At 41.3% G+C, this 144,179-nt stretch overlaps 1 protein-coding gene and 5 pseudogenes across 1 annotated transcript; 3 read left to right on the forward strand and 3 right to left on the reverse strand.

Moving 5' to 3' along the window:
* Positions 1-17,700: 17,700 nt before the first annotated feature.
* LOC129405580 (60S ribosomal protein L31-like) lies at positions 17,701-18,098 on the forward strand. Its single transcript, XM_055141776.1, has one exon. The coding sequence runs from the start codon at positions 17,701-17,703 to the stop codon at positions 18,073-18,075; it is 375 nt and encodes a 124-aa protein (XP_054997751.1). The 3' UTR covers positions 18,076-18,098.
* An 11,871-nt stretch (positions 18,099-29,969) lies between these two features.
* On the reverse strand, positions 29,970-31,090 carry LOC129405922 (male-enhanced antigen 1-like; annotated as a pseudogene).
* Positions 31,091-31,940: 850 nt separating this feature from the next.
* On the reverse strand, positions 31,941-32,568 carry LOC129405923 (phosphatidylinositol 3-kinase regulatory subunit gamma-like; annotated as a pseudogene).
* A 3,858-nt stretch (positions 32,569-36,426) lies between these two features.
* LOC129405578 (putative protein-lysine deacylase ABHD14B) lies at positions 36,427-37,056 on the reverse strand (annotated as a pseudogene).
* Positions 37,057-37,248: 192 nt separating this feature from the next.
* LOC101553138 (interferon-induced very large GTPase 1-like) lies at positions 37,249-71,741 on the forward strand (annotated as a pseudogene).
* A 56,254-nt stretch (positions 71,742-127,995) lies between these two features.
* LOC129405579 (uncharacterized) lies at positions 127,996-129,988 on the forward strand (annotated as a pseudogene).
* The last annotated feature ends 14,191 nt before the right edge of the window (positions 129,989-144,179 follow it).

Raw genomic sequence — 144,179 nt, forward strand, 5'->3', positions numbered from 1 at the left:
TTCAATTTGGAACAACTATTGTCTTGGAATATAACTGATAATGGGAGCTAGTAAAAAAAGTCAGTGGATAGAAAAGCACGAAGGTCGAAGAGATAACTAAGGTTGAAAAATAAGGTTCATTTTCAACACAGTTACTCCTTTTGTACTGTTTCACCTAATGTAAAGTGTGTAAAAACACAAAAATAAAAAGAAGAGCTCGGGTGAGGGAAAGAGCACCTCACCGCACCGAGTCAGGCACAGGGCCTAGGGCAGCAGCGCTGTCTCTCCTGCCACCTGAGTTCGGTAGTCTCTGGCCGCTTCCCCCACCCCAGGGAGGTTGATGGCGATGATGTGGCAGGCAAAGGAAGGAACGGAGCCAGGATGGTTGGTCTCACTTGCAGTTTATTCTGATCTTCCCTCTATACACTCTCCCCACTCTCCTCTCCAAACCCCTTTTATTGATCATGGCACTTCCAAAGGGCACAATACATTGACATCACCAAAGGCACCAAAAGATGTTACAGGAATAACATTGAGGCAACATTATTCTCTTGTATCTGCAGGCCAGTAATCTAGGCCCCCAGGAAGAAGATACAAAACCAAAACTGAAGCTTTCCTTGGGCTGAAATCACTTGGATTTACATCCCAAAGACTGGGCTGGGCTGCCACAAGAAATCTACATGTCAATTACAAACTAGGCAGCACCTGAAATCTATATCCCAAAGACTAGGCTGGGCCAGAGCCTGGAATCTACAATGTCAAGTCAGGCCTGGCTAGCACCTAAGATCTGCATGTCAAAGATCAGCTAGGCTTCTGTGAGAAAAGGAAAACTGCCTCTGAAATTATTTCCAGAAGGCAGCTGAAAAAGGAAAAATATTCCTGTCTGCAGTACAGTGTCTCCAACATAAAGAACTGGGGAGGTGACAGGTTTTACAATGGAAACCCAACAAAACAGAGTGCAAAGTTCAAGACAAAGTGATCATATATCGGCCTGTAACTCTCTCTTCTTTTTTTTGTAGTGTCTCAGTCTGATTTTGGTATCAGGGTATTATTTATCTCATAGAAACTGAAAGTGTTGTTGTTTCTTCAATTTCCTAGAAGAGCTTGAAAAGATTTGGCAGTAGGTCCTCTTTAAAGGTTAGAAAGAATTCATCTGACCCATACTTTTCTTTTTAATTTTTCTTTATTGAATCACCATGTGGAAAGCTACCAAGTTCTCAGGCTTCTGTCTCAGTTATACAATATTCAAACACCCATCCCTTCAGCAGTGCCCATATTCTACCATCAAAAACCCCAGTATACCTCCCGCCCCTGCCCCCCCACTCCTAACTGCATAACTGATGAATTTCACTTCATTTTCTCTTTATCTTGATTAAATTCCATATTTCAACACAAACTCACTATTATTGTTGGAGTTTCCCCCCAAGAAAGATAGCCCTACTACCAAGGATGCATTTGATAATTAGTTTTCCATTGCTTAGAATGAAGAGATATGTAGCCCCACTACTCCAAGTACATAACTCTTTTTTTTTCTTTTCTTTTTTTTCCTCATCCCCCTTCCCATGCCTCATAGTATGGTGGACGCCACACCGCGTTTCTCCCCGAAAATGGGAAACAACCGGGAAAGAGGGATATTTCCTCTTCTCAGTCGGCGTGGGGTTATTGCTTAGTTCACAGTCTAGAGAAATGGCTGCTACTTTGATTACCTTCAATATTTCAACAAAAAACTCACTGTTATTGTTTGGAGTTTCCCCCCAAAGTCAGACCTGCGAAAAAGGAACCGTTTCACATTGCTGACAATTAAGACATGTTAAGTTGGAATTCTGTATAAAGTCCAGGGAAAATTCTGCCAGAAATTGCATAGCCCAACTCATAGTCCCAGTGCATTGCTGTAAGAAGCTGCTCTGGATGCCAAAATGGGTTACAAGGCCTCTGGAATCAAAGTCTTTAGGAGTAGAGGGTCCGTTTCGCTCTCAGCAGCTCCGGATTTGTCTGGGCCAAAGGCGTGCCGGTAACACCCACTTCCCATGATTGCCTGGGAGCCCCAAAGTGTAAAAACCCTATACCTTTGGGTTAGGAGTCTTAGAAGGTGGCTCCCGCCACGTGGATATTGCTGCCGCTGCCATTTTCCGTGCAGAAAAACAGGGTGGAGAGGAAAGATCCATCCCCGGGCAGTGTGGAGTTGTAGCCCAGCTCACAGTCCCAGTGTATTGCTGTAAGAAGCTGCTCTGGATGCCAAAATGGGTTACAAGGCCTCTGGAATCAAAGTCTTTAGGAGCAGAGGGTCCTATACTTTTGTTTTGTGGAAGACTTTTGATTGCCATTTCAATTTCCCTGATAGTGCTAAGTTTCTCAGGTATTCCAAATAGTCTTGGTTCAGCTTGGGGAGGTTATATTAATGCAGGAATTTACCCATTTCTTCAAGTTTCTCTTCTTTGTGGCATAAAGATTCTCAAAGTAATCTCTTATGATTCATTGAATTTCTGTGGTTCCTATTGTAACATTCCCTCCTTTTCTTTCTGATTTCGTCAATTCAGGCTCTTTCTCTTTGTGATTCTTGTTAGTGATTTATCAATCATGTTTGTTCTTCCAAAGAACCAGTTCTTAATTTTGTTGATCTTTGGGATTTTTTTTTAATTCCAGCTGGTTAATTTCTGCTAAGTTTATTATTTCTTTCTCCTTGTTGCTTGCTCCTTTTGTTGGTCATTAACTTGTGAAAGCAAGTTATTTATGTGGACCTCTTTTTTTCCTCTCTTCTTGATGTATGCTTGCAAAGGTATAAACTTTCCTTTTAACTTTGCTTTTGCCATGTCCCACAATTTCTAATAGCTTGTATTTTCAATCAAGTCTGTCTCTTGGAATCTTTTGATTTCCTCTCTAACCCACTGGTTATTCATTAGTGAGCTGTTCAATTTCCAAGTGTTTGATTTATTTCTTCCTTTCTGTGTGTGATTCACTCTTATTTTCAGTGCTTCATGATCTGAAAAGATAGCTAATACAATTTTCTATTTTCTTAATTTTATCTAGGTATGTTTTGTAACTTAGCATGTGGTCTATCTTGGATGTCTTGAATGTCTCATGTGCAATGGAGAAGAATGTATATTGGGCTTTTGGGGGATAAAATGCCCTGTATATATCTACTAGCTCCCTATTTTTCATTTCATCCTTCAAAGCCTTACTGAGTTTTCATCTAATTGATCTATCAAGGTGACAGGGCAGTGTTGAAGTTTCCAATTACTAGTGTGTTGCTACCAATGTACTGCTTGAAGTCTATTAGCAGTTGTTTTAAGTGTTTGATGGTCCCTCATTGGGTGCATAAATATTTAGGAGTGTAGTTTCTTCTTGATGTACATATCCTTTGATAATTAAGAAATGAGCTTCACTGTCTCTTATAACCATTTCCAGTCTGACATCTATGCCATTGTATACTAGTATGGCCACCCCAGCCTTTTTGAAGAAGTTGCTTGCTTAAATAATTGTTTTCCAGAAATCTTTGACTTTGAGTCTGTGTTTGATTTGACTATTAAAACTTGTTTCTTATAGGCAGAATCATGTTGGATTTAATTTTTTAATCTGTTCTGCCACCCAGTGTCTCTTAATTGCTACATTTAGATCATTGGCATTAAGAGAGATTGTTGTTGTGGAGTTTTGTACCATCTTTCTTTAAAAGTTAGTTGTGTTTGTGGGGTTTGTCTTACCTTACACTATCCCCTTGAGTTTTTCTTTAAGAATAGTTTTGAGTGTATGAAATTCCTGAGCTCTTGTTTATCCGTGAATTTGTGTATCATTCCTTCAAATCTGAATGAGAATCTACCAGGGTAAAATATTCTCGGTGAAGCCTCCGTTTTGGCAAGTGTGTGTTTCCTTCTTTCTTTCTTTCTATCTTTTTTTAACTGTATTTCACCATTTGTTCTCTGGCCCAGAAAGGTTCATTTGGCAGTTCTTCTGTAAATCTAAGGGACACTCTTTCTTATATAATTTTCTTCTTTCATTTTGCTGTTTTCAATATTGTATCTCTCTTTATGCTGTTTGTCAGTGTGATACAGGATATGTCTTGGAGTCTTTTTATTAGGGTCTTTTTTAGCTGGTACCCTTTGGGCTTCTTGGAGAATATACCCCCGATCTCCAGCTCTTGGAAATATTCAGCAATGATGCCTTTAATTCTTACTATCTTACAGCTCTTTGGGGTTGCCTTGCTGTACCTCAGAACTCTGATGATTCTTATGCTGTTCCTCTTGAATTTACCCATAGTTCTTTTTTCATCCCTTGAGTTACTTTGAGGTTTTTGTCCAATGCTTTGATATTGCTGGAAAATTTTCTGCATCTCATCATCACGCTCACTGATTCTGTTTTCAGCTTTTGTTACTGTAGTGTTAAGGGTACCCATTGAGTTTTTCATCTCATAAACTGAATTTTTTATTCATGCCATTTCTGTTTGTAGTTTTCTTATTTCTGCTTGCATTTTCTTTTATATTTTATTGGCTATCCATTCCACTGTATCTTTCATATCCTCCTGTATTTTATTGGATGATCGTTCCACTGTTTGAGCTCATTAAACATTCTCACTATTTCATCTCTGAATTCTTTATAGAAAGACTATGTATATGGGAATGGTTTGGTGAGGCTTCAGGGCTCCTATCTTCATCTACTCTTTGTAGTGAAAATCTTGTGCAGTTTCTTCTTGGTGCCTGTGATAGTATGCAGATGGTTTTTTCTAATGTAGGCAGGTAGGTTAGGAAAGTGACCCCTGCAGCTGCCCCTCACCACCACCCAATCATGGCAATGAAATTTCTAGCAAGTGAAAAAGTCATCAGTCCTGAACCTGACCATGTTGAGTATACAGGCATAAGACCCAATAACACCTTCTACATCAGCAGACCATGAGGAAATTGGATCCCTCCCAACAGAAAGGTCCTAAAGGAAATTACTGGAGACCCCTCAATTCCTTCCTTCAATCTGACTAACCCTCAGCTAGCCCAGACGAGAGAAGGCTGGAAAAGCCCTCCAACAGAAGCTCCATCAGGAGCAAAGGGCAAGGAAAAGAGTTTCAAAGATCACTCTAACTCTACCAGTTTAGCAACAACCGTAACAATGGACTCCTATTTAGCTAGAAAGCTGCACATGGGAGCGACTTGGAAAAAGCCTATAAAAGCCACCTTGAACAAAGGGAGGACATGCATATCCTGCCAGAGGCGATACGCTGCTTGTGCCCATGTAGTCAAGCACATGTGGCACCTGAGCACATGTGGCACTCGCATCTTCCCTCTTGAGAGGTGAACTTTCCTATCTAATGCTGGTGATAGTCTGTGTGTGTAGGGTCTCTCTTTGCCCTTGGAGAAGACTGTGTTCTCCCTTGAGCATCTCTCTCTTCTCTCTCTCTCTTCCTCTCTCTCTCCTCTTTCTCTCTCCTTTCTCATCTTCAAAAACCTCCAAATAAAATCTGTTTTACTTTACTGCATGTCTATTCCTGAAATTCTTTTCTGTGAGGTGAGACAAGAACCCAATAACTCTGAATAAGGTCTAGGACTGACTTTCCTTTCCTGTAAAGAGCAATTCTTTGTCCCAAGCTGAGTCCATGGCTCCCTAATAAATCAGGTGGTAGGGATCAACTCCCATGCCGAGAAGACCAAGCAGAAATTAGGTGTGGTTTGATGGCCACCTGGTGGGACTAGAAAGGCTTTTTACCGTCACAAACAGGTTGGTCACAGATTTTATCAGTCCTAGTCTTCGCAGCTGGATCTCAGAGTGGCAGAAGCAGATCAGGTGAAAGTGACTATCTTTCTCCTCCCTGCCTAACATAAGCCACTAATGGGGGCCCACCAAACAATTTCTAAGGCATTATCAGCATCCCCAGCCCACACTTGCCAGGGAGAAATATGGGGAGCTTTTGGGTGGTGATCCTTTCTTTCCTTGTATAGAATACGGTGGGGGGGGGAATTAACTGACTGGGAAATCTTCACTCAGCCATTGTCACGTCTTTCACTCCTTGCCTCTCTGAAAGCCACACCCACCTGTGGGAGTAGCATTGCATTATGGCCATGCAGCCTCCATTATTTGTCACTGTCCCATGGTGGCAAGGTCTCCTGGTGCATTAAGGGAAAAAGAAAACGATCACTAGCTGATAATCAAGGAATGGGTTGCAAACCAATCAGCAGATAATAATCAACAACCTTTATTTCAAATTAAACACATTGCATATCTGAAAGAGGAACTCTGAGAGAATGGGGGAAGAGCAATAGACTGGGAAACAATGCATTTTAAAAAATTGAAAATCTTGACAGTTCCATTATTTTGTTACAATCTGTCTCTTAAGACAGTGCTCTTCATCAACTATATCTTTGGAGTATATTACATTGGATTCTGAAGCAGGAGTAGCAAGGTTTTCTTCTCCTGGTCCATTCAGGATATCAGTGGGTGTTATTTGGGATGTTAAGGAGTAAATCCAATCTTATGATGGTGGAAACTTGGGTTGGGCTGATCTTACAATGCCTCAGGATTTTATAAAAGGTGTTTTATCTTCAGGGACATGAGTTTCACCTATTAGACCACATGTTAGTATTCAATAAGAATAACAGGAAGGATATATAGACAATAATTAAAAGGATGATTTGTTATTTAAAATTTCAACTTAAAATTTGGCGATTTGAATTTGAGTTCAAAAGGGTATAAGTTCTAAAATATTTTTTCAGAGGTAAGATAAATCCCATACTTTAATGGATCCTTCCTTTGCTAACTGTTCTCCCTTTTATAGTAATTGAAAGAGTGTGAAATTCACTGAAGCAATTCAAAGGTCAGTATGAAAGCAAAGATCAGAATTTTAATCAGATTTTAATCAGGCCTTAAGAAAGACATTGATGAAAGAATATTAGTGGCAAACCTGAGCACTCTGCTTATGCCATTAGGTAGATCAATCAGACAAAATATCAGTAAAGATAACAAAGCTCTAAATGAGAAATTAGATGAACTGTGCTTAATGGGTATACACAGGACCTTACAGCCCTAAAAGACTGAATACATGTTCCTCTTAGTGTATATGGAACATTCCCCAGGATAAATCCCATACTAGGCCATAATTCAAACATACATAAACTTAACTCACATTGAAACCAAACAAGCACCCTCTCAGACCACAATGCAATAAAAGCAGAAATTAGTCATCAAAAGAAAACGGGGAAATCTTCCAGCATTTGGAAGTTGAACAAGTCAATGCTATATAATTATTATATCAAAGAGAGAAACAAAGAAGAAATAAAAAGTTTCCTTAAAACTAATGAAAATGGAGAAACAAACTATCAGAATCTATGGGATGCTGCAGATGCTGTTTTTAAAGGGGAAATTCATAGCAAAAGAGGCCTAGATTAGGATAGAAAAGAAAATTCTAATCAACAACTTAAATACACATCTTAAAGACCTGGAGAAGCAATAATAAATTAATACAAAAGTAGAAGAAAGAAGGCAATAATGAAAACTAGAGCAGAAATCAATACTATAGAAATCAAGAACGAATACAGAGTCATAGAAAACAGGAACTGGATTTCAAAAGTGTAAACAAGATAACAAACCTTTAGCTAGACTCATGAGAATAAAAGAAAACATGTCCTACTAAATCAAATCAGAGATCAAAGTGTATAGACTACAGAAGACCCCTTTACAAACTTAAGACATTATGAGAGGGTTCTATGAGTAACTTTATGTTGTTAAGCTGAAGGATCTAGACAAAATGGACAGACTCGTAGAATTATGCAATACCCCAGAACTGAGAAGAGGAAGCAGAAAATCTGAAGTCAATCACAAGCAATGCAACTGAAACAATAATTAATAACCTCTTCAAAACAAGAGTTCTGGTGAAGATAGACTCACTGTTGAGTTCTTATAACCCTTCGAACACTTATTACCTTTATTCTTTAAGTTCTTTCAAAACATTGAAGAAACAGAAGCCCTTCCTAACAGCTTATATCAAGCTAAGATTACACTAACAGTCAAAACTGATGGAGACATCATTAGAAAAAAATTCAGACCAATTTTCCTGATGAACATTGATGCAAACTACTCAATAAAATCTCAGCAAACTAAATATAACAACGTATCAAAAGTCATCTACCACAATTAAGTGGGATTCATCTCAGTGATACAATGATTCACCAAATCAAATTAATTAGCATAATATACCACATCAATTAAATGAGAGATATAATCACAGGATTAGATAAATTGGTGTAGAAAAAGCTTTTGACAATGTCAAGCATCCATTTTTTTTTCAGACTGTAAACATTTATTTTTTTTTTGAGGGTACAGTTACAGATTTATACATTTTGTGCTCAAGTTTCTCCCTTACAAAGTTTGATAACCCATCCCTTCACCAGTGCCCATTCTCCCCCACTAGTAAACCCAACATTCCTCCCCCACTCCCCAGTCCCGTCTCCCCCCACCCCACACTGCCACTATGGCAGGGTATTCCCTTTTGTTCTCTCTCTCTGATTAGATGTTATGGTTTGCAATAAAGGTGTTGAGTGGCCATTGTGTTCAGTCTCTAGTCTATATTGGGCCCGCATCATCTTTCCCCCACATGACCTCCAACCACGTATTACTTGGTGTTCCCTTCTCTGAGTTGCCCAGAATGAGAGACCAGCCTCCAAGCCATGGAGACAACCTCCTGGTACTTATTTCTGCTATTCTTGGGTGTTAGTCTTATAGTCTATTATTCTATAGTCCACAGATGAGTGCAATCTTCCTATGTCTGTCTCTCTCTTTCTGACTCATTTCACTTAGCATGATATCTTCCATGCTGATCCATTTATATGCAAACGTCATGACCTCATTCTTTCTAACAGCTGCATAGTATTCCATTGTATAGATGTACCAGGGTTTCTTCAACCAGTCATCTGTTCTAGGGCACTCGGATTTTTTCCAGATTCTGGCTATTGTAAACAGTGCTGCGATGAACATATAAGTGCATATGTCACTTCGACTATACTTTTTGGCTTTTCTGGGATATATTCCCAGCAGTGGTATTGCTGGGTCAAATGGGAGCTCAAACTCTAGTTTCCTATATGCAAACAATGAGACAGAGGAAAGGGACATGAAAAAAGCAATCCTGTTCAAAATTGTGCCCCAGAAAATCAAATACCTTGGAATCAGCTTAACTAAAGAAGTAAAGGACCTCTACAAAGAAAACTATAAAACGCTACTCCATGAAATAAAAGAGGAAATGAGGAAATGGAAACATATCCCCTGCTCATGGATAGGGAGAATAAACATTGTCAAAATGGCAATACTCCCAAAAGCATATACAGATTTAACGCGATCCCTATAGGGATACCCATGGCATTCTTCAAAGAAACGGAGCAAGCAATCCTGAAATTTATATGGAACAATAAACGCCCACGGATACCTAAAACAATTCTTGGGAAAAAGATGATGGGAGGCATCACCCTCCCCAAACTTAAACTCTACTACAAAGCGGTAACAATTAAAACAGCATGGTACTGGAACAAAGGCAGAACTGCAGACCAATGGAACAGGGTGGAATATCCCCACACACAACCGCAAATGTATGATCATTTAATCTTTGATAAAGGTGCAAGAGATGTGAAGTGGAGCAAGGAAAGTCTCTTTAACAAATGGTGCTGGCACAACTGGACAACCACATGCAAAAAACATGGGCTTAGAACTCGACCTGACACCATGCACAAAAGTCAGATCAAAATGGATTAAAGACCTCAACATCAGACCACAAACCATAAGGTACATTGAAGACAAGGTCGGCAAAACCCTCCAGGATATTGAAGATAAAGGTATCTTCAAAGATGACACGGAACTAAGCAATCTAGTGAAAACAGAGATCAACAAATGGGACTACATTAAACTAAAAAGCTTCTGCACCGCAAAAGATACAGCGACCAGAATACAAAGACTATCTACAGAATGGAAAAGGATATTTACACAATACCCATCAGATAAGGGGTTGATATCAAGGGTATATAAAGGGTATAAAAATGATATTCACCCAGTACCCATCAGATAAGGGATTGATATCAACGGTATATAAAGCACTGGTTGAACTCTACAAGAAGAAAACATCCAGCCCCATCAAAAAATGGGGCGAAGAAATGAACAGAAACTTTACCAAGGAAGAGATACGAATGGCCAAAAGGCACATGAAAAAGTGCTCTACATCACTAATCATCAGAGAGATGCAGATTAAAATATCCATGAGATACCAACTCACACCACAGAGGCTAGCACACATCCAAAAGAACAAAAGCAACCGCTGTTGGAGAGGATGTGGGGAGAAAGGGACCCTTCTACACTGCTGGTGGGAATGTCGGCTAGTTCAGCCCTTTTGGAAAACAATATGGACGATTCTCAAAAAACTAGAGGTTGAGCTCCCATTTGACCCAGCAATACCACTGCTGGGAATATATCCCAGAAAAGCCAAAAAGTATAGTCGAAATGACATCTGCACTTATATGTTCATCGCAGCACTGTTTACAATAGCCAGAATCTGGAAAAAATCCGAGTGCCCTAGAACAGATGACTGGTTGAAGAAACCCTGGTACATCTATACAATGGAATACTATGCAGCTGTTTGAAAGAATGAGGTCATGACGTTTGCATATAAGTGGATCAGCATGGAAAGTATTATGCTAAGTGAAATGAGTCAGAAAGAGAGAGACAGACATAGGAAGATTGCACTCATCTGTGGACTATAGAATAATAGACTATAAGACTAACACCCAAGAATAGCAGAAATAAGTACCAGGAGGTTGTCTCCATGGCTTGGAGGCTGGTCTCTCATTCTGGGCAACTCAGAGAAGGGAACACCAAGTAAAATGTGGTTGGAGGTCATGTGGGGGAAAGATGATGCGGGCCCAATATAGACTAGAGACTGAACACAATGGCCACTCAACACCTTTATTGCAAACCACAACACCTAATCAGAGAGAGAGAACAAAAGGGAATACCCTGCCATAGTGGCAGTGTGGGGTCGGGGGAGACAGGACTGGAGGGGGGGGAGGGATGTTGGGTTTACTGGTGGTGGAGAATGGGCACTGGTGAAGGGATGGGTTATCAAACTTTGTAAGGGAGAAACATGAGCAAAAAAATGTACAAATCTGTAACTGTACCCTCACGTTGACTCACTAATTAAAAATAAACTATTAAATTAAAAAAAAAAGAGTTGTGGTAGCAGTTGGCTGAAACCCAGCAGTTCATTTCTTGAAGCAGGCAGTAAAAGAGGAAAAGTTTATTTAGTGATAGTGTGTTGAAAACAGTATCTACAACACACCTGTGTGAACTACTCTGAAGCTAGATGAACTTACTTCCAGAATAATGATGAATTACCATGGGGAAGGACAACAGTAGATTTTCACTTGGTTGTTGCACGGCTGCTTACATAGCCCTGTGCTCTGACATGGGATGAGGGCTTATATCAATGTGATTCTCTTGCAAGTTTAAAGAATGTTGCCCTCCTCCTGCCTGCATGCCCCAATATAGACAAGTCGTAAGGATCCACTTATCGATGGAATTTTTTCGTGGTCAGTTTAGTAATCCCTAACATAATCCCATAGGGCAGCCTATAAACTTGTGGGAGGGACAGTGGATCACATCCTTTCATGAACTGATCAGGGACTGCACCTGGAAATATCCATGCTCTCCACACAGGTAAAGCCCAGGACCTATATGATTTGCTTGGGGTCCTGCAAATATATATCTATAAATATAAATAATAAATATATATAAATATATATAAATTTATATCTATCATGATAGATAGATCATTCTGTATCTATCCTTTCCTTCTGACTTCATTATAGCCTTCTCCCCAGCACAATATTATTATTATTTTTATAATATTTATAAATATTATAAATAATAATTATAATAATTATTATTGGTATTGTTCCTGCCCGTCCAAGTACCAATAACAATAGAGATGAGGCAAAGATTATATAGTAAGCACCTGAAGAGAGAAATGTTTGACAATAAGTAATAATGTGGTATTTATTGAATATTTTGTTTGATTAGAGATTCTGTAGCTAATATTCGTTTCTCATGCACATAATTCCAACACCACATGCATCACCCAGTTGTACCCACCTTCCTCCTCCAAGGACCCCATTATCCCTCCCTCTTAACACCCCCACCAACAATAACTCAGTTATGTAGATAAATTCTCCCATTATATTGCCTTTCAACTTTGGTTGCTACCTTGCTCTGTATCTTGAAGTCCACCTGTAATAGGGATCATTCTGTATCTATCCTTTCCTCCTGACTAACTTCATTATAGCCTTCTCCCCAGCACAGTCAATCTTTGGCCTGAAGTAACTCCATGGCTGATTGTGCATTTGAGACAATCCAGGGACATGTCACTGGAACTGTTCTAGATTTATTCTGCTCTCTCCAAAGAGCACTCTATAGTACTATGTGAAGATGCAGCAATAAAACATGTCAGACACCCTTACATCTCCTCTGCTTCTTTTTGGGGCTATGCTACTTTTTGGATTAAGATGCTTAGGGTGGACCAGGAGCTCAGTGGCAATTTCCAAGTATTTTAACTCTTCAAAGCTCCTTGCAACCTCATACCTAAGTGAGAGAGGAAACAAACCCTCCATAAAAAGAGCTGGTGTTGCCTTTTGGAACCTGCTGCGGAGCCAGCACGATGGAAGAGCCCAAGGAAGCGCCCTTGGACTCTAAACTGCCCACTGAACTAATTCCGGCACGGGACCAGAGACCTCACGGCGCTGAAACAGTGGGAGCCGGGCATCCCCCAATTCCTCTAACCTCTCTCTCTCTCTCAACTCCTTCTGAACAGAGCGCAGGACCCGCGGTTTTCCTGAGCGCAAAATGGAAATGCTGAGCGGGCTGAATGAGGATGCGCGCGCCTGCGGGAGGCCCCAGGGGGCGGGGGCAGTGACCCCCGCCCACCGCGATAGATACTTAAACCCACCTCCCCCACGTGTGCCTCCTTTTGGAACCTGCTGCGGAGCCAGCACGATGGAAGAGCCCAAGGAAGCGCCCTTGGACTCTAAACTGCCCACTGAACTAATTCCGGCACGGGACCAGAGACCTCACGGCGCTGAAACAGTGGGAGCCGGGCATCCCCCAATTCCTCTAACCTCTCTCTCTCTCAACTCCGAGTCTCTCTCTAGATTTCTCCATCTTATGAGCACCATATAAGGGTAAAAGTTTGTAGTGATGTTATTTCTGGTTGTACTTTCCCTGGACTTTATACACAAACCCAAAACCGCGCGGCCGCTGGCGCGGCCGCGCGACCTAATGTCATCTTAGCATTAGCAATATGTAATGGTTCCTCTTTAACAGGTCGGACTTTTGTGGGAGATCCTATCAAGAATAGTCTGTTGCTGAAATATTGAAGGCAATCAAAGTGATAGCCATCTCTCTAGACTGAACTAAGCTATATCCCCACGCCGGCTGAGAAGAAATACCCTTCTTTCTCGGGAAGAAGCGCGGCGTGGTGTCAAACATAGTGTGATGTCCATTAGGCGAATAGACCTGGTGGCGTGGGAATGGGATATAAGGGGGAAATTATGTACATGGAACAGTGGGACGCTGGTGGAATCTCGAGCCGGAGCCGATACCAGCGCAGGACCTCTGTTCCCAGAAACTGCCTGCAGACACTCTGCTGGTCTATCAACTAAGCCAGAGCCCCACGCCTGCTGATGACGGGAAATAACCACCCTTTTTGGTTTTTTTTCCCTTGTCAGGCAGCGTGGCGATTACAAAACAGGCGTGAACTCGGTGGCGCGGGGCAAGGGGGAAAAAGAAAAGTTAGGTAACAAACAGCGGGACTTAATATCTCTATATTCTTAGCAGTGGAGAACTAATGCCTCCTTGGCAATAGGACTGCTTTTCTTTTTTGGGGGAAACCCCAACAACGGTAGTGAGTTATGTGTTGAAACATGGAATGTAATCGTGATAAGGCGTAAATGAAGCGAAGCATCATTTACAAGGTTGGGGACTGGGGAGGTGGGAGGGGGCGGCGGGTATACTGGGGGGGTTGGTGATGGAAGATGGGCACTGGTGAAGGGAAGGGTGTTTGAGAATTGTATAACCGACATAATCCTGAGAACTATGTAACCCTCCACATGGTGATTCAATAAAAAAAATAAAAAAAAAAAAAAAAAAAAAGAGCTGGTGTTTCCCATGCCTAGAATGGCACTGTAAGAGCCTCTCCTCTGCAAGAGAAGTCCCAACCTTGAAAGCAACAATATAACACATGTTTAGGTTCATAACCATGGTTAGGCCAGAAGATCCCAGCTACTAAAATCTATGAAACATAAAAATATTATACACCACAAAAGAGGCACAAAAACTAGTGACTATAGGTATCAAGTTAATTGTCAGAGCTGGAACCTCTAATATTATTGGCAGAGCTAAAAAACAAGAATTATAAAAATTCATTGACTTGGAGACACCTGCCCAGGATATGAGACTTATTACTTTGGCTAGTACGGGATGGGACAACCTCAGTGCTAGGGAGGTCATAAAAGCTTCAACAAATAAAAAATTGGGGCTGGAGTGATATTACAGTGGGTAGGGTGTTTGCCTTGCATGCGGCCAAATCCCCAGCATCCCATATGGTCCCCCAAGCACCACCAAGACTAATTCCTGAGCACCGAGCCAGTAGTAACCTGAGCATCACCGGTGTAACCCAAAAAGGAAAGAAAGGGAAAGAAAAAGTTTATACAATTTTCTTGTGAAGTTCTACCAGCACCTTATGCATCTTATACATTAACCCCTTATCAGATGGGTATTGGGTAAATAATTTTTCCCACTCCCTAGGATGTCCATGTCACAATTTCATTTCAGATGCAGGAGCTTCTTGGTTTAATGTAGTCCTATTTATTTATCTTTGCTTCCACTTGCTTAGTCAGTGGTGCTTCATCTTTGAAGATGCCTTTAGCTTCAATGTCATGGAGAGTTCTGCCTTTGTTTTTCCTCCATGTACCTTATGGTCTGATATTGAAGTCTTTAATCCATTTTGATCTGACTTTTGTGCCTGGCATTGAAAGATGTGTGTGTTCATTTTTTTCCATGTAGCTGCGCAGTCTTCCCAACACTCTTGTTGAAGAGGCTTTCCTTGCTTTACTTGTGTCTTTATCAAATATTAAGTTATTGTATATTTGAGGGTCTATGTCAGGATATTCAACTTTGGGGGGAGGAAATGAACACAAACTTCCTCAAAGAAGAAATTCAGATAGTTAAAATACACATGAAAAGCTGCTCTACATCATTAATCATCAGAGAGATGCAAATAAAAAAATATAATGATATATCATCTCACACCACAGAAATCAGCACACATCAAAAAGAACAAAAGCAACCAGTGCTGGCACGGATGCAGGGAGAAAGGGACTCTACTCCACTGTCGGTGGGAATGCTGGCTGGTCCAGCCTTTATGGAAAACAATATGAACATTGCTCAAAAAACTAGAAATTGAGTTCCCGTTAGACCCAGAAACACCACATCTGGGAATATATGCTGGAGGCCCAATAACATACAGCAGAAATGCCACCTGCACTTTTTTGTTCGTTCCAGCATTATTCACTATAGCCCGAATCTGGAAACAACCTGAGTGCCCAAGAACAGATGACTGGATAAAGAAACTCCGGACATATACACAGTGAAATACTGTGCAGCCACAAGAAAAATGAAGTCATGAAATTGGCTTATAAATGGATGAGCAGGAAGAGTATCATGCTGAGTGAAATGAGTCATAAAGGAAAGGGACAGAAAGAAAGACAGCACTAATTTGTGGGATATAAAAAACATAGTATGAAACTAATATCCAAAAATTTTTAAGAGTAGGACTGGCCCGGGGCTGGAGCAATAGCACAGCGGGTAGGGCGTTTGCCTTGCACGCGGCCGGCCCGGGTACAAATCCCAGCATCCCATATGGTCCCCTGAGCACAGCCAGAGATAATTCCTGAGTGCAGAGCCAGAAGTAACCCCTGTGCATTGCCAGGTGTGACCCAAAAAGCAAAAAAAAAAAAAAAAGAGTAGGACTGGCCCATACTTGAAAGCTTGCCACAAGTATGTTGAAAACGGAGGGCTGTTAGGATGGAGAAGGGACCACTATGCCAATAATAATTGTAAATGATCACTCTGGACAAGAACTGAGCGCTGAAAGTAAGGAAAGGGATATGCATGATAACCTTTCAGAGTGTGTATTACAAGCCATCATGCCCAAAAGGAGAGATAGATAGATAGATAGATAGATAGATAGATAGATAGATAGAAAGACAGATAGATAAAGGGTGAGAGAGAGAGAGAAGAAAAGTGCTTGTCATCATTGCAGGTGAAGAGTAAGGCATGAGGGAAACTGGGAAGATTGATGATGGGAACTGTATACTGGTGAAGGGACAAGTGTTGGAACATTCGCTGTCACTGTCACTGTCATCCCATTGTTCATCAATTTGCTTGAGCAGGCACCAGTAATATCTTCATCGTGAGACTTGTTGTTACTGTTTTTGGCATATAGAATATGCCACAAGTAGCTGCCCAGCTTTGCCATATGGGCGAGATACTCTTGGTACATTGCTGGGATCTCCGAGAGGGACAGAGGAATCAGATCCAGGTCAAATGCCCTAACCGCTGTGCTATCGCTCCAGTCCACTGGAACATTATATGACTGAAACCCAATCATGAACAACTTTGTAACTGTGTATCTCAGTGTTATTCAACTTAAAAATAAATTCACTTGTATCACTTGTTGTCCTGTTGTTCATCGATTTGCTCGAGCGGGCACCAGTAATGTCTCCATTCGTCCCAGCCCTGAGATTTCAGCAGCCTCTCCTTACTCGTCCTTCCCAACACTACTGCATTGGGGGCTCTTTCAGGGTCAAGGAAATGAGACCCGTTATTGTTACTGAATCTCCTGTTACAGAATCTTCTGCCCCAGCACCAGGCTGTCTTCACTGAGGCCTCTCAAAGGGGGGGGGCGGGTTGAGTTTCCCTCCCCGCCCCAAGCAGAATCCCAGCAGCAGAAAACCTCCGGAACCCAGCCACGGCCATACTCAAGGTCACTCTCCACATGCTCAGACAAGCCTCACCCATGAAGGAACCTACAGAGGAACCCAGGTATGCTGAACCCACGCCTGCTCAAATCAGGAGTGGGCCTCTTCCACCCAGATCCCCAGTTTTCAGTAGCTTGGCAGTCACACCCACAAACTGCCCCCATCCCCCACCCCCGGAGCCATGTAATCTCATCAATGGCCAAGATCCAGAGACTATAAAACAAAGTACCGGAGAGAGCAATGCAGTATTTCCTGTACTCTAGCCCACTGATGTACCTAAAGCAACACACGTGTGTTTGGCTTTAACATACTTGCTTGTATACCGTCCCCCTCAGAGAGCCTTGCAAGCTACCTGTTGCATATATGATATGCCAAAAACAGTAACAAGTCTCACAATGAAGACGTTACTGGTGTCCGCTGAAGCAAATCAATGAGCAACGGGATGACAGTGACAGTGAAGTAAATAAAATTGAACATATCTCAGTAGGTTCACCTAGAAAGAGAGAGTTTTGATATTAAAGAGTCAGAAATGAAAAAGTCTAAGTCACAACCAATACTGTAAAAAATGTCAAGAATTTGGGTCTCGCCATCCGCGTCCATCCTCAGGGAAAGGCGGGAGGGGGGCAGCCAGCAGGGTGGGGGGCGCGGACGGGGTCAGACCGAGGTCTGGCCAATGTGTCCAATGGCGCCCGCTAAGAAGGGTGGCAAGAAGAAGGGCCGCTCGGCCATCAACGAGGTGGTGACGTGCGAGTACACCATCAACAACCACAAGCGCATCCACGGCGTGGGCTTCAAGAAGCGCGCGCCCCAGGCACTCAAGGAGATCCGCAAGTTCGCCATGAAGGAAATGGGCACCCCCGACGTGTGCATCAACACGCGGCTCAACAAGGCCGTCTGGGCCAAGGGCATCAGGAATGTCCCATACTGGATCCGTGTACATTTGTCCAGAAAGCATAACGAGGACGAAGATCCACCAAACAAACTTTACACACTGGTTACCTATGTGCCCGTCACCACTTTCAAATATCTGCAGACAGTCAATGTGGATGAGAACTAAGCTGATGACTCAATAAAGCTACAAAATGACAAAAAAATAAAAATGTCAAGAATTTGAAAACTGAGCTTAAAATACAAAGCAATATGACTGCCACGAAGAACTCTATGCAATCAATTTGGGTAACCTCAAAGAAATGCTCAGTTTCTGCATCTATTCCTGGAGAAACAACTCTGTGGTATCCTTTAAGGCCTTGGTAAGTGTTGTTACATCTAAATCAATTAGAATAGCGGGGTGTGAAAAATACAAAAATGGTGCAAAAAGGAAATAAAAGCTGCATAATAATATGCCTGTAAGAGGCTGTAAGAGGAGCATGAGAGGGAGCTGCCACGTGGAAAAATAAGAATTAAGAAACAGGAAACAGGAGAGTAACAGAAAAGAGGTGAACTTGGTGAACACAACAAAATTTAATGATTTTTTTCACGTAGTCTTTGGAGTAGGAGAAGAGTAGGTCAAATTCAAAAGTCTGGGTCATGCAAATGTATTCCTTAGGTGGATGGTTCAAGGTAATGGCTAAATTAAACCAAAACAAGAAGCCTCGTTTTAGCTTCAGGTGTCCTGGGGTAGAATTATTCCTTAAAGAGCTAGAGCTCTGGGAGGCACATATGGCTGGGTTCTGTAGCAGACCCCCGCACACAAATAACACTTCCCCCTACACACACACACACACACACACACACACACACACACACACACACACACACTCAACCTTTTATTACCTGTATTAAATATTTAAAGAACAACTTCAGCCTTAGTTGTTCTAGGGCTCTGAAATCACAACAAAATGAGATAAATGAAAATATCCATGGGAGTAAAAATGCAAAATGATAACCACATACAACTTCTGGCCTTAGAGAAACCCACTCTCCCAGTTATGAATTTTTCTTGTTCTTCCCTATTGTGACTGCAGCTATTTGTGAGCCAATCACCTGACTTCCTGTTGAAATTACATGCCTGTCCTTATTTTACCACCAGATGGAGGTAAAGAGCCATCTCAGGACCATTCTGCTAGATCAACATCTGCTGTGCAATACTTGGAACCAGATCATTCTTTGTCTGGAGGTACTATCTTAAGTGCTATAGGATATTTAGCACCATCCCTGGTCATTACAAATAAGATTCTTGTAGCAATCCTTGCAATCATGACAGACACATGTGTCCATACGGTGCCAAACGTCCCTGGCACATTTCGGTTGGTCTGCTTGAGAGCCACCTTGCAATGAAGGCTTACAATTTTGTTTATAGGAAAAACAAGGGGTTGGAGAAATAGGACAGTGGATGAGGTGCATGTCTTGCACACTACCAAAACTTGGTTCAATCCCTGGCACCCCATATGGTCCTCTGAGCCCTAAGCAGAGATGGGTGTGACCTAAGAAACAAAACAATGGGAAAAAAGAGAATCAGACTTTGATGGAAAGTATAAACTTTTCCCCCTACTTCCCTTTGTTGTGGCCATTATCTCTGGGGTGTAAGAAGGGTGGTGGTAAATGAGAGGAGCAGGTCACACTCTCAAGTGGGCAGAAGGGGGGTGTGACTCTTGGCCTCTTGAGAGCACTCTACCACTTACATAATTCCCTTTTTTGTATGTTTGGTTCAGGATTTGTTCATGAAAAAATCTAAAATATGGAAAAACATTAAAATAAAATGCCTCCAGTCAGGTTTATTTCTGTACAGTCTTTTATTTCATATCCCATTTTCCAGGCACATGCACACACATAGAAATGAGCTCAACTTTCCATACATGGTAATGCATAGTCTCTATGCTCTCCGAAAATCTCTTCCACTCAAATCTAATGTGAATCCCTGTGGATATCAACAGTTTTATTTTGTGTTTTAAATTGTGTATATCAACAATCTGATTGTTTTTAATTGTGCAAACCAGGATTTCCCTGAGTATAATTCTGTATGTTTTTTAGTGGCAGGCACAATGATATCTCACCACACCCACCACTAACATGCCAAAATCCCTCCACCACTGTCCAGAGTGATAAAGCATGTAGGGGCTAAGGTGCCGTCATCCTAAGGTCTTGTCTGTGTTCTTGAGTCTCCCCAAGGACTTAATGAAGAACATGAAATGTTGGAAGTGAGCATTTACTTAAATAGTTAAATAAAGCAAACACCACTAAGGTTAAAGTTAAGGAAAAGAAAAAGTGAAACACAAGCTCAAAAATAAAAAGAGGAACAACACCATCTTTGTTTCACCTGTTTTATTGTCAGCCTTCCTACCTTCATATCCCCTCCCACTCCCTTCCCCAAATGTGGGGAAATACTTGAGTCTGAGGTTCTGACCATATTTGGCTTCTTCAGTGTGTTGCCATGGTGACAATTAAAATGTCCTGATACTGCTGGCATAATTATGATATGTCAAAGTACTATGATGATCCTGTAGAGTTAGAGGTCACTTGTCAGTCATGAGGGACTGACCTAAGCTTGCTATTCCCATGGTTGTAACAACGGAAGACCTTGCAGGATGTCACCAAACTCCAGTGAGGTTCTTTCACTACTATAAATTACTGCTGGCATCAGACTTAGAGCCTCACTATCAGGTGGTTTTACACTTTCACATCCTTTCTCATGCTCTCATGTCCTCATCCATACTATCCATCCATTAACTATCTCCGTAACCCTCCAGGAGACCCACTCACCCTTGCTAACCTCATTTCTGTCATCAGAGTCTAAAGTATTTTATTAGACATTGTGAATTCACTTGCCTCATTTCTTTATAAAATACATAGGAGATTATCTATGTTTGCCTTTCTCCTGTGGTATATTCTTCCATGATACCCTCTAGTTCCTTCCATCATATCTCATGCTGACTAGTATTCCACTGTTTATAGATAATCACTGTCACTACCGCTGTCATCCCGATGCTCATCGATTTGCTCGAGTGGGCACCAGTAACGTCTCCATTGTGAGACTTGTTGTTACAGTTTTGGGCATATCAAATACACCATGGGTAGCTTGCCAGACTCTGTCGTGCAGGCGAGATACTCTCGGTAGCTTGCTGGGCTCTCCGAGAGAGGTGGTGTATAGATAATATGCATAATATTCATACTACAGAATGGGATCTTTTGATGCAAATGATCAGGGATATATATGGTGCTGCTCAAACCCCATGGAGCCAGGGATTTACCTGGGCTACCCCAGCATGCTGGGAGCCACCAGGGTCACACCCAGTAGTGTTCAGGGCCTCTAGCATTACAGTCAGTGATGCTCAGGGGACCGTGAGATGCCAGGGATGGAAGAAAATGCTGCCACCTCCAAACAAGCACCTTAACTCCTGTACTATATCTCTGGCACCTTGTCAATTTGAATAGCTAATTGTAAGGTGTGCATAATAGCCCTTGATATCTAAGGTTTCTATCAGTAGGTAACCAAGTTCCTTACACTTTATTTATTCTACTTCTACCCCTGAACCTTCATTGTTGTTGACGTGGTTAGGGGCTGTGGTGTCTCTACTTGCACCTGATTGCAGTGCTCATTTTCAGTTATGGTGCTCACCAGTGTGGCAGCTCAGATTGTGGTGCTCCTGGACTCGGCTGTGGTTGTGCTAAAGGCTGCACTCCTTCCACTGTGGTGCTTGTACATGCCCACCAGGGGCTGCACACTTCTGCTGTTGGATTTATCCACCTTCTGGTTGCAGTACTCATCAGAGGTCACTGCAGTTCTCACCAGAAACTGCACTGTCTCGATGAAGTGCTAATGGGGTTGTGCCCCTTTGTTGTAGTGCTCACATACCCCTGGCTTGCCCACCAGAGATCACGAACAGCAAAGCTGCCAGGATCACCCTAAGCACATATGGCAACATCAGGGATGAAATGCTCAACTTTGTGCTTTCAAAGCTGGCATTCTAATCTAAGAGCTATTTTCAGGGCCCTTAATTTTCACTAGCATAAACAGCATTGAAATGGACATAGTGTAAAAACATCTCTGCACAGCTTGTTACAGACACTGCTTCACACGGAGCATTTCTGCATTTGTGTTACCTGAACACAAAGCTTTGATTCTTCACCTGAAACCATACATAAATGAGTAGGAGAAAATGAACAGAGCACAAAATTCAACATGAAAAGTGGCATGACATCAATATTACAATATTTCTGAAGGTCAGAGTCAACCTTGCTGACAAGGGTCAAGAAAGAGTAATTAAATTAATCTCAGCAACTTTTTCCTGAAATGGTTCCTTATAAAGGGAAAATGTAGGAAAGAAAGATTAACTATTTGTTTTGAGCTAATTTCTTTACCCACCATTCCTGATCCTCACGTATTGATGATGCTGTTGCAGTGATGAGAGGTTGTGCTTAGCTCTGGCACTCACACACTGACACACTACACTGCATTGCTTTAGTTGTAGTCTTGCACAACTAAAGTCTTAGTCATGCACAACTTGCTCGCCAGGGTCACAATTTACTTGTGACACTCACCTACATTCTGGTCATAGTCCTAGTGGGAGTACTGCAATGCTCACACATGCCCATCAGGGGTCACACTCCTATTTTAGTTTGGCACAGGGGATCACAGACAGCAGAGCTGCCTAGGTGTGGGTATTCTTGTCAACACGAACTTGGCCATGAGCATTGATTTATTCGAATGCCTGACAACCTGAATTGGATGCTTACGCTTGAATAGATGTGGCTCATTGCCGGCAGTTTCTATCTTCATCATCAACACACCAACATCCAACTACAACAAAGAAGAAATTGAGAAGTTCTACATGGAGCTGAAGAAGTTCTATAAAGAAAACCACACTTTCTACAAGGTAATTGTCGGTGATTCTAATGCCAAGATAGGACCTAGAAGGTCGCCTGAAAAACTCCACGTTGTAACCTGTGGCCTAGAATGGCACAAACAGGGTGAAAGGCTGTCTGAATTCATCATGTCAACCAAGACCGTCCATGGTAACTCACAGTTCCAGAAGGCTGAATCTAAACGCCGGACATGGGAGTCTCCCAGTGGACAGTTCCACAATGAAATTGACCATATTATATTCAATCGAAGGTTTTGTCTTGGCCGATGTTGCTGTTGTCCCAAAATTCCAAACGGGATCAAATCACCATCTCCTTCATGCAAAATTCTACTTCATGGAGCAGGGAGAAAGGGCTGCAAAGTTCAAGAAGAGAACTCCCAGAATGACCACCAACTGGGAGCTCCCTGGCACTATTGCGGCAACATGTCAATGATGCCATCATTGACAACATCAACAAGGAATATGATCGACAGGTTCAGAACCTACGTGACTGTGCGAGGAATGCCGAGAGTGGGAAAGCTAAAAACAAACGGCTGTCTTGGGAAACTTTCAAGCTCATTTGCCAATGTGGTTCAGCACGAGCCTCAGGCAATCACAAGCTAATGTCAAGCTCGCAGAGCTGTGCAGAGTAGGGATAAAGAAAGACCTCAAAGAGGTAAGAGCAGCAGTGTTGGCTGATGTGGCAGAAGCTGGGAAAATTATTCGCAACGCCCGACTGTCCTTCACCAACTATAAGACCAAGATGACTGCCCTCCAATGTCCTGATGGATCTATCACATCTTCCAGAAGGGCAATGCAGAAGATTATCCACGACTTCTACTTGGATCTATTTGATAGCCACGTCCACCTGCCCACATACCAAATTCCGCAGGATGGATATGTCCTTCCCAATGTTCTTTCCAAAATCTGACACGCCATTTCGTTGCTAAAGAAGCGTACAGCACCCAGTCCAGAAAAGGTCAGACCCGAACACCTGAAGAATCTGCCACCAGTACTGGTCAATACACTGGCTTAGCTCTTCACACACTACCTGTCTGAATGCAAGGTTCTGTCCCAATGGAAAACCAGCAGGACCATTCTGTTGTACAAGGAGACATCCACGACATCGGCAACTATTGCCTAATCTGCCTGTTGTCCATCGTATACAAGTTGTTCACTCAAGTCATCCTGAGTAAAATAGGCAGAACACTAGGGGAAGGACAGCCATGCAAGCAAGCCAGGTTCAGAAAAGGATTCAGCACGATCGACCATATCCACTGTGACCAAGCTCATTAAGCTTTTACAATAGTTCAAGATGCTACCCTGTCTAACGTTCATCGATTTAAAGAAGGCCTTTGATTCTGTTGAGACTGAAGTGGTCATCAAAGCCCTAGCCATACAGGGCATTCAAACTCAGTACATCAGGATCCTCCACTAGCTGTATTACGGATTCACCACCAGGATCTCACAATTCTAGAAAGAAGTGATCATCAACGTAAAAAGAGGGGTTCTGCGAGATGATACCATCTCACTGAAATTCTTCAGTACCACCCTCGAGAACGTCATCAAAAGATTGGAATAGGAGGAAATGGGAGTAACAGTAGATGGTCAGCAACTATACCACCTCTTCTTCACTGATGACATCGTTCTAATAACACCAAACGTTATCCAAGCAGCACAAATGCTGGCTGACTTCGACTATGAGTGTGGAAATGTTGGACTACAGCTTTATCTCACCAAAACAACGGTCATGAAAAACGAACTAGTTCCTGATGTTCCATGTGCTCTCAACAGAATGAACATCTCCGAATGCAGCAGTTATATGTAGATGGGTAGAGAACTCAATGTGAGGAATGACTTGGCGCCAGAACTGCACAGGAGGAAGAGAGCAGATTTGAACGCCTTCAAGAGCATCAAAGAAGTGGTTAAGGGGACGAAGAACCTCCGGCCCCAGGCACATCTTTTCAACTCCACCGTTCTTCCTGCACTAATATATGCCTCAGAGATCTGGGTCCTATGAAAATAGGACTAGAATGCTATTTGGATCACCCAAAGAGAAATCGAAAGAGCTATGCTTGGAGTATCACGTTTCACTCAAGTGAGAGAAGGAATCCAGAGTTTCCGCCTCTGTCGATGATCGAAGATCAGGGATGCTGGCTCATTTGCCAAGGTGTCGAAAATCAGATGGGCCAGACACGTAATGCAATTTGCAGATGACCACTGGACTAGAGTCATTACCTACTGGATTCCAAAGGATGTCAAAAGAACACCTGGCTGCCCACCTACGAGATGGTTGGACTTTCTTCATCAAGATCCTGAACAAAATTGTTTGAGGCTCTTAGTGTTCCTGGAGCAGATGCCATTGGGCTACATTAGCACTCGACAGGGTTGAATCTAGACTGGTGCCCACTTGAGTAAATCGACACATAATGGGATGACAAGTGATTACAAGTGATTATATATACACAGCAGCTGGAGTGATAGCATAGCAGGTAGGGCATTTTCCTTGCATGCGGCCAACCTGGGTTCGATTCCTCCATCCTCACAGAGAGCTCAGCAAGCTACAGAGAGTATCCAGCCCACACAACAGAGCCTGGCAAGCTACCCGTGGTGTATATGATATGCCAAAAATAGTAACAACAAGTCTCACATGGAGGCATTACTGGTGACCTCTCAAGCAAATAGATGGAAAACAGGAGAACTGTACTACAGTGCTACATATACACAGTGGAATACTCCTTAGTCATGAGAAATGATGGATGGAATTCGAGGGTATCGTGGGAGGAAATATCACAGAAGTAGAAACGCAATGGATAATCTCACATGTATTAGCACTGTAGCACTGCCATCCCGTTGTTCGTTGATTTGCTCTAGCGGGCACCAGTAACATCTCCATTGTGAGACTTGTTACTGTTTCTGGCATATGCCAAGGAGAGCTTGCTCACATGTAGTATATAAAGAAATTTAGCAAGTGAATACACAATGTCTAATAAAATATTTTAGATTCTGATGACAGAACTGAAGTTAGCAAGGGTGGGTGGGTGGGCTAGAGGGTTAGGGAAACAGATAGTTAACAATATAGATGAGGACATGAGAGCATGAGAAAGGACATGAAAGTGTAAATTTAATTGACTGCATTGTAGGGAGTCCCTAAGTCTGATGCTAACAGTAATTTATGGTAGTGAAAGAACTTCACTGGAGTTTGATGATACCCTGCAAGGTGTTCCTTTGTTACAACTGGGGCAGAAAGCTTAAGTCAGTCCCTGGTGACTGATAAGTGACCTTTGACTAGAAATGATAGTTATATTACTTTAATATATCATAATTATGCCAGAAGTACCATGAGAGTTTAGTAGTTACCATGGCAACCCAAGGAAGGAGCCAAACATGGTCAGAAGCTAAGACACAGGTATTTCCCCACCTTTGGGGAATGGAGTGGGAGATAATGGGAAGGTGGGAAGACTGACATAAAAAACAGGTGAAACAAAGATGGTGTTGTTCCATTTGGACAGTCCTTCAAAAACTAGAAATTGAGCTTCCATATCACCCTGCAATACCACTTCTGGGAATATATCCCAAGGATGCAAAAAAGCACATACAGATAGAAATGACATCTGTACCTATATGTTCATTGCAGCACTGATTACAATAGCCAAAATCTGGAAACAACACAAGTGTCCTAAAACAGATGACTGGTTAAAGAAACTTTGGTACATCTACACAATGGAATACTATGCAGCTGTTAGGAGAGATGAAGTCATGAAATATGCTTATAAATGGATAGACATGGAGAGTATAATGCTAAGTGAAATGAGTCAGAAAGAAAGGGACAAACACAGAAGGACTGCAGTCATTTCTGGAGTATAGAATAACATCACATGAGGGTGACACACAAGGACAGTAGATACAAGGGCTAGGAGGAGGATTCCCCATAGCTGGAAGCCTGCTTCATGAGCAGAGGGGAGAAGGCAGATGGAACAGAGAAGGGATCACTAAGAAAACGATGGCTGGAGGAATCAGTTGGAATAGGAGATGTGTGCCGAAAGTAGATAACAGACCAAACATGATGACTTCCCAGTGTCTGTGTTCAAAGCCATCATGCCCAAAAGTAGAGAGAGAGTATGAGGAATATTGTCTGCCATGGAGGCAGGGGGAGGGTGGGAAAGGGGGCGTATATCAGGGATATTGGTGGTGGGAAATGTGCACTGGTGGAGGGATGCATGTTTGGTCATTGTGTGATTGTAACCCAAACATGAAAGCTTGTAACTATCTCACGGTGGTTCAATAAAAAAAAAATGTTTTAAAAAAGAAACACTTTAATAAAAAAAAAGATGGTGCTGTTCCTTCCTGGGTTCCCATTTTTGAGCTTGTGTTGCTTCTTTTCCTTTACTCTAAACTCAGCAGAGTGTTTGCTTCATTTGCCTTTTTAAGTGAATGCTCACTTTCAACATTTCCCGTTCTCCATAAATCCTTGGAGAGAACCAAGAACTGCAGACTGGTGCTTAGCATGATCACACCTTATCCCCTGCATGCTTTATCACTCTGGACAGTGATAGAGGGATTTTGGCATGTTGGTGGAAAGTGTGGTGAGAGACTTAGGGCCTACCACTAAAATTTATACAGATTTATACTCAGGTAGGTCCTTGTTTCCACAGTTAAAAAAAATAGAATTGCTGTTATCCACAGGGATCCACACTAGGTTTGAGTGGAAGAGCTTATAGGAGATCATGTAGACTATGCAGTGCGGTGTATGGAGAGTTGAGTTCATTTCAATGTGTGTTCATGTGCCTGGACAATGGCATATGAAATAAAAGATTGCAGAGAAATGAACAAAATAGGAGGCATTTTATTTTAATGTTCCCCTTTAGTGTTTTTTCACATTTTATTATTTTTTCCATGAACAAATCCTAAAGAAAAAAAAAGAAAAAAAAGGGAAGTATCTCCGTAGGAGAGTGCTTGCAAGAGGCCAAGAGTCACACCTGCCTTCTGCCCAGTTGAGAGTGTAACCTGTTCCTCACATTTCCCAACACACTTGGCACACCTCAGAGATGATGATGACCACAACAAAGGGAAGTAGGGGGGAAAGTTTACACCTTCCATAAAGCCTGATTCTCTTTTTCTCATTGTTTTGTTTTTGGGTCACACCAACTTCTGCTTAGCGATTATTGGTGGGGCTTAGGGCACCATATGGGGTGCCAGGGATTGAACCAAGTTTTGGTAATGTGCAAGAGAAGCACCTCATCCACTGTACTATCTCTCCAGTACTTGTTTTTCCTATTGAAAAAAATGTCAGGCTTCATTGCAAGGTGGCTCTTAAGCAGAACAACTGAAACATGCCAGGGGCATTTGGCACAGTATGGACACATTTGTCTGTCACGATTGCAAGGATTGTCACAAGAATCTTATGTGTAATGTCCAAGAATGCTGCTAAATATCCTATAGCACTTAAGACAATGCCTCCAGACAAAGAATGATCTGGTTCCAAGCATCACACAGAAGATGTTGATCTAGCAGAATGATCCTGAGATGGCTCTTTACCTCCATCTGGTGGTAAAATAAGGGCAGGCATGTAATTTCAACAGGAAGTCAGATGATTGGACTCACAAATGATAGCTACAGTCACAATATGGAAGAACAAGAAAAATTCATAACTGGGACAGTGGGTACTTCTAAGGCCAGAAGCTGTGTGTGAGTATCATTTTGTATTTTTAACCCCTATAAAGATTTTTATTTTCCTCATTTTGTTATGATTTCAGAGCCCTAGAACAACTAGTGATGAAGCAAGAAAGGTTTTTGGTAAACTTTAAATAATTCAGGTAATAAAATGTTTTTGTGGGTGAAGGGGTGTGTTTGTATGGGAGGAGTCTGCTACAGAACTCAGCCATATGTGCCTCCCAGAGCTCTAGCTCTTTGAGGAATAATGCTATCCCAGGACATCTGAAGCTAACACAGGGCTTCTTGTTTTGGTTTAATTTAGCCATTACCTTGTCCCATCCACTTAAGGAATGCATCTGCAAGACCTAGACTTTTGAATTTGACCTACTTTTCTCCTACTCCAAAGACCATGTAAAAAAAATCATTAAATTTTACAATGCTTATCAAATTCATCTCTCTTTTGTTACTCTCCTGTTTCCTGTTTTTAGTTTCTTTTTTACTGAATCACTGTGAGATAGTTACAAAGCTTTCATGTTTGAGCTTCAGTCATACAATAATTGAACACCCATCCCTCCACCAGTGCACATTCTTTACCACCAATGTTCCCAGTATACCCCATCTTTCCAACCCTTCCCCTACCTCCATGGGAGACAATTTCTCCCAGACTCTCTTTCTACTTTCGGGCATTATGGTTTGCAACACAGATGCTGAGAGGTAATCACATTTGGTCCTTTATCTACTTTCAGCACACATATCCCATCCCGAATAATTCCTCCAACCATCATTGTCTTAGTAATCCCTTCTCTATTTCAGTTTTTGTGTTTAGGTTGTTGATTAGAGCTTTTTTTTCTATCCTATATTGCTTATATTGCTTATGACATATTGCTGTGAATTTCCCCTTTTGTACAGCATCTGCTCTATCCCATAGAAAATTATAGTTTATTTCTTCATTTTCATTGGTTTCAAGTAAACGTTTTTATTTCTTCTTTTATTCCCTCTCTGACCTAATAATTATTTAGCAGTAATTTGTTCAGCTTCCAAATGCTGAAAGTTTGATGGTTAATTTATACTTTCATGCTATTGTGGTCTGAGAGGGTGCTTTGTGTAATTTCTGTATTAGTAAGCTATGTATATTTTAGTTATGCCTTGGTATGTGATTTATCCCTGAGAATGTTCCATACACACTAAGAGGAACATATATTCAGCTTTTGGAGAGTGTAGGTCCCTGTATATGCCCATTAATCACAGTTCTTCTAATTCTTCATTTACGGGGTGCTTTATTCTCCACAGATTGGTATATGCTGAGGTGAGTTGGGCTTGGGCCAATGTCCCCATATGTACAGAACTGACTAAAGTGGGTCTCTAAGAAGTCTGATTTTGCCTTTTGCAGGGGAACAAGGAGCATGGGAAACAGATGTGATAACCAGGGATGTGTTCAGTCCTGCGCTGATTCTGGCTTGGAATGCCAGGAGCTAAGACAACTCTCAGGGGCGTGGGGGGAGAGACAGAAGGGGGTTCACTTGCCGGCTGGGGAGGCTTGCCAGGCTTAGGGGACCTTCTGTACCACGTTTTCCCACTGAGCATCTGAAATCTCCCGAGCCCTGGCAAAAAGCCCTGGCAGGTATCCTCCAGCCATCGTCTCTTTTTCGCCAGCTCTCCGTGCTCTGAGTCCATGGGAATAGAGCCGCAGGTGCTCAGGGCTGCTGCGCCTGCCTCCTCCTCCTCCTCCTCCTCCTCCTCCTCCTCCTCTCTTTCTAAGGGTGGGCCTGGCAAATGAAGCCCCAAGGCCTGGATCCGATCTGGGATAGCAGCAAGACTTCTTCTCCATCCCCCTACTGGGGCCAACTCCACCTCCGGCTCCGGGTATTGGTTTAGGGTCAGGTACAAGTGGTTGAGTCCGGTGTCCTGCTCTTCCTCGGCTCCTCACTGCTCCAGTCCCCAGTGCCTTAGAAGGGGCCTGCAGCAGCTTCAGCTTCTCAGTCTGGTGGGTAAAGATACGCTTAGAGCCTGTGCTGTCTCCCACTAGGGCTACCTCTACCACCGCTTAGGGGCTTCTCTGAGCCCATGGCCACAACCCCTTAGGGCTTTTTTTCCTTCAACTTTACTGATACTCTGTAAAAAAATGTCTGGTTGAACTACCTAAAGGCAAAAGTGCTCAGGTCTCCCACTGATATTGTTCTTCCACCAATGCATTTCTTTAGGTGTGTGAGGAGAAGCATTGCAAACTTGGGGGAAAAAAAAATTTTTACATTTCCGATTAAAATTCTGATTGTTTCCACATCTGACCTTTAACTTCTTTCAATAAATTCCCTACTCTCCTGTGAATTAATATATAAGAGAGAACAGTTATTTAGCAAAGAGAGGATAGATTGAGCTAGGGAATTTATCTTACCACTGAATATTTTAGAACTGATGCCCTTCTGAATCCAAATGAAATTGTCAAATTTGAATTTGAATTTTTTTAAATTGGCTTTTAATGACCAAAATTAATTTATGTAGCATAGAGCGGTTCCAAAATGGCATGCCCCACAAAGTTAATTTATAAGGTCACAGTAGATGTATATGGCCCTGATTGAAAGAAATAGATAAAGAAGTAAGTGCATATGTTGCCTGAGTCCCTGTACCACCTATGATCATGTGTTGCTGCTGAATCTAGGTGATGCCCCTGTTGCCACAAAAGCAGCTGTATGCTTCTGGAATTCTAAAATTGTAAATGGTTGGGGTCCAGAGACATCTCTGTAGGGAGCTGATCCATTTTGAGATTAGTTTAGGCCGTTGATGCAACTGAGATGGTGTCCTGAGGCAGTTCGTGGGCGTGACAGCCAGGACCCTAAGCAGAGGGGAGATGGGAAGGAACATCCTGTCTTCACTGCAACCATGTGGCACCTGGAGTCTTAGTCCTTGAACCCACTTACCTGGGTTTTGCTTCTGGAAGCTCATGGCCATCGGGGTTTCATCTGGAGGGGGGAAGCAGTGGGGGAAGGGCACACCCACTCCATCTGAGGTTATGGGCTGCCTTTTGAAAAAACTTTTTCACAGTCGGTAATTCAATTGAATAAACATTTTTTAGAGATTTTGTTGTTGTTGTTTTTGTTTTGGAGGTCACACCCAACAGTGCTCAGGGCCTACTCCTGGCTCTGCACTCAGGGATCACCCCTACCAGGGGCTCAGGGGACCATATGAGGGGACCATGGAACCTGGGTCAGCGCAACCAAGGCAAACACCATACCTGCTATACTACCACTCGGACCCCTAAGTTATGTAAATTTCCATAATCTTAGAGAGTCATGTAATATTTCTTGGATCTTTCATGTCTGCTACAGGTTTATTTCTATCATTTAAGTAATTTCTCTTTTTCTTTTTTCTTTTTGTGTTTGACTTTGGCCACACTGAAGGTCTACTCCCAGCACTGCTCGGGGTACAGTGAGGTGCCAGGAATCAAAGCATGCTCTTGGCCCACTGTGCCGTGTTTCCAGGCCACAAGGTGCTAATCGCAGATCTTGAGCCGCTGGATCAGGTCAGATTTGATACTATTCTTTTTTTTTTCTTGGTATTGAGAGTGGTACTCTTGCGTTTTTTTACCTACTGCATCAGTGTTATCTTCTTTTACCAACTGATCCTGTTGGTATCTGGATACGGGGTACATGAGTTTCACATCAAGTTTGGGATTGTACTGAGCAAGAGATTCATGATGGTAGTGATTAATGATCTCCACCACAGAATTAAATGTCAGAGGATCAGAAAAGCTATATTTACCATCTCGATGATATATCTTTATTAACTTATTATTGCCTCCCTTCCTCAAAGTCAAAGTATAATCTCCTTGCATTTTTGTTGAGGCATCTCTCACCAAGAAAGTGCCATCTGGCATGTCCTGTAGTTTGTCATTTACTTCCTCCCTTGAAATACCCTTCCAGTATTCTGCATCCTGAAGGAAGTGAGAACTTTCCTTCACTCCATTTGTAACAGCTGAAGCCATTGGCTTAGGTGGCTTTGGTGGAAGTGCTGGAGGATCCATTTCAATATAAAATATCAGTTCTGTCCAATAGGACATCATCACCTCCCCCCCTCCAGTCTGCATCATCACGGTCCATACTCCACACCGGATTGTACATCTCGCTAGAAGCAGGGGTTCCACCACCATCACCATCGCCTCTTCTACTCTATTTCGCTCCGGTGTCCTGGAGCTCATGTCAGGGACTCGGGCATAGGTGCGAGGAGACTGTCCCCCATCTCGGCTTGCAACTCTTCCCACCGCTTTCTAGATCTGGTCTCCTTCATTAGTTGTCCTCCCGCTTACCCTGCCCCCCTGCCCCACTTGTCCTAATGGTATGGCCCTGGCATTGGCCTGGAGCTCGGGAGCCTGCCAGGAGCAAGAATTTCTTATAACAATATAGTTTGATCACAGTTTTCTTTCTTAAAACACAACCTCAAACCTACACAACACATTTCTTCACATACTTAAGACTTCTACACTTTCCTTTATGTTCATTTTTTAAAAAAATTTTAAATTTTATTGAATCACCAGGAGATAGTTACAAGCTTTCATGTTTGGGTTACAATCTCACAAGGACAATAGATACAAGGGCCTTTATGTTCATTCTATCCTGTTCCTCAAAACCAGTTTCACTTTAACAAGATTCCTTTCCCTTTTACAACTAATGATATCTCCATTCATAATCCATTTTACTTAAAATACACACTCATGTTCCTTCCTTATAGTCTCATCTCACAGGTTTTACTTCCTTATCTTACTGAACTAAATATAGCTTGATCTACCAAGAAATTTGGAAAGAAGATGCTAATCTTTACCTCATTTACCTCTGCTGTACTCTTTCAAAAGCATTACATCAGTCCTATAGATATTCAAATGGCTTACAAAGCTCACAATGATAGATCTTTTAACATATATCTACTTGACAAAAGTTCACTTTCCAGTAGAAGCTTTATCTTTAGGATTTCAATTTCTAGGGAAACAGATATAAAAGAATTAAAACACTCAGTAAATGGGATAGTTATTTTTCATTTTGTCATCGCCCACAGTTGATGGGGTGGCTCAGGGCCTTATGCCTCACTCACACACTTCCCCACTTTCAGAAACCACTAAAGCCAAACAGTCTGCCTGTTGCCACTTGAATTTTAAAATTGACTCTTTTTTCCCCTTCAGTAAAAGAAAGCTGGTCTGGAGCCTTAGCAAGAAAGGCCAATACCTTTAACTTTTATCAGGGCACAATTCTGTGGTTTCAGTAGCTCCTGAAATATAAGTTGAAATCTCAGAAGTTAAATAAAACACTGATAGGGTATGAATTTTGCAACCAATTATATAAGTTTAGAAACTCACATTTTAACCCATTACTCTTTAAACTTGTTTTCATGTACCACATTAATTTCAACTCACATTCTAATAATCCAGTGCAAATGCAAATATACATCAACATACCAGCATAAGAAAACCCTCAAACCATCAATTTTATGAGACATAGGAAAACCTTCTTTGACTTAATATTGAAGATCTTAATAATCTCAAATCGTAAGGCTTTTACACCAGATACTTGAACAATTTCACAATTCAAACATGCTTTCAGACACAGAAAGAGGCCATTGGTACTCACCAAACTTTTAAATAGCAGCCTTAGAAAACAGTTGGACTGTCAATGTTTATGAAAGCATGAGAAAACTTTGTTTTGAAGTAGACTTTTTTTTTTAATCTCTGCACTGTGTCACAACACTCTTGTTTTAAACCAGGCAGGGGGTCTCTCAACCAGTTACTGCAGACCAGGATGTAAAGGGTCTGGTTCAGGTATCCTCCCAGTCCTGGAAGGAAAACTTCACCTTTAACTTTTCAGAATGGTCCCCAGATCAAAAGTACCTTCTGCTAGCCAGCTAACGTTGACAGCTGGCGATTCTGCACAACAAAGAGTTATTAGTTTATCTCTCTTCGCCTCTGCTGAGAGGGTGCTGCCCCTGGACCTGAAATCGCTGAAATGCTCAGTCACAAGGGAAAGTGGGGTCGAATGATTCTGACCCATGACTAGATGGTGAATTGGGGGGCCAAAGACATAAAGACTCAATAGAAACAGGACAAATGACAGAACAAGAATGCAACACTCAGACAACAGATACACAACGGCCATAAAAGACTTCCTGACAATGCGTGCTCCAGATTCAGGGACATCTCCCACACTACTGACCAGTGACCCTCCAGCTTGTCCACCTAGGTCCTCTGCCGGTCTTCCAGATCAGGCCTTTCCACTAGTCGCCCTGACTAGCGTCCTGCCAGGCGGGTTTTCTACGCAAGAAAGAGCCAGAACAGCCCAATTTTTTTAAACCCGGCAACACCTGGTCCAGTCCTCCTACGGAAGAAAGATCTGGCTCTGTCCAGTTTTTCTAAACAGGTGAAACCTGAATAAAGTTCCTATATCATATGTGGAGGGATCTCAATCACTAGGGTTTCTGGCCAACACACCAGGTGTCATGCCTGAGTTTCAGATCCCCAATTGCAGAGAGACCAAGTCCACACACACACGATAATGCAAAAGCGAAGGAACTTTATTACTGGCCTGAGCCACCACTAGCACGAGCTAGGCTCGAAGTCTCATCCAATGCGGGATAGTCTTGACATGGACCCGGACTCCAAGTCACACGCAGTTTATATAGGGTTCAGAGCATTGACCCTATTACAGTGGTGGTCAGCAATTAGGCAATGGGTTAGTAACAGTTTCTAAGGAGGGTTCAGTGGCCCCTCGTGATCGGCCAGACCCAACTGTGCAATTCCTTAACTCAGCATATTACTCAACTGGGAGTTTACCAGAAACTGCAAGTCCTGCTCCAGGGAAATAGAAACTGAGGTATAGTTGAGACTTAATGTTAGCTGCAGCTTGCCATGGCATCAATTTCGCCCTCACAACACAACTTCCTCAAAATTTCCAAATAGAATACTATACTGCAAAAAAAAAATACTTGATAAAGCAGTAAAAGTTTAAAATAACTTAGCCCTGGGAGATAATACAGCACTTAGTGCACATAATCCAGGTTTATACATGGTCCCCTGAACATGACCTTGTGCATACCTGGAGGTCCAGAGCAGGACCTGGTGGTCTAGATAATCTCCAGCATGGCAAGTCAGAAGCTTCTTCACATTCTTCTTCTTTTTTTTTTTTTTCTAATTGCATCACTTGATTTCACCAACCACCTCTGTCCCCCCACCCCTCAGAAGCCCAGAGCAGGAAACAAGCTTGGCTGATAAAACCCAGCCTAATATCCTGGGGAGGTGTGGAGCACCCAGAAGGAGGGCAGAGGTTGGGAGGTTTGAGGGCCAGGGGACATCCTCCAATTTTAGGGAGGCGGTAAATTCATTCTGGAAGCAGTCTTCACCCCGAGGATGAGTGGAGTCTAGGACTGGCCACTTCCTCAACTCAGAAGACAGCCTCCCACAAGGGGGCAAGAGATGTCCCATGGGTCCCCGCCTTCCCATTAGCACAGTGCACAGTGGTTGGGGGGCATGCACCGGCCAGCCGTGTGTGAGTGTGCGCATGCGTGCACCTGCGCGGTCACTCCCAAGCAAAGGAGACTCTGGGATCATAGACGCTTGGTTCTGCACGTGAAGGTGGAGCGTGGGTGTAGAAGAGCCTGCGGTGTGATGTGTGTGTGTATCCCACAGAGCACCCAAAGAGGAGGTCCATGGTAGGAAAGAGAGGCAAGGCCCGCAGAGGAAGGAGTTCAAGAGGCTGGAAAGCTCTAGAAGCTCATCTAATTAATGGTTTACCCTCCACCAGATTGTGTCCTTGATGTCTGTTTTTTTTTTTTTTCTCTTGATTTCACCTCCTTGGTCTGTCACTGCAAGAGAAAGAGGAAGAAACAGAACCCCAACACCAGAACGCAGAGAGATAGATACCCCTGTTGCTTGATGCGCAGGAGCCCCAGGCAGGAGAGAGAGGAGAGCGACCCAGGGAGCCCCTCATCAGGGCTGGTCCTCAAGCTAGCCCCTTCAGAAAACCCAGCAGCTTCGTGTGCCACTCCTCCGGGTTGTCAAGGTAATACGGGTGCCTTGCATTCTTCATGACAATGCTTGGTGATTGAGCAGCTGCTTCAGGTGCTCAAGACTGGTGGAACCCACGGGGTCCTTGTCTCCAGATACAATCAGAGCCGAGGTCTTCACAGGGCCATAGGCTGCAGCATCAATTTTTGTCAGTGCAGATGGGGGATACAGGCACATAGCCCCGGAACTGGGAGCCTGGGGCCGCGAGGAAGGGCTGGGAATTCACGCCACTCAGTGATGGGCTGATCACCCCTGGGGGGCCCAGTTTCAAGGCATCCACCACAGCTGCCAGGAAGCTGCTAGGCACCAGCTCCCCAAAGGCGGCAGGGGCTACAGCTTCCTTGGAGTTCCCCAGCCTGGCAGGTCAATGGCCACAGCTCGGTACCCAGCCTCGGCCAGCCTTTTCAGCGAGCCCATGTCCTGCCAGGTCTCGGAGGAGAAGCGGATGCCATGCAACAGCAGCGCAGAGAAGAGGGCAGCCTGTCCGCCGCCTGGCACAAGCTCTGTAGAACAGGCTCTGGCCTTGGACCTGGATGGTGCCCTGCCGCTCCTCCGTGCCCGCCATGTCTGCTGCTGTGAGGTGAAGGGCCTGGGGAGCTGCCGGGCTGGCGCAGATACGAAACTGGAGAGTGCAGGCGACGAATGGGGCCTGGGGCAGGGAAGCAGGGAAAGGGTTGGAGCGGGAAGCGGGCAGTGGCCCGGCCTAGGGCTGGGACCAGGCCTGCTACCGGGTGCCCTCTGGTGGCCAAATGCCGTCATGGGGCCAGTCGGTGCAACCAGACCAAGTTTTTACGACAGCAGCTTGAGATTCCCAAAGCCCCTCTCCGGCCTTGGGACGCTTGCCATGCTGAGCCACAGGCTCACCCAGCACTTGCAGCAGCTTAACAAGGGAAGTTCCTACGCGTTCGTATCCTTGCTGCTCCTTTACCCGTCCTCCAACCGCCCTCATCCCAGCCAGGACTGCCCAGTCCCAGCACTATACACCCGCGTAGTCGCTGAGGTCCTACAGAATTGAGTGCCAGGCGCTGCCAATGCCCACAGGGGTTGCTACCATTTCTCCAACCCCCCACCCCAGCCTCTCTCCTTGCCCCCCTTCAGGATAGTGGTGCTTCTTCACATTCTTATACCTTACAATGAACCTCTAGCCTGGTTGAATGAGAATACCCTCAGGGCATGTGCCTCCGGAAACATACCTGCCTCAAATCAATGTAAACCAAAATTTCCAGTGGAAAAAATAATAAATTAATTGGAGTTTTTTCAGTGATCGTAATTTAGTGATCATCATGGCAGATGAACATAAAGCAAAAGCAGGAAATTTTGATCTCCACAGAATTGTGTCCCATAAATACAATGTAGTATTAAGGTCTCAGGATGGGATTAAAGTCACACACACAGCACACACACACACACACACACACACACACACACACACACACACACACTACTAAACGTGACTAGCTTCAGAAACTGGATTAAGTGGAAGTACTTTGAGATGTTAAATACCAAATAGATACTCATTAGGATTACCATATGTGGTCTGAAATCAGGAGACTTGAACTATGCCTAAATCTTTACATTTGAACCGTCACTCAAAATTTGCCCATTTTAAATGCAAATACCGTCATCAACTTAATGCTACAGGCCTGGAATTTAAGACTCTTCATAGACTTGCTCTATGTTCTAACACACTAATGGAAATTGAAAGCAATTTTCTTGAATTTTCTTACTCTATAATTTGTTACCTGTTGTGTGTGGCATTTGGCATGGAGAGGTAAAGCAATCATCCAATTCTATCTGTCTTTTATATATGCAGAAAGCTGGTGTGGGCTTTAGTGAGCTTATTGATGTTGTTGCTCATTCTCTTGGAGATATAGGACTTTGGATTGGATGACAATTTTTTTTGCCTCCAAACCAGAACTTCTCCACAAGCTTTTAGATTGGAGTTTGATATTAAGACCGAGGAGTACTAAATTATTTTGTAGAGCATCCACATAATCAGAGTTGTAGGATTGTATAATTAAAGACAGAAAACAACAGTTTTAGGTTTATTCTCAAGGACTTATGTTCACCATTTTCCTTCCATATGTCTCTAAGTATCCATCCTGATGACTTCAAACCCACCACAAATTACAGATGTATCAATATTGCTCTTTCATGTAATCAAATCCTTATAAAATATCCCTTATTCCATATATTCTAATAGTTCTTCTAGAATTCCTTTTGATTTGTCCATTTTGTTGTTGTCGATGTAGTTATTCTCTCCCCTCTCCCATTTCCCTTCATTTATGTTGCTGTTAAGATAATGAGGGGTTATAAAATTCAAGTCTGCAGTGTTCTTTGTTTTTTAATTTGAGGCTCTCTGGGTATAACACTTCAGGTTACTATGCTTGAGCACTTTCCATGGTCGTCACTGTGGTGTGCACTCCCTTTAGTTGCAATTATCAACACATGATCCTTGAGTCTCATACTTAGTTGAAGCACAAAAGACCTGGTGTGGTACTTTCTCAGGGTCCCTGTGGCACTCACAGGCATCTTCACCACAGGCTGTATTTCCCATCCATCACGTTCAGTGCTTGAGGGACTCTAGAGATTTGAACTAGTAACCACAGGCTTGCAAAGCTAGCATTCTAAGCCACTTAGGTTTATAGTGAGCCTTGGTGCCTAATATTAATCTTGAGAGGTAAATTGAAAGCAATGATGTAGTTATGAGTGAAAATAAGGTAATTTAGGATGTTGGTTCAGAGTAGATAAAGAGGGTCCTAGAACCAGACCAGAAAGAACTACAAAAGTTCAAGTTTTTATAAATAGGATGAGTTTTCAAAGCCTAGAAAAATCTAAATGTCATTAAATTGTAAGTAAAGGATTAAAAAGTGCTTCCATGCTGGTAAGTAGTGTTTTTAAAATAGAGGTCCTGGAGCCAGAGCCATAATAGGGTGTTTTCCTTATATGCGGCCAACACAGGTTTGATACCTGGCATCCGGATGGTCCCCTGAGCACCACAGGAGCAAATCCTGAGTACAGAGTCAGGAATAATCCCTGAGCATTAACAGGAGTGGTCCAAAACCGGAAATAAATAATAAATATAAAATAGAAGTTCATTGTCTTAGGTTATTAATCACAAGACTATTGACCCCAAATATTGTTGATCATGTTAATTACACATTTGCAACAAACCCTGAACCACAGTTTTAGCTCTCCCTGCAACGGAGCTTTAAAGCCAGGCATCCAAAATTGACCTATGCAGCACTAGTGAGATAAACTTCCTGATTAGTCCCTGCTATCCCATATAATCATACAATAAACAACCCACACTTTTATTATTTATCTTGTTATTGTCTTTATCATTAAAATATTATTTGGCAGGTATGGTCCCGCCAGCAGGTGAATCTGTACCTGTGGGGCAAATGCATTAGCAGTTGCCTTCAGACTTCCTGATACCCCAAAATTGCCAATGTCAGACCCCAACTATATGGGGCCAAGTTTACCAAGAAATTAAACACCCAAAAGTTAGGTATGTGTGAGCCACACCCACAAACCACCTCTGGCTCAGCTATCACTATCACTATCACTATCATCCCATTGATCCTGGATTTGCTCAAGTGGGCCCATCAACATCTCCATTCATCCTAGCCCTGAGATTTTAGCAGCATCTCTTTACTCATTCTTCCCAACAGTGCCACAGTAGAGGCTCTTTCAGGGTCAGGGGAATGATAACCTTTATTGTTACTATATTTGGCATATGAATACACCATGGGGAGCTTGCCAGGCTCTCCCATGTGGGCAGGAAAACTGTCAGTAGCTTACCAGGTTCTCCGAGAGGGAGACCTGGCAGCTGAAGACCTCCAGGACCCAGCCACAGCCATGCTCAAGGTCCTTCTCCACACATTTGGTTCAGCTAAGTCATTTATTGGCCTTATTCCAGAGACCCATAAATTTCAAAAGAGATCAAAACCTGCAGTTAGGGCTGGTGTGGCATGCTGTGGGCGAGCAGGTGCGCCCTACAGGGCATATGCCAATAGTTAATTTTTTTAGAAAAGATGAAAACAAGGGCCATGATCCAGAGACAAACAAAATAATCTCCAAAAGAAGCAGCTCACTGCAGAAATGCCTCCAGACTTTAAGCCAGGCTGACGTCACTGGGATGTCTCATATGAGGGCAGTTGTAGTCCTTCCACCTGCCCCCTAAAAACCCTGGCGGCCACCAACTTCAGAACCCAGTGAGAAATGCAGGCATGCAGGTTCAGTGATGGCAAACTCCAGGCCTCAGGGGATAGGGGATGGGCGAGTCCTTCTCATGTCCAGTTCCCATGGGGTCCTGGATGGGGGATGAGAAGGATGAGACAAAAGACACATAAAACAATCTCCAAACCACTCAACTCACTACAGAGATTTCTCCAGATCCTAATTATCTCAAATTTTAGATTTCCAGGAGCACAGAGCACTCTCATAGCCACTCAACATCTTATGCTATTCATAATAAGCAATACAAAAGAAAGTATGGGCGAGATTGTCTGCCATAGAGGTGGGGAAGGGGCAGGATGGGGGGATACTGGGGACCTCGGTGGTCAAAGTTGTGCACTGGTGGATTTATCATTGTATGACTGAAACTCAAACAGGAAAGTATTGTAACTGTACTTCATTGTACAACAACAACAATAACAATAGTAATAATAATAAAATAATAATAAACAGCATTCTGAATTTTAAAAAAGTAATGTTGAGTTCATGAATAATTCTATCACCTTAATCGATGGCTGAATAAATAGTAGTACTGTACATTAAAAATTAAATAAATAAAATATTATTTGAGGGTGTTCATGCCCAACTCAATACCTTAATCAATGGCTAAATAAATAGCAGTACTCCTACGTTAAAAATAAATGAATAGGGGCCGGAGCGATAGCACAGCGGGTAGGGCGTTTGCCTTGCACGCGGCCGACCCGGGTTCGATCCCCGGCATCCCATATGGTCCCCCAAGCACTGCCTGGAGTAATTCCTGAGTGCAAAGCCAGGAGTAACCCCTGAGCATCGCTGGGTGTGACCCAAAAAGCAAAAAAATAAATAAATAAATAAATAAATAAAATAAAATATTATTTGGGGATGTAATTGGATCAAACTTTGAAATATGTTTTCTTCTCAGATATCTACAGTGCTTTATAAGTTATTCTGAAGAAGATAATAACTTACTTGTTGAATTTAAATAACTTACCTGCACAATGAGGGTTAAATCTGGATATACTTTCTGAGGAAAGTAGTTCATAAAACAGGAAACAAGAGCCATGTCCCTGGGTACTAGCATGGCAAGGCTGACAGGAGACCATCAAGAAGGCCAGAAGAACTGCAGATAAATAGCAAGGGAGGGAGAGGTGAGAGATGCTGCTGCTGAAGGGCCTAGTGGGACACTGCAAAGACTCACATTTGCAAACACTGAACTGGAATCTATCACAGATTTATTGGCAAAAGAGTGATATCCTACTTTCCATTAATAAAATGATTGCTAAAGGACTATTGGAACAACCTGGTAAAGAAGTAATAGTACTTTGGTATGTTGGTCAATGTTATTGCTCATGTTGTATAGTACAAAAAGAGTTAACTTTATATATATGTGTATATTTACTGGTTTTCTCATTTTACATATATATGCATATATGTAATGAGGAAATCAGCAGTATTTATTTGAATGATAAATGTAAACTTCGGCTCTAGAATAAATAAGTCACCCCAATCTGAGATGGTACTTAGAATCTAATAAAGAAAACATAAGTCCATTGTGCTCATGTAGAAATTTATTAAACAGAATTTATATCCAGGAGGTATTAGCACCAGATCATAGACAATATCCTTACCCACCTGTTTCATTGTGCTAATAGTAAGGCTATAGAAATAATTACAGCTCCTGATATTTTCTTTCTCAGAATAGATTACCACCAGATATGTGATTTTAATGGTGATGCTTATAAAAAAAATGGAGCTGCACATGCACATAAATATCATGTCTGGTCTAAGCAAACTGAAGACTTAAAACTATTTTACTCCAAGGGACCCAAGGATATAGGTCAGAAAAAGAGCGCCTCTTTCTTTTGGTGTTTTTTGGGGGGGTGTGATGGTCCTCCCAAGCAGTGTTCAAGGGACCCAGGGACCACTCTTGGTAATACACATGGTCCAGCTGTATAGACTCTATACTTCAGCACTTGGACCCTGAGGTATACTGCTGCTTGAGCCCAGTGACAATGAAGCTACCGGTCACCTACCCAATGTTAGAGGGACCATGCCATGCTACTAGTACAATGGATTGAACCCTGCAAGGCATGTGCTCCAGCTTCTCTGGTGATGCTGAGTAATTTTTTTTCTTTTTGGTCATACCCGGCTATGCACAGGGGTCACTCCTGGATCTGGACTCAGGAATTACCCCTGGTGGTGCCCAGGGGACCATATGGGATGCTGAGAATCAAATCTGGGTCGGCCACGTGCAAGGCAAACGTCCTACCTGCTGTGCCACTGAGTAAAATTTTTTATGGCACAGATTACTGGGAGTTACAAGACCCATAGCAACAAGACACAAACAAAATTGTAGTTTCTGTAATTTATTGAGCAGACTAATATGATTAATCTGTCAATATTTCCATTTGTCTAAGACTTTTCCTTTTTTTTGACTGTCATCCTTCTTTATTACCACTAGTAAAGATACAAAATAGGCCTTATTGAAGGAAAAATTTCCAAGCAAATTTCATAAATAGTAATTCTATATTTAGAAAGGGCACAAGTATTCTTTTTCTTTTTTAATTTTATTGAATCACCGTGAGATAGTTACAAGCTTTTATGTTTGGGTTACAATCTCACAATGATCCAACACCCATCACTCCACCAGTGCACATTCCCCACAACCAATATCCCGGGTATAGCCCGCCTTCCCCACCCTCCCCCTTCCTCTAAGGCAGACAATATTCTCCATACTCTCTCTCTACTTTTGGACATTATAGCTTGCAACACAGACACTGAGATGTCACCATATTTGGTCCATTATCTACTTTCAGCATGCATCTCCCATCCCAACTGGTTCCTCTAGCCATCATTTTCTTAGTGATCCCTTCTCCATTGCATCTGCCTTCTCCCATCCACTCATGAAGCGATCTTCCAGCTATGGGGCAATCCCCCTGGCCCTTGTATCTACACTCCTTGGGTGTCAGCCTCATGTGATGCTACCCAAAACTCCACAAATGAGTGCAGTCCCTCTACGTTTGTCCCTCTCTTTCTGACTCATTTCACTTACCATGATACTCTCCATGTTTATCCATTTATAAGCAAATTTCATTACTTCATCTCTCCTAACAGCTGCATAGTATTCCATTGTGTAGATGTACCAAAGTTTCTTTAGCCAGTCATCTGTTTTAGGGCATTCAGGTTGTTTCCATATTTTGGCTATTATGAACAGTGCTGCAATGAATATATAGGTACAGATGTCATTTCTACTGTTCTCTTTTGCATCCTCGAGATATATTCCCAGAAGTGGTATTGAGGGGTCATATGGAAGCTCAATTTCTAATTTTTGAAGGACTGTCCATATTGTTTTCCAGAAAGGCTGGACCAGTCGGCATTCCCACCAACAGTGAAGGAGAGTCCCTTTTCCCCCACATCCACGCCAGCACTGGTTGCTTTTGTTCTTTTGAATGTGTGCCATTCTCTGTGGTGTGAGATAATATCTCATTGTTGTTTTGATTTGCATTTCCCTGATGACTAGTGATGTGGAGCATTTTTTCATGTGCCTTTTGGCCATTTGTATTTCTTTTTTGAGGAAACTTCTGTTCATTTCTTCTCCCCATTTTTTGATGGGGTTGGAGGTTTTTTTCTTATACAATTCTAAAAGTATCTTGTATATACTGGATATTAATCCCTTATCAGATGGGTATTGGGTAAATATTCTTTCCCATTCTGTGGGCTCTTTCTGTATTTTGGTCACTGTTTCTTTTGAAGTGCAGAAGCTTCTTAGTTTGATGTAACCCCATTTGTTTATGTTTGCTTCCACTTGCATGGTCAGTGCTGTTTCATCCTTAAAGATGCTTTTAGCTTCAATGTCATGAAGAGTTCTGCTTACATTTTTTTCTATGAACCTTATAGATTCATGTCTGATATTGAGGTCTTTAATCCACTTTGATCTGACTTTTGTGCCTGGCATTAGGCAGAGGTCAGAGTTTTTTTGCAGGTAGCTATCCAGTTTTCCCAGCACCACTTGTTGAAGAGGCTTTCTTTGTTCCACTTTGCATTTCTTGCTCCTTTGTCAAAGATTAAGTGGCCATATAGTTGGGGGTCTGTGACAGGATATTCAACTCTATTCCATTGGTCTGCAGGTCTGTTTTTATCCCAGTACCGTGCTGTTTTAATTACTATGGCTTTGTAGTAGATTGTGAAGTTGGGAAAGGTGACACAATCCATCTTCTTTTATTCAAGGATTGCTTTAGCTATTTGTGGGGGTTTATTGTTCCATATAAATTTCAGGAGTGTTTTGTCCATTTCTTTGAAAAATGTCATGGGTATCCTGATAGGGACTACATTAAATTTGTATAGTGCTTTGGGCAGTATTGCCATTTTGATAATGTTAATTCTCCCTATCCATGATCAGGGAATGTGTCTCCATTTCCTAGTGTCCTTCTTTATTTCTTGAAGTAGTGTTTTGTAATTTTCCTTGTATAGGTCCTTCACCTCTTTGGTTAAGCTGATTCCAAGGTACTTGATCTTCTGAGGAACTGTTGTGAACGGGATTGTTTTTTATTGTCTCTTTCTTCTCTTTCATTATTTGTATATAAGAAAGCCATGGACTTTTGGGTGTTGATTTTGTAGCCTGCCACTTTACTATATCAACCTATTGTTTCTAGGAGCTTTTCTGTAGAGTCTTTAGGGTTTTCCAAGTATAGTATCATATCATCTGCAAATAGTGATAACTTGATCTCTTCCTTTCCTATCTATATGCCCTTGATATCTTTTTCTTGTCTAACTGCTATGGCCAGGATTTCCAGTACTATATTAAATAGGAGTGGCGAAAGCGGGCAACCTTGCCTTGTGTCCAATCTTAGAGGGAAGGCTTTCATTTTTTCCCCATTGAGAATGATAATTGCCGTGGGCTTTTGGTAGATGGCTTAGACTATATTGAGGAAAGTTCCTTCGATGCCCATTCTGCTGAGAGTTTTCATCATAAATGGGTGCTGAATCTTGTCAAATGCTCTCTCTACATCTATTGATATGATCATATGGTTTTTATTATTTCTTTTATTAATATGATAAATTATGTTGATTGACTTGCTAATGTTAAACCATCCTTGCATCCCTGGGATGAATCCTACTTGGTCATGGTGTATGATGTTTTTGATGAGTCACTGGATTCTATTTGCTAATATTTTGTTGAGGATCTTTGCATCTGTGTCCATCAGGAATATCGGTCCGTAATTCTCTTTCTTTGTTGTATCTTTGTCTGTTTTTGGTATCAGGGTGATATTTGTTTCATAGTAACTGCTTAGAAGTGTTTTTTATACTTCAATTTCCTGGAAAAGCTTAAAGAGGATTGGGGGTAAGTCCTCTTTAAAGGGTTGGAAGAATTCACTAGTAAATCCATCTGGGCCAGGACTTTTGTGCTTGGGAAGACTTTTAATTACCGTTTCAATTTCTTTGATGGTGATAGGTCTCTTCGGGTATTCCAGGTCTTCTTGGTTCAGCCTTGGGAGGCTATGGGAGGCTATAGGAATCTAGGAATTTATCCATTTCCTCGAGGTTTTCATGTTTCATGGCATAAAGATTCTCAAAGTAATCTCTGAGGAATTTCTGTAATTTCTGTTGTAATGTCCTTGTTTTCATTTCTAATCCGGTTTATTAGGGTTTTCTCTCTCCCTTTTTTTTTGTGAGTCTTGCTAGAGGTTTATCGATCTTGTTTATTTTTTCAAAGAACCAGCTCTTGGTTTCATTGATCTTTCACATTGTTTTTTTGGTTTCCATCTCATTAATTTCTGCTTTGAGTTTTATTATTTCCTTCCTCCTGTTCGGATTGGGCTCCTCTTGTTGGTCATTCTCCAAGCTCTTAAGCTGTGAGGTTAGGTTACCTATGTGGGCTTGTTCTTCCTTCCTGAGGAATGCTTGTAGAGCTATGAAATTTCCTCTTAACACAGCTTTTGCTGTGTCCCATAGGTTTTGGTAACCCGTGTCCTTATTGCCGTTAGTTTCCAGGAATCTTTTGATTTCCTCTTTGATTTCCTTTCTAAGCCACTCATTGTCCAATAGCAAGCTGTTTAATTTCCAGGTGTTTGATTTCATTTTCTGTTTGTGTGTGTGATTTATTTCTAATTTCAGCTCATCCTCGTCTGAGAAGATCGTTGATACAATCTCTATCTTCTCAATTTCATGGAGGTATGTTTTGTGGCTCAGGATGTGGTCTATCTTAGAGAATGTTCCATGCACACTTGAGAAGAATGTATATTCAGCTTTTTAAGGATGAAGTGTCTTGTATATATCTACTAAATCCCTTTCTTCCATTTCTTCCCTCAGATGCTGTATGTCCTTGCTAAGCTTGAGTCTGATTGATCTATTAAGAGATGATAAAGAGGTGTTGACGTCTCCCACTAGTATTGTGTTGCTATCGATGTCTTTCTTCAAGTCTATGAGTAGTTGTTTTAAATACTTTGCTGGTCCTTCATTAGGTGCATATATATTTAGTATTGTTAGTTCTTCGTGTTGTACAGATCCTTTTATCAATAAGAAATGAACTTTACTGTCTCTTGTGACCTTCTTCAGTCTGAAATCAATGTGGTCTGACACTAAGATGGCTACCCCAGCTTTTTTATGGGAGTTCTTCGTCTGTTGGATTGTTTTCCAGCCTTTGACTTTAAGCCTGTGTTTTGACTTTGAGCCTGCATTTGCTCTGACTGTTGAGATGTGTTTCTTGCAGGCAGCAGAATGTTGAGTTTAATTTTCTATTTCATTCTGCCACTCTGTGTCTTTTAATTGGTGCACTTAACCCATTGACATTGAGAAAGATTATCATTATGGGGTTTGGTCCCGTTTATCTGCTAAAGTTTGGTGTATTTTGAGGGTCCTGTCTTGTCTTAAAGTAGCCCATTCAGTTGTTCTTGTAACCGTGGTTTTGAGTCTATGAAGTTTCTGAGCTGTTGTTTATCTGTGAAACTGTGTGTTTTCCCTTCTGTTATGAATGAGAGTAGAGCTGGGTAAAGTATTTTTGGTATTTTTGGAGAGAGCGTGCGGAACATTTCAGCTCTGCACTATGCACAGTGTCCCTCAATCCCCGTCCCCCGAAGACCAAGGATTAAAACCGGCTTTCCAGGGAACTGGGCAAAAACTCGGCCCCGGGCAGGAGCACAACCTGGGCTGGTACATGAATTTGTCTAAGACTTTTCCTAACTACTTGTTTACCTATAGCTTCATATTAAAGAAATTTATTGAGCTAAAAATGAACAAGAGCAGGGGTGCAGTGCCACCAGCAGATCAACATGTACCCTCGAGGAGAGTGCATCAGCAGCCTGATGGTGCCTTAGGCCCCCTGACACCACAAAATTGCTGCTGTGCCTGTGGCTGGACCTCAACGACTCGGGACCAAGTTTCCTGAGAAATTAAATGGCCAAAAGTTGGGTATGGGAGCCAAACTCAAAATTCAGCTCTGACTCAGTTCTATAAACTCACTTATCAGCCTGGCTTCAGTGGCCCATATATAAATCTGGAAAGAGGACAAAAGCCTCGGGTAATCTCAGACCCGTGCAAGGCTGAACAGTAAATTGGAGGGGGGAGAGTCAGTCTGTTGCCCACCCAAGAAGAGCACCCAGCAGCCAGTCACTTACTTCCATGACCCAAAAATCACCACCATGCTCTGGGCCAGACTCCACAGTCTTGGATGGACCTCACCGAAATATAATCTGCTGAAAATTCAGGTATGTGGGCTAAGATTATGTAGCCCATTTCTAATTTATATTTTCTATAAATTAGAAAAACAGAGTGATAAAGAGTGTGCTGGGCCCAGACCATAAAGAACTACAACGAGGCAAGTATGTATAGAAGAGGATGAAACTTTAAAACCAAGAAAATCTAAATGTAGATAAAATGTGTAGAAAAAATTGAAAAGTGCTTCCATGAAAGTAAGTAGTGTCCTTAAATAGAGGTCCTAGTGGTGGTGGGAAAATACAGTGGTGAAGGGATGGGTGTTGGAACATTATATGACTGAAATCCAATTCTGAACAATTTTGTAAATGTGTATATCACTGGGATTCAATGAAAAAATAAAAAATGAGTCAAAGAAAATAGAGGCCCTGGGCCCAGAGCCATAGTAGGGTGTTTGCCTTGCGTGCAGGCAACACAGGTTACCTCTCCAGCTGTCTTTCTTGGGGGTAAACTCCAACAACAATAGTGATTTTTGTGTTGAAATGCAACGTAATCAAGGTAAAGAGAAAATGAAGTGAAATTCATCAGTTATACAGTTGGGGGTGGGAGTGGGGCGGGGGTATACTGGGGTTTTTGGTGGTGGAATATGGGCACTTGTGAAGGGATGGGTGTTTGAATATTGCATAACTGAGACGTAAACCTGAGAACTTTGTAACTTTCCAAATGGTGATTCAATAAAAAATTTTTTAAAAAAAGATACTCCCAGCCCCGCCACAAGATGCCTTCACCTGTGAACTGAATTCCAGCTGTAATTTAAGAAAATAGACTTGTAAATTAGTTTTATCCAACTGTAAATGAAGCAGGTTTTTTTAAGTCAGGCTTTTTTAAGTCTATTTCCAGTGGAACTTTTGCTGCTTAACTCAAAATTACTTCCCTTTATGTTAATTTTTGATCTGTCAGTAACTCAATGCCAGAGTAGATCATTCAAGCAATTTCTAATCTTATATTAGTTAACAAACTTCAATCTTCTGATTACCTATGTTCTTTTAACAAAAGGAATTTAAAGTCTAGTTATGCTTCATAGGTCACGATATTAAAACAATCAGAAATCCTTATATCAACCATTAGGCCTATGACTGTATTTAAAGTTCCTTTCCATAAAATTTTTGCTCTCAGGTCTACTTTTACATACACATGCATTTGCATACTTAGGTTTCTCCAGCTTATATATTTTATTTTTCCCCTACTTTATTTAAATACCATGGTCTACCAAGTGTTCGTGATGACTTGTTACAGGCATTCAATATCCAATATCAATTCCATCACCTTTGTAACTTTTTCTCCACCATTTTCTCCCTTTTCCCAACCATCTCTCTAGCCTGCTCCTATAACAGGCCCAGACTAATTTATTTTGTATTGCTGTTACCACTAAATAGCTAACAGAATGATAAAAATTATTTTCCTAGAAGAAAATTAGTGCCAATTGTATCTCACCATGGGGACACTAAGTCCTTGTCAAATGTTTTCCCAAGCTGTTGTTGCAAGTTAAGTCTTCCACATTAAGTTTTTGTTCATTGAAGTTGATTGTCTTCTACATTATATCCCATTCAATCTAGTGTGCCACTCCTGGGATGTCAGTGTTGTAGAGTTTGGAGATGTTCCAGCCCCACTCCAGAAAACCCAGAATAGTTAACTGGGCACTTGAACCAGAGGCATGGGAGCAGTCCAGCTTGTTTTTTTAATCTTTTGGAAAATTATTCCTTTTTTTCCTTTCTCAATTTAAAACTCCTTATCTTTCCTTAGTCCAGAAACATTTCCTTTATCTTTATTCTTCAAAAATCTTAATTCTCAACGGACACTAGAAATCAAGGGAGATTTTCTAGAAGTTTGGATTTTAATTTTTTTTCTTTTTCTCTTTCTTTCCTTGGACTTTATGCTTGATCAAATGGCCTCACTTGTCAGTGCAGCTTTATGTCTATTAGCTGCAAAATAAGTAGTAAAAATAGTATTTGCACAAAATTTTAAAAGTAATTTTAGATTTTTTGCTATATTTATACATACACACATAGAGCTCAGGATTTATATATACATAGCCCAGATATTCACAAGAAGAGTTAATTATATATACAGAAAATATAATTTATGTCATTAAAACAACTTTCTTTTTTTTTGCTTTTTGGGTCACACCCGGCGATGCAAAGGGGTTACTCCTGGCTCTGCACTCAGGAATTACTCCTGGCGGTGCTCAGGGGACCATATGGGATGCTGGGATTTGAACCCGGGTCGGCCGCGTGCAAGGCAAACTGCCCTACCCGCTGTGCTATCACTCCAGCCCCTAAAACAACTTTTGAGGCCAGAGCCATAGCACAAAAGATATTACTGTGTCACTGTCATCCCATTGTTCGTCGATTTACTCAACTGTGCACCAGCAACATCTCTATTACATTCAGCCCTGAGATTTTAGCAGTCTTTCCTTACTCATCTTCTCAACAATTGGAGGCTCTTTCAGGGTTAGGGGAATGAGACCTATCATTACTGTTTTTGGCATATAGAATACGCCACGGGTAGCTTGCCAGGCTCTGCAGTGCGGGTGGGATATTCTCGGTAGCTTGCCAGGCTCTCTAAGAGATATGTATGTATCTTTTACTGTATTGGGAATATGAATCCAAAATGGGGAGCTTGCCAGACTCTCCCGTTCGGGCAATAGACTCGGTAGTTTGCCAGCTACTCTCAGTAAACTTTAAAAGGTAGGGCACTTATTTTGCATGAGATGAACCTAGGCTCAATCCCTGAGATCCTATATGGTCCCACAAGCCCAACAAAAGTGATCCCAGGGTTCAGAGCCAGTAGTACTGAACACCATCGGGTGTTGCCCAAAAACCAAAAGAAAAAAAAGAAAGAAATAATAAGACCATTTGAAAAAGTTAGAGGAAAGAGTGAAGTCTTAAATTGTCTCAGTTTTATTTTTATGTTAAGTGTCCTTTTTATTATCCTTACTAACATCTATCCTATAATAACATAATTTACAGAAATTGATGAAGTCTTCAACTGTCTAAGTTTAGTGTCAAAATCAAATGTTCCTTAATATTTCCTAAAATTATATGTGTTATATCTCTCTTCTTGCGGGGTGGGGAAATGATTTTACACAGAAACATAAATCGTCTAACAAAATATTTTGTTTCCATGTCCCTTCTCAGCGTTAATACACACATTGTTTTCCTGGTCCTCATAAGTTTTTCCCCTTATTTCCATTAACTTTGATTTCATAAAACTCTGAGAGTGTTTTTACTATTTAAAAACTTGATTTTCTAACTTCAAAATTGCATGACATGCAAAAGAGTGGTACATTACCACTCTAAACTCCCCCTGGTATTGAGGAGGGAAACAGTTAACTCTTTCTCCGGTTGGCAGGGAGACCATTGCAGGGAGTGAGATGGACTGGGGAAGCAGCATCAATAGTCAGTACTAGTGATGCTGACTTGGTGCTTTGGTTGCCAAAGGCACAAGTGCAGCATACAATAATAATAATAATAATCACTGTCACTGTCGTCTCGTTGCTCATCGATTTGTTCAAACAGGCACCAGTAACGTCTCTCATTGAGAGACTTATTGTTACTGTTTTTGGCATATCCAATAGCACAGCAGTTGGGCTTTCGCCTTTCACTCGGCCAACCCGTGTTCGATTCCTTTGGCCCTCTTGGAGATCCCGGCAAGCTACCGAGAGTATCGAGCCCACATGGCAGAGCCTGGCAAGCTACCCGTGCATATTGGATATGCCATAATAATAATAATAATAGTAATAATAATAATAAGGAAGCTTCCAAAAGATTTCTGTCCCTTTCTGTCATCTTTTTCCTCTGAGAATTCACTATATTTGATAGTGTCATTTATGCCAGCTGGCACCATTAAGTAGCCCCACCTAACAGGAGTCCTTCTACTGCAAGGTATAAAACTGGGTGACATGGAATCCCATTTGACAACATTCTAATTGTAAGATAGAAAATTAATTTAAATAACCGGCTAGAAGATATCCTTTTTCAAATTAAAATTCATGAATAGGTCAAACAGTCTCATAATACAAAATCATTTTCATTTTACACATGAAGACTTGTCTCTTAGAACATGGTCCAGGGGACTTTGGGATGGTATAAGATTCAATTTTCTAAAGCTATACAAAACAAAACACTCAAAAAGCAAATCTAAAATAAATAATCAGAAACAAATTAAAATCAAATCCGGAACAACATGATGCAAACAGAACAAAATCACAAAATTAAGGTCAAAAAGCAAGTACAAATGAATCACCTTCAATACAAATCGTCCCAAGGAAGATAAAGGTAGAGATCCCAAACATAAAATTTCTATAGTTTACCTATAGGCATCTCAAATGACCCTAGGGTCCCAAATATAAAAAAAAAATCCTAAATGGCAAAAACGTATTTCAATTTAGCATTCTGAAGCCCCTAGTCCTTGAGTCCCTCAAGTCTTTCCAAACCTGTTATCTCTATCAACAGCATTTAGGGCACCATAAGAATAGGATTAGTGTGCAAGACAACTGGAGCTCAGTAGCTGTGAGGAGTCCCAAAAATTTGTTCCATGGAACAGCTAGCCTGGAGTAGCTGGCACACACCTAAAGGCTGCCAATACCCCAAGTACCATGATGGGATAACAAAATGACACAATGGTACCACGGCCACCTGCTCCACCCATTGGTCCCTGGAAGGGTTAAGATTTCAGGGCAAAATAGCTGCTCCTGTTGTAGTGACCAAATTCTTTGATGCAATGCAAGTTCAGGTGCTTACTACATGAAGACCAATATTTAAGATATGAGACAGAAAGAGAAATGCAGGGTTTTTTTGCTGGCAACCTGAGATAATGGTTTTCCTCCAAAACCATCTTGCCCTCAGGCTAGGGTTTGTGGTCTGCATAGGGCAGCCTGGTAAAGAAAGTAACAGAAAATTGTGGGAAGTAGGTCAGTGGGAGGAAGGAATCCTATAAACTTCAGGAATCTCTTCAGAGGGACCAATGCTGGTTCTTCTCCAAAGTTGAAGTGCATGTCACTGGGCATCAGCTCATGTAGGGTTCTCAGTGGGCCTAGAATTTGCTCTTGCTCCCAGCTCCATCCATAACTGTACTTGGTTCAATGTCAAGCACAGTGTTCAAGAACTTCTTTTTGAGGGGGCTGGGTTGGGGGCCACAGCCAGCAATAGTGGGGGATGATATACAGTGGAGAGAAAAGACTGTGATCAGCCACAAGCAAAGCAGGCACTTTAACCCCCTTAATGTTGTTTTCCAGCCCTCTACCCCCATCAGAACATCTTTTGAAATTCAAAGCAAGGACAACAACAGAGAGAGAGACAGACAAACAGACAAACAGACAGACAGACAGACAGACAGAGATGGAATACATTTTTTAGGATCAGAATGGAGTCTCTAAACTTTGCTTACACAGGCAAGGCACGGGTCTCAGACTCATGAGCTATCCCACCAGCCCACAAATGGATTTCTTTAGCCATTATGGGTTTTCAGGAAAAAGAAACTAGAAAAAACTGCAATTATTACTATGAATCATGTAAGTAATAAGTGTTAATATAAGCAGAAATGTTGCAAATAAATCAGCAGTTACCCTTTTTAGCATTATATTTTTAATTCTAGCCTTATAATTTAGCACCAAAATTGTCTACAATGGGGCCGGAGCGATAGTACAATGAGGAGGGTGTTGCCTTGCAGGCACCTGACCAGATTCAATCCCCAGCATCCCATTTGGTCCCCCAAGCACTGCCAGGAGTGATTCCTCAGCGCAGAGTCAGTAATAACCTCTGAGCATCACTGGGTGTGAACCAAAAAGCCAAAATTGCCTATAATGAGGTAGAGGTCCTTTAGTAAAGGTATTGTACTTAACCAATTGGAATTGGTCCCGTTGAATAGTGTAAATGAATTCTTCAAAGCAAACACTTTTTTTATGATGTAAAGGCAAGGGGTCTAAATCTTGCAGCATAAACTATATGTCCCTGTAGCATGAAAAGTTTCTCATTCAGCCTAAAAGATTGGTTAGAAGATTTCACAGATGATGAAAATGAACTGTGCCTGGACTATATACTCCTTATCAGAAAAGATAGAAAAAGATGTAATACAAAGGTATGAGAACGAGTTTTTACTTCGGAAACATTGACAAAGTACATCTTCTAAGGGAAGAAAGTGAATTAAAAACAAAATTAAATAACAAAACTTCAACAACATAAATGCAACAAATTGGTTTTAGGAAACAACTCTTGGATCAAACAAAATGCTGTCTATAGAGTAGAAAAGTCCTTTAATGTGCAAAAGAAAGGGAAAGGATTTCAGAGGAAAAGTAATAGAATCATAAGTGAAAAATTACTTCACACTTACGGAGCCTACCCAAGGGTCTATAGTAGATCACCTCATCTTTCTTTGACAAATAGGATGACCTCTGGTCCTGACCAGTGAATTCCATACTGGCTACTTAAGATTATATTACTGCAGTGGAGATGGGGGCCAGTTATTTGTGCTTAGGCTAGAAATTATTAAGCTATGATGCACTTAAGTGACTCCTATTTGTCTGTGTTTCCATTTTAATAGTAGGAAAAAGAAAAAGAGTATGTCAAAGAAATTAGTCTGTGTCAAATTAAGTGAATTTTTCTATTTTGTAAACAAGTAAGTGATTCAATATGTTGACACATCACTGCAATTTGTGCTACTTTATCTATTAACGGTCTACTTTAGTTTCAATGTGAAAAATGAATTTCAGAATGCAATATAGAAGAATGGTCACAAATGGAATATGAAGCTAAAAGGTACAAGTTAAGTAACTATGGCAAATTAATGTGCATAGGTATCCAAGAGGAACCCGCACCCTACATTGTTGAATTTATTTCATAGGTATCCAAAGAGAATAGGTGATAAAATAAGCAAAATGCAATATCAAGATATAAATTCCACATCACTGTTGCTCGGTCAAAATTGGATGGGGAAGTTCACATGACTAGAACCAGGCATTTGTCAGGAAATTAGATAACTGGTTTGGATAAGTCATTCTACATGGATAACTAACAAGTCCATAAAGCATTCCAAATGAATAAATGAAAGGGTTTGGGTAGAAAGCAGAGACTAAGAGGGCAAGTAAATAGTTTAATATTTTACTTTTATTTTTCTAAACTACAATTGGTATATAACATTATATTAGTTTTAGCTTTACTCCATAATAGTTTGATATCTGTACATATGGCAAAATTATCACAATAATATTTCTAGATAGTCAGTATCACCACAAAGTTGCATTTTTTCATATAAGTGACACCAACTTCTATGACTTTTTAAAGCATCTTTCAAATATACATAGAGAATTATCAATTACGTTCTCTGTTGCACTTTATATCCTAAGGATGCATTTATTTATACCTAAAAGTGTTCTTTTTGACGTCCTTAGTCCATTAGCTCACTCCCAACTCTAGCCCTGAAAGCTGGAAATCTTTTCTCTGTACCTGAGTTTGGAGATGGTGGTGGTGATTATTGACTAGACCCCACATACATGTGAGACTCTGTGATATCTACTGGTATCTCTTTAACTTACCTCCTATATAATAATATCCTCAAATTAAGCTGCGCTGTCTCAAATGTCAGTATTTCCTTCTTTTCATGAAGTTACATGATATTGCTGAGTGAGGGATGCATGTACATGCATGTGATTATGCACTGTGCAAAATCCTGAAGCCAGAGAGATAGGACAGGAGGTAGAGTGCTTTCCTTGCATGCAGCCAACCCAGTTTCCATCCCAGGCACATCACATATGGTTCTCTAAACACTGCTCAGAGTGATCTCTGAGCTCAGAACCAGAAATAAGCCCTGAATACCCCCAGAAGTGTCAAAAGGAAAAAAAAGAATCCGAGCAGTTGATAATTAGAAGACTCCCAATCCCTCAATACATATTTCTAAACATTTAATTAAAAGTATCTTTAAGTTACTCTCAGTTCATCATCCTCTCCCGTTTTTTCTCACGCTTAAAACAAAGTGAGATAGAGTTGGAAGGTAGCTTAAGTAGTAGAACACGTGTATAACATATGAGAGTCCTTCAATCATTTCTAGAATGCCCTCTAGCACTACCAGGTAAAACCCTATTGACTCTTGGCACTACTACTAGGCAGACAATCTGCCAGTCCCAAGAGATGAGCTACCTTACTTGCACATACACAGCCTGAACCTTATGGGTATGACTTATGGGCAGGGGGATCAAATAATTCTTTGGGGAAGTGTTTTAACTTTATTAAGTCATTAGTTTAGTTACAAATATTCAATAGTCCAACACCAATCCCACCATCATTGCACTTTCCCACCACCATTCTTTCCAAGTTTTCAACCACCCCTTGAGTCTACTCCCATAGATCCCATAGCAAGCTCTCAATAATATATTTTACATTATCTGTTATAAATAATTTGCTAAAAGGGTGATCAAAAAATGTTTCCATTGGGTGGGAGTGACAATACAGCAGTAAGGTGTTTTCCTTGCACAGTCAACCCAGGTTCAATCCATGTACTCAGTCATTTCTGCATATTGATTTTGTATCCTGCTTCTTTATTGTACAAGTCTGTTGTTTCTAGGAGTTTTTTGAAGCTCTTTTAAGGTTATCTGGGTATAGTATCATGTCATCTGCAAATGCTGAGATTTGAATTCTTTTTCTGATATGACTGCCCTTAATATTTTTCTTGCTTGATTGCTAGAATAATGACTTCCAGCACTATGCTAAATGTTAGTGGTGAGTGTGGGAAACCTTATCTTGTGCATGATGATCGAGCAAAGGTTTTCAGTTTTTCACCGTCGAGTATGATGTTTGTTGTGGTCTTCTGGTATCTTGAGAAAAGTTCCTTCAAACCCCATTTTATAGAGAGTGGTTATCATTAATGGGTGTTAGATCTTGTCAAATTCCTTCTCTGTGTCTATTGATATCATAAGTTTTTATTCTTGTACTAATATGGTGTATTATATTGACTCAAATATATTAAACCCTTTCATCCCTATTGGGTCTTCGTGTATGATCTTTTTGATTATGTTGTTGGATTTGCTTTGGTAATTATTTTGCTGGGATATTTGTATCTACGTTCATCGATGATATGTGTCTATACTTAGCTTTTTTGGTGATGTCTCTGTCAGCTTCTCATATCAAAGTAATACACCTTCAAAGTTAAAAACTATATGGAAAGATTCCTGTTTCTTCAACTTTTTGAAAGAGCCTGAAAAATATTTAGAGTAGGTCTTCTCTAAAGACTTCAAAAAACGCACTAGTAAACCCACCTGGGTTTTTGTTTGGGAATAGATTACCATTACAATTTTCTATTTTTTATTGTTTTTCTTTGGGGGGGGTCACACCCAGTGATGCACAGGGGTTACTCCTGGCTCATGCACTGAGGAATTACTCCTTGGGGGACCATATGGGATGCTGAGAATCAAACTCGGGTCGGTCACGTCCTAGGCAAATGTCCTATCCTCTGTGCTATTGCTCCAGCCCTCTTTTTTTAATTGAATTTCTGTGTGATACACAGTTACAACGTTACACTGAATCTCAGTCATACAATGTTCCAGCACTTATTCCTTCACCAGTGTACATTCCTTCACCAGTGTACTATAACCAATGTCTCGAGTTTCCCTCTCACCTCTCACCAACCATTCTCTATGGGAGGCACTCTTCTCTCTCTCTCTTTCTCTCTCTGTCTTTCTCCTCTCTCTCTTTCTTTGTCTCTCCTTCTGGGCATTATGGTTTGCAATATAAGTATCTAAGTACTGGAAGATTATTATATATATATGTATCCCTCTTACCTACTTTCACTACTCAGTTCTTGTGCAGAGTGATCATTTCCAGCTATCATTGTCGTGGTGGTCCCTTCTCTATCCTAACTGTCTTCTCTCACTGTCCCCCATTTGTGGCAAGCTTCTAACAGTGAACCGGTCCTCCTGGCCCTTGTTTCAACTGTCCTTGGGTATTAGTCTCATTTCTGTTTCTTGAATGCACTCATTCTATATCTGTCCATCTCCTGACTCATTTCACTCAGCATGATATTCTCCATGTCCATTCATTTATAAGCAAATTTTATGACATTGTTTTTCCTAAAACCTGCATAATATTCCATTGTAGAGATGTGCCATAGTTTCTTATCCAGTCATCTGTTCCTAGACATTCGGGATGATTTAAGATCCTGGCTATTGTGAATAGTGTTGCTTTGAACACAGAAGTGCAAATGGTGTTTCTGCTGTGTGTTTTGGGCAGCCTGGGTATACCATTTCAATTTTATTAGTGGTTGTTGGCTGATTCATGTTCTATGTTTCCAATGATTCATCCTTAAATGCTGTCTGGTTTAGCAACTATGGAGCACAATATGGAGGTTCCTTCAGAAACTAAGAATAGAGCGTCAATATGGCCCTTCTTCCGAGTATCTACCCCCAATACACACAAAATCATTCATTAACACTTTCATTCTCAGAATGAATTTTACACCATATCAACTTCCTACATAGCAATAGATCTATTACCTTTATCTAGTCTGGATAAAGATGTTTTCTACTTCTTCTTTGTTTGGTCTCTGGAGATTTTAAGACTTGAGAAATTTATCTCTTTGGGCTCCCTTTGATGTTCCTGTAGCTTATTGAGGTGTGAGACTATGTTATTTATTTGCGCTGATTTTTTCCTGGAGTGCTATGAACTTTTCTGTTAGTGCCATTGTTGCTTGTCCCATTAAATTCTGATCACTAGTATCTTCATTATCATTTCTACCAAGGAATCTTTTTATTTATTTTTTCATTTCCTATGGTGACCAATGAATATTAGTATGTGTTTGACATCATAGTCTCTGATCTTGACCCATTTTTCTGTTTTTAATTTATGTTCAAATCCACAGCATCATGATCTGAGAGTGTACTTGAGATGATTGACTTACTCATTTTCTGTGTTTCAACATATGGTCTATCCTTGAGAATGATCCATTGTATGGTTGACTAGCCAATGGTGAGAGTGTGGTAGTGATATCTCTTGCTACTCTTGTGAGGCTATCAATATTTTCCTTTAGATCTGGGAGAAGCTTATATATATAAACCATTCATCATTATGAAATGTCCATCTCTGTCTCTTATTACCTTTATCACATTGAAGTCTATTCTGTCTGATATGAGAATGGACATCCATAGGTTTTTTAGCCAATTGTTTTCTATTTTTCTTTTTGGGCTACATTTAGTGGTGCTCAAGGGATAACTCCTGACACTGCACTCAGGATCACACCTAGCAGGACTTGCGGGACCATGCAGTGTGCTGGGTACCAAACCTGGGATAGCTGCATGCAGTGCAAATGCCCTCCCACAGTACTATCTCTCATGCACCTGGTCTACTGTTTTCCTGTAGGATTTTTTTTCTAAGACTTTCAACATGAGTTGAAAGTATGTATGTACATCATGACAATTCAGGTGAGTCTCCTATATTGACAAAATTGGTAAGATTAATAAGACCCCTTACCAATTCTTTACCAGATAAAAGATATTAGTCACTCTGTGTTTGATTGGTAACTTCAGTACATTGACATTATTATTATTACAATTAAGGAGTTTAATGCCATATCAGGCTGGAGCAATAGCACAGAGGGTAGCACATTTGCCTTGCACACGGCTGACCTGGGTTCAATTCCTCCATCCCTCTCGGAGGACCTGGCAAGCTACCGAAAGTATTCCACCCCCACGGCAGGCCTGGCAAGCTACCCATGATGTACTCAATATGCCAAAAACCGTAACAAAAAGTCTCACAATGGAGATGTTACTGGTGCCTGATCGAGCAAATTGATGAGCAATGGGACGACAGTACTACAGTACTAATGCCATATCTTTGCATGGGGTCTGGGCTTTTTGTTTGTTGGCTTAGTTTTGTTTTTTTCAGCTTTTTATACTAGACAAATTAGTACATATTGCAGTGCTGCTTCAGTGGCCAAGAACTTCTTTAACTTTTGTTAGAAAATCAAGTGTTGTATTGTTCCATCAGATTTGAATGATGATATACCTGTGTGATGTTCTCTTTTTGAAGACCTATTTAATTCATTGTGCCAGATGACCTTCTCTCTTATAGGGCTTTATTTGAAAGATAAACTGAGAATTTCATAGGGCTTCTTTTATAAGTAATTTGGGACTTCGGTCTCACTGCTTTCATGATAGTACCTCTATGTTCAGCTCTTGCCTTTTAAATTACTATGTTTCTTGATGTTTGTTTGAGTCTGCTCTTATTGATAATGTATGAATCTTCTGGAATTTGGAAATCTAAATAGTTATTAAAATTGGAAAAGTGTTCTGTGATTATTGTAACTAAAATGTCTTTCCTCGGGCTGGAGCAATAGTACAGCAGTAAGGCGTTCACTTTGCATGCAGCCAACCCGGGTTCGATTCCTCCGCCCCTCTCGGAGAGCCTGGCAAGCTACCGAGAGTATCTTGTCCACATGGCAGAGCCTGACAAGCTACCTGTGGCATATTTAACATGCCAAAAAACAGTAACAAACAAGTCTCACAATGGAGACATTACTGGTGCCCGCTCAAGCAAATCCATGAGCAATGGGATGACAGTGACAGAAAATGTCTTTCCTCATCTTTCTTCTGTTTCTTCTATGGCTCCTATATTTGTATTTTATTTCTGTCAGGCTGTTTCCTAGCTCCAAGATGCTTTTTAATTTTTTTCCCTGTTTTACATCTTTGATGGGGTGCTCTCAAGCTTAGATAGTCCAGGGACCGATGATGATTTGTTGCCATGGGTCTTTGATCCAGGTCTTTGATCCAGTGCTCAAGGATGTAAGGCTATGCCAGGAATGTTTGGGCTGCGCTGATTCTGTTGGAGGCCTTTAGAGCCACACTCGGTGGTGCTAGGAAGTCTCCAGGGCTAAACATGGCAATATTCAGGGAATCATGTGTTCCTGAGAATCTAATCTGGCCTAGGTTCTCACTTGAAATGACTAATCTCTGTCCTGTCTCCCAATCCCTTTGTTTTTATATTTTCTTCTTTTGTTCATTATGAATACTTTCATGCATCATATCTTCTGTTGTGTTAATGCGTTTCACTAATTTTGTTACTTTGCTCATTATACCATCCTTTGTAGTTTTTCTTTTCCCTGCATTTGTGTGAAAAATTTTGATTCCTTGCTGAAATTCTCATCTATTATTTCCTTCAATTCAATAAGGAGCTTAATCACTACACTTTTGAAATCTACATTCAGCAGATTAGAGAGATCTTCTGTGCATGGGATTTCCCAAGGGCTTTGTCACTGTCCACTGACAGTGACAAAGTGTCAGTGTCCTCTTTTCTTCATTATTTCTGGAGCTGTACTTGCCTCCATGGGTTAAAAGCTGAAAGGAAGTCCTAGGTGGGGAATCAGGTGTGCACTTTATTAATGCAAGTGCAGGCATTATTTATCAACTATCAAGGAGGCAGAGAAGCAGACAAGGCTAAGAGAACAGTGGCTGTGCCGTCAGACAGCATCGGGTTCTTGGAGAATCCAGGCAAATTTCCTCACTATGCAATGTGCTGGAAGGTGTCAGGCAGGGTCTATTGATGAATTCTAATTATCTTTAGGCAATGTCATATATTCTTGATTTTTATTTATTTTCAAGTATTAATTTTATAAAGTTGTTATAAAGGCCCTAAATAATTTATATTGCTTTTTATGACTAATTCACTAAAATGATCAAAAAAGGTTTTCTTAGATGAAAGCGTGTGAAGATTATTGTATCTCACATGGAGTCATTAAGACCCTGTGTAAGAGATTGCTGACATGTTGTTACACAGTAAGCTTTGGGTCTTAACATTTTCTTAATCTAGTTTGACAACCTTCAACTTTACATCCATCCAATGTGGTGTGCTATACCTGCTATATCAATGGTGCACAGACATGGCCACTTGCTCTAGGAATTCTAAAGTTACAAATGGGGTGCTACACCTGGAGTTAAATTTTAACTGGGTGGTAACTTTGGGGTCTGAAAGCAAATCTGCAGCTTGTTGATCTCTTTTGAGGTTTATTTGAGTCTCTCGATAATGGCTGATTAATGAGCTTATTTGGCACCAGAGGCAGTTCATGGGCATACTGCCAGTTTCCCTGAATAACAGTAAAATGGGAGAGGGAATCCCATCCCCCACCCATGAGAGCCTGGAGATTTTGGTCAAAAAACCTGCATACCTAAGTTCTTCAACAGATCAATTTCTGGATGAGATTTATCTGGAGTCCAGGCTTGAGCATTGCATTGATTGTGGAGTTTGGAGGTTGTCTTCTGCCTGGGCTCTGTTTGGGTGGGTGGGTGGTTTTCCCATCTCGATTCAGGCAGAAGAGACTCAGCTTGAGTCAGAGTCTGGAAGCATTTCTTGATTTCTTGATTTTAATGTTCTTGAAGTTTTACATTGCTTTCTTTTTCACTGTCGTAAAACATACATCATCAAATCTTACTAGTCTTCACATGGGTTATGTTGGCACAATTATGTCTGCATATTTCACAGGCATGTTTGATACTAATCCTCTACCCTTTTACTTTCTTTTGGGGAATAATTGTTCACCTTTAAGATGTTCTCTTGGTTCTATAACTGAGCAACTGACAACTGGGAACTTATCCTTTACTTTTTAGAAGTTGGTACAATATCTCAAGCATGCCATTTCACCCTTGTCCATATATCATCTGGTTTTGATAGTACACAACCAAATTACCTCACTCTACTGAAATCAGGAGCATATTGAAGGAAATAAATATACAGCATGGGAGTAGGACTTAGAATTCAGTGTTTTAAGTTTTCCAAGGACTATGTATGAAGGCACCAATGTGAGGGTTTCCTAGAGCTTCATGAGAGGCTTTCCTGCTGATGTACTAAGCAGAGTCGAAAGGAAACACTTCCCTTTAATTACCTGTGATACCTATTTGGTGTTTTGATATTCTTATATATCCTGGTCTCAATTGTTTCCTTCTCTTAGTCATGAAGATTCTGATTCAAAACTCTGGGACATGTAGGAAATAAATGTGCTCCTCCAGTCATGTCTTACAGAACTGGTGGCTACATTATCTGTCAGCATTCTCATTTTTCTCGATAGGGGAGGTGATAATCATCAAGTAATTCAGCACCATAGAATCCAACCAAATTCATGCTGGAATTCTACTCAAGAAGATTGAAAATCTGCAAATTCTCTTTCATCTGTGACTCCCAGTACAGGTCAGAAATATGAGTTTTGTTTCCCAAATATCATAAGAGAGTGGAGTTTGTTTTGGGTTTATTGACTGTGTTTTTCTATTACCCGTGTAGACTTATTCAAGTTTTTGTAAATGCACATCTTGGGAAGATTCTTTCAGTCCCCTAGCATATGGCGTAAGATCCCACAACTCCAAAAGAAGTTGTAGGAGGAGGAATGCCAACATCGATGTTTCATGATACTGGGCAATATTGTAATACTGAAAACCCAAAATGAATTTGTGTATTCCAGAAAAGATAAACATCATGTAAGCTCCTTGGAAATAACAAAGAAACAGAATATAAGCCAGTTAGCAAAATTCTGTATAACAGAATACAGGGAAGAACATAGATTATATTCCCCTGGCTTGAGAACCAGTATAGACCTTTGAAACTCATACATATGCTCCATTTCTAACCCTCAGATTAACAATGTCCATGAAATTAGTCTGTCTAATAGGGTATATAATAAACAGTGTTACTACATTCCACTCGGCAATCAATGTTGAGAATAGCAATACTCACAAGATGCCCAGCAGGAAGTATAATTTTAACAGTATTAATAAAATATCTTTTTTTTGCTTTTTTGGGTAACACCAAGCGATGCTCAAGGGTTACTTCTGGCTTTGCACTCAGAAATTACTCCTGGTGGTGCTTGGGGGACCATATAGGATGCCAGGGATTGAACCCGGGTCGGCTGTGTGCAAGGCAAACACTCTACCCGCTGTGCTATCACTCGGGCCCCCTTAATAAAATATATTGAAAGTGAAAAAATATAGAAAATCTAGTCAAATTGAATCTTTGGTACACTATGCTTTAGGTCATTGTGATGATATATTTATTCCAATGTCATGATTCAAAGTAATTGTTATTTTTTTCTGCAGTTGGCACAGTAAAGACAACCTCTGATGAGGTCCAGCTCAAAGGTGAAAAAAGGAAAGATCTCTAAACAGTGCTGAAGAAAACATTGGCTGCCCAAGATTGACCAACTCCTAAAAGTTTTCCCATGTCTTACAACAGGTAGAAGAAAAAGATATAAAGCAGCTAAAACCACACTGACAACATTGCCAGGAAAAAGTGCTGTAGGGAAGTCACTGAACATGTCTCAGTCAAAAAGCCTTCCAGATTTACAGGAATCTCAGAGGAGAGCTTTAGAGGAAAAGCAGAAGCAGACAGAGCAGATACTAAAGGAGTTAAGAGACATGCTGAAGGAAGGGAGGCAACGACAGGAAGAGGCAGTAAGGAGAAAAGAGGAAGAACTGAGGCAAGCAATGGAGATCCCCAATGAGATTTGGCAATCCCTGGAAAAGCCACTTAAAGAAGTCATAGAAAGCATGCTGAAACAAATCAACTCCGCAGATCAAACACTGCCCCCTCGACAAAATCTCCCAGCTACAGAGTTGGTGAGCTCAGCCTCTGGAGGGCTGGTCCTGCAGGGAATTTATAAAACTCGCTTCCAAAGAGACCTGCTAGAAAGGAGAGAGGAGCTACTCAGTGTCCCCAAAGAATTCTTACTCTTTGGGCCTGAGCAGGGCACACGTATGGAAACAAAGGAATTTACATCTTCTCAAGAAGAATCCATCTTCACACAGAAAATAGAAAAGCTGGGATTCAGTGCATCTGCCGTAGGCAAAGGCAGTGGCTTGGGATTTAGTTTGGAAGCTGCAATGGATCACAGCCAACATTCAGAATCCATGGAAACCAAGCAATTGCATTCTGAGCACTCTTATTTCTGCTCCACCAAGTTCATGTATGTCCCGCTGATCTCCTGCCACTTTCCCCCTGATCAACTCCAGCTCTCCAAGGCAGCTCTCGGGGAATTGAAGTGCATTGAAAACCTTCTCAGTCACCTGGCAGGCCCAGACAAAGTCCGTGTTCTGAGAAGCAGGACTGAAAATTTCTTCCAGAGGTTTGGCTCTCATGCTAATCAGGGTCCTCTACACCTGGGAGGAATCTATTGGTGGAAGGCCATTTCACAGGGTTTCAAAAGTGAGCAGTTGATGAAAGTAAAACAGCAGTCAGTAAAAATGCTAAATGCTTACATAATAGGCAGCTACAATGGCTTTTGAGTGACTGCTGCTTCGGGAGGAGATGTGCCATCTTCTCGCTCCTACACAGCTTCTCAGAAAACAGCCTCCAAAACCCTCCAAACCAGGGTACAATTATCTATAAGCCAGACAGGTGGCCCATTAGAAACAAATAGCCTTATTCAGTGGAAATCTGGCCTCGTTGCCAGTAATCAAACCTGGTGCGTCATTGACAGGGGGCTTCAATTGGTACCCATTTGGGAAATCATTCTGTCCAACCATAAAAATGATTTTAGGAATCATTTTCAGGTAGCTACTTGCCTGATAGAGAATTATAATCATTTGACTGGACTCAATGCCCAGATTCAACCAAGAGATGATTTGCTGAGTGCTCAAAAGGAGGCTAGGGATTTCCTAGAGACTGTGAAATCCTGGGAGGTATCTGACCCAGAGGAGCAACTTAAACAACTGATAGATTTCATGCTAGTATTGACCAGGAGTGAAAAAGGATACAGCTGCTGGATTAGCATATGCCTTGCAGATGGGAGTCTGAAGAATTTTCTGGTAAATACTGTCAATTTGTGCAGGAGTTCTTCCACTAACAACAATCAGTTTATTAAGTCTCAGTTGCGCAGCCTTCTGGACCCTCATATCTACAGTGTGAAAAATTTCCCGAGAAACATTTCATTATGAAGTGGCTCTTCCAGTCAGAAACAGAACAAGAGAACATCAACATCACTTGCTTTTTTGAATTGATAGAAGTGCTAAAAACCACCCGAAGCAGTCTCATGGAAGAAGAGGCCAAATCTCAGTCCCCAGAAGTAGTGGAGGAAGCTCAAAGACAGGCTACTTATAAAGTCAGCGTGTCCCTTGGCTGCATCTTGAATCACCTCCAAGAAACACAGAAGTCAGAAAAACAGCTCTTGCTGCTTTCCATTGTGGTTTGTGTAGGATATAATGTGGTTAACAATACTTTTCAGCATCTTCTGGGGAGTGAGGAATTATCTTTCCTGCTCAATGAAATCCAAGCTACACATGATAAATATATGAAACTCCAAAATATTTACAGATACAGGGCTCAGGCTTTCCTGGTGCTCAGAGGGTTGACAGTTACTGATGGGGTCATAGCTGTTTCTCCAGAGGAGAAAGCACAATGCTTGACTTTGATTAGAAAGCACATTGGACATTCCTTGACTGCAGAAGTTGCCCATGTCCTCAACAAATTTGCTATATATAATTGGGATAACCTAGAGAAAGACTTGAGATTGCTTGTAAATGGAGACTGTGCTGCCGCCATGTCTTCAGTGAATATGGATGATGTGCAGAAAGATTTACAGAGTCTGCTCTATGAAAAGAAGCCATCCAATGAAACACATGACACTGACAAGTACATGATCGAGGTCGACAACAATAGAATTCTTCTAGAATTACTCCAGCGTCTGGGCCTAAAAGATAAGTTCCCCAAAAGGATGACCAGGGCTGACCTCCATTTGATCTACAAGATTTCTGTGCATAATAACAAACCCAGCAACGAACAGGAACTTCCTTTCCATTTCCTGCAGAAATTACTAATGCTAGATTATGGACTGAGATACCTGGTTTGTGACGATGACCAAGAAATAAAGAGTCAAGTCTCTTCAGGCACATTAAATCATGTTAATGAGACTTTTGATCCCTTTGAAGATAATTTTGAAGACAGTAACAATGCCATTTCAGCAACCATTCCCAGATCCAGTATCCACCCAATGGACATTCAGATGTCAATTCTTCACTGTGCAGATGATTTTGCCAGACAGTATATTTTGGGAAAACTCTCTATTTGTCAGTTTGCCCTCCCCCTTCTTGTACCCAATCCCTGCAATTCCCAGATTGAATTTTACCTGTGGTCTCTCAGTCAAATTAGGAAAAGCTGGCAGCAAAGAAAGAAATCATCAAATGAGAACAACAATTTCAATAATCAGCAGATGTGCCAAGTTCCCACTTCCATTGTATCTTTTATTAGAGTTGGAAATGGCTTTTCTGCTTCCAAATCTCAGATCATGAACTGTCTTCTCAGTCAACGGAAACATGATATCTTTTTTCACCGACATTGCAAAGGGAGCAGCAAAGACTGTCTCTTGATGGGGTGCGTGGTAGAAATCTGCTGGTTCTGTCCTGGTGGGCAAGAAGAGGACAGGTTTGACAGCTGCATGACCTTTGCCAATCTTCATGGAAATGCAAAAGAATATCAACAGCAGCTCACATTCCTACAAGAAGTCTCTTCTGTTCTTGTAATCCTTATGGCCACTTCTGATGACAGTGAAGAAAACCGAAACTGTATCCGTCACCTGTGTCAGTCATCAAAGCCTTTCATCTTGTTACAGGATGACATAGAAAATATCACCAAGATTTCAGGCCAAAGAGTGAAAATTGGGATCAAAAATAGAAATGAAGCAGAAATATCGAAGGAGCTCACAACTACTATTAAATATTTACTAAAATACTATCACGCCACTCGCAGTTTAGAAGACTGTGCCCTTCTTGCTCGTCAACAAGGATTCCTTATTGATGAAGAGCAGAGAGACTGCAAGGAAGCCAAAAAAAAGGCAGAGTTTATAATGAGCCTTCTAAAGGAAAAGGAGATAATTCAGGTAAAGGAAAGCCTATTACCTCTTCAGGGACAACTGTGGCACAATTGGTGCAAAAAAGACAAAGAATTCTATCATCTCAGAGAAAAGGGGAATCGAAGCATTGAACAACACAAGAGTGAGACAGAGACAGAGAAACAAAAAATTAGGCAGGAACAATTGGCAAAGGCCTTTCCATTCAACTGTTTAATGAAAGAATTCCTTCAATTTCTAATACTTCCAGAAACTCACACCAGATTATACTTCTTGCAATGGCTGACTGTGTTTTTGGACAAACTAACTGCACCATACCTGGAAACCCTTAATAGAAAGAAAAAGAGCCTGTTGTCTCATCTACAAACAGAAAGGCAGAACTCATCCAAGAGTAATGATAGGAAATACTTAGAAAATGATGTCAAAGCAATCTCTCAAAAGATTAATGACTGTGGCTTGGGAATTGAGCATATTCTCAGGGAAGTTGGTCAAATCTATGAAGTTCTAGAAGAAAGTTCCTTCTTCAAAGCTATGGAGACACTTTACCTCTCCCTGCCACAGATCGCTGCAGAGTTGATGATATCTGGGGTTCCCATTGAGTTGATGGATGGGGAAGCTTCCTACGTGCCTCTAAAGTGGGTGGCAGCTGTTTTCGATAAGATCATTGAGAAACTTGGAGACAAAAGGCTGTTTGTTCTCTCTATCCTAGGTATACAGAGTTCAGGAAAATCCACCCTCGTTAATGCTCTTTTTGGCCTACAGTTCACTGTCAGTGCTGGCAGGTGCACCCAGGGAGCTTACATGCAACTCCTCAAGGTGGAGGACACATTTGCAGAGGAACTCGGATTTGATTTTTTACTCGTTGTGGACACAGAAGGACTTAGGGCCCCAGAACTAAGCAACAAATCCCAAAATCATGACAATGAGTTGGCAACTTTTGTCATTGGACTTGCCAACTTAACTCTGATCAATATTTTTGGGGAAAACCCATCAGAAATGCAAGATATCCTACAAATAACTGTGCAAGCTTTTCTGAGGATGAAAAAAGTGAAAATCTCTCCAAGTTGTCTATTTGTTCATCAAAATGTAGGGGAAGTTACAGCCAAAGATCAAACCATGGAAGGACGAAGGAGGTTTGAGCAGAGACTAGATGAAATGGCAGCTGCAGCAGCTGAACAAGAGCAGTGTTTGGATATCACCTGCTTTAGTGATGTCATTAAGTTTGATGTCAGCACTCAAGTCCACTATTTTGCCCATCTCTGGGATGGCAATCCCCCAATGGCCCCTCCTAATCCTCGCTACAGCCGCAATGTTCAGGAACTCAAACATCAGATTCTCGAGACCGCCAAACAGCAATCCAGGAGAAGCATCATGAAGATATCAGATGTAAAAATGAGAGTTCAAGATCTGTGGAAAGCCCTGGTGAATGAAAACTTTATTTTCAGCTTCAGAAACACCCAAGAGGTCCTGGCCATGAGCAAACTGGAAACCATGTATTACTGTTGGAATTGGGACTTAAGGCGTCATATACTAGGCTTGCATGACCAGCTCATGAACCAGATTCAGAATGGAAAATTACAGACTCTTGGAACAAACATGCTTGAGACTCAAGTTTCAGAATATTATGACAACATCAAGCAAAAAATGGAAAATTACTTTAAAAATGATCCAGACAGTGAAATTCTGATTCAGTGGAAAGTAAGCTTTGAAAGTAAGCTAAGATTTTTGAAAGATGCCCTCATTTTAGATGTCCGAAACAAAGTCAAAGAAATGGCCAGTTTCAAAAGAAATCAAGAAAAATTGGATAACAAAAAATCAACTTATAAAAAGGAAATAGTGAAAAATAGTCAACTCTTAGCCTTAACTCACAAGGATCTTAACTCTCAGTTCAGTGTTAGCAAACTGTATCAGAGATTTGATCAACTTTGGCAATCCTGGATCTATGATGTAACCTCAAAGCCTCATCCTACTCAAGAGCCTGATATTGATAATGATTCTGAAGATATTCTTTTCCACTACTTCAAGAAAGAGAATAATATAGTGGGCATAATTAAGAATAATTATGGGGAAAGTTTTCAAATCCATTATGACAAGCATGTCCAAATGAAAAAGAAATATTTAAACTCTAAGATTCTAAGTTTAGAGGCTCAAGATAAAGAATCCATAAACGTCACTACTGAACGCATAGTCTCAAGATTTAATGAAACACTTGGAAAAGTTCAGAAGCAGCAGCATGATTACAATTCCTATTATTTTCATGCAATACTGAGAATAATAGATGAGGAGGTTAAATCTGCATTCACCCAGGAAAGATACACATTTAAAACGGAATATAAAATTGATTTGGCTTTGAGTTTATTTAAAAAAGCCTCAAAGACTTTTAAAGAGATACACAGGACATTTAAAGAGGCAAATAATCCCGTATACTATCTGGAAAAAATGAAAAATAAGTTCTCTGAAAATTTTTTAACATCTTGGCAAAGAGCAACCCACATCAAAACGTCTGTTGATTTTCTGTGGAGCAAACTCATTCCTGTTATCTCTACAACCTTGCAAAGAAGAGTGGTTCATCAGATGGTCGGGCACATTCGAGGAACCTTCCCTGAATTCAATTCAAACAGGTCTAACATGGAGAAACATATCCTCATCTCTCTGGCAGAAGAAGAAAACTTTGATAATTACTGGAAATATCTACATTACCCACAATCTTTTTTTAAAAGTTTCATTGGGAGCCAGGTTGAAAAATATTACTCAGGTGAAGGAAGTGAAAAAATGAAGTCATTTTTGAAACTAACTTTAGATGACATCAAAGAAATCATCCGCTCAGCTATTCATTATACCACAGAAATTGCTAAAGATAAAAGCAGCAATGAGACTGCATCAGAGTGGTTAAACTTGTTCTGTGATAGTCTAGGGAGTGACTTTGCCTTTCTAAGAAAAGACCTGATAAGCATTGAACACCAAGAGGTAAAAGATCTTGATTTTCTCAAAGATGTCATGAGTGGTGCTTTGGATCCTGCAATGAAGTCCTTGGAACAAAGGTGCTTAAGTACAAATGAGGAGAACGTAATGCTTGAAATAAGTGACATTCTTTCTGAACATCTCTGTGGCTGCTGGGAACAGTGTCCCTTCTGTGGAGCAATTTGTACCAACACTATCCCTGAACATGATGGAAACCACAGTTTTCCCTTTCACCGTCCACAGGCTCTTACTGGGAAAAATTGGTATGCAACAGACTACTTTTCCATTGAATTCTGTACAAGTTCAGTAGCAAGTGACAGTGAATTTGATTTGGGAGATTTAACATGCCCATATAAGACCTATCGACAAGCAGGAGGGGCTTATGCCACATGGTGCATCACTCCAGACTCCTCCACCCAGTTATACTGGAAATGGTTTGTCTGTCACTTCAGATTATATCTGGAAGAAGCATATAAGTTAAAATTTGAAGGTAAGGGAAAAATCCCTGATACATGGTCCAGAATTACAAAGCAGAATGTGCTAGATGACTTGAGAAAATAATAATTCTATGCAATCACCAAAAAAAATTTTAGTATAATAATATATAGTAATCAAGCAATTGACAAATAACTCTTCCTTATAATATCAATCTTTATTATTTTCATGTTTCAGTTTAAAAATCAGAAAAATCGCATTCCAAGAGCTGTATATTACCTTTTAAATAACTGCTTTTCCATTTTATCTCAGGTCTTATAGTACAAAATAAATCACTAAGCATAAACATGATAAAAATCCATTTAAAATAGCTTCTTCCGTGTCAAACTATTGCTCCGCAACCCATGTTAATTTTTTTAAATTTATTTATTTTTCAATTAGTGAGTCACCGTGAGGGTACAGTTACAGATTTACACATTATTGTGCTTTTGTTTCCCTCTACAATGTTCAAGAGCCCATTCCTCCACCAGTGTCCATTCTCCACCACCAATGAACCCAGTATCGCTCCCACCCCCTAATAACATCCCCTTCACCCCACTCCGCCTCTGTGGCAGGGCATTCCAATTTGTTCTCTCTCTCTCCTTTTAGGTGTTGTGGTTTGTAATAGAGGTATTGAGTGGCCATCATGTTCAGTCTCTAGTCTACTTTCAGCATGCATCTCCCTTCCCACAGGGGATCTCCAATCACATTTTACTTGGTGTTCCCTTCTTGACCTGGGCTCCGTTTCCCCCAGTATGTGAGGCCAGCTTTTAAGCCATGGAGACAACCTCCTGGTATTATATGCTAGTATTCTTGGGTATTAGTCTCCTACTCTATTATTTTATATTACACAGATGAGTGCAATCTTCCTATGCCTGTCCCTATCTTTCTGACTCATTTCACTTAGCATGATACTTTCCATGTTAATCCACTTATATTCAAAGTTCATGACTTCATATTTTCTAACAGCTGCATAGTATTCCATTATATAGATGTATCAAAGTCTCTTTAACCAGTCATCTGTTCTCAGGCACTCGGGTTTTTTTCCAGATTCTAGCTATTGTAAACAGTGCTGTATGAACATATAAGTACAGATGTCATTTTGACTATACTTTTTTGCTTCTCCAGTATATATTATGAAAGTGGTATTGCTGGATCAAATGGAAGCTCAATTCCTAATGTTTTTAGAAGCATCCATATTGTTTTCCAAAAGGGCTGAACCAGTCGGCATTCCCAGCAGCAGTGTAGAAGGGTCCCTTTCTCCCCATATCCTCTCCAACAGTGGTTGCTTTTGTTCTTTTGGATGTGTGCCATTCTCTGTGGTGTGAGGTGGTATCTAGTGGTTGTTTTTATCTGAATCTCCGTGATAATAAGTGATGCAGAGCATATTTTCATGTGCCTTTTGACCATTGGTATCTCTTCCTTGGTAAAGTTTCTGTTCATTTCTTCGCCCCATTTTCTAATGGGGTTGGATGTTTTCTTCTTGTCGAGTTTAACCAGTGCCTTATATCAACCCCTTATCTGATGGGTATTGGGTGAATATCCTTTCCCATTCTGTAGATTGTCTTTGTATTCTAGTCACTGTATCTTTTGCAGTGCAGAAGCTCCTTAGTTTAATATAGTCCCATTTATTTATCTCTGTTTCCACTTGGTTGGTCAGTTGCATGACATCTTTGAAGATACCTTTAGCTTGAATATCATGGAGGGTTTTGCCAACCTTGTCTTCTATGAACCTTATGAATTGTGGTCTGATTGTTGAGGTCTTTAGTCCATTTTGACCTGACTTTTGTGCTTGGTGTCAGGTCAAGGTCTAAGCCCATTCTTTTGCATGTGGTTGTCCAGTTTTGCCAGCACCATTTGTGGAAGAAACTTTTCTTGCTCCACTTCACATTTCTTGCTCCCTTATCAAATATTAGATGATCATACATTAGGGGTTGTGTGCAGGGATATTCCACCCTGTTCCATTGGTCTGCGGCTCTGCCTTTGTTCCAGTACCATGCTGTTTTAATTGTTAACGCTTTGTAGAAAAAGCGTTAAGGTGTAGAAAAGTTTAAGGTTGGGGAAGGTGATGCCTCCCATCATCTTTTTCCCAAGAATTGTTTTAGCTATCTGTGGGCGTTTGTTTTTCCATATGAATTTCAGGATTGCTTGATCTATTTCTTTGAAGAATTTCATGGGTGTTTTTATTGGGATCGCATTGAATCTGTATAATGCTTTGGGGAGTATTGCCATTTGACAATGTTGATTCTCCTTATCCATGAGCAGGGGACATGTTTCCATTTCCTTATGTCCTCTTTTATTTCACTTCATGGAGTAGTGTTTTATAGTTTTCTTTGTAGAGGTCCTTTGTGTAATCACAAAAAAGAAAAGATGATGATCCTCGGCTGGCTGCTGCTGCTGCTGCTGGACACCTGTGTGCATTCGGTAGCCCTGAGCCACCTCCCCGCCTACCCACTTCCCCAGGGCCCCCCCAACAGAGACACAGAGAGATGGGGAAACAAGGAGGCTAGGGACCATAGTCAGACGGTGAAAATGGCCCATTTAATGCAAAGTTGCTAGCATACATATAGAACATCTGAAGGGGAGTTGAGGTAAGCACAGGTTTGATGGTCATTTACATAGATAAACATTTGGCAGAGAAAATTCTTTTAGGGAGATCAACTCAAGGAGACATTCTGTCTCCCAGGGACAACTGCGTTGCTTTTATGTTTCCCTCTAATTGTATTAAGTTATCGATACTAGCAGTTGTTTGGATACTAGCAGTAAGAGACAAAGATCCTAACACTTAGTTCTCTGGGCAGAGAGCAAACAGGGCTTTAAACACTTGGTTGTCTGGGCTATGAGTGCAAGGAAGACTTTTACCGTAAATCCTGGACTAAGTCCTCAGGCCAGTTCAGCTAGTCCTTTCCCAGGGGGTCCTGTCTCTAAAATTCTAACAGTTTGCATGAAAACCATGCATTTATGCTTTTTAGAATGTTCCATTTCGCTGCCGGGTAGTTTTGCCACTCGCCCCAGGTCCATCCCAGTCCCAGGGCAGGACTTTGGGGTGTCAGGAACTACAGAAACTAAAGCCTGAATCAAGTAGTTATGATCAAGTAATTATGCCCAGGGGCAGATATATTTCAGAGTCAGTCAACTCCCAAATATTAGGAGCATAGCAGTAATGGTCTTTCTGTGTTTAACCAAAGAACATTGCTCTATGGTAACATATAAAAAGGCTATAGGGGAAACAGCAAAGCAAGTACAAATATACAGCACTTCAAATACAACGCATCAATACAAGTTCAGAACTACTAGAAAGTTTTGTTTCACAAGCAATCAAGATTAACATGGGGGACTGTGATGATGCCAAGTAAAATACAAGGGAAAGTTTACAAATAAGCTTTAACTAAATTAGGGAAGGGTAATATAAATTCCTCTAGGAGGAGTAAAGAAGACAATTCACTGATTAAGCCTAAAGCACTTAGGGTTAATATGCAACACAAAGGGGAGGTTGAAGATAGACTTTGGCTAAATTAAGGATGTTAGCAAGGGCATGGTAAGCTTCTCTGGGAGGAGGAAAGGGGCAATTCACTGATAAAGCCTAAAGCACTTAGAGTTGATATCCAACAGTCCTTTACTTCTTTAGTTAAGCTTATTCCAAGGTACCTGATTTTCTGGGGTATGATTGTGAATGGGATTGCTCTTTTCATGTCCTTTCCTCTGCCTCATTGTTTGCATATAGGAAGGCCATAGATTTGGGGGTATTAATTTTATAGCCTGAGACATTACTGTGCAAGTCTATTGTTTCTAAGAGTTTCTTAGTGGAGGTTTTATGCTTCTCTAGATATAGTATCATATCGGCTGCAAATCGTGAGAATTTGATTTCTTCCTTTCCTATCTGGATGTCATTAATATCTTTTTCTTCCCTAACAGCTATTGCAAGTACTTCCAGTACTATATTGAACAGCAGTGGTGAGAATGGGCATCCTTGTCTTGTCCCTGATCTTAGAGGAAAGGCCCTTAGTTTTTCCCCATTGAGGATAATGCTTGCCATGGGTTTGTGGTAGATGGCTTTGACTATCTTGAGGAAAGTTCCTCTAAAACCCATTTTTGTGAGAGTTTTCATCATGAACGGATGTTGGATCTTGTCAAATGCTTTCTCTGCATCTATTGATATGATCATATGGTTTTTATCTTTACTTTTGTTGATATGATGGATTATGTTGATTGATTTCCTAATGTTAAACCATCCTTGTATCCCTGGGATGAATCCGACTTGGTCATGGTGTATGATCTTTTTGATGAGTTTTTGGATTCTATTTGCTAATATTTTGTTGAGGATCTTCGCGTCAGCATTCATCAGGGATATTGGTGTATAGTTTTCTTTGTTAGCAGTTCTTTGTTTGTTTTTGGTATTAGGGAGATATGTGCCTCATAGAAACTTTTTAAAATTTTTTTTTAATTGAATCACCATGTGGAAAGTTACAAAGCTTTCAGGCTTAAGTCTCAATTATACAATGCTCAAACACCCATACCTTCACCAGTGCACATATTCCAACTCCAAGAATGAAAGTATACCGCCCCCCGCCCCCAACCCCCACCCCGCCTGCGTAGCTGATAAATTTCACTTTTCTTTCTCTTTACTTTGATTACATTCAATATTTCAACAAAAAGCTCACTATTATTGTCATATAAACTGTTTTGAGGGTTCCTGTTTTTTAATTCCTTGGAAAAGCTTGAGGAAAACTGGCAACAGGTCCTCTTTAAATGTTTGGAGGAATTCACCAGTGAATCTCTCTGGACCTGGGCTTTTGTTTTTGGGGAGACTTTTGATTACAGTTTCAATTTCCTTGATATTAATGGGTCTATTCAGGTATTCCAGGTCTTCTTGGTTCAGTCTTGGGAGATTGTAGGAATCAAGAAATTCATCCATTTCTTTTAGATTCTCTTGTTTCATGGCATGCAGACTTTCAAAGTAGTCTCTGATGATCTTTTGAATCTCATTGGTTTCTGTTGTGATGCCCCCCTTTTCATTTCTGATTTGGTTTATCAGGGTTCTCTCTCTTTCTTTGTGAGACTTGCTAGTGGTTTATCAATCTTGTTTATTTTATCAAAGAACCAGCTCTTGGTTTCATTGACCTTTTGGATTGTTTTCTGGGTTTCCGTGTCATTAATTTCTGCTCTAAGTTTATTATTTCTTTCCTTTGATCTGGTTTGGTTTCTTTTTTCTGGTCCTTTTCTAAGATCTTGAGCTGTGAAGTCAAGCTCTCTATGTAGGCCCTTTCTTCCTTCCTGAGGAATGCTAGCAGAACTTTAAATTTTCCCCTTAACACGGCTTTAGCTGCATCCCATAGGTTTTGGTAGCTTGTGTCTTCATTCTCATTTGTTTTGAGGTATCTCTTGATTTTTTCCTTGATTTCCTTCCTGACCCACTCAGAAACGGTTCAACACCGAGCCGTTCGATTTCCAGGTGTTTGCTTTGGTTCTCTGAGTCTGTGTGTGATTAGTTTCTATCTTCAGCACATTGTGGAAAAGATGGCTGATACAATTTCTATTTTTCCAATTCTATGGAGGTATGTTTTTTGGCCAAGTACATGGTCTATTTTGGAAAATGTTCCATGTGCACTGGAAAAGAATGTGTATTCTTTCTGTTGGGGGTGTAAAGTCATGTATAGGTCAATTAGGCCTCTCTCTTCAATTTCTTCTTTCAGAGTCAGTGTTTCTTTGCTGAGTTTTGTTCTTGTTGATCTATACAGAGGTGATAAGATAGTGTTGAAGTCTCTGACTACTATTGTGCTGCTAGCAATGTCCTCTTTAAAGTCTGTTAGGAGTTGTTTTAAGTATTTAGCTGGTCGTTCATTGGGTGCATATACATTTAAGAGTGTGATTTCTTCCTGTTGTACATATCCCTTGTAAATAGAAAGTGACCTTCGCTGTCCCTTCTAATCTTTTTCAACCTGAAATCTATGTTGTTGGATATTAGTATGGCCACCCCAGATTTTTTGAGGGAGTTTGATTGCAGGATTGTTTTCCACCCTTTGACTTTGAGTCTGTGTTTGCTCTGACCAGGTGTGTTTCTTGTAGGCATCAGAATGTTGGGTTTAGTTTCTGAATCCATTTTGCCACTCTGTGTCACTTAATTGATGCATGTAGGCCATTGCCATTGAGAGAGATTATTGTCATGGGGTTTTGTGTCATCTTTCTGTGGGGTTTGTTGTTTTTGTAGGGGTTCTTCCTTGTCTTACAATAACCCCTTTAGTCCTTCTATTACGTTTGGTTTTGAGTCTATGAAGTTCCTCTGCTGTTGTTTGTCTGAGAAATAGTGTATGGTTCCTTCGAGTTTGAATGAGAGTTTATCCGGATAAAGTATTCTTGGTGAGGCATTCATTTCGTTGAGTTTATTCACTATGTCCCACCATTGTCTTTGGGTTTGGAGGGTTTTCTCTGATAGGTCTGCTGTAAATCTAAGGAGTGCTTCTTTGTATATGATTTCCTTCTTTGACCTTGCTGCTTGCAGTGTTGTGTCTCTATCCACAGCATCCGTCATTCTGACTATGATATACCTTGGAGTCTTTTTATTCAGGTCTCTTTTTGCTGGTATTCTTCAGGTTCCCTGGATCTGGATGCCTGTCTTCTCCAGCTCTGGGACTTTCTTAGCAATGATGTCTTTAACTGTGTTTTTTTTCATTGGGGTTACCTCCCTGTGCTTCTGCTACTCCTATGATTCTTATGTTGTTCCTCTTGAGGTCATCCCCTAGGATTCTGATTTGCTCTAGAGCCATTTTGAGTTCTTTTGCCATTATTTGTTGTTGTCTGTAGGCTTTGTGTAGCTCATCTTCAAGCTCACTGATTCTTTCTTCGGCTGTAGCCATTCTACTATTGAGGGCTCCTACTGAGATTTTTAATTCATTTACTGATTCCTGTATTTGTGTGACATCTGTGTGTAGCTTTGAAATTTCTGCTCTCATTTCTTCCGGCATTTTCTTGGTGGACTGATCCATTGCTTCATTTATATCCTCCCTTAATTTACTGGATGTCTGTTCCATGGTTGCTTGGAGTACATCAACTCTCCTCAAGATTTCCTATTTGAATTCTTTATCTGAAAGGTAGTATATGCGGGTAGCTCCTGTTGAGGTTTCTGGAATCTTTTCTTCAGCCTCTCTTCATGGAGGGGATTTTCGCTGTTTCTTCATATTGTTATGGAAGTATCAAGTTGGAACCTTCTAGCTGTCTATCCCTATTCCCTCTCACTACAGGGAGAGGGGGGCTCTGGTTGTGCTAAGTTGATGATGGTAGCCTTGGTCTTATTCCAGAATTCTTCCTTACTCAAGTGCTCCTCCAGATTTATGTGGAGCCTCTAGTGAAGGTTAAAGGCTATGCTCTGTTTATGAAGGTTTGGTGCAGATTCCATTGTTCACTGATAGTTTTTGTTAAGTTAGAATAAGCTAGTGGACTATTTGACATAGAGTGTATTTCAAAGAAACAGGTTATATAGATTATGCTAAAAAGAATAATAACAACTTCTGGCCACTGCTGGGGCAGGAGGCCACACTCCTTTTGGAGACCACGCCCCCTATGATACAGACCACGCCCCCAGTAACTTCTTGGGATGCTGGGATGACTGGGTCCTCGGAAGCCAGGATGGGCGGGCCGCCTGAGAGCCCTCTGGGGCCCGGTGGGTGGGTCTCAGGGTCGGCTGATTTTCTGCAGGATAGGGGCGCCATTTTTAGGGGAGTGAGAGGAGAGGCATGGTGACGGGAAGCCATGTTAATTTTAATACATCTAATATTGTGGTGAACGGGCCTTCAAGCATATAACTTGAGGTCAAACATTCGCATAAACATGTTGACAAAGCCATTTTTCAAGAACCAGAAGACTGGGACATTTTTACAAGAGCAGGATGATTAGCCAACAGGAACAGGTAGACAGGACTTGACATTCTTGGGGTAGGCTTGTGGTTTAATGATCAGTCTTCTGGGTATCTATTGTTACCTCCCCTAGTTGCCCCGGGTGCCATTAGTTACTTTTAGTTTTGCCTTAAGGCCATGATGCAAATAGATTGAAACCTAAACATACATCCGTGCTATCGTGTTACAATAAAGCAGCTTTTGCTCACGTGTGTGTGAGTATGTGTGTGTGTGTGTTTCTCCCCTCTCCCTATCACTCTCGCACCCTCTCCTCGTGAACCACGTTATCCGGTTCCATGGGTCGGGACAGGTGGCACCTTACATGGGCCGAAGCACAAGGGATTCCTCTGAAGAGCACCGCTGGAGAAGTGGCCATGTTTATAGAAGTCACCCACCCTAGGAGTGAGCAAAGACTTCGGGAAACGTAAGCAGTGATTATCCCCTACATATTTCAACCTAGATCTGGAATAGACTAGGTGGTCGGAGGACTGGCCCAAAAGAAAAGCTAAGGCAATTCCTTCCTTTTCCACCTTCCATTCTCCCCCTGCCTATGGGGTGCTTGACATTTATTCCTTTTGTTTGTGTTTCACCACAAGACCTTGGCATTTTTGTTATACTGCTTTTAGCAGTCTTCGTTATCCTCTTTGTGTGCCTTTTTGAACGTTGTCTTCACTAGTCACCAACTCCATTATTGTCCCTTCGGGCACGGGTTGGGCATTGAAACGCCATTAGGGTGCCCACCGCTAGAAATCTCTCGTGACAGGATAAGGGGGTCACAGCTGCGAATCCCAGATAAATTTTTGTCCCCGCAGAAGAAAAACTGTGCCTCAAATAGGTACTCGTTATTAAGCATCTCATTTGTCACTTTGTATTTGGACGTTGGTGACTCTTCTCACTCTTACTTTCTTTGCTCTTACCTTTTTGTGTCTGTCATGGAACAAGGATTATCAATCAGAGAAAAAATTGCAATAGATCTAAAAACAGCGTTTAAAACTAGAGAAGTAAAAGTTAAAAAGAAACACTTGGTCCAAATTTTTACATTTCTTGACGATGTCTGCCCTTGGTTCCCTCAAGAGGGCACCATCCATGAGAGGTGTTGGAAAAGGGTAGGAGACGCCCTTCAGGACTTCTGTAAGATGTTCGGGCCTGACAAGGTTTCCGTCATGAGCTATAATTATTGGTCACTGATTAATGAGATCCTAAGCATTAGGGAACGGCACCCTGATATACAAAGAGCAGTAACAATTTGTCAGGGCTATTTAGAGGAAAGAAAATCTAGGCCTACCTCGTCCTTAGAATGCCCTCAAATAAAATCAAGTCCTAGTCTTAAGTTCCTGCACTCTAATGCCCCTGACACTGAAGACTCTGTTTCTATCACCATGCTGCCTATTCACGATCCTGAAATTAAATCCAAGACCTTGGGTCAGGAACTGGCAGCATTCCATTCCATATCTCATATTCCTCCTGATCAACTTCGCCCTGACAAAGAGGCAGAATTGGAAGCAGAGGCCTCCCATTATAGTCATCCTGACCGGCCTCGCTTCTTTCAACAACATCCTCCATATAACTTTCCTGTCTTTTAGCTTCCTGAGCCTAGGTTGGGCCATACATGCCCATAGAGAGTTATGGAATCTGCCCCCTCAGCTCCTATCCCCACCAATGAGCCGCATCCAGATCCTTTTCTTCATCTCCTCCCTGACTTTCGTCAAGCCAAAAAAGCCCTCGTCTTGCATATAAAAGTGCTATGAGAGGCGATTCAGTTAATAAAGGAACATAACTCTTTAGTGGCAGAACTTCGGACCCTTGATCTCGAGCTCACAGAGTCATCACAGGCTCTGTCCAAGTTTGACTCTTCAAAACCTGCCCAGGAGTCACCAGGAGAGAACATGGTGGGACCGTTCCTTGAACAGCCAAGTGTTAAGCAATCTAGTACTCCCACTTTGCAGGTCTTTCCTGTAAAAGAAATAATTAAACAGGAAGGTGAGGGAGAAGACAGAAAAGGAAATGAGATAGCCCAAAGGGATAGCCCAAAGGGATTATCATCGCTTGGGCTTTAATACTCTTAAGGAGTTGAAAATAGCTGTAACTCAGTATGGCCCTGTAGCCCCTTTGACTCTCTCCATCCTTGAGACCCTAGGAGATCTGTGGCTCACCCCTAACGACTGGCATCAAGTGGCCAGAGCCACCCTTTCTGGAGGAGACTTTATTTTTTGGAAATCTAAATTTTGTGAGAATTGCAGACACTGCCCGCCGCAGTGCAGCTGCCGATGGGGAAGGCGCTGGTTGGACCCTAGATATGATGGTAGGTAATCAGCCTTTTGATACTAATGAACAGCAAAAAACCTATGCTCCGGGCTATTTGCCCACATAAAAAATGCAGGAGTTAAGGCCTGGCACAGGCTACCCAAAAGGGGGCTGCGACTACTTCCCTAGCCAATCTGTGACAGGGCCCTGATGAACCATATTCTGAATGTATTAGCCGCCTCACCACCACAGCAGAAAAACTTTTTGATCAGAATGAAGGAGAAACTGATTTTTGTCCTGCACCTTGCCTATGAGAATGCTAATCCTGCCTGCCAGGCAGCATTAAGACCTCATAAACATGGAAGGACACTGGCGGATTATCTTTGCCTATGATCAGGCATCAGCTCGGCTCACAGCATGGGTTTAGCTATTGGAGTGGCACTTAAACAGGCAGGAATTGCAGACCGTAAGACATGTTTTAATTGCAAACAGGAAGGATATTTTGCTAAAAGCTGCCCAGAAAATAAGCGAAAACCTAAACCTGCCCCACCTGGCCTCTGCCCACAATGCAAAAGAGGTGAACATTAGGATCTGAATGTATATCACAAATGGATATTCAGGGAAACCCTTTGGCCAAAGCACAGGTGCAGGGAAACTTCAAGCAGGGCCAGTCCCAGGCCCCATTCACTCCATGGAACCCTGGGGCAGTGGGGACCTTATCTCAACAAGCCTCCCCCCAAAAACCCATTTCTAGCTTCTGCAGAGCCACCCCAGGTAGCGCAGGACTGGACCTCTGTGCCGCTGCCTGCACAATATTGACAAACGCCTCTGGGCCCCAAATTATTGCCATCTCAGCCTGTGGCCCCCTACCACCTGATACTCATGGGATAATCATTGGGCGAGGCAGCTGCCTTTGCAAAGGTTTACAAATTATACCAGGTGTGCTCAACAATGACTACACAGGCCAAATTCAAGTAGTCGCTGTATTCTCTATCCCTTTCTTATGTTAGGGGCGGCAGATCTCTGCCCGGGGGAGGCTCGGAGAGACAAAAGAACAAAACCAAGACAACTCTTTCTGCAAATGCATGGGGTTTATTTAAGCCAATATAGCTATATTGGGACCTTCAATTGTGCCTCAATAGCGTGGCATAACTGAAGGCCCCGACCTCCAAAAAGCAGGCTGTATTTATACCCTTTTGGGGGAGAAATGAAAATCTCACATATCAAAGGGAATCACATAGGTCACTTAATTTGCATATCTAAACATTTGTTGACAAATGAAAATCTCACATATCAAAGGGAATCACATCTATATATCAAAGGGGATCACATATATTGGGGGAAAATTACATGTATTGAATCAAAGGAGAATCATACATATCAAAGAAAATCACAGGTATTGGATCAATAGGAAAACCATAGGAAACCATAGGAAAACCATACAAAAGGGAAAACCACACCTATTTCACTTAATATGCTAATTTCAACATTTGTTGACCATTCCGAGCAAATGTTTGTTTACAGTTCCTCAGGGCAGTTTGTTGGCCCATTTGGTGACAGAGTCCTGCCCAGCAGAAGGTCCTGAAGACATCTTTCAAAGCAGTCAAGTAGTTACAAAGGGCAACTTCAGCGGTTAACCCTTAACCTGCCCTTCAGTTCTTGACTCTTAACTTGCCCTCCTCTTCACTTAGTTATAGAACCGGGGCAGCGCATTGCTCGGCTGCTGCTCCTTCCATTTCAGGCCACTTCCAACCTCAGCCTGAAAGACACCAGGAACAATAGCAATTTTGGGTCCTCGGACATTTATTGGGTTCAGCAACTCAAACAAATGTCGCTCTCATTAACCATTACCATAGGAGGTAAGGATTTTGATAGCATCTTAGATACCGGTGCTGATGTCACTATTAGCAGGTAGCAGGAATAGCCCTCAGGCTGGCCTTTAACAGCCTTCCTTACTCATTTTAGGGGCATTGGGCAATCTCAAAATCCCTCTATTAGTGCCTCCTTCCTACCATGGAGGATGCCTCTGGGCAGTCTGGCTATACATGCCCCAATGTACTCCCCAGACTCCCAGTGAATTTATGGGGCAGAGATGTCCTAAGCCAGATGAATACATTTATCTGTGGGCCTAACAGCCACATACCCCATCAAATGTTAAATAGTGGCTTCATACCAGGATCAGGCTTGGGAAGAGAATTGCAGGGAATGACGGATCCTATTGACCCCAAACCCATCAATGGCAGAAGTGGATTGGGAAATTTTTAATAAAGGCCATCGACATTCCTGCACCCCATGCGGCCAAAATAATCTGGAAATCTGATGATCCAGTATGGGTTGATCAGTGGCCTTTGACCAGCCATAATCTGGCAGTGGCAGAGCAGTTAGTGCAGGAACAACTGTCCGCGGGCCATATAGAACCCACCACTTCTCCTTGAACACCCCTATTTTTGTAATAAAAAAGAAATCAGGCAATTGGCGGTTGCTTCAAGATTTAAGAGAAATAAACAGAACCATGGTCATCTTGGGGCCCTGCAACCTGGCTTGCCTTCCCCAGTAGCTATCCCCAGCTCTTATAAAAAAATGTTATTGATTTAAAAGATTGCTTTTTCTCTATCCCCTTACATCCCACAGACAGGAAAAGATTTGCTTTTAGTGTTCCTGTAGTTAATTTTAGAGGACCCATGAAAAGATACCAATGGAAAGTTCTGCCTCAAGGAATGGCCAATAGCCCAACCCTCTGCCATAAATTTGTCTCCCAAGTTATTGACCCTATTCGTGTGCATTGGCCACAAATCTATATCATTCATTATATAGATGATATCTTGCTGGGAGGGGAATATGAAGGTACCCTCCTTCAATGCTGCCATCAATTGGTACAGGACCTCTCACGAGCAGGTCTACAAATTGCCCCCGAGAAAGCACAGACCACTGAGCCCTTTTCTTCCCTAGGATTTGACTTAGAAGGGGGCCAGGTCCTGGTCCAGAAAACTCAAATAAGAACCTCACATTTAAAAACTCAATGATTTTCAAAAATTGTTAGGAAATATAAATTGGCTAGATCTTATTTGCACATTACCGCTTGGGATCCTAAATCTCTGTTTGATATACTAAAGGGTGATCCGAGCCCAGCCTCTCCAAGAGAAATGATGCCAGAGGCTTGGCTGGCACTGACTCAAGTGGAATCGGCTATATCGCAGCAGTTTGTTTGTGCCATCAGTTATGTGAAACCGTTTTGTATCTTCATATTGGCTATCTTACATACATCTGCTGGCCTCATTTGGCAAGATAACCCCATTTCTTGCCATGGTCCATGGTCCCACTTCTCCCCAAAAGATTTTGGTTCCTTACTATGTTCGTTGAAATAGCAGAAATAATTATACAGGGACACAACTATAGCAAAAAGCACTTTGGCAGAGATCCTGATAAATTGATTCAACCTTATTTTAAAAAATCAGCTTGATTGGCCTTTTCAAAGTGAAGATATGTGACCTATTGCTTGCGCTTCCTTTTTGGGTCCCATAGATAACCGTTATCCTGCTAACAGGTTACTGCAATTTTTTAAAACTACTCCTTTCATTTTCCCCTTAGCCTGTGCAGCCCAGCCTATTACTGAGGCTGGTACAATTTTTACTGATGGGTCTTCCACTGGACAAGCTGCATTTGTAATAAATGAACAAACATACACCTTTTCAACTCCACATAATTCAGCTCAGCTTGTAGAACTATGTGCAGTCCTTGCTGTTTTCTCCCATTGTAATAATATTCCCTTTGAGTTGTATACTGATAGTGCTTATGTTGGCTACTCTGTTCCTTTATTAGAAGCTGTAAGTTATCTTAAACCTTCCTCCCAGGCTGTAAGTTTGTTTATATAGATTCAGGGCTTGATTAGAACTAGGAAGTCTCCCTTTTTTATAGGACACCTCAGGACTCATTCCAGTCTCTCTGGGCCCCTTGCACAAGGAAATGCCTTGGCCAGTTGGGCAACTAGATTTGCAGGGCTGATTGCCTCCACCGGAGTTGAACTGGCCTAATAGGCTCACTCCTTGCACCACCTTAATGCCAATACTCTGAGACAAATATTTTCCCTAAACTGCAAGCAAGCCAGACAAATAGTGAAGCAATGTCCTGCTTGTGTGACCACTCTACCCACTCCACACCTCGGAGTTAATCCCCGGAGGCTGGTACCCAACGGTATATGGCAAATGGATGTCACCCACATCGCCAAGTTTGGCAAATTAAAATACTTGCATGTTACAATAGACACCTTCACTGGGATCCTTCATGGGACCTTACAAGCAGGGAAAGTGGAAAAGAATGTTCTCGCCCACACCCTCTCCTGCCTAGCTGTTTATGGGGAAACCTAAAATCATTAAAACTGTTAATGGGCCTGGCTATACAGGAAAAGTCTTTCAGGAGTTCTGCTCCTCTTTTCGCACGGCTATTCCGTACAATCCTCGAGGACAAGGGATTGTTGAAAGAGCCCATCTCACCCTCAAAAATACTCTTCATTGACTACAAGTGGGAGAAATCTATCTTATTAAAGGCGTGCCCCGTAACATTCTAGCACACACTCTTTTTATCCTGAATTTCTTAAATTTGGACTCTCATGGGAAATCTTCAGCAGATAGGCCCTGGCACCCCACCACAAAAGAACAAAATGCCTCAGCCCTGTGGAAAGATCCCTTGACTGCCCAATGGAACGGCCCCGATCCTGTGCTCATATGGGGTCAAGGCTCTGTGTGCATCTTTGACATTAAGGAGGGAACCGCCTGATGGCTTCCTGAGAGGCTAGTAAAACATAACTACCTCAGGGATCTGAAAAGCCCCGAGATTTGCTCTTGTTCTCTTCTAGATGAGACTACCAAAAACATTAATGAAGAAATCGCTGACCCTGGTCCCGTGGCTCTGTCCAGTGGTCCTCCTGATCCTGATTCATCCCCAGAGGACAACACAAAGATCCAACCCCCATCTACCTCTTAATCGTACCTGGTGATATCTAGTCCTGATACTGGAAATTCGTTTGTATTAGCCACCCAAATTTCCCCTAAGTCCCCACAAGGAAATCAGAGAAGAAGCCAACATCAGAGGGCGTGTAGCAAAGGCCTCTATCTCCTTTAACGTATCATGAGGTTACATTAAGAGCATTCCTCATACCCTTCTTTCACAGGTTGTGGAATGGAAAACACCAGGACCCCATATTTTGGATTAACAATCCCTTCCTTTTACCCTCTCCTTGGAATTCACAGGTGCCTCAGTTTCCAAAGGAGGAAGGAAGGACATTTAATAGGAACACCTTTTCATTTCTCTCTAGGATATCCATTTGTATTAGAGCTCCCCCTGTCACTTTCTCTATACCTAGGCATGGAGATGTACCAAACCCTGATGGTTGAAGCCTCTGATAACTTTTAAAAAGTGTTTTTTCCAAACATAAGCTAGGTCACATATATATGACTGTCAGTGAACTGACCAGAAAATGGCTGCATTCCCCTGCTGAAGAACTCCTGACAGAAGTTGGTATGCTCCTGATCCAGTGCTCCCTGCCTGATCCAGTGCTTCACGAAGTTCATCAGACTCCTATAGCTGCTCCCCGGGGACTCATTGCTATGACCACTACTGTTGCTGTTGCAGAAAAAACTCTTCAAATTTTGATCGGGACACTTCATTTCTTCAAAATGTGACTAAATGACTCTGATCACCCCTGGACAGTGCAGGACAATCAGACACTTTACAACAAGCACTGGTCTGGGTTCAGAGATGGACTGAAGTTTTAGTACAACTAATGAGACTTTTGTGTTTGGAATTGTTCCTCTATTTCAATTTTTTGTGATTTTGTAAACAGAAAAGGGGGAGATGTAGGATATCATTGGTTTGTCCTTTCTCCCTTGCCACAAAGAGTTTAAGTTTATCTAGTAATACCCATCACAGTGATCCTGAAGCACTGCATTCCTCTGCATTATTGGAATGTAGCTCTAAACATTTTAGGACAACATTGGTATGTCCTGTTTCCCTGGCCACAGAAAGCTTAGGTTTATCACAGTGCTCCTGAGGCACTTCCATTCCACTGTGTTTATCTGTAAACTCCTCTCTATGCTCTCTTCCCCAACCGGTCTATCACCTTTTATCCTAATCAGACTCTGTTAACTTGTAAGGTCAGATTTCCCAGAAATTTATGATTTTTATGTATAAGTGAAATACTGCCTTTCTCCTCTCCTTATGTCATTTGAGTAGTTTATTTTAAAGCAATGTCCTTTTTGTATGGACAAAGGAAGACAGTTAATATTATGCTTTTGTAACTTGGAATTTAATTGGCTTCTAATAGTATTCATTCTGGGCATCTGCTTTCTCGACTTAAGCCTCAGTTGCCCTTAGTTCCTAGCACCCCAAAACAGGGTCCCGACGAGGGCCTGGAGCGTCAAAAAAGACAGCGAGAGCAGGAACAAAGTTGGTTTCAAACCTGGTCCTCTACTTCCCCTTGGCTAACTACTCTGTTACCCACCATCCTCGGCCCTTTAATTGGATTACTGCTAATAATTTCCTTCGGGCCATGGGCCTTTAGACACCTGACTACCTTCATTAAACAACAATTAGACTCTTTGCAAGCTAAGCCCATAAAAGTTCACTACCATCGACTAGATCTAGCGGACAGGGGATATGTTGAGGACCCTAGTGCCTTGACAGATGCCCTAGAAGCTTGAAAAGTCCTGCCTCCCGGTGCTTGCTGGCATTTGGGGCCAGCACTCGTCCTCTGGCCTGGGCACCTTCAAAGCGCAGAACAGTGGTATCTGCGGGCAGGGGAGTTCCCTGTAACTATTAGGAACTGATCCCAAACCCTTGCCGAAGAGCACGCCTATCTGCATGGAGGTTAGGCCCCAAGAACACCTCCCCCCTACAAAAGTGGGTCTAATTTCGATTGGGTCCAATTGCGACCCTGAAGGGGGATAGGCCTCTACTCTCCTTTGCTGGTTAATGCCCTATTGGAGCTACATTGGCTCTAAGTAAAAGAAAGAGAGGAGATGTGGTGAGCGGGCCTTCAGGCGTATAGCTTGTGGTCAAACATTCGCATAAACAGGTTGAGAAAGCAATTTTTCAAGAACCAGAGAACTGGGACATTTTTACAAGAGCAGGATGGTTAGCCAACAGGAACAGATAAACAGGACTTGACATTCTTGGGGTAGGCTTGTGGTTTAATGATCAGCCTTCTGGATATCTATTGTTACCTCCCTTAGTTTGCCCCAGGTGCCAGTAGTTGCTTTTAGTTTTGCCTTATGGCTATGATGCAAGTAGATTGAAACCTAAGCATATATAAATGCTGTGGAGTTACAATAAAGTAGCTTTTGCTCACCTCTGTGTGTGTGTGTGTGTGTGTGTGTTTGTCTCCCCTCTCCCTATCACTCTAGCACCCTCTCCTCATGAACCCCATTATCTGGTTCCACAGGTCACGACATAATATTATAAAAATGTTCAGAGCAAGTAATTTTAAAACTGTTAATAAAAATAACTACAGATTGCTATAAAATTGACAAAATAGCTTTATATTTATATCAAAAAGCAAAGATATGGCTGAACACTGTAATTTAACTTTTTGTTTCAGTTTTGTCTTTGCACATGAAATGTTGTTAACGCCTAAATTTAAAAAGTCGACATAAAACTCATTATTCTGAAAAACAAAGTGCAGTGTTATTTAGAAATTAATTTTAAAGAAAGCAGAGTGTCATCAAAAACCATCTGTCCTGGAGGGTGTGATGCCGCCAGCAGGTCAACCTGTATGCGGGGCGAGTGCATCAGCAGTCTGACAGTGCCATCAGGTTTCCTGGTACCCCAAAATTGCCTCTGTGCCTCTGGCTGACCCAAACAATTTGGGACCAAGTTTCTCGAGAAATTAAATGGCCAAAAATAGTTTATGTGGGAATCATAACCACAAACCACCTCTGACTCAGCTATACAGCTCATTTATAGGCCTTGCTTCAGAGACCCATAAATAAATCTCAAGAGAAATCAGAGATGCCGTTAATCTTGGACACAAACAAGACTGAACACAGCAGGTAAATCACTAGAGGGGACAGGGGTGGTGATAAGCCTGACATCAGCCAAAGCACAGCCCCTGGCAGCTGCTTGCTCCCACATTCGATAATGCCACTTCCTTATACTCCTGGAAGCACTGACAGTCGCCCCCATCAACATTCTCCAGCGCCACCATGTAAGCTCTTCTACCAGCCCTGCTTCAGAGACCCATAAATAAGTCTCGAAAGAGAGCAGAAGCCACAATTAACCTCGGACCTGCGCAGGGCTGAACAGACTGAGGTGAGAAAATAAGCAGGAGACATGGATGGTGAGAAATGTACAATGGTGGTGGATAAGTGTTGGATCATTGTATGAATGAAACCGAATCATGAACAGCTTGTAATGGTCTATCTTATGGATATTCAATTAAAAGAATTTTAAGTATCTATTCTAGGAAAGAAAAAAATAGCATATAAACCTGGATACATTTAAATCAATTCAGCAAATATTAAACAAATAGAAAAACCTATTCTTCTTGTCTAGTACTTGTTTTTATCTAATTACCACCCTCTTCTAATTTATTGCAGTTAATTTTGCATGTCCTGAAAAATATTTGCACAAGAATTTTTATATTTAAAGCCTATTGCCAAGCACATATATGAAGAGGACTGGCTATTAAAACAAAATTTGTCAGCAAGTATGCTGTATATCACAGTACAGTACTTAGTTTTTTTAAAAAGGTGTCTTCTGAACTTAGTGCTAAAAGTAGCTGAAGGGGCAAACATAATAACCTTTCAGTACCTGTACTGCAAATCATTATGCTCAAAATAAGAGAGATTGACTTAGAGAGAGAGGGAAAGAGAGAGGAAGTGCAATATAGGCATGCTGGTGTGGTTGGGGAAGAGGGAAACTGAGGACATTGGTAGTGAGACATGTACACCGGTGGGGGAACTGGAGTTGGAACATCATAGAACAGAAACAAAATCATAAACAACCTTGTAACTGTGTATGTCATGGTGACCCAATTAAAAACAAAATTTAAAAACATAGTGTGAAACTAAATTCTAAGAACAGAAGAAACAGGAGCCAGATGGACTGGTCCATGGATAGAGAAGAGACCAGTAGGACAATAATAGTTGGAAATGATCGCTCTGGACAAGAACTGAGTGCTGAAAAAAGGTAAATAGACATACATGGTAACCTTTAAGTATCTGAGTTACAACCCATAATGTCCAAAAGAGTGTGAGGGGCGGGGGAGAGAGAGAGAGAAACAGAGACAGAGACAGAGAGATAGAAAGAGACAGAAAGTGCTTGATATAAAAGCAGGAGAGGGAGCTTGGAAGGAAACTGAGGACATTGGTAGTGGGAAATGTATACTGGTGAAGGGACAGGTATTGAAATAGTGGTATGGGTCTTTTTTTTTCTTTTGTGGTCACAAAAAGAGATGCTCAGGGTTACTCTTGTTTCTGCACTCAGTAATCACTCCAGACAGTCCTCATGTGGGATGCCAGGGACTGAACCCCAGTCAACCATGCTAACTGTGAAGTAGTATCCATAACAAGCTGTGCAAAGATGCTTATACATGATGTCCATTTCAATGCTCTTTATGCTAGTGAAAATTAAGGGCCCTGATAATAACTCTGAGATTAGAATGCGAGCTTTGCAAGCACAAGGTAGAGGATTTTATCCCTGGTGTTGCCATATTTGCTGAGGGTGATCCTGGCAGCTTTGCTGTTCATGATCTCTGATGGGCAAGCCAGGGGTATGTGAGCACCACCACAAAGAGACACAACCCCAATTAGCTCCTTGGCGAGACACTGCTGTTTCTCGTGAGAACTGCAGTGACTTCTGACAAGTACTGTAACCAGAAGGTGAGTGAGCCCCGCGGCAGAATTTTGCAGCCCCTGAAGATGGGTACAAGCACCACAGTGGAAGAAATGCAACCTTTAGCACCACCACAGCCGAGTTTGCTGTGCACCACAGTCTGAGCTGCCACACTGGTGAGCACCATAACTGAAACATGAGCACTGAAGTCAGGTAGAGACACCACAGCCCCTATTATGAACCACATCAACAATGAAGGCTCAGGAGTAGAAGTAGAATAAATAAAGGAAATGTAAGGAACTTGGTTGCCTACTGATAGAAACCTTAGATATCAAGAGCTATTGTGCAGGAATTACAATTAGCTTTTCAAATAGACAAAGGGCCAGAGAGATATTACAGAATGTGATTACACTTCCTTCCATCCCTGGCATTTCATGGTCCCCTGAGCATCACTGACTATAATCCTCAGGGCCCCTGAACACTACTGGGTGTGACCCTGGTGGCTCCTAAGCACCACTGGGGTAGCCCGGTAAATCCCTGGCTAACAGGGTTTGAACAGCACTATATCCCTGACCCTTTTCATCACAAGGCCCCTTTCAATGTACTATGAATATTATGTATGATAACTATACACAGTGAAATACTAGTCAGCCATGAGCTATGATGGATGGGACTAGAGGGTACATGAAAGAAAATACCACAGAAGGAGAAAGGCAAATGTGGATAATCTCATATGTATTATTTAAAGAAATGAGGCAAGTGAATACACAATGTCTAATAAAATACTTTAGACTGTGATGACAGAAATGAGATTAGCAAGTGTGAGTGGTCGCCTGGAGGGTTACGGAGATAGTCAATGGATGGATAGGATGGATAGTATGGATGAGGACATGAGAGCATGAGAAAGGAGGTGAAAGAGTAAAACCGCCTGGTAGCGAGGCTCTAAGTCTGATGCCAGCAGTAATTTATGGTAGTGAAAGAACCTTACTGGAGTTTGATGACTTCCTGTAAGGTCTTCCTTTGTTACAACCAGGGGTAGCAAGCTTAAGTCAGTCCCTGGTGACCGACAAGTGACCTCTAACTCTACATGATTGTCATACTTTAACATATCATAAATATGCCAGCAGTGCCAGGACATTTTAATAGTTACCCTGGCAACCCCCGGAAGAAGCCAAATATGGTCAGTACCTCAGACCCAGGTATTCCCAGATATTTCCCCACATTTGAGGAAGGAAGTGGGAGGGAATGGGAAGATGGAAAGGCTGACATAAAAACAGGTGAAACAAAGATGGTCTTGTTCCTCCTTGGATCCCCATTTTTGATCTTGTGTTCTTAACTTTAACAGGGTTTGACAGCCCCTGAGGATGGGGCTTAACTTTAACCTTTTCCTTAACTTTAACCTCAGCAGTGTCTGTTTCATTTACCTATTTAAGTAAATGCTCACCTTCAACATATCATGTTCTTCATAAAATCCTTGGGGAGATCCAAGAGCTGCAAACAAAACCTTAGGATGACCACTCCTTAGCCCCACCACGCTTAATCACCATGGTGGTGGGGTTTGGCATGTTGGTGGTGGGTGTGGTGAGATATCATTGTGCCTACCACTAAAATACATACAGAATTATACTCAGCTAAATACTTGTTTCCACAATTAAAAACACAAAATAGAATTGTTGATATCCCACAGGGATTCACACTGGACTGGAGTGAAAGAGATCATAAGAGAGCATGTAGACTATGCATTACCGTGTATGGAAAGTTGAGCTCATTTCTATGTGTGTGCATGTGCCTGGAAAAATGGCATATGGAATAAAAGACTGAACAGAAATAAACCCAATTGAAGGCATTTTATTTTAATGTTTTTCTGTATTTTAGATTTTTTTCCGTTAACAAATTCTAAAGCAAACATACAATAAAAAAGGGAAGTATCTCATGGTGGAGTGCTTGCAAGAGGTCAAGAGTCACACCCCCCTTCTGCCCAGTTGAGAGTGTGACCTGCTTCTCCCATGTCCCACCACCCTTGCTACACCTCAGATAATGATGACCACAACAAAGGGAAGTAGGGGGAAATATTTTACACCTTCCATCAAAGTCTGATTATTTTTCCTATTGCTTTGTTTTTTGGGTCACACCCACCTCTGCCTAGGGCTCAGGGGACCATATAGGGTGCCAAAGATTGAACCAAGTTTTTAGAGTGTGCAAGACAAGCACTTCATCCACTGTCCTATTTCTCCAACCCCTTGTTCTTCCTATAAAAAAAAAAATGCCAGCTTCATTGCAAGGTAGCTCTCAAACAGAACAACTGAAATGTGCCAGGGGCATTTGGCACTGTATGGACACATTTATCTGTCATGATTGCAAGGAGTGCTACAAGAATCTTGTGTGTAATGATCAGGGATGGTGCTAAATATCCTATAGCACTTAAGACAGTGCCTCCAAAGAATGATCTGGTTGCAAGTATTACACAGCAGATGTTGATCTAGCAGAATGATCCTGAGATGGCTCTTTACCTCCACCTGGTGGTAGAATAAGGGCAGGCATGTCAGATGACCACAAATAGTAGCTACAGTCACAATAGGGAAGAACAAGAAAAATCATAACTGGGAGGGTGGGTGTTCCTAAGGCCAGAACTTGCTTGTGGGTATCATTTTGTGTTTTAACTACTATAGAGGTTTTCATTTATCTCATTCCATTGTGATTTCATAGCCCTAGAAAAACTAGGGCTGAATCAGGAATGGTTTTTGGTAAACTTTAAATATTTAATACGATTCATAAAAGGTTGTGTGTGTGTGTGTGAGGGGGGTGTTGTTCACGTGGGAGGTGTCTGCTACAGAACCCAGAAATATGTGCCTCCCTGAACTCTAGCTCTTTGAGGAATAACTTTACCCCAGAATCCCTGAAGCGAGCACAGGGCTTCGTGTTTTGGTTTAATTTAGCCATTACCTTGTCTCATCCACCTGAGGAATACATTTGCAAGACCCAGACTTTTTAATTTGACCTACTCTTCTCCTACCCCAAAGAACATGTGAAAAAATCATTAAATTTTGCTATGTTCATCAAGTTAACCTCTCTTTTGTTACTCTCCTGTTTCCTCTATTCTAATTATTATTTGTCCATGTGGCAGTTCCCTCTCATGCTCCTCTTCCAGCCTCTGACAGGCATATTATGCAGCCCTTATTTCCTTTTGCACTGTTTCTGTATTTCTCACACCCTATTGTTCAAATCGATTAAGATGTCACAATCTTTACCAAGGCCTTAAAGGATACCACAGACTTGTTTCTCCAGGAATAAATGCAGAAACTGAGCATTTCTTCTAGGGTATCCAACTTGACTGCATAGAGATGTTCATGGTAGTCGTATTGCTTTGTATTCCAAGCTCATTTTTCAAATTCTTGGCATTTTTTACAGTATTAGTTGTGACTTAGACTTTTTCATTTATGACTCTTTTATATAAGAAATATCTCTTGGTGAACTAGTGAGAATATGTTCAATTTTATTTACTTATTATGAATAATTTTTTTAGCATGATGCCAGGAATCGAACTCAGGTCCATACTAAACATGACTACCACTGAACCATATTCCCAACCTGGTTGAATGCTATTGATTATTTCTTTTTGTTTTGGGGACTGCACTGATGATGCTCAGAGATGACGCTGTTGCTGCTGTTGCTGTTGTGATGAGTGGGCTGACACTCATGGCAGCCTGTGATGCTCACACAGTTTTAATGGTTGCTGCAGCTATCAGATGGGATGGAGCAAAAGGGAACTTCATTATAACATGATTCCACATGTATAAATAGATTAATAAATTAACCTATCAACTGGAGAAATTGAGAAAGAGAAAGAAAGAGAGATAAATCACCAGGAAGAAGAAAATAATAAAAATTTAAATAGATATAAATGAAACAATTACTACAACAACAACAGAAGGTGCAAAAGATCACAGAGTGTCTGGAGAGACAGTACAGCTGGTAAGGTGTTAACTTGCACTCAGCACATACTTGCACCACACCACATATTGTATCCTGAACACAGCCAAGATGACCTCTGAGCAAATAAATCAAGAATAACCCCTGAGCACCACCTTGTATAATCTAAAAACCAAACCAAAACAAAACAAAAATCAATGAAACCAAGAGCTGGTTCTGAAAGAATCAGTTACATCAGGGCCTGAACAATAACACAGCAGATTAGACCTTGCCTCACACATGCTATAGCACTTCAGTTTTACCTTAGGTGCTGGTGGTCCTGGCTTGCGTCACTGCTCCAAGAGACACCGCAGGTGTTCAGAGGAGAACACTAAACTCAATGATGTTGGCATCCCTCTCATCAGCACATCTCTAACTTTGTGAACCTTGTGACCTTTAGGCTTTTTTCATAAACTTTAAGTAGAACTTCTGGACTTACATAACCACTTCAGCATGTCCAAACCCCTGCTACCTTAAAATTACTTCCCTTTGCTGCCATCTAATAAACCTTGGTGCTTCTACTTTGCTTAGTATATTTTTTTCTTTTTTTAAATTTTATTGAATCACCATGTGGAGGGTTACATAGTTCTCAGGATTATGTCAGTTATACAATTCTCAAACACCCTTCCCTTCACCAGTGCCCATCTTCCATCACCAAGCCCCCCAGTATACCTGCCGCCCCCTCCCACCTCCCCAGTCCCCACCCTTGTAAGTGATGTTTCACTTCGTTTACGCCTTATCTCGATTACATTCCATGTTTCAACACATAACTCACTACCGTTGTTGGGGTTTCCCCCAAAAAAGGAAAGCAGTCCTATTGCCAAGGAGACATTTGATAGTTCTCCATTGCTAAGAATATAGAGATATTAAGTCCCGCTGTTTGTTACCTAACTTTTCTTTTTCCCCCTTGCCCCGCGCCACCGAGTTCACGCCTGTTTAGTAATCGCCACGCTGCCTGACAAGGGAAAGAAAAACCGAAAAGGATGGTTATTTCCCATCATCAGCAGGGGTGGGGCTCTGGCTTAGTTGATAGACTAGTAGAGTGTCTGCAAGCAGTTTCTGGAACCAAAGGTCTCGCGCTGGTATCGGCTCCGGCTCGAGATTCCACCAGCGTCCCACTGTTCCATGTACATAATTTTCCCCTTATATCCCATTCCCACGCCACCAGGTCTGTTTGCTTAATGGACACCACACTATGTTTGACACCATGCCGCGTTTCTTCCGGAGAAAGAAGGATATTTCTTCTCAGCCGGCGTGGGGATATAGCTTAGTTCAGTCTAGAGAGATGGCTACCACTTTGATTGCCTTCAATATTTCAGCAACAGACTATTCTTGTTAGGATCTCCCACAAAAGTCCGACCTGTTAAGGAGGAACCATTACATATTGCTGATGCTAAGATGACATTAGGTCATCTGGCGCGGCCGCGCGGTTTTGGGTTTGTGTATAAAGTCCAGGGAAAGTACAACCAGAAATAACATCACTACAAACTTTTACCCTTATATGGTGCTCATAAGATGGAGAAACCTAGAGAGAGGCTCGGTGTCTCCATTTTGCGCTCAGGAAAACCGCGGACCCTGCGCTGTGTTCAGAAGGAGTTGAGAGAGAGAGAGGTTAAAAGAATTGGGGGATGCCCGGTTCCCACTGTTTCAGCGCCGTGGGGTCTCTGGTCCCGTGCCGGAATTAGTTCAGTGGGCAGCTTGGAGTCCAAGGGCGCTTCCTTGGGCTCTTCCATCGTGCTGGCTCTGCAGCAAGATCCAAAAGGCTATTTTTTTCTTTTTTGTTAATTTATTTTTAAATTGAATAGCAGTGAGATACGTAGTTACAAATTTGTTCATAATTGGGTTTCAGTCATGTTATTCTTGTCCCTTCACCAGTGCACAGTTCCCATCATCAGTCTCCCGAGATTCCCTCATGCCCTGCTTCCCACCTGCAATTATGGCAAGCAAGTCTCTCTTCTCTGGCTCTATGTCTCTGTCTCTCTCTATGTCTCTTTCTCTCAGTCTCTCTCTCTCTCTCTCTCTCTCTCTCTCTCTCTCTGCCTCAATCTCCTTTTGGACATGACGGCTTGTAACACATGTACTGAAAGGTTATCAAGCATATCCCTTTCCCTGCTTTCAGCACTCAGTTCTTGTCCAGAGTGGCCATTTCCAACTATTATTGTCATCATGGTCCCTTCTCCAGCCTAACAGCCCTCCATGCCCCACATACTTGTGGAAAGCTTCCAACTATAGGCCAAAACTTCCCCCCCACCACTTTTTAATTTTTTATTATTTTTTAATTTTATTTTTAATGAATCATTGTGAGACACAGTCACAAAGTTTTCATATTTGATCCACCACCAAACCCCCACATACCCCCCCTCCCACTCACCCTCTGCCTGTGTGGCAGACATTTTTCACTTTACTCTTTCCTTACTTTGATTACATTCAGTTTTCAACAGGGATCTCACTATCATTATTTGGAGGTTTTCCTCTAACAGTCAGACATGTTGGATGGCATCAATAGATTGTATGTTTTCATTTTTCAGAAAAGGTCTTGCGGCCACATTAGCAGCCGCCCGGTTTGGAGCTGTCCCAGTCCCAAATCCCAGAGCCGTGTTAGTTGCTGCTCATTGTCTGCGGGGCTCCATCTGGAGAAGGCGTACCAGCTGTACCTCCTCCGTCTGGCTCCCCAGTGTTGCTGGCCTGGTCTGGGGTCCGGAGTATTCTCCAGCTGCGTTGATTACCGGAATGCCAGGCTTACTCTCTGTTGAATGTGGCAAGATGGTGCCGGGGGTGGGTCGAGGGCGTGACTTCCGGCAGCCGGGGCGACCTGGAGGCTGGGCTGGCACCGCCCCACTCCAGTGCCCCCCCAACGCAGTTCGGAGTTGTCCCAGTCCCAGAGCCGTGTTAGTTGCTGTTCATTGTCGCCGGGGCTCCATCTGGAGAAGGCGCCACCACTTTTTTAAAACCTTGGATATTAGCGTCATACTATGTTTTCATAGTGCAGTCTTTCTGTCTGTCCCTCTCCTTCTGATTCATTTCATTCACCTGGCTTTGATTCCCAGAGTCCCATTTCTCCCTGCATCTGAGCTAGCACTGGTTGCTTTTGTTCTTTTTGTTTTGTTTTGGGTCTTTTTCTTTTTTCTTTTTGGGTCACAACCAGTGATGCACAAGGGTACTCCTGGCTCATGCATTCAGGAATTACTCCTAGCGATGCTCGGGACTATATGGGATGCTGGGAATCGAAACCAGGTCGTGCAAGGCAAACGTCCTACCCACTGTGCTATCATTCCAGCCTGCTCTTGTTCTTTTTCTCTATAGTGTAATATCTCATTGTTGTTTTGATTTGTATCTCCCTGATGATTAATGATGCAGAGCATTTTTTCATGTGTATTTTAACCATTTGAATTTCTTCTTTGAGGAAGTTTGTGTTCATTTCCTCTCCCCAGAGTTGAATATTCTGACACAGACCTCAAATATATGCTCACTTAATCTTTAATAAAGAAGCAAATAAAGGAAGGAAAGCTTCTTCAAAAAGTGGTGTTGGGATATATTATGGGACTTTTAAGCAGGTATGAACTTGGTGGCACGGGAAGGAGGGAAAAAATGCGTTTTGAACTTGAAACAGCTGGACACTTGGGCATTCTCGGGCAGGGCCGATACTGGCTCGCACTCCGCCGAGATTCGACCCGGGTGGCCATGCTTTTGCATGGCCGCTTTGCTGCTGAAAGACCAAGATCCAGAGGCCAGCTACATTACTTCTGGTCCCAGCAAGTGCTTGCAGCCATTTCTCTAGACTGTGAACTAAGCCTTTGCCCCATGCCACCGAGGAAGGGAAATAGACTCTTCCTCGGTTTTTCTTCCCTTTGTGGGAAGAAGCTGCATGGCGTCCGACATATTATGGGACTTTTAAGCAGGTATGAACTTGTGGGATGGGAAGGAGAGGGAAAAAATGTGTTTTGGACTTTAAACAGCAGGACGCTTGGGCAGTCTCAGGCCGGGGCCGATACTGGCTCGCACTCTGCTGAGATTCGACTGGGTGGCCATGCTTTTGCACGACCACTTTGGTGCTGAACGACCAAGATCCAGAGGCCAGCTACACTACTTCTGGTCCCAGCAAGTGCTTGCAGCCATGTCTCTAGACTGTGAACTTAGCCTCAGCCCCATGCTGCCCCAGGAAGGGAAATGATGCAATTTCCAACATAAATCTCCCTGGACTTAATTACTAAAATACAGAAATCCTAAACCGCGCGGCCACAGTAGCCTTCATATCTCTTCATTCTCATCAATGGAAAACTAATTATCAAATGCTTCCTTGTCAGTAGGGCCGTATTTTGGGGGGGGGGTAAACTCCAACAACAATAGTGAGTTTTGTGTTGAAACTCCAACAACTATAGTGAGTTTTGTGTTGAAATATGGAATGTAATCAAGGTAAAAAGAAAATGAAGTGAAACTTATCAGTTATGCAGGCGGGGGTGGGGGGTGGGGGTGGGAGGTATACTGGGGTGTTTTTGGTGGTGGAATATGGGCACTGGTGAAAGGACGGGTGTTTGAGCATTGTATAACTAAGACATAATCCTGAGAATTTTGTAACTTTCCGCATGGTGAGTCAATAAAATAAATTTAAAAAATGGTATTGAGAAGATTAGACAGCTACATGGGAAAAATGAACACACACCTCTTTCAACGCCAGGCACAAAAGTCAGATCAAAATGGATTAAAGACTTCAATATCAGATCATAAGGTACATGGAGAAAAACAAAGGCAAAACTCTCCATGACATTGAAGCTAAAGGCGTTTCAAAGATCAAGCACCACTGATCAAGCAAGTGGAAGCAAAGATAAATAAATGGGACTACATTCAACCAAGAAGCTTCTGCACCTCAAAAGAAATTGTGAACAAATACATGGACGGCTCATGGAGTGAGAAAAATTATTTACCCAATACCCATCTTACAAAGAGCTAATGTAAAAGATTTATAAGGTGTGGTAGGACTTTAGAATAAAATAATACAAATTATCCCTATCCTTTTTTTTTCTTTTTGAGTCACACCAGTTATGCTCTGAGGTTTCTCCTGACTTTGAACTCAGGAATTAGTCCTGGCAGTGCTTGGGATATCATATTGGATGCCGGGGATTTGGCCACATGCAAAACAAACACCCACTGTACTATCGCTCCAGCCCCAACGTTTTATTCTTGAAGCTTCTCTGGTCTCAGTAGCACTGAGGTTGTCCCATTCCAGAGGTACTAACCAAAGTAATAAGTCTCCCATCCTGGGCTGATGTCTCCAAATTAATGAATACTTACACACCAGACTTGTGTTCTAGCTTTGCTAATAATCTTAGGGGTAGTCTCTTGACACATATGGTGACTAGTTCTTGTGCCTCTTTTTTTTAGGCAATATTAATTTTTATTAATATCTTTTTTAAATTGAATCACCATGTGGAATATTACAATGCTTTCAGGTTTAAGTCTCAGTTATACATGCTAAAAAACCATTCCTTCCCAAGTGCCAATATTCCACCACCAAAATATAAACCACCAAAAACACAGTATAACTCCCATCCCGGCCCCCTCTCGAACTGATAAATTTCACTTTACTTTCTCTTTACTTTGGTTACATTCAATATTTCAACAAAAACCTCACTATTTATTATTATTATTATTATTATTTTTTAATAATTTATTTATTTTTAATTAGAGAATCACCGTGAGGGTACAGTTACAGATTTATACACTTTTGTGCTTATACTTCCCTCATACAAAGTTCGGGAACCCATTCCTTCACCAGTGCCCATTCTCTGCCACCCGTAAACCTGGCGTCCCTCCCACCTTCCCCAATCCCATCTCCCCCCCAACCCACCCTGCCACTGTGGCAGGGCATTCCCTTCTGTTCTCTCTCTCTAATTAGCTGTTGTGGTTTTCAATAAAGGTGTTGAGTGGCCGCTGTGCTCAGTCTCTAGCCCTCATTCAGCCCGCAACTCCCTTCCCCCACATGGCCTTCGACTACAATGTAGTTGGTGATCACTTCTCTGAGTTGCCCTTTCCCCGGAACGTGAGGCCAGCCTCGAAGCCATGGGGTCAACCTCCTGGTACTTATTTCTACAGTTCTTGGGTATTAGTCTCCCACTCTGATATTCTATATACCATAGATGAGTGCAGTTTTTCTATGTCTGTCTCTCTCTTTCTGACTCATTTCACTCAGCATGAAACTTTTCATGCCCATCCACTTAACTACAAAATTCTTGACTTCCTTTTTTCTAACAGCTGCATAGTATTCCATTGTATAGATGTACCAAAGTTTCCTCAACCAGTCATCCGTTCTGGGGCATTCGGGTTTTTTCCAGATTCTGGCTATTGTAAACAGTGCTGCAATGAAAATACATGTGCAGATGTTGTTTCGATTGTACTTTTTTGCCTCTCTGGGATATATTCCCAGCAGTGGTATTGCTGGGTAAAATGGGAATTCAATATCTAATTTTTTGAGAATCGTCCAAATTGTTTTCCAGAAGGGCTGAACCAGTCGGCATTCCCACCAGCAGTGAAGAAGGGTCCCTTTCTCCCCACATCCTCTCCAACAGCGGTTGCTTTTGTTCTTTTGGATGTGTGCTAATCTCTGTGGTGTGAGGTGGTATCTCATGGTTGTTTTGATCTGCATCTCTCTGATGATTAGTGATGCAGAGCACTTTTTCATGTGCCTTTTGGCCATTCGTATTTCTTCCTTGGTAAAGTTTCTGTTCATTTCTTCACCCCATTTTTTGATGGGGTTGGATGTTTTCTTCTTGTAGAGTTCAACCAGTGCTTTATATACCATTGATATCAACCCCTTATCTGATGGGTATTGTGTAAATATCCTTTCCCATTCTGTGGATAGTCTTTGTATTCTGGTCACTGTATCTCTTGCGGTGCAGAAGCTTTTTAATTTAATGTAGTCCCATTTGTTGATCTCTGTTTTTACTAGATTGCTTAGTTCCGTGTCACCTTTGAAGATACCTTTATCTTCAATATCGTGGAGGGTTTTGCCGACCTTGTCTTCAATGTACCTTATGGTTTGTGGTCTAATGTTGAGGTCTTTAATCCATTTTGATCTGACTTTTGTGCATGGTGTCAGATCAAGGTCTAAACCCATTTTTTTTGCATGTGGTTGTCCAGTTGTGCCAGCACCATTTGTTAAAGAGGCTTTCTTTGCTCCACTTCACATCTCTTGCTCCCTTATCAAAGATTAGATGATCATACCTTTGGGGTTGTGTGTAGGGATATTCCACCCTGTTCCATTGGTCTACGGCTCTGCCTTTGTTCCAGTACCATGCTGTTTTAATTGTTACTGCTTTGTAGTAAAGATTGAGGTTGGGGAGGGTGATGCCTCCCATCATCTTTTTCCCAAGAATTGTTTTAGCTATCCTTGGACGTTTGTTATTCCATATGAAATTTAGGATTGCTTGATCCATTTCTTTGAAGAATGTCATGGGTATACTTATAGGGATCGCGTTGAATCTGTATAATGCTTTAGGGAGTATTGCCATTTTGACAACATTGATTCTCCCTATCCACGAGCAGGGTATATGTTTCCATTTCCTCATGTCCTCTTTGATTTCATGGAGTAGCGTTTTGTAGTTTTCTTTGTAAAGGTCTTTTACTTGCTTGGTTAAGCTGATTCCGAGGTACTTGATTTTCTGGGGCACGATTGTGAATGGGATTGCTTTTTTCATGTCCCTTTCCTCTGCCTCATTGTTTGCATATATGAAGGCCATGGATTTTTGGGTATTGATTTTGTAGCCTGCAACTTTACTGTATAAGTCTATTGTTTCTAAGAGTTTCTTAGTAGAGGTTTTAGGCTTCTCTAGATATAGTATCATGTCGTCTGCAAATAGTGAGAGTTTGATTTCTTCCTTTCCTATCTGGATGCCCTTAATCTCTTTTTCTTGTCTAATAGCTATCGCAAGTACTTCCAGTACTATATTGAAGAGGAGTGGTGAGACTGGGCATCCTTGTCTTGTGCCCGATCTCAGAGGAAAGGCCCTTAGTTTTTCCCCGTTGAGGATAATGCTTGCCGTAGGCTTGTGATAGATGGCTTCGACTATCTTGAGGAAAGTTCCTCCAAACCCCATTTTGGCGAGGGTTTTCATCATGAAAGAATGTTGGATCTTGTCAAATGCTTTCTCTGCATCTATTGATATGATCATATGGTTTTTGTCTTTACTTTTGTTGATATGCTGGATTATGTTGATTGATTTCCGAATGTTAAACCATCCTTGCATCCCTGGGATGAATCCCACTTGGTCGTGATGTATGATCTTTTTGATGAGTTTTTGGATCCTTTTGCTAGTATTTTGTTGAGGATCTTCGCATCGGTGTTCATCAGGGAAATTGGTCTGTAATTTTCTTTCTTAGTGGTGTCTTTGTTTGCTTTTGGTATTAGGGAGATATGTGCTTCATAGAAACTGTTTGGGAGAGTTCCTGGTTTTTCAATTTCCTGGAAAAGTTTGAGGAAAACAGGCAATAGGTCTTCTTTAAATGTTTTGAAGAATTCGCCAGTGAAACCATCTGGGCCTGGGCTTTTGTTTTTGGGGAGGTTTTTGATTACCGTTTCAATTTCCTTAACATTGATGGGTCTATTCAGGTATTCCAGGTCTTCTTTCTTCAGTGTTGGGAGATTGTAGGAATCAAGGAATCCATCCATTTCTTTTAGGTTCTCCTTTTTTGTGGCGTAGAGACCTTCAAAGTAGTCTCTAATGATCTTTTGAATCTCACTGGTTTCTGTTATGATGTCCCCCTTTTCATTTCTGATTCGATTTATTAGAGTTTTCTCTCTTTCTTTCTTTGTGAGTCTTGCTAGCGGTTTATCAATCTTATTTATTTTCTCAAAGAACCAACTCTTTGTTTCATTGATCTTTCGGATTCTTTTTTTGGTTTCGATGTCATTAATTTCTGCTCTAATTTTTATTATTTCTTTCCTACGGTCTGGTTTGGGGTCCTTTTTCTGGTCCTTTTCTAAGGTCTTGAGTCGTGAAGTCAAGCTATCTATGTGGGTCCTTTCTTCCTTCCTGAGGAATGCTTGGAGAGCTATAAATTTTCCCCTTAACACGGCTTTAGCTGCGTCCCATAGGTTTTGGTAGCTCGTGTCTTCATTCTCATTTGTTTCTAAGTATCTTTTGATTTCTTCCTTGATTTCCTTCCTGACCCACTCATTGTTCAACATTGAATTGTTTAATTTCCAGGTGTTTGATTTGATTTTCCGTGTTTGTGAGTGGTTAGCTTCTATCTTCAGCGCATCGTGGTCTGAAAAGATGGTTGATACAATTTCTATTTTTCCGATTTTATTGAGGTATGTTCTGGGGCCCAGTACATGGTCTATTTTAGAAAATGTTCCATGTGCACTGGAAAAGAATGTGTATTCTTTCTTTTTGGGGTGTAAGGCCCTGTATAGGTCTATTAGGCCTCTCTCTTCAATTTCTTCTTTCAGAGTCAGTGTTTCCTTGTTGAGTTTTGTTCTTGTGGATCTATCTAGAGGCGATAAGGCCGTATTGAAGTCTCCGACTACAATTGTGCTGTTAGTGATGTCCTCTTTGAAGTCTGTTAGGAGTTGTTTTAAATATTTAGCCGGTCGTTCGTTAGGAGCATATACGTTTAAGAGTGTGATTTCTTCCTGTTGTACATATCCCTTGATAAACAGAAAATGACCTTCGCTGTCCCTTTTGATCTTTTTCATCCTGAAATCTATGTTGTCGGATACCAGGATGGCCACTCCAGCTTTTTTAAGGGGGTTGTTTGCTTGGAGGATTGTTTTCCATCCTTTGACTTTGAGTCTATGTTTACTCTGATTGTTCAGGTGTGTTTCTTGCAGGCAACAGAATGTTGGGTTTAATTTCCGGATCCATTTAGCCACTCTGTGTCTCTTGATAGGTGCATTTAGGCCATTGACATTGAGAGAGATTATTGTGATGTGGTTTTGTGTCATCTTTCTGTGGGATTTGTTGTTCTTATGGGGCTCCTCCTTGTCTTACAGTAGCCCCTTTAGACCTTCTTTCAAGATTGGTTTTGAGTCTATGAAGGACCTGAGCTGTTGTTTATCCGAGAAGTAGTGTATGGTTCCTTCGAGTTTGAGTGAGAGTTTAGCCGGATAAAGTATTCTTGGTGAGGCATTCATTTCGTTGAGTTTTTTCACTATGTCCCACCATTGTCTTCGGGCTCGGAGGGTTTCTTCTGACAGATCGGCCGTAAATCTGAGGGGTGCTCCTTTGTATGTGATTTCCTTCCTTGACCTTGCTGCTTGCAGAATTGTGTCTCTCTCCATGGTATCCGTCATTCTGACTATGATATGCCTTGGGGTCTTTTTATTCGGGTCTCTTTTTGCTGGTACTCTTCGGACTCCTTGTATCTGGATGCCTGCCTTGTCCAGCTCTGGGAATGTCTTAGCAATGATATCTTTGACTGTGTTTTTTTCATTGGGGTTGCTTCCCTGCGGTTCTGGTACTCCAATGATTCTTATGTTGTTCCTCTTGAAGTCATCTCCCAGGGCTCTGATTCGCTCTATAGCCATTTTGAGGTCTTTGGCCATGATTTGTTGTTGTCTATAAGCTTTCTGCAGCTCATCTTCCAGATCACTGGTTCTGTCTTCGGCTGTAGTCATTCTACTGTTGAGGGCATCTAGTGAGATTTTTATTTCATCTACCGATTGCTTTATTTGTGAGACTTCCGTTCGAAGGTTTGAAATTTCTGCTCTCATTTCTGCTCTCATTTCTTCCTGTATTTTCTTGGTAGACCGTTCCAGCGCTTCATTCATCTCCTCCCTTAATTTATTGGATGTCTGTTCCATATTTGCTTGGAGTAGGTCGACTCTCCTCCAGATTTCCTCTCTGAATTGTTTATCTGAGAGGTCGTAGATGTGAGAAGCCCCTGTTGAGGTTTCTGGTATCTTTTCTTCCCCCTCTCTTCTCGGAGGGGATTTTCGCTGCTTCTTCATATTGTTATGGAAGTATAGAGTTGGAGCTTTGTAGTTATTTATTCCTTTTTCTTCTTGTGGAAAGAAGGTTTTCTGATCGTGCTAAACTTCCTTTATTAACTGACAGCTTTTATAGTGTCAGACTAAGCTAATGGCTATTTTGCGTGTTTGAGATCGCAAAAGTGAATTTTCAAAAAAATACAAGTACCCAGTGAGCTGAGGTAACAATGAATAACTGCGGCTCTGAGAGGAGGCCACGCCCACTTTAGACCACGCCCACTAACATACGGGACACGCCCCCAGTGTCTTCCTGCAAGGGCGGGCCGCAGTTAGGGGGCCCGGGGAGGAGCCGGGGCGCAGAGGACACGGGCTGGGGCTGCTGGAAGGTCTCGGGGAGTCCAGGCGGCGGGAAGCGGGGAGCGGGAGGGCGTGGCCGAGGGTCTGGGACGGTACCTGCGAGGGCGGGCCGCAGTTAGGCGGCCCGGGGAGGAGCCGGGGCGCAGAGGACACGGGCTGGGGCTGCTGGAAGGTCTCAGGGAGTCCCAAAAACCTCACTATTACTGTTAGTACTTCCCCACTAGAGTCAGACCTTTTGTGAAGAGATACGAGGTCGCATGGCCGCAATAGCAGCCGCAAGATTTTGGATTTCTGTATTTTAGCAACTAAGTCCAGGGAAATTTCTTCCAGATATTGGATCATTGCAAGCTTGTAACTCTCATCTGTGGTCGTCATAATATGGCGGTCGCCATGCCCTTCACCCCAGCAGGGTAAAAGGCGAGAGAGAGAGAAATACCTTTCCCCTCCTGGGCAGGCATGGGGCTGCGGCTTAGTTCTCAGTCTGGAGACATTCTGCAAGGAGCTGCCCATACCAAAAGTAGTTTACCTGGCCTCTGGAGTCATGCTCGTGCAGCTGCGGAGAGATCGCACACGTGTGGCCCCCACGATCACATCTCGGCGGCCTCTTATGCCTCTTTTGAGGTGTATCATATTTTTAATGTTTCATAGATGTTACTAACTGGGATCCTATGACTTTGCCATGGTTATAAACCTCTAAACAGGAGGTGTTATATTGTTGCTTCCAAGGTTGGGACTTCTCTTGCAGAGAAGAGGCTCTTACATGTCATTCTAGGCATGGGAAGCACCAGCTCTTCTAATGGAGGGATTTGCTTCCTCTGTCACTTATGTATGAGGTTGGCAAGGAGCTCTGTGAAACTAAAATCCTTGGAGATAACCACTGAGCTCCTGGTCCACCCCAGGCATCTTAATCCAAAAGTCACATAACCCAAAAAAGAAGCAGAGGAGATGTAGGGGTATCTTATATGCTTTATTGCCACAGCCTCACATAGTTCCATTGAGTGCTCTTTGGAGAGAGCAGAATAAATCCAGAACAGGTCCAGTGACATGTCCCTGGATTGTCTCAAATGCGCAAACTGCCATGGAGTTACTTAGGCCAAAGATTGATTGTGCTGGGGAGGAGGCTATAATGAAGCAAGTCAGAAGGAAAGAATAGATACAGAATGGTCTCTCTCATATGTGGACTTAAAGATACAGAGCAAGGTAACAACAAAAGTTGAAACGCAATATAATGGGAGAATTTATCCACACAACTGAGTTGTTGGTGGTGGGGGTGTTAAGAGGGAGAGACAGTGGGGTCCTTGGAGGAGGGAGGTGTGTACAACTGGTGATGCATGTGGTGTTGGAATTATGTGCATGGGACACCATCATTAATTACAGAATCTCCAATCAAATAAAATATTCAACAAATACCACCATATTCCCTATACTCTACCTTCTTTCTCTTAGGGTACTTACTATCTAATCTTTGCATCATCTCTTTTGCTATTAGTATTCGGGAGGTCAGGAACTGCTGGTCTGCAGGACCCCAAGCAAGTCTTCTGCACTCCCTGGTCAGTTCATGGGATGATGTGATCCACTGTCCCTCCCAAAAGCTTATACAAGAACTCCACAGGTATGCTGGTCCCTACAATTTGTCTCCATTCAGGTATGCAGGCAGGAGAGAAGCAACATTCCCTAAACTTGCAAGAGAATCATAGTTATACAAGCCCTCAGCCCGTGACAGAGCACAGGGCCACAAAAGCAGCCGTGCACCAACAAAGTGAAAATCTACTGTTGTCCTTCCCCATGGTAATCCATCATTATACTGGAAGCATGTTCTTCTTGCTTCTGAATAGTCCACACAGGGGCGTGGTAAGGACTGTGCACTGGACACACTACCCCTAAATGGCCTTTTCCTCTTTTATTGCCTGCTTCAAGGAATTAACTGCTGGGTTTCAGCCAGCTGCTACCACAACTCTTAACAGATAAGTCAGGTAGCCCAGGTTTCATTACACATTGCCTGAACAGTTTTTCTAGGAGCCTTTTCTAGAGTTCTGCCCTGCCCTTGGGGACACAGGTGGTCACTATTTCATCCCTTATGTGACTACAGTTGAGGCTCCGGCCTCCTAATTCAATGATCCCACGGCAATGAGGTTTCCTGGCATTGGTCTCCTGTAGCTCAGCATTCAGTGCTGGGATTCGCTGTTCCAGAACTCCCTGATCCAGAACCTTCCATAACATCCTCCATGGTGCATTATGTGGTTTGTCAGTCTTTGAGGCAAAACCAGCTTGCTGCTCTCACAGCCACCTGGCTTCTGGGCTTCTCTAGTGCTTCCCCAACAGAGATCTATGTTTTCTTCAGTCTGACTGGAGTTCTGTATACGAACGTGTGTGTGTGTGTGTGTGTGTGTGTGTGTGTGTGTGTGTGTATGCGGTATAATAAAGTTGCAAGGGACTTGACACCTAGAATGACATGGTGACTGTCTAACCATTCAGTCCCTTCTCCAGGAAGATGCATCAGACTCCATACGAAGCCACTTAGCTATATCCTACTAGTCTATGGCACTTGTGGGGCACAGCATTTTACCCATGGTGCCACATATGGGAAATCTGGTTTACTTTGAATGTCTTCATTAAGTAGGGGAGCATCTCCAAAAAGGAGCTGAGATGTTGTAGGGGGTCTTGACATTCTTTACTGTGTCCATGCTTGACAGTGTTTTAGGAAGCACTCTTTCTATAGACAGCAGGACAGAGTCAGCACAGTGCCCCCTAACAAGCTCTCTTCCTGAGTTCCAAGGTCCCCAGGTTTCCTCCCATCAACCCCCACTCCCCATCCCCTGCCTGCCTCTATGGCAGGTGATTGTCTTCTCTTTCTCTCTCTCTCACTCTGTCTCTCTCTGGGCATTGTGGTTTGCAATATTGACACTGAAATGTTATCAAGAATATCCTTTACATACTTTTAACCCTCTGATCTTCTCCAGCACTCTTTATAAATAGCAGGACAGAGCACAGCACCTCCAAACAAGCTCCCTCCCTGAATTCCAAATGTATAATATGATCTGCTCAGAAGTTGGAAAAGCTGGCATCCATGAACCAGATAGCACATGGAGAATGATGGTATATTCCCAGGAACTTAACAAGGTGGGTCCTAGAAGCCATGTCTAGTTTGCCTTCACCTGTGAGGGACCAAGCGGACTTTCATCAAGTTGCCACAGGACTACTGGCAGAGCCTGATGCTCAGCCATGGGCAGGTGATAGTGTATTTACCTAACTGAAAGTAAACCTCTGTGGTCTGTTTGCATTTCTCAACCTATGCAGTATTTAGAACTGATAACGGATGAAATAATAGTATTTAGACTTTGAGAATTTGGGGGTGGAATTTTCTCAGCACTTAGGGAGTCCAAGTGGCAGAAAGTGAAGTTTCCTCATTGAGAATCAGAAACAGACCTAGAATGAAGACAACCTTATGGCAGGCTGCCTCGAATATATAATGAAGCATGCCAAAGTGTACCAGCCAAATACAGGCAGAATAAACTATGTGAGGCAGGTGAATTACCTGAGTGGGAGATCCTTGTCTCTATAACTAGAGAGGGGCTTGCTGGCTCCTGTGTGGAGGGGTTGATCCAGGCTCTGTCAGAAACCTGATCTATGGACAGCTCTTTCTCTGGTGACCAGCAAAATGGTCTATGGCACTGTCCAGCTCTATAGGCTTCTATGGTGAGGATGTAATGCGTTAGGGTGACTCCATGGGGAGGTCTGGGATAACCAGTGGCAATATCATGCGTTGAATGCTGGCCATAAGCCCATGTGGGAAATAATGTAAAATTGGGAGTTTTCTCAACACTCCTGGAGGGGTGCATGGTATCTGTCCTTGTGGGGGAAGTGATGGTGTGCAATGTACAGGAGCATATACCTCTAGCTTTCCCTAAATGCATGCTGACCCCAGAGGAGTGTGGAGGCTGCTTGTGCCTGGTGTGCATGGACATAGTTTCTGGGTTATTGACTGTTTTCTTGGCATTGACCCAATGACTATAATAGACATAAACTGTTAAAGCAGCAGTAAGAGCCAAAGCAGCAAATAGCAGCAGGAAAAGTAGAAGCGACTGAAATGAGTTCAGTTGTCAAACACGAAGCAAAGATTGCACAGAACCAGACCAAAAAAAATGTTGTACTATGTTGGAGGATGCACCCAGTCTTCTGAGAAACTGCACTTGGTGGTAAATGTAGGAGCTGACAACTGTACAATGAAAAGGACTGCATTTACTCTTGTGGAAGTGCAGTTGAATGGTCCCCATCCATGGCTAAGTCATGACATCAAATGAAGTTGTGGAAATTCTAAGTCTGTTCTGCATTGCTGGGATGAAAATCAGTGTGTGATGGGAAGTGCAGAAGAGGGAAGCACCGGATGTAAAATAATCTGTTCTGGGAACCTTATTTATGCCAGAAGGGAATGGTGAGCATTGGAGTGGGCCCTAGACCCAAGTTGCTGAATGTGTTGAATGAGTTGATGAATTCTTTGTCAAATTCATCTCTCATGAATTCAAGTAGGCACTGCAGTGTGTTTGTGTGTGTGTGTTTGTGTGTGAGTTGGGCGTGTTGTGTGTATGTGTGTGTGTGTGTGTGTGTGTGTGTGTGTGAGAGAGAGAGAGAGAGAGAGAGAGAGAAGAGAGACAGAGCAAGAAAGAGATTCTTTTCTCCTTGCCGTAGTCATGCCTGTTCTAGAGAAATATCTTGAGACTGTGTCACTAAAGAAAGACTATAAGAGACTAGGTCATGGGGGGGCACATGTAGATTTTTATCTTTCCTTTTGTTGATATGTGTTTTTACATTAATTTTATGCACAATTGTAATTGCATATGTTGAACCATCTTTGCATCTGTGGTATGAATCCCACTTGATTGTGATGTTTGATTCTTCTGATATGTTGTTGAATTTGGTTTGCTAAGACTTTCTTGAGCATATTTTTTATTGATGTTCTTTAGTGAACTTGATATGAAATTTCATTTTTCAATAATATCTCTATCTTCTTTGGGTATTAGAGTAATGTTGGCTTTCATAGAAGCTTTTAGGGAGAATTTCTGTTTCTTTAGTATTTTGTAAGAACATGAGGAGTATCAGGTATAAGTCTGAGTGTTTGAAAGAACTCACCAGTGAAGTAGGAGCAGAACGTTTTTGGGGAAATTTAAAATTACTATTTCAGGCCCTGGAGTGATAGCACAGCAGGTAGGGAGTTTGCCTTGCCTGCAGCCAATCGGGTTTGATTCCCAGCATCCCATTTGGTCCCCCCAAGCACCGCCAGTAGTAATTCCTGAATGAAGAGCCAGAATTAACCCCTGTGCATCGCCGGGTGTGACCCAAAAATCACTGTCACTGTCATCCCGTTGCTCATCGATTTGCTCGAAAGGGCACCAGTAACATCTCCGGTGTGAGGCTCATTGTTACTGTTTTTGGCATATTGAATACCCCATGGGTAGCTTGCAGACTCTGCCTTGCGGGCGAGATACTCTTGGTAGCTTTCTGGGCTCTCCGAGAGGGGCAGAAGAATCGAACCTGGGTTGGCCACATGCAAGGAAAACGCCCTACCTGCCACACACAAAAAAATACTATTTCATTTTCTTGCTTGTAATTGTTTATCCATATTTTCTAGTTTCTCATCATTTAGTTTTTTGGGGGGTAATATGATTCTAATAATATGCCTAATTCTTTTTTTTATTTTATTGAATCACTGTGAGATAGTTACAAGCTTTCATGTTTGGGTTACAATCACACAATGATCAAACACCCATCCCTCTACCAGTACACATTCCCCACCACCAATATCCCTGGTATAACCCCCCCCCATTTCCTACCCTCCCCTTGCCTCCATGGCAGACAATATTCCCCATACTGTCTCTCTACCTTTGGGAATATGCCTAATTCTTATAGGTACTCCATCAAGGTTTCTTCTCTCCTTGTGATCCTTATGTCAGCTTCTGAAGACAATAAAGAAAACATAGACTGTGTCCTTCACCTGTGTCAGTCATCAAAACCTTTCACCTTATTGCTTGATGATAAAGAAAATGTAATGACTAACACATCTAGTCCCAAAGTAAAAATTGACATCAAAAATAGAATTAGCAGAAGAACTCACAATTACTCACGATTACTATTTAAAAAATGCGAAAACTCTCCAAAACCACTCAGAGTTTAGAGGACTGTGCTCATATTGCTCGGGAGCATGGATTTCTTGTAGATTAAGACCAAAGGGAGTGTAAAGAAGCCAAAGAAAAGGCAGAGGCTATAATGGTTCTCCTGCAGAAAATTGACATATCTCAGATAAAGGAAAAGTTCCTACCTCTTCAGGCACAATTGTGGCAAAAATGGTGTCAAAACTACAAAGAATTAAATCATCTTAGAGATAAAGGAAATCGAAGCATAAAAACAGAAAAACAAAACTAAGGCAGCTACTGTTGAAAAGTGTCTTTCCACTCAATGATTTTATTCGATCTTTCCTTCAAATATTTCAGACACATTTGGAAACTCACAGGAAGTTACTCTTGCAGTAGTTGATGTGTTTTTGGACAAGCTGACCTCAGAAAAATTGGATACATTTAATAAAAATAAAATGATTTTATGGTCACTGATCCAAACAAATAATCAGAGATAACCCAAAACCACTGACCTGAAAATCTTGAAAAGTAAAATGGAATTTACCCTCAAAGAGATTAATAACTGCAGCTTGGGAATTGATCACCTTCTCCGATCTATCTGGAGATCACATCTATGAAGCTTTGAAAGAAATGTCTTCTGTTAAAGAAATAAAGAAAATTTTTCTCTCCCTACCCCAGATAGCTGCAGATCTGATGATATCTGGGTTTGCCTTGAGCTGATGGATGGGGATGTTTCATATGTGCCTCTAAAATGGGTAACAGCTATTTTGGACAATATCTCAGAGATACTTGGACACAAGAAGTTGTTTGTTCTCTCTTTTCTTGGAATAGAGTTCAGGGAAGTCCACCCTCCTTAATGCTCTTTTTGGACTACAATTCATTGTCAGTTCTGCAAGGTGCACCCAGGGTGCCTACATGCAACTCCTAAAGGTGGAGGAAACATTCACAGAAGAACTTGGGTTTGACTTTTTCCTTGTTGTGAACACAGCAGGACTTTGGGCCCCAGAATTAAGCAACAAATCCCCAAATCATGACAATGAGTTGGCTACTTTTGTCATTGGACTTGCAAACTTGACTCTGATCAATATTTTGGGGGAACATTCAACAGAAATGCAAGATCTTTTGCAAATAGTTTTACATGCTTTTCTAAGAATGAAACAAGTAAAAGACAACTCTCCAAGTTGCCTATTTGTCCATCAAAATGTAGGGGAAGTTACAGCTAAAATACAAACGATGGAAAGAAGAAGGCAACTCGTTCAGAGACTAGATGAAATGACAGTGGCAGCTGCTGAACAAGAACAATATTCAGATATAACCTGCTTTCAAGATGTTACTAAGTTTGATGTCAACACTCAGGTTTACTAATTTGCTCACCTCTGGGATGGCAATCCCCCAATGACCCCTCCCAACCACAATGTTCAGGAACTAAAACGTCAAATACTTGAGACTGCCAAGCAGCAAAATAGAGAAAGCATCATGAAGATATCAGATGTAAAAATGAGGGTTCAAGATCTTTGGAGAGCTACTGAGTGAGAACTTTATTTTCAACTTCAGGAACACACAAGAGGTCCTGGCCATGAGCAAACTGGAAGACACATGTAACCGTTGGACATGGGAGTTGAGGAGTTACATACTAAGCTTACAAATCAATTTATGAACCAGATTCTGAATGGACAAATGCATACTCTTGAGATAGCTAAATTTGTGACTCTAGTTACAATAAAGTATGATGACATCAAGAAAGAACTTGAACAATATTTTAATGAAGATCCAGATAGATAAATACTCATTCAATGGACAATAAACTTTGAAAATAAGATAAAAATCCTTAAAGATGCCCTTATATCAGAGACCCAAACAAAAGTCACCGAAATGATTAATTAAAAAAAAGGAAAAATATTTTTTGATGGGGTTGGATGTTTTCTTCTTGTAGAGCTCAACCAGTGCTTTATATACCATTGATATCAACCCCTTATCTGATGGGTATTGTGTAAATATCCTTTCCCATTCTGTGGATAGTCTTTGTATTCTGGTCACTGTATCTTTTGCGGTGCAGAAGCTTTTTAGTTTAATGTAGTCCCATTTGTTGATCTCTGTTTTTACTAGATTGCTTAGTTCCGTGTCACCTTTGAAGATACCTTTATCTTCAATATGGTGGAGGGTTTTGCCGACCTTGTCTTCAATGTACCTTATGGTTTGTGGTCTAATGTTGAGGTCTTTAATCCATTTTGATCTGACTTTTGTGCATAGTGTCAGGTCAAGGTCTAAACCCATTTTTTTGCATGTGGTTGTCCAGTTGTGCCAGCACCATTTGTTAAAGAGGCAAAAAATGGGGCAAAGAAATGAACAGAAACTTTACCAAGGAAGAAATACGAATGGCCAAAAGGCACATGAAAAAGTGCTCTACATCACTAATCATCAGAGAGATGCAGATCAAAACAACCATGAGATACCACCTCACACCACAGAGACTAGCACACATCCAAAAGAACAAAAGCAACCGCTGTTGGAGAGGATGTGGGGAGAAAGGGACCCTTCTTCACTGCTGGTGGGAATGCCGACTGGTTCAGCCCTTCTGGAAAACAATTTGGACGACTCTCAAAAAATTAGGTATTGAATTCCCATTTGACCCAGCAATACCACTGCTGGGAATATATCCCAGAGAGGCAAAAAAGTACAATCGAAACAACATCTGCACATGTATTTTCATTGCAGCACTGTTTACAATAGCCAGAATCTGGAAAAAACCCGAATGCCCCAGAACGGATGACTGGTTGAGGAAACTTTGGTACATCTATACAATGGAATACTATGCAGCTGTTAGAAAAAAGGAGGTCAAGAATTTTGTAGTTAAGTGGATGGGCATGAAAAGTTTCATGCTGAGTGAAATGAGTCAGAAAGAGAGAGACAGACATAGAAAGATTGCACTCATCTATGGTATATAGAATAACAGAGTGGGAGACTAACACCCAAGAACTGTAGAAATAAGTACCAGGAGGTTGACTCCATGGCTTCGAGGCTGGCCTCACGTTCCGGGGAAAGGTCAACTCAGAGAAGCGATCACCAACTACATTGTAGTCGAAGGCCATGTGGGGGAAGGGAGTTGCGGGCTGAATGAGGGCTAGAGACTGAGCACAGCGGCCACTCAACACCTTTATTGCAAACCACAACAGCTAATTAGAGAGAGAAAACAGAAGGGAATGCCTTGCCACAGTGGCAGGGTGGGGTGGGGGGGAGATGGGATTGGGGAGGATGGGAGGGACACTGGGTTTACGGGTGGTGGAGAATGGGCACTGGTGAAGGGATGGGTTCCCAAACTTTGTATGAGGGAAGTATAAGCACAAAAGTGTATAAATCTGTAACTGTGCCCTCACGGTGATTCTCTAATTAAAAATAAATAAATTAAAAAAAAACTCAATAAATTGATAAAATTTCCATACAGAATTCTCATATGCTTCTGTTATCTATGCTTCCTTCCATAGTTTCTCATAAACCGATATCCCACATCTGAGTAACATGTTTGTCACAATTAATTAATTCACAATGATATATTATTTTCACTCAAAGTCCTCAGCAAATCCTAGGGTCACTCTTACTTTTTAATATTCAGTGTTTTATGGATGTATAATTACTTATATCTATCATTATGTTACTTAATACGAGTATCTAACTGTTTTAAGTGTCCTCTTTGCCTTACTTATTCTCAAACACTCATGCAACACAGCCACTGATCTTATTACCTGCATAGTATTGCCATATCTTAAATGTTAAATACTGGAATCATACAATATATAGGTTTCATCACACTTTTTTATACTTAGTAATATATACCTAATTTCCTTCATGTAGTTTCTTGCTAGCTCATTTTTTTCAACACAGAATAATAAGTTTTGTCTGATTATACTATTCATCTATAGAAGAGTAACTTGTTTGTTTGCAGATTCTGTAATTGAAAATAAAGCCGCTAAACCTGTTTTGCAAAAAAAAAAAAAGGAAAAATAAACTGGACAACAAAAGCTCAGCTTATGAAAAGGAAGTAGTAAGAAGAAGCCACGAGTTGGCATTAACTATAAAAGGTCAAGAGTTGAGTAATGAGGAACTGCAACAAAAATTTGATCCACTTTGGGAAACGTGCGTCTCTGATGTAACCTCAAATTATCAACCTGGTCAAGAACCTAATATTGATGTAGACTCTAAGGATACTCTTTTATATCACTTCAAATATGTGAATAATATCAAAGATATAATTAATAAAAATATTGGAAAAACTTCAAAATCAACTATGATAAGCATATAAAACTAAAAAAGATGTACTTTTGGAATTTGATGATGATTGTAAGGACCAAATATCTATAAAGAATACTACTGACCACATTATTTCAAAAGTTAATGAAATAATTGAGGACTATAGAAAAGGCAGCTTGATTACAATTATAATTACTCCATGAAATACTGTATATCATGGAAGAAGAGGTGAAATATCCTCAAAGGAAAAATACTACTTTACAAATAAATATAAAATTGACTTATCTTTGAGTTTGTTCAAAGACACATCAGAGAAATTTAAGGAGATGCACAGAGCATTCAAGAAAGCAAATGATCCAGTATACTATCTGGAAAATAAAAAAGGTGAATTCTTCATCAGATTTAAGATGTATTATCAAGGATCGTCCTTAGTCAAAACATTTGTTTATTTTCTGTGGCACAAACTGACTCCAGCTGTCTCCAACACCATATGAGAAAAATTATACCTAAAATGGCTGGAGACATGCTAGCAATCTGCCCTGAATTCAATGAAAACAGGTGTAACCTGGAAAAACATCCTCATCTCTCTGGTAGAAGAAATATCTCTCTTTCCCAGTTTTTTTCCGTTTCCGGGGAAAAGCAGCGTGGCATCCGCCATATTATGAGGATTATAAGCAGGTATGAACTTGGTGGCTCGGGAAGGAGAAAAAAAAGAGAGTTATGTACTTGGGACGCTTGGGCAGTCTTGGGCCAGGGCCAATACCGGCTGGTGCTCCACCAAGACTCGATCCGGGCAGCCACACTTTGGTGCGGCCACTTTGCTGCTGTTCGACCACGATCCAGAGCCCAGCTAGACTACTTTTGGTCCCAGAAACTGCTTGCAGCCATGTCTCTAGACTGTAATCTAAGCCATTGCCCCATACTGCCCCAGGAAGGGAAATTATGCAATTTCTAACATAAATCTCCCTGGACTTAATTACCAAAATACTAAAATACAGAAATCCTAAACCTAAGACTTCATATCTCTTCATTCTCAGCAATGGAAAACTAATTTTATCAAATGCTTCCTGGCCAGTAGGGCTTTTTTTGGGGGGGAAACTCCAACAACAATAGTGAGTTTTGTGTTGAAATATGGAATTTAATCAAGGTAAAGAGAAAATGAAGTGAAATTTATCAGTTACGCAGGCAGGGGCGTGGGGGTGGGGTGGGAGGTATACTGGGGTTTTTGGTGGTAGAATATGGGCACTGGTGAAGGGACGGGTGTTTGAATATTGTATAACTGAGACATAAGCCTGAGAACTTCGTAACTTTCCACATGGTGATTCAATAAAATAATAATAAAAAATATTATTTAAGAACAGGAAGTGAAAGAATAAATTCATTTTTAAATATAACTCTAGATGGTATCAAGTATACGATACTCTCAGCAATTCATTTATCCACAAATAAAGCTAAATACATGGATGGCACTGTGACTGCAGCTGCGTGTTTTGATTCATTCTGTGATTACCTGGAAAGTCACTTGATTTTTCTACAAAAAGGCTTAGTAATCATTGAACACCAAGAGATAAATGATACTGACTTTCTTCAAAGAGACATGAGTATAGGTTTGGATACCGCAATGAATACAGTAAAAGAGAAATGTTTAAGTGTGCCTATGAAAGAAATAATTCCTGAAATTACAAAAATTCTTTGAGAATTTCTGTGTGGCTGCTGGGAACAGTGTCCTTTCTGTAAGGTAATTTGCACAAACGCAATTCGTACACACGATGGAGACCACAGTGTTCCCTTCCACCGTCCAGTGGTTTTCAGTGGGAGAAAATGGGATGGGACAGACCACTTTTCTATTGAATTCTGCAGTAGTTCAGTAGTAAGTGACTGTGTATTTAATGTGGAAGACAAAAGAAAAATTCCATATAAGACCTATCAAGATGCAGGAAGGGTTTATGCCACATGGAGCATTACTCCAGACTTCTCCATCCAGCCATGCTGGAAATGGTTTGTCTGTTATGTCAAATCACAGCTGGAAGAAGCATATAAGCTAAAATTTGAAGGTAGGGGGAAAATCCCTGATACATGGTACAGAATTATAAAGCAGAATGTGCTAGGTGACTTGAGAAAATAATAATAATCACAATTACAAGAGATAATTTTAATAATTCACAGGTATAAACCTATCTTAAAATAAATCCATCTTACAGTATACATTCGTATTATTTCCATGTTGCAAATAAATTTTTTAAAAATAAATTAATACTTCAAAAACTGAATGTTTTCTGTAATAAAATGTTCACCTCAATTTCTTATATGAAAACAATTGTTAAACAATACATGATTATTTCTGCCAGCTTGGGCTCCTCTGCATCCTCCCCCACTTTGCCGCTGCTGTCAATCAAGCCCAGCGCCGCCCCATCTCACGCGTCTTGACCAGGTAACGACCGACCGGGAAACACTTCCCTGCGCTGAGCAGCCCTGCGAGAAACTGCGACCCCCGCCAGGAAGATACTGGGGGCGTGGCCTGTATCTCAGTGGGCGTGGTCTCAAAGTGGGCGTGGCCTCCTGTTGGAGCGGCCAACTCTACCACAGATATTATCTCCACAGATAGTATCTTTGACCTTAGCAAAATAGGTATTGTCTATTTCTTTGAAAATCACTTTAATCATCTCAACCACCTATGCAAAATAACCATTAGCTTACTCTAACTTTATAAAACCTATGAGTGAATAAGGGAAGCTTAGCACAAACAGAGCCCGTCCTTCCCACAACAAGAGGGAACAGGAATAAAGAACTACAAAACTCAGACTCTACACTTCCATATCAAGATGAAGAAGCATCGAAAATCCCCTCCACCAAGAGAGGGAGAAGAAAAGATTCCAGAAACATCATCAGGGGCTACTCACATCTACGACATCTCAGATAAACAATTCAGAGAGGAAATCTGGAGGAGAGTCAACCTAGTACAAGCAACCATGGAACAGACATCCAATAAGTTAAGGGAGGAGATGAATGAAGCACTGCAACGGTCTACCAAGAAAATGCAGGAAGAAATGAGAGCAGAAATTTCAAACCTACGAATGGAAGTCACACAAATAAAGGAATCGGAAGATGAACTAAAAATCTCATTAGATTCCCTCAACAGTAGAATGACTACAGCCAAAGACAGAATCAGCGACCTAGAAGATGAGCTACAGAAAGCTTATAGACAACAACAAATCATGGCCAAAGACCTCAAAATGGCTATAGAACGAATCAGAGCCCTGAGGGATGACTTCAAGAGGAACAACATTAGAATCATTGGAGTACCAGAACCACAGGGAAGTAACCCCAATGAAAAAAACACAGTCAAAGACATCATTGCTAAGAAATTCCCAGAGCTGGAGAAGGCAGGCATCCAGATACAAGGAGTCCAAAGAGTACCAGCAAAAAGAGACCCAAATAAAAAGACTCCAAGGCATATCATAGTCAGAATGATGGATGCTATGGATAGAGACACAATTCTGCAAGCAGCAAGGTCAAAGAAGGAAATCACATACAAAGGAGCACCCCTCAGATTTACAGCAGACCTGTCAGAGGAAACCCTCCGAGCCCAAAGACAATGGTGGGACATAGTGAAAAAACTCAATGAAATGAATGCCTTACCAAGAATACTTTATTGGGCTAAACTATCACTCAAACTCGAAGGAACCATACACTATTTCTTGGACAAACAACAGCTCAGGAACTTCATAGACTCAAAAACAAACTTGAAAGAAGGTCTAAAGGGGCTACTGTGAGACAAGTAGGAGCCCCATAAGAACAACAAATCCCACAGAAAGATGACACAAAACCCAATCATAATAATCTCTCTCAATGTCAACGGCCTAAATGCACCTATCAAGAGACACAGAGTGGCAAAATGGATCCGGAAATTAAACCCAACATTCTGTTGCCTGTAAGAAACTCACCTGAACAAACAGAGTAAACATAGACTCAAAGTCAAAGGATGGAAAACAATCCTACAAGCAAACAACCCCCTTAAAAAAGCTGGAGTGGCCATCCTAGTAGCTGACAACATAGATTTCAGGTTGAAAAAGATTAAAAGGGACAGCGAAGGTCATTTTCTGTTTATCAAGGGATATGTACAACAGGAAGAAATCACACTCTTAAACATATATGCACCTAATGAGTGACCAGCTAAATATTTAAAACAACTCCTAACAGACTTCAAAGAGGACATCACTAATAGCACAATTGTAGTTGGAGACTTCAATACGGTCTTATCGCCTCTAGATAGATCAACAAGAACAATATTCAATAAGGAAACACTGACTCTGAAAGAAGAAATTGAAGAGAGAGGCCTAATAGACCTATACAGGGCCTTAGGCCCCAAAAAGAAAGAATACACATTCTTTTCCAGTGCACAGGGAACATTTTCTAAAATAGACCATGTACTGGGTCCCAGAACATACCTCAATAGAATCGGAAAAATAGAAATTGTATCAACCATCCTTTCAGACCACGATGTGCTGAAGATAGAAGTTAACCACTCACTCACAAGGAGAATCAAATCAAACACCTGGAAATTAAACAAATCAATGTTGAACAATGAGTGGGTCAGGAAGAAATAAAAAAATACTTAGAAAGAAATGAGAATGAAGACATGAGCTGCCAAAACCTATGGGACGCAGCTAAAGCCGTGTTAAGGGGAAAATTTATAGCTCTCCAAGCATTCCTCAGGAAGGAAGAAAGGGCCCACATAGACAGCTTGACTTCACGACTCAAGACCTTAGAAAAGGACCAGAAAAAGGAACCCAAACCAGATCGAAGGAAAGAAATAATAAAAATTAGAGCAGAAATTAAAGACATGGAAACCAAAAAGACAATCAGAAAGATCAATGAAACAAAGAGCTGCTTCTTCAAGAAAATAAATAAGATTGATAAACCGCTAGCAAGACTCACAAAGAAAGAAAGAGAACCCTAATAAATTGAATCAAAAAGGAATAGGGGGACATCATAACAGAAACCAGTGAGATTTAAAAGATCATTAGAGACTACTTTGAAAGTCAATATGCCACAAAACAGGAGAACCTAAAAGAAATGGATGGATTCCTCGATTCCTACAATCTCCCAAGACTGAACAAAGAAGACTTGGAATACCTGAATAGACCCATCAATGTTAAGGAAATTGAAACTATAATCAAAAACCTCCCCCAAAACAAAATCCCAGGCCCAGATGGTTTCACTGGCGAATTCTTCCAAACATTTAAAGAAGACCTGTTGCCTGTTTTCCTCAAACTTTTCCAGGAAATTGAAAAAACAGGAAGTCTCCCAAATAGTTTCTATGAAGCACACCTCTCCCTAATACCAAAAGCAAACAAAGACACCACTAAGAAAGAAAATTACAGACCAATATCCCTGATGAACACTAATGCGGAGATCCTCAACAAAATACTAGCCAATAGGATCCAACAACTCATCAAAAAGATCATACATCACGACCAAGTGGGATTCATCCCGGGGATGCAAGGATGGTTTAACGTTCGGAAATCAATCAACATAATCCAGCATATCAACAAAAGTAAAGATAAAAACCATATGATCATATCAATAGATGCAGAGAAAGCATTTGACAAGTTCCAACATCCTTTCTGATGAAAACGCTCGCCAAAATGGGGTTTGGAGGAACTTTCCTCAAGATAGTCGAAGCCATCTATCACAAGCCTACGGCAAGCATTATCCTCAACGGGGAAAAACTAAGGGCCTTTCCTCTGAGATCAGGCACAAGACAAGGATGCCCACTCTCACCATTCCTCTTCAATATAGTACTGGAAGTACTTGCGATAGCTATTAGACAAGAAAAAGAGATTAAGGGCATCCAGATAGGAAAGGAAGAAATCAAACTCTCACTATTTGCAGACGACATGATACTATATCTAGCGAAGCCTAAAGCCTCTACTAAGAAACTCTTAGAAACAATAGACTTATACAGTAAAGTTGCAGGCTACAAAATCAATACCCAAAAATCCATGGCCTTCATATATGCAAACAATGAGGCAGAGGAAAGGGACATGAAAAAAGCAATCCCATTCACAATCGTGCCCCAGAAAATCAAGTACCTCGGAATCAGCTTAACCAAGGAAGTAAAAGACCTTTACAAAGAAAACTACAAAACGCTACTCCATGAAATCAAAGAGGACATGAGGAAATGGAAACATATACCCTGCTCGTGGATAGGGAGAATCAATGTTGTCAAAATGGCAATACTCCCTAAAGCATTATACAGATTCAACGCGATCCCTATAAGTATACCCATGACATTCTTCAAAGAAATGGATCAAGCAATCCTAAAATTCATGTGGAATAACAAACGTCCAAGGATAGCTAAAACAATTCTTGGGAAAAAGACGATGGGAGGCATCACCCTCCCCAACCTCAAACTTTACTACAAAGCAGTAACAATTAAAACAGCATGGTACTGGAACAAAGGCAGAGCTGTAGACCAATGGAACAGGGTGGAATATCCCTACACACAACCTCAAATGTATGATCATCTAATCTTTGATAAGGGAGCAAGAGATGTGAAGTGGAACAAGGAAAGTCTCTTTAACAAATGGTGCTGACACAACTGGACAACCACATGCAAAAAAATGGGTTTAGACCTTGACCTGACACCATGCACAAAAGTCAGATCAAAATGGATTAAAGACCTCAACATTAGACCACAAACCATAAGGTACATTGAAGACAAGGTCGGCAAAACCCTCCACCATATTGAAGATAAAGGTATCTTCAAAGGTGACACGGAACTAAGCAATCTAGTAAAAACAGAGATCAACAAATGGGACTACATTAAACTAAAAAGCTTCTGCACCGCAAAAGATACAGCGACCAGAATACAAAGACTATTCACAGAATGGGAAAGGATATTTACACAATACCCATCAGATAAGGGGTTGATATCAATGGTATATAAAGCACTGGTTGAACTCTACAAGAAGAAAACATCCAACCCCATCAAAAAATGGGGCGAATAAATGAACAGAAACTTTACCAAGGAAGAAATACGAATGGCCAAAAGGCACATGAAAAAGTGCTCTACATCACTAATCATCAGAGAGATGCAGATCAAAACAAACATGAGATACCACCTCACACCACAGAGACTAGCACACATCCAAAAGAACAAAAGCAATCGCTGTTGGAGAGGATGTGGGGAGAAAGGGACCCTTCTACACTGCTGGTGCGAATGCTGACTGGTTCAGCCCTTCTGGAAAACAATATGGACGATTCTCAAAAAATTAGATATTGAGCTCCCATTTGACCCAGCAATACCACTGCTGGGAATATATCCCAGAGAGGCAAAAAAGTACAATCGAAACGACATCTGCACATGTATGTTCATCGCAGCACTGTTTACAATAGCCAGAATCTGGAAAAAACCCGAATGCCCCAGAACGGATGACTGGTTGAGGAAACTTTGGTACATCTATACAATGGAATACTATGCAGCTGTTAGAAAAAAGGAGGTCAAGAATTTTGTAGTTAAGTGGATGGGCATGAAAAGTTTTATGCTGAGTGAAATGAGTCAGAAAGAGAGAGACAGACATAGAAAGATTGCACTCATCTATGGTATATAGAATAACAGAGTGGGAGACTAACACCCAAGAACTGTAGAAATAAGTACCAGGAGGTTGACTCCATGGCTTCAAGGCTGGCCTCACGTTCTGGGGAAAGGGCAACTCAGAGAAGCGATCACCAACTATATTGTAGTCGAAGGCCATGTGGGGGAAGGGAGTTGCTGGCTGAATGAGGGCTAGATACTGAGCACAGCGGCCACTCAACACCTTTATTGCGGGCCGTAGAAGCTAAATAGAGAGAGAGAACAGAAGGGAATGCCCTGCCACAGTGGCAGGTTGGGGTGGGGGGGAGATGGGATTGCGGAGGGTGGGAGGGACGCTGGGTTTACGAGTGGTGGAGAATGGGCACTGGTGAAGGGATGGGTTCCCGAACTTTGTATGAGGGAAGTATAAGCACAAAAGTGTATAAATCTGTAACTGTACCCTCACGGTGATTCTCTAATTAAAAATAAATAAATTAAAAAAAACTACATGATCATATCAATAGATACAGAAAAAGTATTTGACAAGATCAAGATTCATGATAAAAGCTCTCAACAAAATGGGAGCTTAAGGAACTTTGCTCAATATAGTCAAATCCACCTACCACAAGCCCACAGCAAGCATTATTCACAATAATAAAAACTGAGAGTCTTCCCTGTAAGATCAGGCACAAGACAAGGTTGACCACTCTTGCCACTACCATTCAATATAATACTGGAAGTACTCGACATAGTAGTTAGGCAAGAAAAATATATCCAGGGCATCCAGATAGGAAAGGAAGGGTCAAGTTATCACTATTTACCAATGATATAATACTGTACTTAGAAAATCCTAAAGACTACAAAAATGAAACAAGTATGTATAGTAAAGAGCAGGTTAAAAAATAAATACCCAAAAGTCCATGGCTTTCCTATATACAAATAATGAAAGTCAAGAAAGAGATATCAAATAAAAATCTTATTCACAATGGATCCACAGAAAACCAAGAATCTTAGAAGCAGCTTGAATAAAGAGGTGAAAGACCTGTGTAAAGAAAACTACAAAACATGGTTCCAGGAAACCTCTGCTCATCCCATTCAGGTATCCGTCCCATGTCGGGCTCCTTCCTGGAGCCATGATTCTAACTGAACCCTAACAGGGCAGCCGTTTTTCATCCTTGATCTGCAGGGGATGGGAATTGAGGCACATCGTGTGCACCCAAAGCTGCAATGTTCTGGGCACCCTCTGCCCATCCCATTCAGTTACCCGGCCCCATCAGGGCTCCTTTCTGGAGCCGAGGCCTCATTAGCAGCCACGAGTTTTTCTTCCCCCCTCCATATCCCATAAGAACCATAAGTTACCCTCTTAGTTGGAACTTTCACTAGGTTAGCTTAACCACCAGAAACACATTAGCCAATAACTCATTAAGTCCACTTCAATTAATACTGCATCATAAGCAGAAAAGTAACAGTAAGTGTAAAGGGCTAAACCACATAGGTCACAATGGTAAAGCAACGCAGAAACCCATCAAGCTTACTTAGTAAAGAGGCTAGCCCAGAAGACTCCAATAGCAACAAAGTGCTAGATAACCTCTCTGACAAGGAATTTAGAAGGGAGCTACAGAGGATTCTTAGGGATCTAAAAGAAACAATGGAAAGCAATGCCAATAAAATACAAGAGGATTTGAAGATAGAAATGCTAAAATGCAAACAAAATTACAAATGGAAATGTCAAACCTGAAAAACCTGGTAGGCAAATTAAAAAACTCAGTGGAAGGCCTCAGCCGCAGAGTAACAGCTACTGAGGACAGAATCAGTGAGCTTGAAGATGAAGTCCAGAGACTCTCTAGAAAAGAGCAGAAAATGAAAAAGAGACTCACAATCCAGGAACAGGAAGCAAGAGAAGATCATGATAAAGCCAAGAGGAATAACATAAGAATTATTGGAGCCCCAGAGGGATAGGAAGAAAACTCTGATGAATAAGAAACTGTCAAAGACAACATTGCTACAATGTTCCCAGAGCTAAGAAGCATGCAACCACATTCAGGAGGCCCGAAGGGTACCAGCTAGAAGAAATCCAAATAAAAATACCTCAAGACACATCCTGATCAAAATGACCAAAACCTTAGATAGACATAAAATCCTGAAAGCAGCAAGATCAAAGAAAGAAATTGCCTATAAGGGAGCATCCTTAAGATTCACCAAGTAGGATTCATCCCAAGGATACAAGGATGGTTTAACATTCCCAAATCAATCAAAATAATTCATCATATCAATAAAAGAAATAATAAAAACCACATGACCATATCTGTAGAAGCAGAGAAAGAATTTGACAAAATCCAGAACCCATTCATGATGAAAACTCTCAGAAGAATGGGCATCGAAGGAACTTTCCTCAATATAGTCAAAGCCATCTACCAAAAGCCCACATCATTCTCAATGGGGCAAAACTAAAACCCTTCCCTCTAAGATTGGGCAAAAGACAAGGTTGCCCGCTTTCACCCCTCCTATTCAATCTAGTACTGGAAGTCCTGGCCATACAAGTTAGACAAGAAAAAGATATCAAGGGCATACAGATAAGAAAGGAAGAGATAAAGCTATTACTATTTGCAGACGATATGATACTATACTTAGAAAACCCTAAAGACTACAGAAAAGCTCCTAGAAACAATAGGTCGATATAGTAAAGTGGCAGGCTACAAAATCAACACCCAAAAGTCCATGGCTTTTTTATATACAAATAATGAAAGAGAAGAAAGAGAAATTTAAAAAAACAATCCTGTTCACAATAGTACCTCAGAAAATTGAGTACCTTGGAACCAAAGAGGTGAATGACCTGTACAAGAAAAATTACAGAACATTATTTCAAGAAATAAAAGAGGACACTATGAAATGGAGACATATCACCTGCTCATGGATAGGGAGAATTAACATTATCAAAATTATCAAAATTACCATCTATGGTAACTCAAAGTTCCAGAAGGCAGAATCTAAACGTTGGACATGGGAGTCTCTCAGTGGACAGTGACAGTTCCACAACAAAATTGACCACATCACATTCAATGGAAGGTTTTACCTGACTGATGTTGCTGTTGTCCTAAAATTCCAAAAGGGATTGGACCACTGTCTCCATGCAAAATTCTACTTCACAGAGCAGGGAGAAAGGAATGCAAAGTTTAAGTTTAAGAAAAGAACTCCCAGAATGACCACCAACTGGGAGCTCTTTGGCACTACTGCGGCAATATGGGAAGAAGCCGTTCTTGACAACATCGACTAGGAATGCAATAGACTGGTTCAGCACCTCCAGGATTGCACAAAAAATGCCGAGAGTGGGAAAGCCACAAACAGACGCCTATCTTCAGAAACTCTCGAACTCATTCGCCAACGTGGTTTGGCACAAGCCTCAGGCAACCACAAGCTAATGTCCAAGCTTGCAAAGCTGTACAGAGACACAATAAAGGAAAATCTCAAAGAGAGAAGAGCAGCAGTGTTTGCTAATGTGGCAGAAGCTGGGAAAAGTATTCACAACACTCACCTGTCCTTCACTAACTACAAGATGACTGCCCTCCAACGTCTGGATGGATCTATGACATCTTCCAGAAAGGAATTGGAGAGGATTATTCATGACTTCTACTCGGATCTCTTTGACAGTCACATCCACCTGCCCACATACCAAATTCCGCAGGATGGATATGTCATTCCCAATGTCCTCCCTTCTGAAATTCGACATGCCATTTCATCAGTAAAGACTCCTACAGCACCCAGTCCAGACAAGGTCAGACCCGAACACCTGAAGAATCTGCCACCAGTACCTGTCAATACACAGGCTTGGCTCTTCACACACTACTTGTCTGAATGCAAGGTTCCATCCCAATGGAAAACCAGCAAGACCGTTCTGTTGTACAAGAAGGGAGACATCCACAACATCAGCAACTTTCACCCAATCTGCTGTTATCCATCATCTACAAGTTGTTCACTCAAGTCATCCTGAATAGAATAGGCAGAACACTAGATGAAGGACAACCATGTGAACAAGGATGCTGCTCTGTCTAACATTCATCGATCTAAAGAAGGCCTTCGATTCTGTTGAGACCAAAGTGGTCATCAAAGCTCTAGCCAAACAGGGCATTCAAACTCAGTATGTAAAGATCCTCCATGAGCTGTACTATGGATTCACCACCAGAATCTCACCATTCTACAAGGAAGTAATCATTGATATAAAGAGAGGGGTTTGGCAGGGTGACACCATTTCACTGAAACTCTTCAGTGCCACCCTTGAGAACATCATGAGACAACTAGAATAGGAAGGAGTGGGAGTGAAGATAGACGTTCGCAGCTACATCACCTCCGCTTCACTGATGACATCGTTCTCATATCACCAAATATTATTCAAGGGGCACACATGCTGGCTGATTTCAACCATGAGTGTGGAAAGGTCAGATTGCAGCTGAATCTCAGCAAAACAATGTTTATGAAAAACGAACTAGTCCCTGACATTCTATTTGCTTTCAATGGAACAAACAGCTCCGAATGCAGCAGCTATGTGTACCTTGGTCGAGAACTCAACATGAGAAACGACTTGGTGCCAGAACTGCGCAGGACGAAGAGAGCAGTGTGGATCTCCTTCAAGAGCTTTGAAGAAGTGGTTAAGAGGACAAAGAACCTCTGGCTGCAGCCACATCTATCTTTTTTATTCCAGTGTTCTTCCTGCACTAACATATGCCTCAAAGACCTGGGCCCCCCGCAAACAGGGTAAGAACACTCTTCGTGTATTCCAAAAAGGAATCGAAAGAGCTATGCTAGGAGTATCATGTTTTACTCAAATGAGAGAAGGAATCCGGAGTTCCGACCTCCATCGAAGGTCAAGAATCAGGGACACTGTCTCATTTGCCAAGGCGTCTAAAATAAGATGGGCCGTACATGTAATGTGATTCAGAGACGACCACTGGACTAGAGCTGTTACTGACTGGATTCCACGGGATGTCAAAAGACCGCATGGCCGCCCACCAACGAGATGGTCAGACTTCTTCGTCAAAACCCTGAATGACTGATTTGAGGCTCTTCCTGTTCCTGGACCGAGCAGATACCATTGGGCTACACTAGCACATGACAGGGACAAATGGAGACGTTACTGGCACCCGCTTGAGCAAATAGAGGATCAACAGGATGACAAGTGATAAGTGACAATTTCCCCAGTTTTAACTGTACTACAAAGCAGTAGTAATTAAAACAGCATGCTATTGGAATAAAGACAGATCCATAGACCAATGGAATAGAGTTGCATATACAGACACAGGCCCTCAAATATATGATCACTTAATCTTTGTGAAAGAAGTACAAACTGTGAAATGGAGCAAGGAAACCCTCTTCAACAAGTAGATCTGGGAAAACTGTACAGCTACAAGCAAAAAATAAATGAATGTACACTTTTGTTTAGCACAAGGCACGAATGAATAGCAGATCAAAATGAATTACAATTTTAATATCAGACCTGAATCTATAAAGTATATGGAGAAAAATGAAGAACCCATAATGATATTAAAGCTAAAGGCATCTTTACATATGAAACAACACTGAGAAGGCAAGTGGAAGCAAAGATAAACAAATGGGACTACATTAAACTAAGAAGCTTCTGCACCTCAAAAGAAATAGTGATCAATATACAGAGACAGCTCATGAAATGAAAAAAAATGATTTACACGATACTGGATTGATAGCACAGGGGCTGGAACTATGGCACAGTGAGTAGGGTGTTTGTCTTGCTTGCGGCCGATCCAAGTTCGATTCCTCCATCCCTCCTGGTGATCCAGGCAAGCTACCAAGAGTGTCCTGCCTGCCCGGCAGAGCCTGGCAAGCTACCTGTGGCATATTCAATATGCCAAAAACAGTAACAACAAGTCTCACAATGGAGACGTTACAGGTGCCCGCTCAAGCAAATCAATGAATGATGGGACAACAGTGCTACAGTGCTACCCATCAGATGAGGGGTTATTATCCAAGATATATAAGGCATGGGTAGAACTTTATAAGAAAAAGGCATCCAACCCCATCAAAAAACAGGGAGAAGTGAACAGAAACATCACTAATCATCAGGGATATGCAAATCAAAACAACAATGAGATATCACCTTACACCAGAGAGATTGGCATACATCAAAAAGAATAAGAACAACCAGTGGTGGCATGGATACAAGGAGAAAGGAACTCTCATCCATTGTTGGTAGGAATGCTGACTTGTCAAGCCATTTTGGAAAACAATATGGACATTCCTCAAAAAAACTAGAAATTGAGTTCCTAAACAACCCAGCAATACAACTTTGGGACTATATCTCTGAGAGGCAAAAACATACAGAAGAAATATTTGCACTTGTATGTTCTTTTCAGCACGATTCCCATTAGTGAAAATCTAGAAACAGCCCTGAGTGCCTGAGAACAGACAACTGGTTAAAGAAACTATGGTACATCTACACAATGGTATACTATACATCTGTTAGAAAAAAAATAAAGTTATGAAATTTGCTTTATAAAGTGATAGACATGGAGAGTATCATGCTGAGAATAATGAGTCAGAAGGAAAAGGACAAAGAACGACTGCATTCATTTGCGAGATATAAAATAAACATAGCATGAGACTAGCGCCGAATGAAAATAGAAACAAGGGCCACAACAAATGGTTTGCAGTTCAAAGCCTGTCTCAAGGACTGGGGTAAAGGGCAGCTGGGATGGAGAAAGGGCCATTATGACAATGATAGTTGGAAGGGATTGCTCTACATGGGAGATGTGTGCTGAGAGTGGATACAGGACCAAATATGATGGCTTCTCAGTATCTATATTTCAAATCATAATGCTCAAAAGGAGAGGAAGAGAGAGAGAGAAAGAGAGAGAGAGAGAGAGAGAGAGAGAGAGAGAGAGAGAGAGAGAGAGAGAGAGAGAGAGAGAGAGAGAGAGAGAGAGAGAGAGAGAGAGAGAGAGGAAAAGTGCCTGCCATAGAGGCAGGCTGATGGGGGTGGCAGGAGGTATATGGGGATATTTTTTTTAATTAATAGTTTATTTTTAATTAGTGAGTCAACGTGAGGGTACAGTTACAGATTTATACATTTTTGTGCTCATGTTTCTCCCTTACAAAGTTTGATAACCCATCCCTTCACCAGTGCCCATTCTCCACCACCAGTAAACCCAACATCCCTCCCCCCCTCCCCAGTCCCGTCTCCCCCCACCCCACACTGCCACTATGGCAGGGTATTCCCTTTTGTTCTCTCTCTCTGATTAGGTGTTGTGGTTTGCAATAAAGGTGTTGAGTGGCCATTGTGTTCAGTCTCTAGTCTATATTTGGCCCGCATCATCTTTCCCCCACATGACCAACAACCACATTTTACTTGCTGTTCCCTTCTCTGAGTTGCCCAGAATGAGAGAACAGCCTCCAAGCCATGATGACAACCTCCTGGTACTTATTTCTACTATTCTTGGGTGTTAGTCTTATAGTCTATTATTCTATAATCCACAGATGAGTGCAATCTTCCTATGTCTGTCTCTCTCTTTCTGACTCATTTCACTTAGCATGATACTTTCCATGTTGATCCACTTATATGCAAACGTCATGACCTCATTTTTTCTAACAGCTGCATAGTATTCCATTGTATAGATGTACCAGGGTTTCTTCAACCAGTCATCTGTTCTAGGGCACTCGGGTTTTTTCCAGATTCTGCCTATTGTAAACAGTGCTGCGGTGAACATATAAGTGCATATGTCACTTCGGCTATACTTTTTGGCTTTTCTGGGATATATTCCCAGCAGTGGTATTGCTGGGTCAAATGGGAGCTCAACCTCAAGTTTTTTGAGAATCGTCCATACTGTTTTCCAAAAGGGCTGAACTAGCCGGCATTCCCACCAGCAGTGTAGAAGGGTCCCTTTCTCCCCACATCCTCTCCAACAGCGGTTGCTCTTGTTCTTTTGGATGTGTGCTAGCCTCTGTGGTGTGAGGTGGTATCTCAAGGTTGTTTTGATCTGCATCTCTCTGATGATTAGTGATGTAGAGCACTTTTTCATGTGTCTTTTGGCCATTCGTATCTCTTCCTTGGTAAAGTTTCTGTTCATTTCTTCGTCCCATTTTTTGATGGGGTTGGATGTTTTCTTCTTGTAGAGTTCAACCAGTGCTTTATATACCCTCACCATCTTAGTTACTATATGTTGATACTCAACTAACCTAGCCTATCCTAACTTCACAAAAACTGTCAATGAACACATCAACTTGCACAGAAAAGTCCTTTGTCAAAAGAGCATAGCCAAAAATCTTTAGTCGAGGTTCCTCCCAAGCTAACGAGAGCTCCAGATAGTAAATCCCATAAGAACATGAAGAAACTGAGAAAATCCCCACCACTAGGAGAGAGCCAAGAAAATATCTCACTAACCTCAGCAGCGACCTCCCAGAAATACACCCTCCTCTCAGATAGAGAATTCAGAGAGGAAATTATGAGGATGATTCACGAACTCAACACAACTATGGAACGAACATCCAATAAATTAAGGGAGGATATGGATGCCGCGTTGGAACGCTCCACCAAGAAAATCCAGGAAGAAATGAGAGCAGAAATTTCAAAGCTACGAACAGAAGTCACACAACTAAAAGAATCAGTAGATGAAATGAAAAACTCCGTAGGAGCCCTCAATAGTAGAATGACTACAGCCGAAGACAGAATCAGTGAGCTTGAAGATGAGCTGCACAAAGCATATAGACAACAGCAAATAATGGCAAAAGACCTCAAAATGGCTCTAGAGCGAGTTAGAGTCCTAGGGGACGACCTCAGGAGAAACAACATAAGAATCATGGGAGTACCGGAACCACACGGAACCAATCCCAATGAAAAAAACACCATTAAAGACATCATTGCTAAAAAATTCCCAGAGCTAGAGAATGCGGACATCCAGATACAAGGAGTCCGAAGGGTACCAGCTAAAAGGGACCCAAATAGAAAATCCCCAAGGCATATCATAGTCAGAATGATGGATGCCGTGGATAGAGACACAATACTGCAAGTAGCAAGATCAAAGAAGGAGATCATATACAAAGGCGCACCCCTTAGATTCACAGCAGACCTATCAGAAGAAACCCTCCAAGCCCGAAGACAATGGTGGGATATAGTGAAAAAACTTCATGAAATGAATGCCTCACCAAGAATACTCTACCCGGCTAAACTCTCAGTTAAACTTGAAGGAACCATACATTATTTCATGGGTATATGGGGATATTGGTGGTAGGAAATGTATGCTGGTGGATGCATTGTGTTGAGTGAACGTTCTGCAATGGGAGGCGCTGAGATAGGAACGCGGAAGAAATAATCACTGATTGGAGGACTAAGGCTCGCTCTGGCTCTTAGCAAAGGCAGATGGCCTCGTGGACCTCCTTTTATTGATCATGGTACCCCTAAAGGGCTCAATATAGTGACGTCACCAAAGGCATCAAAAAATGTTACAGGGAGAACATTGAGACAATGGAACATATTGTTTCCTTGTATGGGTAGGCCTATAGCCTCAGGAAAAGAATACAGAACTGAGAAGGGAAAGATACAAAACCGAAACTGAAACCTTCTTCAGGCACCTGGATTTACATCCCAAAGACTAGGCTGTGCTTGCCACTTCAAATACAAACTGGGCAGGCACCTGAAATCTGCATCCCAAAGACAAAGCTGGGCCTGCACCTGAAATCTACAATTTACAATATCAAAGGTCAGGCCTGGCTAACACCATCTGCATGTCAAAGACCAGCCAGGCTTCTGTGAGAGAAGGAAAAACTGCTCTTTTCAGTGTTCTGAAATTATTTTTCTGAAGGCAGCTTGAAGGGGGAAAATGTTCAGCTTCATCCAAACCAGTCAGGACACACGAGAAGTCTCGCCCATTTTCATGGGTCCCTATGTTCCTGTCCGTAGCACGGTACAGTATACATGGGCTCGCCCTGGTAGCTCAGTCCAGCCCCAACAGCATTGGTGTTGGAACATTCTATGACTGAAACCCAATAATGAAAGCTTTGCAGTTGTATCTCACAGTGATTTAAGTAAAAATACATACATTTTTTTAAAAAATAAATGAACATGGAATATTTTTCAATTCCTAAGATCTTCTATTTTATTAGTGACAGTTTTCTGTATAAGTTTTGCACATTTTTTGTTAAGTTGATTCCTAGGTACTTGATATTTTGAGACACTGTTTACTGGAGTAAATTCAGATTTCTTTTTCTTCTAGTTTACTATTTGCATATAGAAGTGTTATAGATTTTTGAGTGTTGACTTTGTAGCCAGCTGCTTTGTTAGTTTGTTAGTTGGGTTTATTGCTTATAACAGCTTATTTTGTAGGATTTTATGGACAGAGCTTTTTTTTTTAAATCTATCTTTATCATGTCATCTGCAAATGGTGATAATTTGACTTCTTTTCCAATTTGGAGCTCTTTGATTTCACTTTATATTTTTATTTCTTTTTGGGTCATACCCAGCAATGCTCAGGGGTTACTCCTGACTCTACACTCAGAAATTACTCCTGGTAGTGCTGGGGGACCATATGGGATGTGGGGGGTCGAACCCAGGTTGGCCGTGTGCAAGGTAAATAAATGCCTTACCCCCTGTACTATCGCTCTAGCCCCCGGATTTCACTTTATTAACTCATTATTGTTACCAGTAATCTATAATTGTATTGAATAACAGTGTTGATGGTGGACATCCTTTGTGCCAGATATCAGAGAAATGTTTTTAATTTTTCATCTCTGATAATGATATTTCTTATTTGATTTTTATAACTGGCCATCTTGGCGAAGGTTCTTTTGAATTCATTCTATTTTTTGAAGTTTTTATCAAAAATGGATGCTTGACATTGTCAAAAGCTTTTTCTACACCAATTTATCTAATCCTGTGATTATATCTCTCATTTAATTGATGTGGTATATTATGCTAATTAATTTGATTTGGTGAATCATTGTATCACTGAGATGAATCCTACTTAATTGTGGTAGATGACTTTTGATACGTTGTTATATTTAGTTTGCTGAGATTTTATTGAGTAGTTTGCATCAATGTTCATCAGGAAAATTGGTCTGAATTTTTTTTCTAGTGATGTCTCCATCAGTTTTGACTGTTAGTGTAATCTTAGCTTGATATAAGCTGTTAGGAAGGGCTTCTGTTTCTTCAATGTTTTGAAAGAACTTAAAGAATAAAGGTAATAAGTGTTCGAAGGGTTATTAGAACTCAACAGTGAGTCTATCTTCACCAAAACTCTTGTTTTGAAGAGGTTATTAATTACTGTTTCAGTTGCATTGCTTGTGATTGACTTCAGATTTTCTGCTTCCTCTTCTCAGTTCTGGGGTATTGCAAAATTCTACGAGTCTGTCCATTTCGTCTAGATCCTTCAGCTTAACAACATAAAGTTACTCATAGAACCCTCTCATAATGTCTTAAGTTTGTAAAGGGGTCTTCTGTAGTCTATACACTTTGATCTCTGATTTGATTTAGAAGGACATGTTTTCTTTTATTCTCATGAGTCTAGCTAAAGGTTTGTTATCTTGTTTACACTTTTGAAATCCAGTTCCTGTTTTCTATGACTCTGTATTCTTTCTTGATTTCTATAGTATTGATTTCTGCTCTAGTTTTCATTATTGCCTTCTTTCTTCTACTTTTGTATTAATTTATTATTGCTTCTCCAGGTCTTTAAGATGTGTATTTAAGTTGTTGATTAGAATTTTCTTTTCTATCCTAATCTAGGCCTCTTTTGCTATGAATTTCCCCTTTAAAACAGCATCTGCAGCATCCCATAGATTCTGATAGTTTGTTTCTCCATTTTCGTTAGTTTTAAGGAAGGAAACTTTTTATTTCTTCTTTGTTTCTCTCTTTGATATAATAATTATATAGCATTGACTTGTTCAACTTCCAAATGCTGGAAGATTTCCCCGTTTTCTTTTGATGACTAATTTCTGCTTTTATTGCATTGTGGTCTGAGAGGGTGCTTGTTTAGTTTCAATGTGAGTTAAGTTTATGTATGTTTGAATTATGGCCTAGTATGGGATTTATCCTGGAGAATGTTCCATATACACTAAGAGGAACATGTATTCAGTCTTTTAGGACTGTAAGGTCCTGTGTATACCCATTAAGCACAGTTCATCTAATTTCTCATTTAGAGCTTTGTTATCTTTACTGATATTTTGTCTGATTGATCTACCTAATGGCATAAGCAGAGTGCTCAGGTTTGCCACTAATATTCTTTCATCGATGTCTTTATTAAGGTCTGATTAAAATCTGATTAAAATTCTGATCTTTGCTTTCATACTTACCTTTGAATTGCTTCAGTGAATTTCACACTCTTTCAATTACTATAAAAGGGAGAACAGTTAGCAAAGGAAGGATTCATTAAAGTATGGGATTTATCTTACCTCTGAAAAAATATTTTAGAACTTATACCCTTTTGAACTCAAATTCAAATCGCCAAATTTTAAGTTGAAATTTTAAATAACAAATCATCCTTTTAATTATTGTCTACATATCCTTCCTGTTATTCTAATTGATTACTAACATGTGGTCTAATAGGTGAAACTCATGTCCCTGAAGATAAAACACCTTTCATAAAATCCTGAGGCATTGTAAGATCAGCCCAACCCAAGTTTCCACCATCATAAGATTGGATTTACTCCTTAACATCCCAAATAACACCCACTGATATCCTGAATGGACCAGGAGAAGAAAACCTTGCTACTCCTGCTTCAGAATCCAATGTAAAGTACAATATACTCCAAAGATATAGTTGATGAAGAGCACTGTCTTAAGAGACAGATTGTAACAAAATAATGGAACTGTCAAGATTTTCAATTTTTTAAAATGCATTGTTTCCCAGTCTATTGCTCTTCCCCCATTCTCTCAGAGTTCCTCTTTCCGATGTGCAATGTGTTTAATTTGAAATAAAGGTTGTTGATTATTATCTGCTGATTGGTTTGCAACCCATTCCTTGGTTATCAGCTAGTGATCTTTTTTTTTCCCTTAATGCACCAGGAAACCTTGCCACCATGGGACAGTGACAAATAATGGAGGCTGCATGGCCATAATGCATGGCTACTCCCACAGGTGGGTGTGGTTTTCAGAGAGGCAAGGAGTGAAAGACGTGACAATGGCTGAGTGAAGATTTCCCAGTCAGTTGATTTCCCCCCCCCACCGTATTCTATACAAGGAAAGAAAGGATCACCACCCAAAAGCTCCCCATATTCCTCCCTGGCAAGTGTGGGCTGGGGATGCTGATAATGCCTTAGAAATTGTTTGGTGGGCCCCCATTAGTGGCTTATGTTAGGCAGGGAGGAGAAAGATAGTCACTTTCACCTGATCTGCTTCTGCCACTCTGAGATCCAGCTGCGAAGACTAGGACTGATAAAATCTGTGACCAACCTGTTTGTGATGGTAAAAAGCCTTTCTAGTCCCACCAGGTGGCCATCAAACCACACCTAATTTCTGCTTGGTCTTCTCGGCATGGGAGTTGATCCCTACCACCTGATTTATTAGGGAGCCATGGACTCAGCTTGGGACAAAGAATTGCTCTTTACAGGAAAGGAAAGTCAGTCCTAGACCTTATTCAGAGTTATTGGGTTCTTGTCTCACATCACAGAAAAGAATTTCAGGAATAGACATGCAGTAAAGTAAAACAGATTTTATTTGGAGATTTTTGAAGATGAGAAAGGAGAGAGAAAAAGGAGAGAGAGAGGGAGAGAGAGAGAGAAGAGAGAGATGCTCAAGGGAGAACACAGGCTTCTCCAAGGGCAAAGAGAGACCCTACACACACAGACTATCACCAGCATTAGATAGGAAAGTTCACCTCTCAAGAGGGAAGATGCGAGTGCCACATGTGCTCAGGTGCCACATGTGCTTGACTACATGGGCACAAGCAGTGTATCGCCTCTGGCAGGATATGCATGTCCTCCCTTTGTTCAAGGTGGCTTTTATAGGCTTTTTCCAAGTCGCTCCCATGTGCAGCTTTCTAGCTAAATAGGAATCCATTGTTACAGTTGTTGCTAAACTGGTAGAGTTAGAGTGATCTTTGAAACTCTTTTCCTTGCCCTTTGCTCCTGATGGAGCTTCTGTTGGAGGGCTTTTCCAGCCTTCTCTCGTCTGGGCTAGCTGAGGGTTAGTCAGATTGAAGGAAGGAATTGAGGAGTCTCCAGTAATTTCCTTTAGGACCTTTCTGTTGGGAGGGATCCAATCTCCTCATGGTCTGCTGATGTAGAAGGTGTTATTGGGTCTTGTGCCTGTATACTCAACATGGGTCAGGTTTAGGACTGATGACTTTTTCACTTGCTAGAAATTTCATTGCCATGATTGGGTGGTGGTGAGGGGCAGCTGCAGGGGTCACTTTCCTAACCTACCTGCCTACATTAGAAAGAACCATCTGCATACTATCACAGGCACCAAGAAGAAACTGCACAACATTTTCACTGCAAAGAGTAGATGAAGATAGGAGCCCTGAAGCCTCACCAAACCATTCCCATATACATAGTCTTTCTATAAAGAATTCAGAGATGAAATAGTGAGAATGTTTAATGAGCTCAAACAGTGGAACAGTGTATTTTATCCAATAAAATACAGGAGGATATGAAAGATACAGTGGAATGGATAGCCAATAAAATATAAAAGAAAATGCAAGCAGAAATAAGAAAACTACAAACAGAAATGGCATTAATAAAAAATTCAGTTTATGAGATGAAAAACTCAATGGGTACCCTTAACACTACAGTAACAAAAGCTGAAAACAGAATCAGTGAGCGTGATGATGAGATGCAGAAAATTTTCCAGCAACATCAAAGCATTGGACAAAAACCTCAAAGTAACTCAAGGGATGAACAGAGAGCTATGGGTAAATTCAAGAGGAACAGCATGAGAATCATCAGAGTCCTGAGGTACAGCAAGGCAACCCCAAAGAGCTGTAAGATAGTAAGAATTAAAGGCATCATTGCTGAATATTTCCAAGAGCTGGAGATCGGGGGTATATTCTCCAAGAAGCCCAAAGGGTACCAAATAAAAGAGACCCTAATAAAAAGACTCCAAGACATATCCTGTATCACACTGACAATCAGCATAAAGAGAGATACAATATTGAAAACAGCAAAATGAAAGAAGAAAATTACATAAGAAAGAGTGTCCCTTAGATTTACAGAAGAACTGCCAAATGAACCTTTCTGGCCAGAGAAAAAATGGTGAAATACAGTTAAAAAAAAGTTAGAAAGAAAGAAAGAAGGAAACACACACTTGCCAAAACGGAGGCTTCACTGAGAATATTTTACCCTGGTAGATTCTCATTCATATTTGAAGGAATGATACACAAATTCACGGATAAACAAGAGCTCAGGAATTTCATACACTCAAAACTATTCTTAAAGAAAAACTCAAGGGGATAGTGTAAGGTAAGACAAACCCCACAAACACAACTAACTTTTAAAGAAAGATGGCACAAAACTCCACAACAACAATCTCTCTTAATGCCAATGATATAAATGTAGCAATTAAGAGACACTGGGTGTCAGAACAGATTAAAAAATTAAATCGAACATGATCCTGCCTATAAGAAACAAGTTTGAATAGTCAAATCAAGCACAGACTCAAAGTCAAAGATTTCTGGAAAACAATTATTTAAGCAAGCAACTTATTCAAAAAGGCTGGGGTGGCCATACTAGTATACAATGGCATAGATGTCAGACTGGAATAGGTCATAAGAGACAGTGAAGCTCATTTCTTAATTATCAAAGGATATGTACATCAAGAAGAAATTACACTCCTAAATATTTATGCACCCAATGAGGGACCATCAAACACTTAAAACAACTAATAGACTTCAAGCAGTACATTGGTAGCAACACACTAGTAATTGGAAACTTCAACACTGCCCTGTCACCTCTTGATAGATCAATTAGATGAAAACTCAGTAAGGCTTTGAAGGATGAAATGAAAAATAGGGAGCTAGTAGATATATACAGGGCATTCTATCCCCCAAAAGCCCAATATACATTCTTCTCCATTGCACATGAGACATTCTCCAAGATAGACCACATGCTAAGTTACAAAACATACCTAGATAAAATTAAGAAAATAGAAAATTGTATTAGCTATCTTTTCAGATCATGAAGCACTGAAAATAAGAGTGAATCACACACAGAAAGGAAGAAATAAATCAAACACTTGGAAATTGAACAGCTCACTAATGAATAACCAGTGGGTTAGAGAGGAAATCAAAAGATTCCAAGAGACAGACTTGATTCAAAACACAAGCTATTAGAAATTGTGGGACATGGCAAAAGCAAAGTTAACAGGAAAGTTTATACCTTTGCAAGCATACATAAAGAAGAGGAGGGAAAAAAGCGGTCCACATAAATAACTTGCTTTCACAAGTTAATGACCAACAAAAGGAGCAAGCAACAAGGAGAAAGAAATAATAAACTTAGCAGAAATTAACCAGCTGGAATTTAAAAAAAAGTCCCAAAGATCAACAAAATTAAGAACTGGTTCTTTGGAAGAATAAACATGATTGATAAATCACTAACAAGAATCACAAAGAGAAAGAGCCTGAATTGATGAATTCAGAAAGAAAAGGAGGGAATATTACAATAGGAACCACAGAAATTCAATGAATCATAAGAGATTACTTTGAGAATCTTTATGCCACAAAGAAGAGAAACTTGAAGACATGGGTAAATTCCTGCATTAATATAACCTCCCCAAGCTGAACCAAGACTATTTGGAATACCTGAGAAACTTAGCACTATCAGGGAAATTGAAATGGTAATCAAAAGTCTTCCACAAAACAAAAGTATAGGACCCTCTGCTCCTAAAGACTTTGATTCCAGAGGCCTTGTAACCCATTTTGGCATCCAGAGCAGCTTCTTACAGCAATGCACTGGGACTGTGAGCTGGGCTACAACTCCACACTACCCGGGGATGGATCTTACCTCTCCACCCTGTTTTTCTGCACGGAAAATGGCAGCGGCAGCAATATCCACGTGGCGGGAGCCACCTTCAAAGACTCCTAACCCAAAGGTATAGGGTTTTTACACTTTGGGGCTCCCAGGCAATCATGGGAAGTGGGTGTTACCGGCACGCCTTTGGCCCAGATAAATCCGGAGCCGCTGAGAGCGAAACGGACCCTCTACTCCTAAAGACTTTGATTCCAGAGACCCTGTAACCCATTTTGGCATCCAGAGCAGCTTATTACAGCAATGCACTGGGACTGTGAGTTGGGCTATGCAATTTCTGGCAGAATTTTCCCTGGACTTTATACGGAATTCCAACTTAACATGTCTTAATTGTCAGCAATGTGAAACGGTTTCTTTTTCGCAGGTCTGACTTTGGGGGGCAACTGCAAACAATAACAGTGAGTTTTTTGTTGAAATATTGAAGGTAATCAAAGTAGCAGCCATTTCTCTAGACTGTGAACTAAGCAATAACCCCACGCCGGCTGAGAAGAGGAAATATCCCTCTTTCCCGGTTGTTTCCCATTTTCGGGGAGAAACGCGGTGTGGCATCCACCATACTATGAGGCATGGGAAGGGGGATGAGGAAAAAAAAGAAAAGAAAAAAAAAGAGTTATGTACTTGTAGTAGTGGGGCTACATATCTCTTCATTCTAAGCAATGGAAAACTAATTATCAAATGCATCCTTGGTAGTAGGGCTATCTTTCTTGGGGGGGAAACTCCAACAATAATAGTGAGTTTGTGTTGAAATATGGAATTTAATCAAGATAAAGAGAAAATGAAGTGAAATTCATCAGTTATGCAGTTAGGGGTGGGGGGGCAGGGGCGGGATGTATACTGGGGTTTTTGATGGTAGAATATGGGCACTGGTGAAGGGATGGGTGTTTGAATATTGTATAACTGAGACATAAGCCTGAGAACTTGGTAGCTTTCCACATGGTGATTCAATAAAAAAAAAAATTAAAAAGAAAAGTATGGGTCAGATGAATTCTTTCTAACCTTTAAAGAGGACCTACTGCCAAACCTTTTCAAGCTCTTCTAGGAAATTGAAGAAACAACAACACTTTCAGTTTCTATGAGATAAATAATACCCTGATACCAAAATCAGACTGAGACACTACAAAAAAATAAGAGAGTTACAGGCCGATATATGATCACTTTGTCTTGAACTTTGCACTCTGTTTTATTGGGTTTCCATTGTAAAACCTGTCACCTCCCCAGTTCTTTATGTTGGAGACACTGTACTGCAGACAGGAATATTTTCCCTTTTTCAGCTGCATTCTGGAAATAATTTCAGAGGCAGTTTTCCTTTTCTCACAGAAGCCTAGCTGATCTTTGACATGCAGATCTTAGGTGCTAGCCAGGCCTGACTTGACATTGTAGATTCCAGGCTCTGGCCCAGCCTAGTCTTTGGGATGTAGATTTCAGGTGCTGCCTAGTTTGTAATTGACATGTAGATTTCTTGTGGCAGCCCAGTCCGGTCTTTGGGATGTAAATCCGAGTGCTTTCAGCCCAAGGAAGGCTTCAGTTTTGGTTTTGTATCTTCTTCCTGGGGGCCTAGATTACTGGCCTGCAGATACAAGAGAATAATGTTGCCTCAATGTTATTCCTGTAACATCTTTTGGTGCCTTTGGTGACGTCTATGTATTGTGCCCTTTGGAAGTGCCATGATCAATAAAAGGGGTTTGGAGAGAAGGAGAGTGGGGAGAGTGTATAGAGGGAAGATCGGAATAAACTGCAAGTGAGACCAACCATCTTGGCTCCGTTCCTTCCTTTGCCTTCCACATCATTGCCATCAACCTCCCCGGGGTGGGGGAAGCGGCCGGAGACTACCGAACTCAGGTGGCGGGAGAGACAGCGCTGCTGCCGTAGGCCCTGTGCCTGGCTCAGTGCGGTGAGGTGCTCTTTCCCTCACCCGCGCTCTTCTTTTTATTTTTGTGTTTTTACACACTTTACATTAGGTGAAACAGTACAAAAGGAGTAACTGTGTTGAAAATGAACCTTATTTTTCAACCTTAGTTATCTCTTCGACCTTCGTGCTTTTCTATCCACTGACTTTTTTTACTAGCTCCCATTATCAGTTATATTCCAAGACAATAGTTGTTCCAAATTGAAGATTCTCATTCAGTAAATAATTTTATGTGTGGTACACCTAAAACCTGACTTTCAGGCTAACGCTCCAGGACAAGTAAACTCTTATTTTTTTCCTAAAAGAACAGGGAATGTCCATGTGTTGTTGTGTAGTGCCCATACCTGCCAGGAATTATTTCCAGTTGTTAAGTTTTGTAGGACCCAAGAATTAAAAGCTCTGAAGTCACTAGAGCTTGAAAATTAGGACATTCCCAGATCTTACTACATACTTCTACCTGCTGAGCTACACGCAGGGTATGCAGGGCT

The sequence above is a fragment of the Sorex araneus genome, chromosome 6 (genome assembly GCF_027595985.1).
Source record: "Sorex araneus isolate mSorAra2 chromosome 6, mSorAra2.pri, whole genome shotgun sequence".
Lineage (NCBI taxonomy): Eukaryota > Metazoa > Chordata > Mammalia > Eulipotyphla > Soricidae > Sorex > Sorex araneus.

Excerpts from the sequence above, each read along its gene's own strand:
- LOC129405580 (XM_055141776.1), top strand. The coding sequence starts at position 17,701 with ATGGCGCCCGCTAAGAAGGGTGGCAAGAAGAAGGGCCGCTCGGCCATC.